A 144,179-nucleotide genomic window follows, 5' to 3' on the forward strand; every position below is an offset into this window, starting at 1 on the left:
TAAAACAGAAATTTTAATATTGTTTTTCTCTTATCCTTGTTTGTTTTCCTGTCTGGCAGGTTACTTGATTGGATTGCCTGAGGAGCCTGGCCATTCTTTTGTAGTGATAAATAGTGATAAATACTTAGTTCCTGGGCCGTCACAGGCTCACACCCTATTCAAACACATCAACATACCCCTAAGACAGGATTTGTGAAGGAAAAGACAATGGGGAGGTTTTTCCACTTTGACCATGCAGAGAACCATTTGCTAAGTTTAGGAATAAAAAATTGCTTCAGGTCAGTCTTTAAGGGATCATTCCTGCTAAATCAAGGCATATACACTTTTCTTGTTATCTGGGCTTTCATGGATCCTGAAGCTTTTCCTTGGTAAAATTAAAATTTGGTAGAGATGAGTAAGCACACAATTTGGTTGTCCAATTGAGATGAAAAAATGAGAGCAATTATGGGGAAAAACCTTAAGATTCTATGTGTGCAATCTGGGGGGGAAACTATATGAAAATGATATACAGATGTTAGCATAATAATAATAAATATGTTGGAGATGTAAACAAAGTGAAGGAACCTTATTCGACGTATGGTGGTCATGTCCTCAAATAAATAAATAAAATTTGGGACATGATCTACACCCATTTCCATTTGGCATTCTAATCAAAACATCCCAAATAATAATAAAGAGTGTTGCTTCAAAACTACCTGATAAAATATGGTTCCAAGACTAATACTTGGTTGTGGTCAGATAAATTTCACAACTTTACGGGAAAACCGAGATTAATAAATAAATACAGAACAATTGCTACTTAAAGACAGTACTGAATCTGCAAGGGATACAGAGAAGTCATAGAAGGGATTCAAAATAGTTTTCTGGAACATTAAGAAAGTGACTGCAAAGAAAGAAAGAAATAGTAAAAAAGTAATTTCTTTCTGGGAACTTCGTGTATAGAAAAAACAAATCGCTATTTGTGTCCTTTGAATAATAAATAAAAAAATGGGTAGAGAAGGTTGGCACTGTTCATGGTATTAGATATATGGTAATGTTCATAACTGCACATACATAGATCAACACAGGAAGACCAACCTGGAACCATTTTGATTCCTAAACTGACCAAATCCTTTCACTGCAAGGTTAAACTGGAAAAGCCTCCCCATTGTCTCTTTTCCTCACAAATCTTGTCTCCAGGATATGTCTGTTTGAATAAGGTGTGACCTGGCCCAGGAAATAAGTATTTTAGCACTACAAAAGAATGGCCAGGCACCCCAGGCAATCCAATCAAGTAACTTGCCAGACAGGAGATAAACTGTGACAGGAGAAAAACAACATTTAAATTTCTGATGTAGGTGGGATGTATCGGAGGGCTGGTCTTAGGTTACACCCCTTCTGTGATGTATGCATAATGTTTCTGGGGGTGGTCCTGATCTAGAGAATGGGAATTTCAAAAGTCTTTATAAGCCCTTGCACAGCAATTTTGGGAGTCCTCTTCCTCTCCTGCGTGTGAGGGGAGTACCCTGTTGCAACAGATCAATAAAGATCAAGCTTACTAGCTGCTTTGCTTCTCAATATTCTCTGTTATTTTCTCCTACCAATAGAGAACCTATGTAAGGACTCTTGGATACCCCATAAGGGAAAAGGGCATATTTTTATTTACAACAGCACACTGCAGAGTGCCAGGTGGGACAAGCAAATATGATCATCAGTTGACTTAATCTAAATATAGCCTGATCAGTTACACACAGAAATTTTGTCCCCCCTTTGTGGGGGTAACACACACTATCAGACACATTTCAGCATTCCTACATAATAACACATAATACACAACAAACTAATTAAATATCAGTTGCATATCATGAGACAATTGTGATCTTTTATGTATGTATCTTCTGAATCCTGGCGCACAGTGTTAAGGTTCAAAAGTGAGAAAATGTCCTTGCAATTCAACTCCTCCCCCACTCCCCCGCCAGTCTATATCCTTTGAAAGAGGTAGCTGTGGGCACTTTGAAAACTCTAGTGTCTGTTGTTGTTGCAGGTAATAGTCTTGTGGTGGCGAAGCTTTTCATCATAGGTCTCTCTAGTAACTCATCTGTAGAAGTGACATCCTGTAAGGGGGCAGGGTTTTTAGGGACTTAAAAGACAGAGTTAGAAAAGGAAGGGGCAAAAGCCCCCCCCCCCTTTTAGCTGCAAATAATCAAATCTTAGCATGTTAAGCATTTTATTCATTTCAATATTATTATCACATTTCCATATAATTACTGTTATTATCTGCTAAGTTTGTTTGCTTTCCTTCACTTAGTTTTTTTTTATATTATTAAAAAATAAATTACTCCACATGTACAGAAAGAGAACTGTAAAAAATACAAGAAAGGTTAAAAAATAAAAGAGAGCAAAAAAATAGATTACCAGTCAGATGAAAACGGACTTGACAAAGACATCAGATTCAGAAAAGAATTATTATTAAATAATACAATGATATTATCAAAACCACACAGATTACTACTGGACTGAAAAAATGGGAAAACAATGGAAAAAGGCTTAAAATGACTTTCAATATGTGATGGACATGTCCCAAAAGTAAAACACACACACACACAGACACACAATGATCTATGAGGAACCAAATAATAAATGCTAAGACACACAATTTTTAAGAAACCTGAAGTAACCTGAAGTAATCTGTTTTGGCATTCTAACATCCCAAATGAAAATAAAAGAGTGTTTCTTGATGTGACAACATCGGCTAGAATGTTAATAGCAAAATACTGAGAAATGAGTTAATACCAAGAAAAAATGAATGGCAAAGAAAGTGACTGTTTGGCTGTAAGGGAAAGACGAAAAGAAATACAAATGCAATTACTTTTTTATAGAGTATTTAAATCACTGTTTGCATCCCCTCATTATCATTTGTGCTGTGGGAGAAAAGAAAGGACACTTTGTTAGAGGTCCCCATATCCTGTTAAAAGGAAATGCTGTTCCTAAAATGCATTGACATATACACAAACAAAACCTGTTATAAAATTTTAAATCCCATTGGGGAGGTGAACTACTCAAGAGAGGAACTCACAGTGGGAGTGGTTTGATATTTACCTGTGAAAAGAATTTGGCATGTTAGATTTGAAAACTTGGCAACCTCTTGACTTTTGATGGTTCAGTACTTAACACTTTTGTCTTAAGTAGCCCCTGGAGCAAAGGACACATTAAGGGTGATTTCCCTCAATGGTTCCAAGTTTACATAAGGAAATTTTGATAAGTTTCTCCCTGCAGCACACACTCTCCAAACCTCCTCTCTCCCCCCTCCCAGCAAACCTTTTATACCATTGAAAGTGTTGCATCTTTTGGCTAAATTACCATTTGAATAAAGGAAATGAAGGGTAAGGAGTAGATTTAAAAAATAGGGTTAGATTTAAAACAAAACAAACTCAGCAATTCAAGTATTCACCAAAGCTAGCAATAGAAGTTGGTCAAATTAAATTTCTGTTAACTCAGTTCTAAGGGATCATTTATTTCCAGACCCTGGGATCGATGGAGGACTGGCTATTCCTCCTGGCAAACTGCCTGGTACACGCTGGATCACCAGTCCTTCCTCGCTCCCAGAATCCGGGTAACCAAAAGTCCCTTCGTGCGTGGTCGCCATCTGTTGTAAATATTCAAACACATCAACATACCGTATTTTTTGCTCCATAGGACGCACCTGACCAAAAGACGCACCAAGTTTTTATAGCAGGAAAATAAGAAGAAGAAAAAATCTGACTCAAATGTTGTACTAAACTATTTAAAAGAGTAAAGTGGGTGGCTCCTGTCCACTTTGCTGCTTTAAAGCGAGCCACAATATATAATGAAGAGAATGGGAAAAGGACAGACATTCCATTATAATGTAGCTGTTTTCATTATCAATGGGAAGTCAGTATTGGCAGCAGTCACAAAAATTAAAATTTGAGCATTTTACTGTTATTAATCAAGAATATTAATAGTCAGGGAGAGAAACCAGGGCTGTGCAAATGAGAAGTGCTTGGAGTATGGAGGAACAGCAAAGAGATCAAATGATTGTGCTCCAGTTCCTAAATCTCTGAAGTTTTCTCAAAACAGGCATGGTTGTTTTGAAAGGAAGATTCAAAATGGAGTGACTGAGCAAAGAACAGAGGAGGAAAAGAGGGCAGATAAATAGCTTCCATTCAATAACAAGAGAACACAATGTTTTTTGGTTTGGTATAGGTGGACTGTACTTGTAAGAATTGCATTGTGGCTCCCCACCCCCAAAGAGCACCCCAGGAGCGCAGGGCAAAGGCGCACAGCCTTCCCTCTGCTTGCAAACCTTGTTGGGGCTTCAGGGGAAAGCAGAAGCTGCCGGCAGAGCCGCATGGCTCCTCCCCCCCCCCCCCCCAAAGAGCAGCCCAGGAGCGCACAGCCTTCCCGCTGCTTGCAAACGTTGCCGGGGCTTCAGGGGAAAGCGGAGGCTGCTGGCAGAGCACCGCGGCTCCTCCCCCCACCACCAAAGAGCACCCCAGCAGCGCAGGGCAACAGCGATTTGGCTCCAGGGACCACACATTCGCTCCATAAGATGCACAGACATTTTCCCTTCCTTTTTAGGAGGAAAAAAGTGCGTCCAATGATGCGAAAAATACGGTACCCCTAAGACAGGATTTGTGAAGGAAAAGACAATGGGGAGGTTTTTCCACTTTGACCATGCAGAGAAACATTTGCACAGTTTAGGAATAAAAAATGGCTTCAGGTCAGTCTTCCTGTGCTTGATCTATGTACGTGCAGTTATAAACATTACCATATATCTAGACCTCAAAATTCCTATCACACAAGGTAAAGTGGGATCATTCTTCGAAATAGAGCCTGCAAGTTGAAAGTTTCCATCACTACGATTTGTTGTTGTGACCCCATGGACCAGAGCACGCCAGGTTTTCTGCTGTAGATCGCCTCTTCTATGATGTATATATGATATATTGGGGGGTGGTCTTGAGCTACAGGGTGGGCAATCTCAAAAGTCTATATAATGGCTTGCACACCATTGTTCTGGGTTCCTCCTCCCTCCTGCATGGGGCAGTGAGCACCCTGTTGCAACAGTTTATTAAAGATCATGCTTTGCTGCTTTACTTCTCAATATTCTCTGGTTGGCCTCTGTTATTTTATCCTACCTATAGAGAACCTGCATAAGGGCTCTGTATGGGCTCTTGGGTACCCCATAACGAAAAAGGAGCAGCTTTTTCTTAGAATCTCTTTATTTAGCGCTCTACGTGAGGCTACCTTTGAAGGTGACCCAGAAACTACAACTAATCCAGAACGCGGCAGCTAGACTGGTGACTGGGAGCGGCTGCCGAGACCACATAACACCGGTCTTAAAAGACCTACATTGGCTCCCAGTACGTTTCCGAGCACAATTCAAAGTATTGGTGCTGACCTTTAAAGCCCTAAACGGCCTCGGCCCAGTATACCCCCATCATTCTGCCCGTACACTGAGCGCCAGCGCTGAGGGCCTTCTGGCGGTTCCCTCATTGCAAGAAGCAAAGCTACAGGGAACCAGGCAGAGGGCCTTCTCGGTAGTGGCGCCCACCCTGTGGAACGCCCTCCCATCAGATGTCAAAGCGATCAACAATTACCTGACATTCAGAAGACATCTTAAGGCAGCCCTGTTCAGGGAAGTTTTTAATGTGTGATTTTAGTGTATTTTTGGTTTTTGTGGAAGCCACCCAGAGTGGCTGGGGAAACCCAGCCAGATGGGCGGAGTACAATTAATTTATTATTATTATTATTATTATTATTATTATTATTATTATTATTATTATTAGTTTGATCAACTATCTAGTTTGATCAACATGCCCCTGTCTGTGTCCACTCTAGGCAAACAAGGAATGTTGTATTTGACTGCTCCAATGGATTACATCCCACACATATCTCCACCTTTGATACTGCCCTGAGCACTTACTTGATCTGATCTCCTGTCTCTTCCTCTGGTATGGAATTTCTCTGTGTGGTCATTACCTCCTCTTCAACAATGCTCATTTGCCTACCCTTCCCACATTTTGCCTCTTGCTCCTGTTACCTCCATTGACTAGGAGCTTTCTCTGAAGCACCATCCTCTCCCTTCTTGCCTATAGTTTATGACCCATTATTCCCAGTTTTCCTTCACCCTTTATCTCCAAGAAATGGAGTATTTTGCTTACTCCAGTTTTCTGGAGTTTTTCTTCTCCAACTAACTTCTGCCCTCAGCATTCTATTCCAAAACCAAAATAATTGATAATTTCCTTGTTCTGTAGGTGAGTTCAGCACACCCCATGGCTTTCAGTGCCACCTTTATGCTGATACCTCACTTCACTCCTTTCTTCCTTTATCTGTTCTCAGATCTCTAAATGCCCCTCTCATGTAAGTATTTTTCTAAATGATGTTTCATTGCTCCCTTGTGCTCAAAGAAAAAGGTCTTAACCATTCTTTCCACACACAGATAGATGACACTGGTGTATGTTTCAATGGAATTAAACTGGCTTAAATCCAAGGATTATTGACCTATGTACCAGATGAGGGTGTAGATTATCATTTCATATCAACAAACAAACACACACTGACATCCCCTCCATCAGCAAAATTTCAATGTCTTCTTTACATAGAATAGGAGATAGTTGTTCATGTGCTATTCTCGGTCAGTGAAAAAGTGAAGCATATGGGAAAGTGTCCATGATCTTAGTTCTAGTGACATCCATATCACATCATCTAATCACTGCAGATAAACTTATTGATGTTAGTTAAGTCAAAGTCTTAGCAAGAGATCATCAAGTTGGACTTAGCATGAGGTGTCCCCGCCCTTGAGAGCAATCAGAACAGAACGTTTTCTGCTGGGTGTGCCTCTGCCCTGATTGGCATCTGCACTATGATCTGCAATAATTGCAGCATACCTTCACTTACGACAATGGGACACAGGTGGCACTGTAGTCTAAACCACTGAGCCTCTTGGGCTTGCTGATCAGAAGGTTGGCAGTTCGAATCCATGCAACAAGCTGAGCTCCCATTGCTCTGTCCCACCTTCTGCCAGCCTAGCAGTTCAAAAGCATGCCAGTACAAGTAGATAAATAGGTAGTGCTGTGGCGGGAAGATAAACGGCATTTCCTGAGCCTGAGAGAACTCCACAACATAATGGTGAGTGTTGGACATCATCTGGAGGGGCTATTCCATAGAGTTCAAGAGCACCCCGAGGGACAAATGGTGGGCTGCTCTGCCATCATGGAACCCATAAAAGCTCCAGAGAACCTGAAAGCTAATTTACACCTCCTTGAGAGAGGCACCATAGAAGCAGTTCCACAGCATCAGTGTTCCTCCAGAGTCTTCTAATGGTTCTCAAGAAAAATAATGATTTCTGCACCATTCTGATCTGCTTTCTTGAACTGTTCCATATAGGTCTGATCCATTTCAGAGACTCTTCAGCATGGAGATTACCTCGTCTCAATAGACTTCATGGAAGTATACCGCCATATGCCCATTTTACAACAGCCTAATCACTTCCTGCACTTTGCCCATGGCCAGGAGAAACTCTCCCATTTGACCTCTCCACAGTACCCCAGGTTTTCACCAAATTCATGATAGCCCACCTATGCACCTGGTTGCCCACCAATGCACCTGATATGTTTACATCTGGACAACCTTATGGTTACCAAACCTTCTCAGTCATGGGAGCACAGAAGGATTGAGGAACAACCATCCACTGCCTAAAGGAACATGGCTCCATCATCAACAGAGGCAAGACCCTACTGATCCCCAACCAATGTCTCCAACATATAGGAGTGGTGATAGACATTCCAGGATGAGACCAATCTATTCAAATGTGCTGAGTGACATTTGACATCCATCTCAGCCATTCATGCAAAGAAGGGGATACTCAGCAACAAGGCCAACTGGCTGAGGCTCCAGCAGAATTAGCAGATAAGTGGACTCTGCACAGGGAGGAGTCCCTCCAGATCTCCCAGAAGTGGGGCCTCCTGTGCATAGCCCTGTTCATTTCAGCAACAAATATGCAAGTGGACAGGTACGTATTCCAAGTTCATTATCAGAGGGCAGAGGACATGGATGCCTTCACTGCCCTAATGGCCACAGGGGTTGTTGTGACCCCTCCACTTCTGCCCAGGTTCCTAAGCAGAGTCCAGGTTCTTCACACACAAGTAGTTCCAAGTTTCTTGGACTTGGGATGGACCTCAGCTCCATCCTACCCTGGCATCTCCCTTTGAGGTTACATCTCCTCTCTCAAAGGTCCATTCTTCATCTGGATCTGGAGTGTCCACAGCTTCATGCATGGAAACTAAACACCAGAGCCTGAAAGAAGGACTGTCTGACAGTCATCACCACTATCCTTGCCTCCCTCTGGGACTCCACCTAGTAGATCTATGAGGCTGTATGCCTCCTCTGCTTTTCCAATAATGCTTCCTAGAGAGTTGATGTCCTGCATTCTTATCTCTTTCCTCATTCCATCTCCTTTCACCCAGTGTCCTCGATTAGCACAGTGAATCTGAATGTATTGTTTGTCAAGCTCTCTGTAAGATAGCAACTCAAAGCCAATAGTGAAACCCACAATGAAAGTTCTACCTCACCAACCCCAAAGAGCAGTGCCCTGCCTGAACAATGCCTTGATGATATGATGAATAATACAAAACAGCACCCACATAGAAACAGCACCCCATTCCATTTTACCACACCCACATTCAGCTGCATCAAGCTTCAGAAGGAGGAACTGTATTTGAATGCTGAAGCTTTTCAAGCTGCGTCCCACATACTTTCCATAATGTCATGAAACCACGCCCACAACACAGAAACCAATAAATTGCACTGCAAAATTCTAACAATCACTGCATTGTTACTATCATCAATATAATTATTTTTATTTCATTTATGTGGTACTCTTCATTTACAACATCACAAAGTAGTAAACAGAATAAAACCATAAAAATGATGTATAAACAGGCACATAGACATCCAAATAAATCAACCCATAATCGCAAACAGCAAGTAAAATACATACTGGACTTCTTTGGTGATCACTCGTAGCCGAGTAAGATTGTCTTCCATAAACACAGTTTTAACAATGAGTCCGTAAGTGACCGTGGAGGCCAGTTCTGGATCCACACGTCCTTCCACAGTGGGGAAATTGGTTTCCAGGTGGGAGTTGTTCACAGTGTGGATTTGCCAAGTGTGCCTTCCTCTTAGCATGTTTCTCCCTTGCATCCTGAGTTTGAGTGTCTTCAAAGCCCATGACACCTTTGGTAAATTGGAGGGGTTGCAGGCAAGTGTTTCCCAATTGTTAGTGTTTATACTACATTTTTTTTTTAGCTTTGCCTTAAGACAGTCTTAGGGACACGGGTGGCGCTGTGGGTTAAAGCCTCAGCGCCTAGGGCTTGCCGATCGAAAGGTCGGCGGTTCGAATCCCCGCGGCGGGGTGCGCTCCCGTTGTTCGGTCCCAGCGCCTGCCAACCTAGCAGTTCGAAAGCACTCTCGGGTGCAAGTAGATAAATAGGGACCGCTTACTAGCGGGAAGGTAAACGGCGTTTCCGTGTGTGGCTCTGGCTCGCCAGAGCAGCGATGTCACGCTGGCCACGTGACCTGGAAGTGTCTCCGGACAGCGCTGGCCCCCGGCCTCTTGAGTGAGATGGGCGCACAACCCTAGAGTCTGTCAAGACTGGCCCGTACGGGCAGGGGTACCTTTACCTTTACCTTTAAGACAGTCTTTAAACCTCTTTTGTTGACCACCAGCATTACGCTTTTCATTTTTAAGTTCGGAATAGAGTAGATGCTTTGGAAGACGATCATCAGGCATCCACACAACATGACCAGTCCAACAAAGTTGATGTTGAAGAATCATTGCTTCAACACTGGTGATCTTTGCTTCTTCCAGTACACTGGTATTTGTTCGCCTGTCTTTCCAAGTGATGTGTAAAAAATTTTGGGGACACCGTTGATGGAATCTTTCGAGGAGTTGGAGATGGTATTTATAAGTGGTCCATGTTTCACAAGCATACAGGAAGGTTGGTAGTACAATAGCTTTGTAAACAAGAATTTTGGTTTCCCTGTGAATGTCCCGGTCCTCAAACACTCTGGACTTCAATATCGGGAGAAAGCTGCAGACATACTAGATTAATCCTACACTAACAGTGTAGGATTAATCCTACATTAATCCTACATTTCCCATCAGTGTGGCTGGTGATGATGGGAGTGTAGTTTAATCCTACATTAATCCTACATTTCCCATTAGTGTGGCTGGTGATGATGGGAGTGTAGTTTAACAGCTTCTGTAGGACTAAAGCAGGAGCAGGCAACCTAAGGCCCGTGGGCCAGATGTGGCCCAATCAGCTTCTAAATCCGTTCCGCAGACAGTACAGGAATAAGCGTGTTTTTACATGAGTAGAATGCGTCCTTTTATTTAAAATGCATCTCTGGGTTATTTTGGGGGCCTCCTTGGTGTTTTTACATGAGTAGAACATGTGCTTTTATTTAAAATGCATCTCTGGGTTATTTGTGGGGCATAGGAATTCGTTTATTTCCCCACCCCCACCCCCCAAAAACATAGTCCGGCCCACCACATAGTCTGAGGGACAGTGGACAGCCCACGGCTGAAAAAGGTTGCTGACCCCTGGACTAAGGTTCCCCATACCTGTGATACAGCCTACTCTGCTCTGAATGCATCAAGAGGTCCCAAACGCCCTATTGAATAGGTGTGTCTTAATGGTGAAAGTACTGGCAAACCTCTCAAGACAGGGAGTTCCATAAATAAGGCAGCACCACTCAGATCACTGTTCATTACGTAATTATCCTATGGCAGTAAAAAGTACCACAAGAAGACTCCCCACAGCACATCTTAGTGGCCAATGGGTAAATATGGGGAACAGAGGGACAAAACTCCATCAGATATTTGGGTCCCAATCCCTTTTTAGGCTTTATAAATCAACTTGGATTTCAAAACAAATAGGCACCCAGTGCAGATGAGGATCAATAGAAGGCATGCAGGAGAGATAGGAAAAGGCTCCTGAATGCAGGAGCCTTAGTGAAATTCATGAGGCTCCCTAAGTAAAGCTGGAGCAATGTTGGTTGTTTGTTTGATGCCATTCCCCCCCCCCCCAATATAAACAGTTCTAAGCTTTGTAGATATATGTTTGCACATAGCTGAAGAGGAGGGACAATTTGGCTGATTTGAATGTGCTAATTTCATCAGGAAAAGAGTCAGTTTTCATCAGACAAAATTCTAAAAAGCATTCTAATTTAGCATGCTTTTTAAAGCTTTGTTTACGAAATACAAATAAAACTGAGTACCCCATGTTAATTCCCCCCCCCCATTATACGATTGGTATTTGACCTGAAATATTTGAGGGGGTTTTTAAACACACACTAAGATTTAAATAGTGTGTGTGTGTGTGTGTGTGTGTGTGAATATATATATATGAATACTTGTAAAAAGGCAAAAGCATGCACTTCCCTTACATTGTTTACTAAACTTAAGAGGGGGGAAGGTACTGAAAACTGCTGACACGCTAATGCATGGATGACATGTTGCTATAACCTCTTACATAAGCAGCCATTCATGTTTGCCAGCACTAATAATGGACGTATCTGTTACTTTATGTGTAATTACTCCATGCATGATGTTTAAGGAAAGAGGCCAATTATCTGCTTGCTTGCAGGCTCGCCCCTCCTCCTTTCCCTTCAGCTCGCTGAATGCAGCTACCAGCAACAACAACAGACGAGACAGAAGGCAGAAATACTTGCCGGAGCAGTTGGCGAGCGCAGGTTGGTCAGGTAAATAGCTAGGGAAGCAAGAAATTGGAACGGAGAAAGCACAATTAAAACAGTTGTTTTCACTCTGGAGTACCTAAATTTATTTTAAGAATAGTAGCTGCGTTGCTTTGAGAGAGAGAAACTGGGATAATTCAACTTTTGCAGATTTGTAACTAGTGATAGGTGTTACGACTGCAGTCCTATAATTATTTCCTTGGAAGTAAGTAACACTGAACTCAGTGGGAGTTGGTTTTGAGTAAACCCGCAGTTTTCCAGTACAAACTGCCTACTTAGATCTCTCATTCATTTCACTGAGGCTTGTATTAGGGAATGACTTTTATCCCCGTGGCAGTTTCCTGTAAAGCAGTAAGTTCTCAGAGTTTCTGTCAACTGAGCTGGGACAGTCGGGGGGGAGGAGGCAGAGCATATTTTTAATGACAGTTTGGAAAATTTCTTTGCAGCTTGAAAGTCAGAATACTTACTCCACCTTAAACTAACAGTATTATAGTGACTCTAGTTCTTTCTCGAACGATGTAGCTAGCTAGGAGGAGATTTTATCTTGTCCCTTATGCTTGTCAACACCTACCTGACATCCTTGGGGGAGATCATTAGGAGGCTTAGGCTGCAGTGAAACCAGTATGCAAATGATACAGAATTCCATTTGCTAGTCCCAGGGAGGCTGTTGGAAATCACCACATCTTCCGGAGGCACTTTTGAGATGGATAAGGGGAGCAAGCTGAATCTTAATCCAGATAAAAAGGGTGTGCTGTTGGTTAGGAAAGCTGACAGACTGGGTGGTTTAACTGTGGCATTTCTTTCTAAACAATGTTAGCAAATTAAAAAAGATTTAAAAGGCGATTACTGTAGATTAAATTGTGCAGAATATTGCGGTTACTAGTTGTGATGGTTTTCAATAGCCTCCAGCTACAGAGGCAGCATACCAAAGATGCTCGTGGGGACCAAGCATTTTGATCTTGTTGTTGTTAATTGTTTAATCATGTCCGACTCTTCGTGACCTCATGGACCAGAGCACACCAGGCACTCCTGTCTTCCACTGCCTCCTGCAGTTTGGTCAGGCTCATGTTTGTAGCTTCGAGAACACTGTCCAACCGTCTCGTCCTCTGTCGTCCCCTTCTCCTTGTGCGCTCAATCTTTCCCAACATCAGGGTCTTTTCCAGGGAGTCTTCTCTTCTCATGAGGTGGCCAAAGTAGTGGAGCCTCAGCTTCAGGATCTGTCCTTCCAGTGAGCATTTTGATCTTACCATACCTAATAACATGCCAGCTTCTTTGGCTGCCTATGTGTTTCTGGGATCAATTTCAAGTCCTCATTTGGACCTCTAAAGTCTCAAATGGTTTTGACCAAGGTTACATGAAAGACCGCCTGTCTCCTTATGAACCTGCCTAGCCCCTGGGAAATGGCATCAGAAGCCCTGCTCTCTAGCCCACCAACCAGGGTTCATCAGACTGATGTGTATGAGAAACTGTCTCTTCATTGGTGCTCCCAAATTTCTAGAATCCTATCCCTATATGGCTTTGTCTGTATCTGTCTTTTTTTTCTTTTAACCCTGTTCATTCAGTGTTTTTGTGATCGTTTCACTGGTCATTAGCTATTGCTTTTAATCTGAGTTTTGGACTGTTTTAACATTGTATTTTATTGGGTTCTTTATGTCTATGTAAGCCACCTCAGGGCGGTTCCCTCCAGCCTACCTGAAATGCAGTGTATAATTAAAAAATTACTGTGATCATGGGGACAATAAATCATGGCATAATTAAGATAATAGTTCTCATATGTTTTTGTGATAATTAAGCATGCTTACATTTCCTTGTGACAGCAGGGTAGTGTTAAGTGTCTTATTTGATCATTTTATTAATCGTGCCTCATAAAAATCCCAAAGCAATTATTAGGAAAGTATCCTGCATTTTAGAGACTGTCCCTGAAGTTGTCTTCTTCTAGCACATGATATTTCGCTTGAAAGGGACATACAGTGATCATGTGAGACCCTTAATTTTATCTATTAAAGCATAGGAGCAGTTTAAAAAAATGAACTGACTCTGTGCCTGGTGTGGAGCAACAGGATTGGTTGTAATCCTGACAACTGATGTCTCAGTGTGTTAAACAATAGGAGGACTAAATTGGCATTGCAGGGGGTTGGACTAGATGACATTTGGGAACCCTTCCAGCTCTATAATTCTCTGGTTTCTGGATTACTCAGAACTCTTTGACTGATGTACTGATTAAGGCTTTTGTAGAATGAACATTGTTGCACAGCTTAACAAAAGTTGACAAGCAAAACAGCTGGTTCGGTATATATGTGCCTTATTTCCTTATAATACTAATGGCCTAAAAGAATTCAGCTGCTTTGTCCTCTCTCTGTAATCTTTTGATTGTGTTAGCATTTTTATTTAAAAACTGCCTTGTGTAGCTTTGCAGAAACCAAACAGACTCCACATCAGCAACTGATGCTTATACTAGCAACACCTGGGGGAGAGAAGCAGGCTGGTGGCATGTGGAATAGAGAGTGGGGCTCATACAGAAATGTTAAAACATATTCCTGATTTCCCACGTGGGGAGAGGAGAGGACATATTCTCCCTTTCCCTTGTAAAAGAGATGCCTTGGCCCCTCCAGATGTCCTATTTATTGCCCATTCCTGGTGCTTTGTGCTGCTGCTGGCTCAGTCGTATGCAATCCCACTTCCAGTACTGTTCACACCTGCAAAGGTTTGGGGGCTGTTACACTGCCTGGTTTCCAGTCATTGCATATCCTGCAACTTCTGGCTGAAATCCCATAACTTTTTACTACCACAAAATGTTCTAGTTTATTTTTGCCTCGCTTTTGTTTTCCTATAGCCCCTCTGGGCAACAGCCTTGGCGAAACATCACAAAACTAATAAAGCAGATTAAATCCACCACTAATGCTCTTGTATAGTGACAAAAAGAGCATGTTGCAGAATAAACACCAGTCTGGAGGGGGTGCACGGCTGAATGGTACAGTGGGAAAAGAAACCTTTAAATAGTTCATAAAACGGCATTGGAAAGGCAGGAGAGGCATTGCCACAAGTCGCAAATGATGTGAGAGGCATTATTCCATGAGTGTTTTTGACTCTGCAGCATGGAATGGAGGTGTTGGGTGGAGGCGTCAAGCTGTGGTTGAAACTGCATTAACATACAATGTTATCATAACATATATCAGCGCTGTTTGAATACTTGAGGAAATGTGATAGCCCAGAAATACTGCCTTAATGAAAGTTGCATGGATTTTCTGTAAGAAATGGGTGTTGTTGTTTAGTCGTTTAGTCGTGTCCGACTCTTCGTGACCCCATGGACCAGATCCCGCCAGGCACTTCTGTCTTCCACTGCCTCCCGCAGTTTGGTCAGACTCATGTTTGTAGCTTCGAAGACACTATCCAACCATCTCGTCCTCTGTCGTCCCCTTCTCCTTGTGCCCTCCATCTTTCCCAACATCAGGGTCTTTTCCAGGGAGTCTTCTCTTCTCATGAGGTGGCCAAAGTATTGGAGCCTCAGCTTCACGATCTGTCCTTCCAGTGAGCACTCAGGGCTGATTTCCTTCAGAATGGATAGGTTTGATCTTCTTGCAGTCCATGGGACTCTCAAGAGTCTCCTCCAGCACCATAATTCAAAAGCATCAATTCTTCGGCGATCAGCCTTCTTTATGGTTCAGCTCTCACTTCCATACATCACTACTGGGAAAACCATAGCTTTTACTATACGAACCTTTGTTGGCAAGGTGATGTCTCTGCTTTTTAAGATGCTGTCTAGGTTTGTCATTGCTTTCCTCCCAAGAAGCAGGCGTCTTTTAATTTCGTGGCTGCTGTTACCATCTGCAGTGATCGTGGAGCCCAAGAAAGTAAAATCTCTCACTGCCTCCATTTCTTCTCCTTCTATTTGCCAGGAGGTGATGGGACCAGTGGCCATGATCTTCATTTTTTTGATGTTGAGCTTCAGACCATATTTTGCGCTCTCCTGTTTCACCCTCAATAAAAGGTTCTTTAATTCCTCCTCACTTTCTGCCATCAAGGTTGTGTCATCTGCATATCTGAGGTTGTTGATATTTCTTCCAGCAATCTTAATTCCGGCTAGGGATTCATCCAGCCCAGCCTTTTGCATGATGAATTCTGCATATAAGTTAAATAAGCAGGGAGACAAAATACAGCCTTGTCGTACTCCTTTCCCAGTTTTGAACCAATCAGTTGTTCCATATCCAGTTCTAACTGTAGCTTCTTGTCCCACATAGAGATTTCTCAGGAGATAGATGAGGTGATCAGGCACTCCCATTTCTTTAAGAACTTGCCATAGTTTGCTGTGGTCGACACAGTCAAAGGCTTTTGCATAGTCAATGAAGCAGAAGTAAATGTCTTTCTGGAACTCTCTAGCTTTCTCCATAATCCAGCGCATGTTTGCAATTTGGTCTCTGGTTCCTCTGCCTCTTCTAAATCCAGCTTACCCTCATGGGAGTTTTCAGTCCACATACTGCTTGAGCCTTCCTTGTAGAATTTTAAGCATAACCTTGCTAGCGTGTGAAATGAGTGCAATTTTGCGGTAGTTGGAGCATTCTTTAGCACTGCCCTTCTTTGGGATTGGGATGTAGACTGATCTCCAATCCTCTGGCCACTGCTGAGTTTTCAAATTTGCTGGCATATTGAGTGTAGCACCTTAACAGCATCATCTTTTAAAATTTTAAATAGTTCAGCTGGAATACCATCACTTCCACTTGCCTTGTTATTTGCAGTGCTTTCTAAGGCCCATTTGACTTCACTCTCCAGGATGTCTGGCTCAAGGTCAGCGACCCCACTACCTGGGGTGTGCGAGATATCCATATCTTTCTGGTATAATTCCTCTGTGTATTCTTGCCACCTCTTCTTGATGTCTTCTGCTTCTGTTAGGTCCTTACCACTTTTGTCCTTTATTATGGTAATCTTTGAACGAAATGTTCCTTTCATATCTCCAGTTTTTTTGAACAGATCTCTGGTTCTTCCCATTCTGTTGTTTTCCTCTATTTCTTTGCATTGCTCGTTTAAGAAGGCCTTCTTATATCTCCTTGCTATTTTTTGGAAATCTGCATTCAATTTCCTGTATCTTTCTCTATCTTCCTCACATTTTGCTTGCCTTCTCCTCCCCTCCTATTTGTAAGGCCTCATTGGACAGCCACTTTGCTTTCTTGTATTTCCTTTTCATTGGGATGGTTTTCGTTGCTGCCTCCTGTATAATGTTGCGAGCCTCCATCCATAGTTCTTCAGGCACTCTGTCCAGCAAATCTACATCCTTAAACCTGTTCCTCACTTCCACTGTGTATTCATAAGGGATTTGATTTAGATTGTATCTTACCGGCCCAGTGGTTTTTCCTACTTTCTTCAGTTTAAGCTTGAATTTTGCTATAAGAAGCTGATGATCTGAGCCACAGTCAGCTCCAGGTCTTGTTTTTGCTGACTGTATAGAGCTTCTCCATCTTTGGCTGCAGAGAATATAATCAATCTGATTTCGATGCTGCCCATCTGGTGATGTCCACGTGTAGAGTCGTCTCTTGTGTTGTTGGAAAAGCGTGTTTGTGATGACCAGCTTGTTCTCTTGACAGAACTCTATTAGCCTTTGCCCTGCTTCATTTTGCTCTCCAAGGCCAAACTTGCCAGTTGTTCCTTTTATCTCTTGATTCCCTACTTTAGCATTCCATCTTCCAGCGTCATAACTTTTATATGCCTGTTGTCTTTGTCCATGGAGTTTTCTTGGCAGGGATACTGGAGTGGCTTGCCGGTTCCTCCTCCAGGTGGATCACGTTTGGTCAAAACTCTCCACTATGACCTGTTCATCTTGGGTGCCCTGCTTGGCATAGTTCATAGCTTCTCTGAGTTCTTCAAGCCCCTTCGCCACGGCAAGGCAGTGATCCATGAAGGGGAAGAAATGGGTAACAACAAGAATTGTTCAAGTACAGGGACAAACGGAAAGATATTTAAAATGTTGGCTAGCAGTTTGGGAAAGGACGCAGCTAATGATGCTAGGCACAATACCACCTGCATATAGAGATAATTACCAGCCAAAATTAGACAGACCCCTGGTATCATGATGCCTGGGTACCAAAAATAGATGCCTATTTTTGCTTTAGGAAGCCTTTCCCCGAGGTGTCTCCAGAAATGGGTTTATTATTTAGAATATAATGATGGAATTATTGTTTTTAGAGCATATGTTTGGTCTCCTTCTGTTTCTATCTTGTCCACCACTTTGAAACCTTCATGTCATGAAATGGTCTATAAATTTGTTAAATGACAAATGTATCAGACAGAGGAATAAGCAAAGACATATTTGCACTTATTTCCATTCTGTTACCGTCTGCTAGCATGGGATAGAGTTTTTTTTTATCCTTCTTGTAAACGGAAAGTAGCTCCTGACTTGAATGAGGCCCAAACAGGAATTTATCCTTGACTCTTAGAGAAATTAATGAAGGGATCAGGTAGAAAACGTAAACTCGCAGGTTTATTTTATTTTTTGCTAAGTATGCACATTCTTAAAGCAAACATCTTAGCTTATCTTCTTTCAGAGATAACATATCTATATTTACAGAGAGCACATTAATACAATCTGCATTGATAAAGGCAGTATAATGGGTAAAGGGACTTATGGAAAATGAGGTAAAAGGTCTTTTTTAATCAAGAAAAAAAGCCTTACTTCAGCAGGAAGATTAGGCCTATTCTATGTAATTGAGTATGTTTTAGCAGATGTGTCCATACCAGAGCAGTTTCTCCTTTCCCTTTTTAAAGTTTTCTTTCTAGTGAAAAGCCTTTTGGCTCAGAAGATATGAGTCAGCAAACAGAGCACAAAGTTCAGAAGAAAACAAGTCAATTGTCACTTTATGGGCCTTCAGGGTTCTCTCGGACAGTTTTTGGTCCAGCACAGAAACCAGGCAGGTTGCACTTTTCCCTGACCTTGTATTTCTGTCAGGATTGCCAACCCCTGGCTGTCACCTGATCTAGGGGCATGTCAGATGAGGTCCTTTGAAAATCCGTGTTCTGTATTCTGAAAGTGTACTAAAGGTCAGACCAGACATCTATGCCTTCTAGGCCAACCACTTATTCTCCAGGGTGATCTTATAATGATATAAATTTTAATGGGTCTACTCTGAGGAAAACTTAGTTGAACAACATCCAGATCGTTTGTGTTATGAAATAATATATTCTGGAAATAATATATTCTCTTTGGTCCTTTGAAAATGCACCTGATTTTGCTCTCTGCTTTGTCCTTGAAATTCCGTTGACACAGAGGGGACTGCAACAGGTTCAGGATTCAGAGAGAATATAAAGCACGTTCACAAAATAAACTACCCCCATATCTTCAAAATGACATCACTGGCGTCCACCATTCATGCTCAAATGTTCATGTTGTCTAACCCACGTTCTTAACTACAGGTGGACCTTGGACCTTGGATTCCTGCAGCCAATCAGAAGCCGCAATTTAGTTTTCGAATGTTTTGGAAGTCAAATGGACTTCCGGAATGGATTACGTTCGACTTCCAAGGTACGGCTGTATATAGGAAGAGTCATAGGAGAACCTTAGGTGTGCATGTGTTTATGAATCAATAATGGGCATCTGAGACAATAGCAGAAGTGGGGAAATATGCATATGAATTTGTTCTTTGTGAAAACTGCTATAGTTTTGCCTAGAACGCTGTTGTGTAATGCTAAGGGATGGTCGAGAGCCAGTGTGGTGTAGTGGTTAAGAGCGGTAGATTCGTAATCTGGGGAACCGGGTTCGCTTCTCTGCTCCTCCAGATGCAGCTGCTAGTTGACCTTGGGCTAGTCACACTTCTCTGAAGTCTCTCAGCCCCATTCACCTCACAGAGTTTTTGTTGTGGGGGAGGAAGGGAAAGGAGAATGTTAGCCGCTTTGAGACTCCTTCAGGTAGTGATAAAGCGGGATATCAAATCCAAACTCTTCTTCTTCTTCTTCTTCTTCTTCTTCTTCTTCTTCTTCTTCTTGTATGTTGAGAGATGTCCAATGTTTTTTCTCTCCCCAATGGCACTGACACAGAATAGGTGTGAACAGGGTTAGAAACTCAGATATATAAGCTAATCACCAAATGGCAACTCACACCTAGGTTACAGTCGCCACAACAGAATATCTAGGCACCTGTTTAGCCGTAGTGGTGGTGGTGGTGGTGGTGATGATCATCATCATCTATACCTCTTTCTTTATTTATTGATCTAAAAAAAAATCTCAAAGTGGTTTACAACACAATAAAACATCAATGCAGAATAAAAACTAATTCAAGCTTCAAGGGGAATAGTTCAGATCCTTCTCTAAGGGACATTTTGCTTTCCCCATATTTATTTACCTACTTAATTTATATAGCTGCCCTATAATAAAATAATAATAATTTTTATTTGTATCTGAGGCCAGGCTCAGAGCGGCTAACATCATAAAAACAACACAATATGCATAAAAACAGACATCAATTAATTAAAATACATCTTAAAATTAATTCAGACAAGTTAAAATCTGGGCAGGTGGCAATTGTCAGGTTGGAGTTGAGAGTGGTTAATACTTTGCCAGGACCAACTGTTTTCACTCCTTCGGGCTTGTTTTATACAAAGAAAAGCACACCAAACTGCATCCTGCCCAAAGGCCTGGCGGAACAGTAGAAGTACTCTGGGAAGCCCATATGGTGTAGTGATTAGAATGTTGGACTAGGACTTGGGCGGGGAATCAGGTTTCAAATCCCCACTCAGTCATAAAGTTCACCGGGTGACCTTGGCCAGCCACAGCCTCTTAACCTACCTCACAGGGGTTGTTGTAGGTATTAACTGAGGAGGGGGGCGAACCATCTACACCTTAGAGAAAAAAGTGGGCTATATATGCAATAAATAAATGCTTCTGCTTACCTGTTGACTGGAGGGGCCAGCCAGATAGAGATGTCAGTCACCAACCTGGTATCCAGAGATCTCCATGTGGTCACAATTCGACACTTGCCAGTCGCAAAAGACGCCTGGCTAATTTCTAACACTGGTTGCTGGGGATCGTGAGCAGCGGAGGGCTATAGTACTCGTATCGTGCTTACTGGCTTCCCACAGGCACCCGATAGGCAAAACTGGGGTGAATGCCAGTAACAGAGCAGGAATGGCTTTCCTTCAAAACTCTTGTGGAGCGTTGTGTAAGAAATTGCTTTAAGCAATTGGGCAACTCCCATAATCTGACAATGGATTTTGAAAGAGAATTTTCTCAAGACATGTTCTGTTTATGAGGACGAGAATGGGTTTGTGTACTCATTGAAGATTGGCATGGTTTCAATAATTACAGAGGCATAGTGTGGGAGAGGCATTGGGGCCATGGCCCCAAGCCAACATTTTTGAAGGGGTGCAATCAGGTGCCCCCATGACAGGCAAGGAACCCTGGCAGTGCACACCCCAACCCCAGCTGCCCAGTCTACCGGGGGGGGGGGTGGTGAGACCGCCCCAGGTGTCAGCAATCCATGAGGCCGCTAGATGAGTACAGTGGTACCTCTGGTTATGAACTTAATTCGTTCCGGGGGTCCATTCTTAACCTGAAACTGTTCTTAACCTGAAGCACCACTTTAGCTAATGGGGCCTCCTGCAGCTCCCACACTGCCGGAGCACGATTTCTGTTCTCATCCTGAAGCAAAGTTCTTAACCCGAGGTACTATTTCTGGCTTAGCGGAGTCTATAACCCGCAGTGTTTGTAACCCGAGGTACCACTGTATAGGCTTTTCCCATGGTCTTGACTGGCACAATCAGATTATAAGTCATGAACCCTCATCTTCAATCCCAGTTTCAATTTAATTTTGTGTATTGATTTGCATTTCAGATGATGAAGGAAGGTGCTACATGCTGGGAACCTAGCTCTCGAGGACATCAGAGACAGGTAAAAGGTACCACTCCCACAGCTTTCAGTGGTACAGTTTTAAAGTTGATAGGGAAAGGTGCCGAATTCCAAAAGCAGAGAATTCAATCCATAGCTACAAAGAAATTTTGGAATGCGCTCAGAGTGTGCTCCTGATGCTTCCTTTTGAATTTGCTGCATTATTTTTCTTTATTCGTTTTTATATACCACTTATATCCCAAAATATAACTGGTGTACAACTACAAAATCAATACAGAATTAAAATACACAGTAACAGTTCCTTTGGGCAGCAGGCCTGGATTTGGGCAGGGAGAGCAAGATAGCTTTCCATTATTTTCATTTACAGTGGTGCCTCGCAAGACGAAAAGAATCCGTTCCGTGAGTCTCTTCGTCTAGCGGTTTTTTCGTCTTGTGAAGCAAGCCCATTAGCGGATTAGCGCTATTAGCGGTTTAGCGGCTATTAGCGGCTATTAAAGGTTTAAGGGATTAGCGGATTAGCTGCTAAAAGGCTATTAGCATCTTAGTGCCTTAGAAAAAGGGGGTGGGGAGCGAAAAAACCCCTCAAGAATCGCAAGACATTTTCGTCTTGCGAAGCAAGCCCATAGCAAATTCGTCCTGCGAAGCACCTCCAAAACGGAAAACCCTTTCGTCTAGCAGGTTTTCCGTCTTGTGAGGCATTCGTCTTGCGGGGCACCACTGTATTTCATAAAATGTATCTAATGCTTGATTGTATATATATTTAAAAACCTCAAAGAGATTTACAAACAGAATAAAACAATAACATGCACTAAATGGAGGTGCCAGGGAATCCCCACATACAACACATTACAGTAATCCAGTCTTGAACTATCCAATGCATAAACTACTGTGGCCAAGTTTCCCAGTTCAGGAATGGTCATGGCTGTTGTACCATTTGCAGTTGGTAAAAGGCACTTCTAGCCACTGAGGCTACCTCCAATGATCCAACTACCTTCTGGAGTTGGATCCAGAAGCTCCCTCCCCCCCCCCAAACTGTGAATCTGCTCTTTCAGGGAGCATTGCAACCCCATCCAGGGTAGGTAGGCAGTTGACCAATTTATTGGACGTGGAAACGATGACCCACAGTGCCTCTGTCTTTCCAGGATCAAAGTTCAGCTTGTTTTTCTCAGAAACTGTACGTTCTGTTCAAATTAAGATGCTGTGGAGAGATAGAGCAGCTTGTCATTTGCATTCTGAGGGCACCTCCCTGCAAGATTCCTAATAACCATTCCCAGTGTCTTCATATAGATATTGAATAACAGTGGAGATTAGTTCAAGCCCTGTAGTTACCCATTTAATTGTGGTGTGTGTGTGTGTGTGTGTGTGTGTGTGGGTGTGTGTGTGTGGTTGACGAAATGGAAGCTAAACTAAACTAGGGTGTCACCTTCACCGGTCAATAGAATTGGTGTTAAAGTCCACTGCTTATTCCAGCAGATCAATGCTAATAATTTCTCATCAACATTTCAGAACAATCCTGTGACACACCACCCCAATCTCTACAGCAGTGTGAGATTCCAGGCGTCCAGGCACTTAACCCAGGGCCTGAGTTTCCTTTTTTTTATATATATAAATATTTTTTATTAAGTTTGACATAAAAAAAATAGAGACAACATACAATAAACAGCAAGCAAAACAGAAAAAATACACAATTATCAAAGAAAGAAAAAAATAAAAAATAAAAACAACAAGAATAAAAACATTAACTTGTTTCTCCGACTTCCCCAAGCCTTCCTTCCCTGTATTCCAAATCATACCATCAAACAGCAAATCCCTTCCCTCTGTCTTAATTAAATTTTTATCTTAATTTAAATATCCTAATTTAGATTGTTCAATTCTTATATCTTAAAATGTTGGATCTTTTAATTTTTGAAATTTTTAACTAATAACCTTTTACATTCAATCTGATGTCCTTCTAACATTCATTAATCTTATAATATTTCTGTAAATAATCTTTGAACTTCTTCCAATCCTCTTTCACCGTCTCTTCTCCCTGGTCTCTGATTCTGCCAGTCATTTCAGCCAGTTCCATATAGTCGATTACTTTCATCTGCCATTCTTCCAGAGTGGGTAGTTCTTGTGTCTTCCAATGCTGTGCGATGAGTATTCTTGCTGCTGCTGTAGCATACATAAAAAAAGTCCTATCTTTCTTTTGCACCTGTTGGCCGACCATGCCCAGAAGAAAGGCCTCTGGTTTCTTCAGAAAGGTGTATTTAAACACTTTTTTCATTTCATTATAGATCATCTCCCAAAATGTCTTAATCCTTGGGCATGTCCACCAAAGGTGGAAGAAAGTTCCTTCAGTTTCTTTACATTTCCAACATTTATTATCGGGCAAATGATAGATTTTTGCTAACCTGACGGGTCATGTACCATCTGTATATCATTTTCATAATATTCTCTCATAAGGCATTACATGCCGTAAATTTCATACCAGTGGTCCATAACCGTTCCCAGTCAGCCAGCATTATATTGTGCCCATCTTGTGCCCATTTAATCATTGCGGATTTCACCATCTCATCCTGTGTATTCCATTTCAACAGCAAGTTATACATTCTTGACAAGGTCTTAGTTTTGGATTCTAGCAATTCTGTTTCCAATTTTGATTTTTCCACCTGGAAGCCAATTTTCCTATCCAATTTATAAGCCTCCATTATCTGATAGTAATGAAGCCAATCACGGACTTTACTTTTTAGTTTGTCAAAACTCTGCAGTTTCAATTTATCTCCCTCTTGTTCTAAGATCTCCCAATATTTTGGCCAGTTGGCCTCCATATTGAGTCTTTTTAAAGCTTTTGCTTCCATTGGTGACAGCCACCTTGGGGTCTTATTTTCAAATAAATCTTTATATCTATTCCATACGTTAAACAGTGCTTTCCTGACAATGTGAATTTTAAACATTCATTTTAAACATTTTAAACATTCTATGCACTTTAACTTTGTCATACCATAAATATGCAGGCCAACCAAACACATTATTAAATCCTTCTAAATCTAATATATCTGTATTTTCAAGAAGTAGCCATTCCTTCAGCCAGCAGAAAGCTGCTGCTTCGTAATCGTGCTGTGCCGCCAGAGCACGATTTCTGTTCTCATCCTGTAGCAAAGTTCTTAACCTGAGGTACTATTTCTGGGTTAGCGGAGTCTGTAACCTGAAGTGTATGTAACCTGAGGTAACACTGTACTAAAACAAGCAATGAGGAGAGAAATTAGAAGAAAAGGAGGAGGGTAAAACTGTTCCAGCTAAGGAAAAGATGCTAGGGCAAACAAGAGGGAAGGGGGTGTTGAAACAAAGCCACTGTGCAGCTGATCAGCAAGCGATCAGGAGAGAGATAAGGGACGCTAGCGATAAAGGAGGCTGCCTGGAAGCGGGGAGGTAAAAGCACATGGATCCTCAGGATTTTTGCATTGGGTCACCCCAAATTAACCATCAAATCACATAGCATGTCCATGGCTACAGCCTGCACCCAAAAAAACATGCATCCACTGTTTCGTGGGGTCGCAATGGCGCAAAAACGTGGTTACAAGTCATAGAATCATAGAGTTGGAAGAGACCACAAGGGCCATCGAGTCCAACCCCCTGCCAAGCAGGAAACACCATCAGAGCATTCCTGACATATGGTTGTCAAGCCTCTGCTTAAAGACCTCCAAAGAAGGAGACTCCACCACACTCTTTGGCAGCAAATTCCACTGTCGAACAGCTCTTACTGTCAGGAAGTTCTTCCTAATGTTTAGGTGGAATCTTCTTTCTTGTAGTTTGGATCCATTGCTCCGTGTCCGCTTCTCTGGAGCAGCAGAAAACAACCTTTCTCCCTCCTCTACATGACATCCTTTTATATATTTGAACATGGCTATCATATCACCCCTTAACCTCCTCTTCTCCAGGCTAAACATGCCCAGCTCCCTTAGCCGTTCCTCATAAGGCATCATTTCCAGGCCTTTTGGTTGCCCTCCTCTGGACACGTTCCAGTTTGTCAGTGTCCTTTTTGAACTGTGGTGCCCAGAACTGGACACAGTACTCCAGGTGAGGTCTGACCAGAGCAGAATACAGTGGCACTATTACTTCCCTTGATCTAGATGCTATACTCCTATTGATGCAGCCCAGAATTGCATTGGCTTTTTTAGCTGCCGCGTCACACTGTTGGCTCATGTCAAGTTTGTGGTCAACCAAGACTCCTAGATCCTTTTCACATGTACTGCTCTCAAGCCAGGTGTCACCCATCTTGTATTTGTGCCTCTCATTTTTTTTGCCCAAGTGCAATACTTTACATTTCTCCCTGTTAAAGTTCATCTTGTTTGTTTTGGCCCAGTTCTCTAATCTGTCAAGGTCGTTTTGAAGTGTGATCCTGTCCTCTGGGGTGTTAGCCACCCCTCCCAGTTTGGTGTCATCTGCAAATTTGATCAGGATGCCCTTGGGTCCATCATCCAAGTCGTTGATAAAGATGTTGAATAAGACCGGGCCCAAGACAGAACCCTGTGGCACCCCACTAGTCACTCTTCTCCAGGATGAAGAGGAACCATTGATGAGCACCCTTTGGGTCCGGTCAGTGAGCCAGTTACAAATCCACTGAGTGGTAGCATAGTCAAGACCACATTTTACCAGCTTCTTTACAAGAATATCATGGGGCACCTTGTCAAATGCCTTGCTGAAATTAAGGTAGGCTACATCCACTGCGTTCCCTTCATCTACCAGGCTTGTAATTCTGTCAAAAAACGAGATCAGGTTAGTCTGACATGACTTATTTTTCAGAAATCCATGCTGACTATTGGTGATCACAGCATTCCTTTCTAGGTGCTCACAGACTGCTTAATGATCTGCTCCAGAATATTCCCTGGTATTGATGTCAGACTGACTGGGCGATAATTATTTGGGTCCTCTCTTTTCCCCTTTTTGAAAATAGGGACAACATTAGCCCTTCTCCAGTCTGCCGGGACTTCGCCTGTTCTCCAGGAATTCTCAAAGATGACTGCCAGTGGTTCTGAGATCACATCTGCCAGTTCTTTAAATACTCTTGGATGCAGTTCATCTGGCCCTGGAGACTTGAATGCATCTAAACTATTCTTGTACTATCTCCTTAGTTATTTTGGGCTGTGTTTCCTCTGCTGAATCATTTGCTCCAAATTCTTCAGGTCGGGCATTGTTTTCCTTATCGGAGAAGACTGAGGCAAAGAAGGCATTGAGGAGTTCAGCCCTTTCTGTGTCCCCTGTTTGCATTTCACCATCTTCTCCTCTGAGTGACCCCACTGTTTCTTTGTTCTTCCTTTTGCTACAGACATACCCATAAAAGCCTTTTTTGTTGCTTTTAACCTCTCTAGCAAGCCTGAGTTCATTCTGTGCTTTAGCTTTTCTGACTTTGTGTCTACATGTGCTGGCTATTTGTTTGAATTCCTCTTTAGTGGTTTCCCCCCTTTCCCATTTTTTGTACACATCCTTTTTTAATCTTAACTCTGTTAAAAGTTCTTTAGATAGCCACCCTGGCTTCTTTAGGCACCTTCCATGTCTCATTGGTATTGCCTGAAGTTGTGCTTTTACTATCTCCCTCTTGACAAACTCCCAGCCATCATGAACTCCCTTTCCTTTTAGTATTACTGTCCATGGGATCTCACCCAGCACTTCCCTAAGTTTTATGAAGTCGGCTTTCTTAAAGTCAAGAAATTGAGTCCTAGTATGCTTGGCTGCTCCTTTCCACTGTATAGTAAACTTCAGAAGAGCATGATCACTCGCACCTAATGATCCTTCCACTTCTACCCCACTAACCAGGTCATTAACATTGGTTAGGACCAGATCTAAAATGGCTGTTCCTCTTGTTGCTTCTCCCACTTTCTGGACAATGAAGTTGTCTGCGAGGCCAGTGAGGAATCTGTTTGACCTTATGCTCTTGGCTGAGTTTGACATCCAACAAATATCCGGGTAATTGAAGTCCCCCATTACTACTATCTCCCTTCCTTTTGCTTGCTTGGCCATCTGTTCCAGGAAGGCATCATCTATGTCCTCCGTTTGGCTTGGGGATCTATAGTAAACTCCCACAATGAGGTCTCTGTTATTCTTCTCTCCCTTAATTTTGACCCAAATGCTCTTACTTTGGCTTTGAGGTTCTAAATCTTGGATCTCTTCACAGGTATACACATCCCTGACATATAACACCACTCCTCCTCCTTTCTTGTCTGGTCTGTTTCTCTGAAATAGATTGTATCCCTCCATTATTACATTCCAATCGTGGGACTTATTCCACCAGGTTTCAGTGATGCCTATTATGTCATATTTAGTTTGCTGTACCAAGAGCTCAAGCTCATCTTGTTTATTTCCCATGCTTTGCGCATTAGTGTACAGACATTGAAGTCCATTAATCATTCCCCCGTGTCTTTTATTTAAGGATTTTTTCCTCCCACCACTAGGTCTGCGTGCTGTTTGCTCCATTTGGTCTATGACATTTGGATGATCATCTTCATCAATTGATAGACTCCTACCTTCAGGAGCACTGTCTCCCTCCCCCACATTAGTCAGTTTAAAGCCCTCCTGATGAGGTTTCTGAGATTTTTGGCAAAAACACTCCTCCCAACCGTTGTGAGGTGCAGCCCATCGCTTGCCAGAAGTCCATCTTCAAGAACCTGCAGTCCGTAATCTAAGAATCCAAACCGTTCCTGTTTACACCATTTGCGAAGCCAGCTGTTCACTTCCACTATTTTCCCCTCTCTCCCTGGGCCACGTCGTTCAACTGGGAGGACAGATGAGATAACAATTTGTGCATTTAATTGCTTCAATTTCCTGCCCAGAGCCTCGTAGTCTCTTTTGATCTTCTGGAGGCTATTGCTTGCAGTGTCATTGGTTCCCACATGAACCAAGAGGAAGGGGTATTTGTCAGTGAGTTTTATGATTCCTTGCAGTCGTTCAGTTACATCTTGGATCTTAGCCCCAGGGAGACAGCACACCTCCCGAGACATCTTGTCAGGCCCACAGATCACTGCTTCTGTTCCCCTCAGTAGGGAATCCCCTATCACCACTACACGCCTCCTCTTAGGTTTGGTCGGGGTTCTTCCGTGAGCTGTCCGTTCCAAGGTCGCCTGCACATTCCCTGAGGACTGACTTTGCTGCTCGTCTTCATATACCTGATCGAATGTAATGAGGGAGAGATCCTCAAATGGAGTCTGTTCTTCGTCTTCCATGCTAGGGGAGAGGATTTCAAAGCAATTGTGTATTTATAAACAATCAGAGCGAACCCTGGGCCTCCTACTTCTTTGAGTCACGTTTCTCCATATATCTGGCACCTGTGTTGGTGAACTAGCCTCCTTCTCACGGGTGTCCCCTGTCTCCTCCTTGGTGGAGACGGTGTTCTCTGTTGCTTCCAAGAAGAGCTCCAGCTCTCTAATTCTTTGGAGTGTAGCTACACGTTCCTCCAGTTGCTGGACTTTGTCTTTTAAGAGGGCAATCAACATACAATTGCTGCAGGTAAAGCTGCCTGCAACCTTTGGCAAGATGGCAAACATTGCGCAGGAACCGCAGGCGACTGCAGCTGTTCCCTCACCCTCCATCTTGAGAACGTGTCGTTGGGGGGTGGCTACAGTGGTCCTCCATCTTAAAAAGCGTGAAAACAGGACAAATACCCCCCCCCAAAAAAAACCTAGGTCTCCCCCAACAAACGTTTGAGACTAGCTCCCCTAAACCTAAAAGATGGATCAAACTGCACAAGAAAACCCTTTTTGCTCCTTCTTCAGCTGCTGCCCTGCAAACTCTAATAAGCTCCTCCCACAGCTAATCACCTGACTCAACAGAAACCCTGCCCCCTCTGACCTTTGCACAGGGAGAGCAGCTAATCAGCCTTCTTCAGCTGCTGCCCTGCAAAGCATGGATCCACATGGATTCTCAGGATTTTTGCAAACTCACCGTCAAATCACATATCATGTCTGTGGCCACAGCATGAACCACAAAAATCATACATCCACTGTTTCGTTCAGAATATTTTTTTTTCTTGTTTTGCTCCTCTAAAAACTAGGTGCGTCTTATGGTCAGGTGCGTCTTATGGAGTGAAAAATACGGTACATTGTTGCCCACAGCAATCGTGAACCTACCCCCTCCCACTCTGGCACTGTCTTTCTGGCTAACCCAGGGCTCAGGGCGGGGCTCTAGCCATTGCCTTGCACTTTATGGGCCTGGATTAATGATTCATCTTCCAGGTTATCACCAGGCTTTGCTTATCTAATAATCAACATGAGCTGCATCCAAACCACAGACTGACTCTCCAACCCTTCATTAATTCTAATTAGGGTGCCTCACACCCTACAAACTCACAACAGTACTCTGCCTACTGATATAAGACTCGTCCTTCATGGAAGGAGGTTGAGAGCAAACACCTATAGAGCTTCCAGTCTGTCTTTCCCCAAGGCAAGGAGCAGAAGCTTTTTGGAGAGTGGATGAGCGGGGTGTAAGTTCTGTCAACCTTTCCAAGGTTTTATATAACTCCTTTAAAGTACATTCATACTAGCTAGATTCCCATATTCTGTGCCTCTCATTCTCTCCATTTTTTGGCTTATTGACATTGAATATGCCCTTGTGTTTTCTTGTATTCTCAGGTATGGAAGTTCTGGGATTCGATGAAGACCGCTGCCTTTATACTGGGTCCTGCCCTGCTCATGTTTCTTGCTTTCAGGAACTCAGTCACATGGTAAGTCCACCAGGTCCCTGGAGCTCAATAATGGTTTGGCCAAAAGGAAAGCAGCAACTACTACTGTCACAGGATCTCTTTTGTGTTTCAGGCACCTGGAGAAATTCTGGGGAGCCTCTGGCTTGTTCTGGCAGACTCAGTGGGAGAACTTCTACCACCTCCTAGGGAGAAATGAATGGGCGATTTTCATAGTTTGTGAGTCACTTTGAACTGAAGTCAGTTATTGTCTGTGTTTTTAATGGCTCTTTCAATTCTGTTAGGATTTAATTCCATTTTAATAATGGTCTTTTCTATGTTCTTAACTTGTTCTATTTTATCTGTGTAAGCTGCCTGAGTCTCAAATTGGGGGGAAAGGCAGAAATAGTAATATTTGTAATAGTAATAATAAGCTCATTTCTTATCTATGTATAAGGGTGGTTTTGAATATAAAAGTTTTCCTGTAATATAATGCCTTGTCATATCTGTTCACCATTGGGCGTGTGCCCCATTGAACCCAAGCTTGCTGATACACAAGTTAGGCAAAACGTCCTGATTGACCAATAACACATACTGTCCCTATTCCTCCTTTCCTTCACAACATGCAGAGTTATGTGACGTGACTTAGTTAAAGGTTTGGGGCTGTGGCCAAGGCACAGATTAACTCTCCAACCCTTCATTAATTCTAATTTTATTGGAACATTATGGTGCCTCACACCCTACAAACTCACAACAGTACTCTGCCTACTGATATTACACTCGTCGTTCATGGAAGGAAGTTGGGAGACATTTTGGACTCACAGCTATCCATGGAGGCGCAGATCAATTCTGTGGCCAGACAGCTGTCTACCAGCTCCACCTGGTATGCAGGCTGAGATTCTGCCTGCCCACAGACTGTCTCATCAGAGTGGTATGTGCTCTAGTTATCTCCCGCTTGGACTACTGCAACGTGCTCTACGTGGGGCTACCTTTGAAGGTGACATGGACACTACAACTAATCCAGAATGCGGCAGCTAGACTGGTGACTGGGAGTGGCCGCCAAGACCACATAACCCTGGTCCTGAAAGACATACACTGGCTCCCAGTATGTTTCCGAGCACAATTCAAAGTGTTGGTGCTGACCTTTAAAGCCCTAAATTGCCTTGGCCCAGTATACCTAAAGGAGCGTCTCCACCCCCATCGTTCATCCTAGACACTGAGGTCCAGCACCGAGGGCCTTCTGGTGGTTCCCTCACTGGGAGAAGTGAGGTTACTGGGAACCAGGCAGAGGGCCTTCTTGGTAGTGGTGCCCACCCTGTGGCACACCCTCCCATCAGATGTCAAGGAAATAAACAACTATCTGACTTTTAGAAGACATCTAAAGGCAGCCCTTTTTAAGGAAGTTTTTAATTTTTGATATTTTGATGCTGTATTATTATTATGGGTGGGGTATAAATAATAAGGTTGTTGTTGTTGTTATGGTGCTGCATCTCACCAAGGAACCTTTTGCATCTCTTCCTATGTAGCCCACTGGTATAATGCAAATAGCAGGGGAACTTGTGGCCTTCCAGAGCAGGGGTCAGCAAGGTTTACCTCGCCTGAGCTGGTTCACTTCCCTCCATGGGCTGGATCGCGCACAATTTCCAATATCTGTGTTATGCGCAGATGCAATTTTTGGTGCTGCGTCAGTTTAGTGCAGCATGCGGGGACTCACCGAGCGGGCGGCTCGTGGGCCAGTTAAACGACCCCTGTGGGCCGCTTGTGGGCCTTAGGTTGCTGACCCCTGCTCCAGAGGATGTTGGACTACAACTCCTATCAGCCCCAGCCAGCATGGCCAATGCTCAGGGAGTTGTACTCCAAGAATGTCTGTAGGGCCACAAGTTCCCTACTCCTACTATGAAGCATCAGGCGTGAACGTAAGAGTCTCTAGCAACGTAAGCTCCAGCAATTGCTCAAGTGAAAGCCACAATGAAATTCAGTTGACAAAAATAGAATTATTCTCTCCCTTCCGCTTGTCCATTTGAACAACATCTATGACTGTGGTCTCTTCCCATGCCGCTCATTTCCTGCTCTTATCCTTTTCTTATTGAGCTGCTGTCCTCTGGTTAGGAAGTTTACGTTCCATCTCTTGTGTCTGAGCCCAAAAGAAGCCCTCCTGTCCCCATTCACTCTTTCCCTCTTCTTGTACTACAGGCACTGGGATAATTCCTTTCCTGGTTTTCTGGAGCTTCAATGGAATCTTGCTGGTAGCAGATGTGACTGGGAAGCCGAGTTTCATCACCCAATACCGCATTCAGTTGGGAAAGAATGATCCTGTGGGTATTTTTTTGCACAAATATGGCAGCCCTGTGTTTGTTTGTTCTGAGTGGGAGCTGTTGATTCCTCCCCATCACAGATAGCCTTTCTAGCCTTTGTCAGGGGATACATCCAGCAGTTAAAAATATGTTGATTTGGGCAGATATCATTTTGTTATTTTTATCTGTTTCTCCAGGAAGTGTCTTCTTCCCTTCGTTAGCTCTGTGCAATAGCGTAGACGAGGATAGAAAGTGATTGGCCCAAGGTCACAGTCAGAGTGAGCTTCAACTCCCTGCATAGGCCTTACGGAATAAAAATGTTTTCAGCAGGCATTTAAAAATTGGAACGGAAGGCGGCAGCATTTTTAGTGACTGCTAGTTATTCAAACATTTTCTTTATAGTGGTGGGTAAATTTATCGTCCCAATTGTCCTAACAGAAGATGCACCTTCAATAAAATAAGAGAACTGTTTCCCAGTCCCACAAAAAAAGCATCAGTGTTGTTCCTGTGCCTTTATCCTAATTGCTCCACAAGGACCATGAAGCCTGAATATGCAGTGACTGAAGATTTAGAACTTACCGTATTTTTCGCTCTATTAACATGCACCCGACCATAACACGCACATAAATTTTTAGAGGAGGAAAACAAGAAAAAAAATATTCTAAACGAAACAGTGGATGTATGATTTTTGTGGTTTATGCTGTGGCCACAGACATGTGATCTGACGGTGAGTTTGGGGTAGCCCAATGCAAAAATCCTGAGGATCCATGTGGATCTGTGCTTTGTAACCACATTTTTGCACCACTGCGGCCCCAGGCAACAGTGCGTGTGTGATTTTTTTGGTGTAAGATGTAGCCATGGACATGCTATGTGATCTGATGGTGAATTTGGGGTGACCCAGTGCAAAAATCCTGAGGATCCATGTGGATCCGTGCTTTGTAACCACGTTTTAAGTGGGGAGGGAAGGAAAAGCACTCAAGGGACAAGGAACACGCGTGGGGTGGGTGAAGAAGGATGCTGTTAATAATGCAGAAGAGGGGTATAAAAGGAGAAGGCTCTTATAGGAGGAGTGGGGAGAAGAGAGGGACAGAGAGCCTGCTTGCGAAAAACTGCTGTTATTTAGCGAGTGGGGAGGAGAGATGGACAGAGAGCCTGCTTGCGAAAAACTTTGCTGCTATTTAGCGAGTGGGGAGGAGAGAGGGACAGAGAGCCTGCTTGCGAAAAACTTTGCTGCTATTTAGCGAGAGGGGAGGAGAGAGGGACAGAGAGCCTGCTTGCTTTAAAGGAGCCAACCAGACAGGAGCCTCTTACACTCGTGTAAGCGGCTCCTCTCCTCTCCTCTCCCGCTTTGCTCCTTTAAAGCAGGCTCTCTGTCCCTCTCTCCTCCCCACTCAGTGGCTCTTCTCCTGCTTTGCTGTTTCAAAGCGAGCCACGGAGGAGGAAAGGAAGGGGAACCATGGATCCTCTGCTCACGACTGCAGCAGATCCCCCCACGCCACCCGTAGGCATTCCCTCCGTAACACGCACAGACATTTCCCATTACTTTCTAGGAGGAAAAAAGTGAGTGTTATGGTGCGAAAAATACGGTAAAGCCTTTTTATTTGGCAAGTAGAGAGGAAAAGCCACTTCAAGCCTCTAACTGTAGCCAAGAGTCTTCCAGGCTTGCAGAATGTTCCTCCCAGCATAGGCGGTGCTGTTCCACATTTTGACCCAGGTTCATTTTGCCTCTCCCCCTAGGTGGACAGAAAAAAACTGCAGAATGTCATACGAACAGCCCTGTTCAATGATTTTTTCATCTCTCTGCCCATGATTATCCTCATGCTCCCTATCATGAAATGGAGGGGGGAGCCATGCAGTTTGCACTTGCCCACTTTCCATAGGTTTCTTCTCGAGCTGGCAATCTTTACGCTATTGGAGGAAATTCTCTTCTATTACTCTCACCGGTAAGGCGCACATTACATTGAGGTAACATGCTGGGCTCCCCTCCTGGGAAAGCCAGTGTGGTGTAGTGGCTAAGAGCGGTGGACTCGTAATCTGGTGAACTGGGTTCGATTCCCTGCTCCTCCACATGCAGCTGCTGGGTGACCTTGGGCCAGTCACACTTCTCTGAAGTCTCTCAGCCTCACTCACCTCACAGAGTGTTTGTTGTGGGGGAGGAAGGGAAAGGAGAATGTTAGCCGCTTTGAGATTCCTTAGGGTAGTGATAAAGCGGAATATCAAATCCAAACTCCTCCTCCTCCTCTTCTAATGTGCAGTATTCTACAGGCTAGATTTAGACTGGCATTTTAAGGCTCTGGTTTCCACGCCTTCAAAAAAGTTATTTTCTAGTTAAACATAGCTAACAGGATGCGGTAGATTAGATAGTGGTGGTGGTTGTTTTACTGAAGTGTAGTTGCCACAATTGCACATGTACTGTGAAGTAATCTTGCTGTTATCCCCATCCCCTTGTATTTACTCGAATCTAATGCTCACCTTTTTTGGCCAAATTACATTGCGAAAATTAAGGTGCGCATTAGATTCGATGGCACATTTACATTCGCCAGCAAATACCTTTTTTGGCTTTAAGGTTCTGAAAATTGAGGTGCGCATTCGATTCAATTGTGCATTAGACTCAAGTAAATACGGTAGCTGCCTTGCATGGTGCCTCAACACCAGCTGTTCTGCCCACAGATAAAATATGTCACATTGTCTCTGCTTCTTCACCTGCAGGCTTCTTCATCACCCTCTCCTATACAAACACATTCATAAAAAGCACCATGAATGGACCGCTCCTATCGGTGTAACTTCTATCTATGCTCATCCAATTGAGCATGTGGTAAGTGGCACAACCGGTAGCTGAAGGAAGTCTAATGAAACAATTGCAACACCTGAGCTGCATGTCTTAATAAAGTTTCAGATTAGGTAATATTGGCAAAACAACATCTTATTTAAGCAGCTCACTTATATTGGCAAGTGTCTATTCTGGGAAAACTGGTTGCCCTTGATAAAATATTATTGGGAAAAAATTACCTCCTGCGAAAGAAAATTCAAGTAGGTTTTGAAATATTTTTAGTAAAAATACTGCAATTCTGTGTTAACTGAAAATTTCCTTGCATAATGAAGTAAAAAAAATTGAGTTTTGTTGATTATTGATAGTAAAGGACCTCTTGACGGTTAAGTCCAGTCAACGGCAACTATGGGGTGCAGTGCTTATCTCCATTTTCAGGCCGAGGGAGCCGGTGTTTGTCAGCAGACAGCTTTTCTGGGTCATGTAGCCAGCATGATTAAAATGCTTCTGGTGCCCAGAACACCATGATAAGTGCCAGAGTGCATGGAAACGCTGTTTACCTTCCCGCTGCAGTGGTACCTATTTATCTACTTGTGCTGGTATGCTTTTGAATTCCTGGGTTGGCAGGAGCTGGGACAAAGCAACAGGAGCTCACCCCATTGCATGGATTCAAACTGCTGACCTTACTATCAGCACCCCCCGAAAGGCTCAGTGGTTTAGACAATTGCTAAGTGCTCATATAAAAAAATCAAAATGTTCCAATATACCTCTGCATAGGCATAAAATCTGTATAGACTGCATAGAGACCACAGAAAAGAATGTTCTTAGCTGTGAATCTTCTTCTCAGAGGCATTTCCGTCTGCTTCAGGAAGGTTCCTATGAGGTGCCAGTCAGACATTCCCATTCACTGACCACAGTGGAATGAGAGAGATGCAGGAGGATGACTCTCAAAACCACCTCTGCTTTATAACCAAAATGGTACGGTCTAGGTGTAGGACTCTAAGGCAAGGTGGAACTAAAGGTAAAGGTAAAGAACCTCTGACAGTTAAGTTCAGTCATGAATGACTCTGGGGTTGCAGTGCTCATCTCGCTTTACTGGCCGAGGGAGCCGGTGTTTGTCCGCAGACAGTTTTTCCAGGTCATGTGGCCAGCATGACTAAGCTGCTTCTGGTGCAACAGAACACCGAAACCAGAAGAGCGCATGGAAACACCGTTTAGCTTCCTGCTGGAGTGGTACCTATTTATCTACTTGCATTTTGACATGCTTTCGAACTGCAAAGTTGGCAGGAGCTGGAACAGAGCAACGGGAGCTCACCCCGTCACTGGGATTCAAGCCGCCGACCTTCTGATCGGCAAGCCAAAGGCTCAGTGGTTTAGACCACAGTGCCACCCGCGTCCCTAGGGTGGAACTACTGTCCCTTAAAATATACAAACAAGTTTAAGTACTGCATTTCCCATTCTTTTCTTAGGAGACCTTAGTTGTCTGTTTGGGGATATTAAAAAGTAGTTTTATTGCAGGTGGGCAACATGACTCCTTTAGCCAGCAAGGATAGCAGTACTAATTACTGAAAACCCTCTGCAGTGCACTTCTGCCAGGGAGCTAGAAGCTGCCTCGAGTATCTCAGGAAAACTGGGAGGAACTGAATGACTCAGCTGGATGACCTAATGGGTGAAAGACCAGAAGGTAGCTGACTACAGATGGCCTTTGGGGGAACAGAAGAGAGATAGTGGAAAGGGGTGGGGAGAGCTGAAGTGTGAACATTCTTAAGGACCTCTCTAAGCCACTGCTTCTGGCTGGCCATATCCACAGGGAAGGGGCTAAGTGAACTGGTCTGCCCATTTGAGTTGGAACAGCTTTCCTTATTGAGTAAGGTGACTAGAATTACGCAGCAACGTAGGTGATCCTGTAAGAACCTGTCTCTTTTGACTGTTTGAAAAAAATCGGAGGGGTTACAGGAATCATAGAATTAAAGAGTTGGAAGGGACCCTGAAGATCATTTAATGCAACACCCTGCATTGCAGGAATAAGCAGCTGTCCCATCTGGCGATCGAACCTGCAACCTTGGTGCTATCAGCACCACGCTCTAACCAACTGAGCTATCCAGAATGATTTCCTTTTCCTCTGCTGCCTCAAAAGGGATCTCTCACAACAGGCTGAGAAGAGAATAGATGACATATGTCAGACAAAAATAAGTAATACGAGCCAATCATGGTTCTGGGAATAAGATGGTGTAAAATAAGGCATACAAAAGGTAGCCCTACTAGTCTCCTGTTCCCGCTTATGGACTTCAATTGCTACTCACCCACCCTGGCATATCAACAAAGTATGAGGGAGACCAGGCCTACGGTTCTTCCTTCCATTAATTTGACACGGCTTCCTCTTTCACGTTAGCAAGTGCCCAGGGCAGAACCAGGTTAGCACTGAAGCACTTTTGGAGCGGGGGAGTAACGTCAAAGGAGATTTGCAACCAATATGCAGCGTCAGATGTTAAAACGCCCAGCAGATCTCTTTGAATAAACCCTTTTATCTGCACATAGAATATATATGACACTCAAAGCACCAGCTTTTCAACAGTGGAGCATCAATCTTTGAAGCTCACCACCCTCTGTTTAGGAATATTTTCTGTGTACATGTTCACCATTATGAATCTGCACTTATATTCCAGGTTTCCAACATGCTGCCTGTGATGACTGGCCCAATCCTCATGGGATCTCATGTTACATCCATCATGGTTTGGCACTCCCTTGCCTTTCTGGCCACCACCATTTCTCACTGTGGCTACCATTTACCTTTCCTGCCCTCACCAGAGTTCCATGACTATCATCACCTCAAGTAATTAGATTTTGTTCTTACAGGCCACATTTCCCTCACTCAGAATGGGGACCGGGGGGGGCGGGTTGATGCATACAGCTGCTGGAACGGACTTCACTTAATTTTGTCAGCATTCTTAGGACCATTGTCGAAGCCTTGGCTGAAGTTCAACACACAAGAAGATTCTAACTTTTCGCCACAGCATCTCTGTAATATCTATTCTAATGCTTTCCATACCCCCCTCCCCCCCAAACCCACAATTATCCTAGCATATGAAAGTACTCAAAATCTTCAGGCATATCTTGTTTTCTGGGGTGGGGGTGGGGGAAATACTCTTCTGCACTCTGTGCTCAGCTACTTATTGTGGCTTTATGTAACTGGTCTCACGCTGCCAGAAATGAATTTGGTCTAGGCAAACTATATTGCTAGCCATGGGATGAAATATTCCCCAACAGGCACTCATATAAATATTACCTCTAAAGCAATCTGTGGCCCTCCAGATCACTGCCAATTCCCATCAGCACCAGCCAGCATGGCCAATGATCAGGGGGTGGTAGAAATTGAGCTTCAACAATATCTAGAGGTCCACTGATTTCCTACTCTGGCTCTGTGAGTCACATTACAGTGGTGCCCCGCAAGACAAATGCCTCGCAAGACGGAAAACCCGCTAGACGAAAGGGTTTTCCGTTTTGGAGGTGCTTCGCAAAATGAATTTCCTATGGGCTTGCTTCGCAAGATGAAAATGTCTTGCGAGTTGCTGCGATTTTTTCCCGCTCCCCACACCCTTTTTCTAAGGCACTAAGCTGCTAATAGCCTTTTAGCAGCTAATCCCTTAAGCCGCTAATAGCCGCTAATAGCCGCTAAACCACTAATCCGCTAATGGGGTTGCTTCGCAAGATGAAAAAACCGCTAGACGAAGAGACTCACGGAACGGATTCTTTTCGTCTTGCGAGTCACCACTGTACAGTTAAGTGTAGTGTTTCTACTTTCAATAACAGCAGTGTTTTACTCTTCCAATATGCTCTTTGCAACTAAAGCCATTGCCAGAGATATTTGTGTTGGGGGTGGGGGAAGCAGCAATAGAAAGTTTGCCTCCCAACGCAAATAGCAGTTTTATGGGGTTGGGTTTTGTTTTTTGCAGGGTGGGGTGGGGTGTTTAAAAAAACTTTGGGCTTTTTAAATTAAAAAACCTTCCGTATACAACATTCACAAACCTGATAAGTCACTATTGCGCAAACATATCTATTTAAAACTAGAAAATTGAAACATGCAAGGCTTTCAGATGGCAGAGAGCTTCAAAGCAACAAAATGGTACAAAACAATATGGAGGATCAAAATTTAAATGTTTAAGTCAGGGTTGAATGGAAGGGAAACGCCTACATTATTACAGTATGTTCACCATTAAAAGTATGTAATTATTTCCCCTTTATTTTTCACCAGATTCAATCAGTGCTATGGTGTCTTGGGTGTGCTGGACCGCCTGCATGGAACAGATCTGTTGTTCAAGCAATCCAAGGCCTACGAGAGACACACAGTTCTGTTGAGCTTCACCCCCCTCACTGAAAGCATTCCTGATTGTCCTAAGAAATCAGAGTGACCCTTAAGTGCAGCTTATTTCCTTCGCCATCATCCAGATAATCACAAAAATCAGCAGATATCAGATTTTCTCGCAAGGCACTCTACAAGAGTATTGTGGCAGGTTTCATGTTTTCATTGGCAAGAGACAGCTTGACCTATAACACAGCCTCTGAAAAGGATCAGGGTAACACTCATGTTTGGAGAGCACCATGACAGATGATGAATGAATGGTAGCATCAAATGGTTGTGGTTGACCAATGAAAGCAAACAGCTAAAAGTACTGTATAACAAAGGGTGCTGGAGGTGAGAGAATATACTTTCTGGCTTACAGAAAACAACCAACTCTCATAGAATTCCAAGTTAGAATTTCAGCCTGACTCAACAAAGGACCAAGAGCAGGGACATTCGAGAGCATTTACCGTATTTTCCTGTGTATAAGAGGATGTTTTTTGCTTTAAAAAAAATAGGCAAAAATTGGGTGTCATCTTATACATGGATAGTGAATGCAGATGGGGACGTGTGATTAATGGAAGCAACAAGCAGAAGATTGGCAGTGGCGATTGGGCAGGTGATTGGTGGCTGCAAGGCCTGCTGGCGATTGGCTGTGGCAACTGGGCAGGCAATTGGCGGCTGTGGCAAGTGGGTGGGTGGGCTGTTAGTTGCGGCAAGTGGGCAGACAATTGGCTGCAGCAAGGTGCGTGATCAGCAGTGGCTGTGGCAAGTGATCGGCAGTGGCGGGCAGGCAGGTGAGCAACTGACCCCCTCCCCACACCCCAAAAAAGCTAAACAACTTAATTTCGGTTTTAAAAAATGGAGCTCGTCTTATACATGGGGGTGTCTTATACACAGAAAAATACGGTATTCCTAATCTCAGAAGAAAGCAGGGGACTGAAATCTGCCTTCTCCCAGAGTACCAAGCTGAATGAGTAGTCCTACTGAACAGTACAATGCAAGGCATCATGCTGTTGTATAGCAAGAAATTCTTGTGCTGCTTAACTGTAAAAAAGGCGGTGGGGGGTAAAGTTTTATCACTCTATATGATCTATTAAAGATTTCTATCTGTTTAATTGATTTTTTTTATTTCTATTTTTCCTTATGTTTGCAGCTGTTTCTATTTTAGCTGTAGGGCACATTGAATCCATCAGGGAAAAATGTGGATATATATAAATATCATTGTAAGCCATGCCTCTCCAAGTAACAATTGAAGATTTTTAAAGAGATAGTGGAGTTAATTAACATAGCCAAAGAGAGCATTATGATGATCTTCTTTTATACTCACTAAAACTCATTAGAAAAATTAGCTGTTTGGTGACCCTGGAATGGAAAGCAAACACAACCATTCTCGTTTTACTTCCACATGGGCCTAGTCCTCAAGGAACAGCAGATGAGGCAATAAATATCACTGTGCCACTCTAGGCAGAAGACATACAAGAGGCTTGAGTCCTACAATAAAACATCCCTAAACTTAAGAGCTTAATTATTCATTCCTGGAGAATGCTACAGTACAATGATCTATTCCAAATATTTAGCTGTCGGTGTGCAGTAATACTTATTTTTGTATGGAGGCCCATTTAGTCATTTGAGTCTATAATCAAAAGTGGCATACACACAGGTTGCTTCTTTGCCTCATTTTTCATTCTTTGAAGAACAGTTTGAATAACTTAGGCAACCAGGAATCTTGCTAGAGTACATAATACTGAAAGTGCAAAAGGACATTCATCTTGAAAAGTAACATTTTAAGCACACTTATCCTGCCATTGCATCATCATATCATGCATCTCCCAGTTCTCTGGTCCACATGTGGTTGCCATTAGTAGAAATAGCCTCAAGGTAGAAACGAGTGTGCAAATTGCATGGTCTTTTGAGGTTTTTATTTTTATACATTTTTGTATTAAAAAGGAAAAAGCATAATTACCACAAATTACAAAGGACTAAAGCACTACTAGAATAATGAGTCACATCAGCCTAGAAAGCAGATACTCTGAATAATATTACTGTTTATAATACAGGCTCTCATTCAAGTATTTTACAATTTGTTTCCTCTTCCTTCCCCTGTCCCCCCTCCCCCTCCCCCAATGTGATGATGATCCTAGCACATGGGTTAAGATTTACATACTATTAACAGATGGGATTGTGTATGGTGGGCCATATTAACAAGATCTTTTCCTCCCAGGTGATATACGGTAACAGTTGGTTTAAAAGGTCTCTCAATAATAAATACAGCTGAAAGTGATTACAAACACTTCTGGGGTTTTGTTTTAGCAGAAGGGGCAAGGTTGGAGCATGAATACATACAGGTTTGCTCAGGCAGAGCAAGCAAACCAAACAAACAAACTGATGATTCTTTTCCTACTGTGATGGCGTTATCAGACATCTATACAAAACAATCATTGCATCTTTTTGCAGGTTCCTCATCTGAAGGGTTGTTTTTTTGTTTTTTTTTAGCAGCTTAACACAACTTCACACTAAGGAAGCTCCAACCACCACCATTTAAAGCTCAGTGTTGACTTCTGAGTCACAGTTTCATAGGCTGGAAATCCCAACCACCACGGTAGTGCACCACTGCAGGGACAAAGCCAACGATGATAGGAGAATTCAGCCATTCCTGTTTTATAGCACATGGCAGTGCTACAGCAGGAAGGCTCTGGTGGGCAAAAGCTTCTGCCAAGGACATTGAAATCCATTTTCCAAAGGACATCAGTGACCCAGACCACCCTGTTGTACCAAGATCTATATTCTGGGAAGGAGGACAAATAGATACAGGAACAATACCATTGAGGAAATAAACAAAAAAGAAGGGCAACAGAAGGCCAGACTTGGAAGAACAAAGTCTGTAAAACCAAAAAAGGATGGTTAAACCCATGCCCTTTCGATGCTTCCAACCATAGGGTGTCCTCATCACAGATACATCGGTCCTATGTTCAAGTGTCTTCAGAAAGTTAAAATGTAAACTAACAGAAATGTTATCCTTAGAATTTTTTAATTTAAAAAACCACTTTGTCCAAACCCATGTTGCTGAGATGAAATTTCCCGCCACCCCCCCATAAAACCACTCATATATGAAATTTGATTAAAAAAAATAACTGAGGCATTTAACAATGTAGCTACCCATCCCTTCTAAAAACCTAGCTGATTTTTAAAAAGTTATTGACAAATCCAAGTTTCAGAAGAGGATCCATATGGAGAGATAATAGAGCACGGCAGAGTTTGCTGCGTTAACAGATTTGATTGTTTTTGCTTAAAAGAAAAATGAGCAAGGCATGAAAGATGGCTCCCATCCCATTACTCTATTAAAAACAACAACACAAATGTTATGGCAGAGTACTGAGGTTACTGTGTCATGTGTTAACGGTACATTCAACTAACCAACTAGAAGCAAGATGGACAAGTACAGAACTGGAGCAACCCAACAGCTGCAAAAGTGGGAGAAGGAGCAGAAAGGGGCTAAGGACAGACTGAGCACCAACACCTAATAAAGGTCACTTACTTTCCCTGTATGTCCTAAACCAGATTTCAGACCCCCACCCTATTACCCTGCCCAGAGGTCAGCTACCCAGGATGACACTTCTTTCAAGATACTGCTTACCTATAAGACTGCTTGAGTTCCCACTGGGAAACACTTTCTGTTTTAACCTGAGTCTCATACATTGGGCAATAGCTGGTGGCTTCCTAAAAACAACACGACTAGAACTACCACTGCATGTTTGAGGGACAGGATACCAGTGTCCATTGACTTGGTCTGCTTTAAAAACCAAGACACAACATTGAAACAAAATCGTTACTATACTCTCTTCCCAAAGTGTAGGGAAACTCTGAACCAGGGTGGTGAAAACTGAGTGTACCAATACCCACAGAGAAAGCTGGATACCATCTTTATAGGAATAATGCTATGACTTTCTGGCACTGAACAGCCAAGGCACTGGATGTGCATACTAACAGTAACGTGTCTACAAACACATGCGGCCATTGTCATGTCAAGATGATGCAGAAGACTGACCCATCAAGGTTCCAAAAGGCTACGCTCCCTTCAAGTAAGCAAGTACCTTCAGCTTGTCGCTTGAACGGTAGGTAAGAACTTTGTGGTCCAATTTCATGGTATATCCTGGGACATCCACAGAGGAATCAATATGAGATTCTTATCTCCTCTTTCCACAAACTAACCCTGCATCTTTAACTGATCTCCTATACCACAGCAGAATGCTTTTCTACACCACCAGCAATTGTTTTCCTTCAGTTCTTCATCAGCAAAGACAAGCAGCTTATCACTGAAATGAAACAGACAAACCATTTTTAGAGCAAGACTTCAGCACTCATCGCCACTTGGATGAAAGTTCAAAGACCATTTCCTTTCAAAGATGAAACCTTTAAACAAAAATGCTCTGGTTAATCTCACTATGTCATCGAGCCTGAACACATACTCCTGTCTCACAAGCAGCAGTTTCCCAATACATGCTTTGCCTTATTCAAAACTGAATTGTGATCAAGTTACAAAAGTTAGGATTTCAGCCCATTACCAATTGAAATCCTGCCAAACAAGAAAAACAGCTTCGTTGCACCATGTTGTACTAGCGAAATTAGAAGACAGCAGTAGTTCTGACTGCCAATTCCATGTTAACATGGTTCTGCTACTGCAATGCACTCGGCGAAGCTCACAGTGGGTATTCTGCCACACCTGGTGAAATGCTCATGTCTTTTAATGGTACCACAATGAGAGGCTGAGGGTTTGATATAATACAGGATCACAACTTATGCAGCAAAAAACTAGAACCACGGGGCACAAGTTAACTGCATGGTCACCCAAGACTGCTCCGTAACAAACTCCCATTAATAGCATGCTTGACACAGCTAAAATGAAATAACATTAGCTAGACACAACAGGCTCTCCTAAGGCAGTAAGGCCCATGTCCTCAATTATCTACATCTGCAGTACCAACATCCTAGAAGAGGAGTGACAGAAATCAACCACCCTAGCATCATATCCCCTGCATTCCTAAAGTAAAAAAGTGTTGCTCCAACTGGCTGGGAATAAAAACATCCTTACCTGACACAGGCCTCATTGCCACACTCTTTGCAGCATGTTAAAAATCTGAGAAACAGGCCTAGAATGTAACCTCTAAAATGTGTGTTGATGACACACCTCTCTTCCCCTCCCCACCCCTAACAATGGTCTAGGATCCAAAGTAGCGTAAGGGTGCTCCTTCGCACCCTTTATGGCAATAAGTCTCCACACCCAGAAAAGGCTGTGGGATCCTCCAGAGCAGAGTATGTGAGTGGCTGCAGACAGGAAGGTATCAGCCTCCAGCATCATGGAAGTGCCTCCAGCATCATGCATTACTGGGAAAGAAGAGTGGAGACTGTTTGGAGCCAGGCCATTGTGTGTAGGACCACATAGAAATATTGCCACCACCATTCATCCCCACCACCATTCATCCCTCTTTAGAGTCACAGGGCAAGCTTGGGTGGCATAATGACCAAGCAATCGCAGCTCTTCCATCTCCTACTAAAATCTCTGGCTTGCAGAACAGGGACAGTACATTAGGCAATATAACAAAATGTAGGAAACAATAAAGCATGTTGTCAGAAACAAGTTGTCTGTACACATATGCTTCCATCTTCTCTGAAGTTCACTTCTATAGCTCCAGTACCAGCTGCTTTTAAGATGTCAAGAGCCATGCAGTCACACACTGCCAATAGTCTCAGACTTAGTTCCAAGCAGTTAACCCAAGAGCAGTTAAGTCAATCATGGTGCTTTGTATAAAGTTCTATGACACAGGATGAGTGGACATGGTTCCAATACATGAAGTGATTTCATGATGCAAGACAGTCAAGGTGTTGGTAGCTAGAGAAGAGTCTAAACACAGCTGGGTCCTCCGTGGCTACATGGTCAACCCAGGGAAGGCAGGCAGGCAGGCTAGCATGCCAGTAATTCAAGAGTCTACAGAAAGGGAGGGCCTGCATAGGGAAGTTAACACTTAGCAAGCCACCTCTTTTTTGGAAACCACCACACACAAAAATCCCACCTCGTTTGCTTTAAAGCTCATTTCTCTGTACACACATTCTTCAACCATATATATTAAAGAGCAAGGATGTGTGCCAGTGGATCTTCTCTGTGCAATTACCTATTCCTGGCACATCTGCCTGCCTACCATGGGATAGGAAGAGTTCATGAGATCAACAGGCTAGTTCCTGGCCTGGCCTGGCCTGCCCTGGTGGGAGAGGGAGGAAAATGGCAGTGCACCTGGAGGTCTGAGTGAGGCAATAGCATGTGTAGTTGCTGTAGCAGGAAGGGCACTAGAAAAGTTGACACATTTACATCAGCACCGACTACACAATAGCAGAAGTCTTAGATTTTAGTGCTCCAGTACCCCCTTCTCCAGAGATAAACTGTCTAGGTGGCTTGAGACAACATTCACCTAGAAATCAACAGTACTGTTCCAGTCGATGCAAATCACAGCTGGGTCAGAGGGGAGATCACCAGCCACTGCAGACAAGAGTCACTACTGGACAGGGAAACAGTAGGTATTATCACAGCCCGGATGAGTCCCAAGCAGATGCCATGTTCCAAATTTGCTCAGAGAAGTCAGGGATGCCTCCAATTTCCCAACTCCACAATAAGGCAACTTATTATTTTCAAGGAAGGAAGCAAAGACAGACTTTTTTTTTAAACAAGTTTTTTGTGGGGTTTTTTTGTTTTTGTTTTGTTTTGTAAGAGAAAGCTGTTTTAGCGAAGTCTCATCACGAGAGTAGCATTCCTATGTGAGGGGAGACACTGTGCGAGTTTATGTTCTACCCATCACACAAAGGAACTGGGCGAGCCCAATGCGAGGTGGGCCCATGTTCAGTTAGGGTCCTTTGGTTGACTTCCAGTAGTCAAGTCTGTGATGGAAAAGGTGTGCAGCATGGAAGGGAAGCCGTAACAGAAGTGATACTTGTGATGGTGGTAAAGGGACTCCTTGTGCATTGTCATAACCAGAATGACAGGCGCCGGGTGGACTTAGAAAGCCGAAGGCAAATTCCAAATGGAACCACACTGTCCGGCCCACCGCCTCCAGCTTCTTTCAAGTGGGCTGCATAGTTGATCGGTGGGATGAGGAGGAGCTGGATCATGTCGCCGCATGATGCAGAATTGTTTTGGTTTATCCAAACAAACTTCTATCAATAATTTAAAACTTGATATAGATATATATATATTTATATTTATAAAAATCTCCCCCTTCCCAACCCTACCCCAGAAAGGCGCTAAGACGTGAAAATGTGTGGATGTGGCTCCAATCAGTAACTTAATCACAGCGAAGAAAAGGAGGCTTTCAGCTTGCTTCGTCTTGTTTTCCCAGCCAACAAGAGAAATTGTGTGCGTTGTAGTCCCCACCTCTGGTAAGCAGCCTGGTTTGGGATGCCCACATTCCAACTCCCTCAAGTGTCCCTGCCCCCTTTCCATTGGAAGTTCTGGTGTGTCTTATTTCCCTATTGTTTGCGTTTCTACAGTCGCTGTAGAAACTGCATGTGGCTGGCTCAGGTTTTTGGCATCCTCCTGCACAGGCTGGCTAGATGAGGTGGGGACTTGGTTGGATGAGACAGAGACTTGATGGGATGGGGTCTGGGTGACAGGTTTGCTGGAAGACTGAGATGGGTATCGCTTCCTTCCATCGACTCCCAATGCTGCTGGGTATCTCTTGTGGCCACCTTCTTCCCCTATAGGGGGCTGAAACAGAAAATAAATAATTATGTAGCACTTGGCCATCCCTCTCAAGCATGCTTCATTTAAAGCAAAGGTTTCCCAAATCCTGGTTGTTCACCAAAAACAAAATAGAAGATAGCTAACAAGCAGGAATTGAACTAAAGGTAATACACAATGTGGATAGCAGCTAAAGTAATGATGCAAAAGTACCATACAATTTGGGTTGGGGATAAGTACAGGAGATGAAAGATTCTCCCATACAGAGATAGAAAAGGGAGAGAAGATAAGCAAGTGAGAATACCAGATACAATTAGCTCTAGTTGTGTCAGCTGAATACAAGGCTTTGAAGAACACCTCTCTGAGTAACAAGACTGCCCTGTGTGTTCTTTTAGGAAGGCTTTTTTGAGATTCTAAAGCAACGTTTATATAAGGCAATGGACAATATGAAGATATTAGAGGTGAAATTTAAGGAGTGACTGTGTGTGTGTGTGTGTGTGTGTGTGTGTGAGAGAGAGAGAGAGAGAGAGAGAGAGAGAGAGAGAGAGAAAGAAAGAGGATGAATGTGAGAGGTGACTGAAATGAATTGGACTGTGCCTCTCAACAGAGCTGTAATCAGTCCCCATGCCAGTGGATGCTTCTGCTACTGTACTTCCAATTAATCTGACCTACTTCTAGCCACAGGCTACAGAATTAAGTCGGGTTCAGGTTTGCCCTTGGGAACTGCACTTTGAACTTATGCATTCTTTGCACTATGATTTTCTACCTCACTTACCAGTTTGCAGCAAAGAGATTTTGCTGTGGCATCTGAATTGGACAAACTACAGTTATCATAAACCACAGTTTGCCTTCAAGCCAGAATCATTAACCTATTTTTATTTCTGGTGTGGACTATGACCAAATCATAAGATGGTCACAATACTAAAACTGGGCAAATGGAGGGGGGTGGGAAAGCACATGGCTCCGGAGATGATTTCTTAATCAGTAAGGCAGCAAAGAGATGGTTCAAGCAGTAATTTCTCCCCCTTCAGTGCAATACCACAGGGAGAGACTTAGGGTGCTGTTCAATGATGCACAATCACCTGAAGATCACAACAATGAATGCCAACTTTCATATAGGAATGAGCCATCAGAGATATCAAGTTATATGGAAGTCTGTTACCTCAAACACAATGTTTTAGTAGTGTCCGCGCATTAAGGTTGGATGAGAATTTTGTTCCATTTTAAAGAGAACCGATCTCATTCACACCTCATAGATCAATATACTGATTAAAACACAAATATCCTTCAAATTTCACACTTATTTTATAATGAGTTGTAAAATGTGTGCATTTAAATATGCATTCTGTGCTAAAGGATAGGCACAATAACTATTTGATACATAAATAGTTATAAATATAAAAATTTAGGGTTCAGAAAATGTTTATTAACTGACAAACTAACTTAAGCAGATTTAAATAGGTGGCTTTACTGAGATATTGCATTGTTTATAATATGTGATTATAAAAGTTGAGATTATATTTTTTTGTACACCTGAATTTAAGTTAAACTTTTGTTTAAAAGATACATTCACCATGGACCCCCTGCAGGTCTACAAGATGCATCTATTACAAGTGTCTAGTAGAAAACTACAAGAAACAGTTACTTCTACTTACATCCACTCGGAAGTCTTCAAGGCGTCGGAATTTGCTGAGGTATTCTTGCAATTTGCAATCAATGTCCAAGTTTTTGGCTTTGGAATATTTTAAGAAGGCCCAAAACTTTTCAAGCCCATAAAGCTGCCCTATTAAGACAAGGAGCAAAACAGACACAAGTCAGACCCTGTCATCAAAGAAGTTTCCAAAATCTCTCATTTAGCAACAGTGGAAGGGAAAAGGAGGAAAGCTGCAACTATCAAGTTTCGGTAAAAAGCTGGAATGAATAAACAACGGCAATCTAGTCAAATGTCAGAATAGAACTCTTCTGCAACTACAAATTGCTGCACGTTAACAGTATCTAAACAGTGCTAGAAGCAGTGGTGCTGAAGGGAAAGAAGAGGGTCAAGAAATGTGCCAGTCCTTTGCTGGAAGGGAGACTTCTCTAAAAGCAAGAAGGGTGATCATGTCCCCACAAGACAGGCTGCTGTAACATGTTCAAGATCCTTTAATAAAGATTTGGATACCACGCAATGTCCTCAGAACCCCCATTATATTAGGGGTCTGGAATCACAGAAGAATGTTTTTAGTCGAAAGACAGGCTGAATGATTCAAGGCATCATTCCTCACAGATCACTGCCACCGCAATGGCACAGAAGGAAGCCCCTGGAATACCAGCCAGTCAGACCCCCCACTTACCAGCTTCATAATCTTTTATAGTTTCTTCTTGGAAATCCTTAAATATGTCAAGTCGGAATTTCTTCTCCAGTCCATAGCTATAATATCTGAAAAGGCACTCCAGTCCATACCTGCAAGACCATGACATCCACCTCATCAACATTTGCCTCCAACCGTACCCTTTTCCTCCCCAAGAGCCTTCCACGCTGCATTTCTCTTCCTGATTAAGTCCCGATAAATTACACATCTCATGTTTCCTGCAGAAGACAAGGGCTCCCCCATATTCACCAATTTAAGCTAGCCCACACTTCTCCTTTCCATCCTTTAATATGCAAGCCACCTTATGGTGGTGCTCTGAAGACACAAGGACCTACCTGTACCCTTCCTTTGCATCTTCCAAGGCCAACTGCTTGAACTCTTCGTACATTTTCTTGTTGAAATGATCACGAAGGAAAAACGACCAGAATCTGAAGAGCGTATTCATCTCCTGCGACTGACCAATGCCCAGTCGCTTCCGCTCTGTTCAAGGGGAAAGAGGCAAACCTCATAAGAACCAGCTTATGGTACACCCAAATTAAAACACTGCATCCTGTCCTGAAAGTGGGGATCATAAAATCCCCTGGTTCTCCATGATTCCATCGTAGTATCTCTCCTTTCAAACAAAAAAACCACTGGTATTCTATTTATTCCTTAGCACAGGGAATGCCCGATCCTTTTCCATATTGGAGTCAAGTATATGTAGACATTCCTTTAGTCTACGTCATCATTCTGCAAGGAGCAAAGACTAGCTACCTTTGAAACTATCCTATGACTACTGGAAATAGAATGGCTTTAAAATTAAGGAGAAACTAGATTTGCAAGGCTTCAAACATCATATAATATAATCAACTCAGTCACATTCTTGTCACAGAACTGTGTAGTACACAGATGTCCTTCCTCCAGATTACTAGAGTCCATGCCTGCTGTAGATCATGCAGATGTGCTGCTCACAGATCACTAAACTTCTTCAGAAATGCTGAAAAGCAGCTAAATTCAGCACCAGACAGTGTGCTGCAAAACAGACCCAAGAATGCAAGTTTTGGATGCCATCTGATTATCTGCTTACATTCTGCTAGAGGAGCACCAGCTATTCCTGCTCTGGTGAGCCTATCATTCCCATTCAGGAAGTATACTATATCATAAACATACAGTTCTAGCATTTGCCTTACAGTCAACTCACATCTTACGCATGGGTTACGTTCTGGGGGTAGTGGGCATAGTCAGAATAACCCCTTGAAATCGCTCCTGCGTAAGCAATCTTACCTTCTGGAGCCAGCATGCCAAACAGGTCATCCTCCATGCCCCCGGCCCTTTCAGGCCACAGGAGGCTCTCACAAGATCTTGGACAGCCACACAAGATCTCACGAGAGCCTCCCAGAGCAAGGCAGAGCGCTTAAAAGTTACTTTCACATTGGGAAACCCTGCACAAAAAGCTTTCAAGCTCCCTGCCTTCTGTGCATTTAATTTGTGTGATTTCAACTGGCAGGCTTCCAGATGCATAAAGCTGAAATTGCATGAGTTAAGTTACGAGTTGACTGTACTAAGAAAAATGATTGCTGTCTTCAGCACCAGCTTGACTGCTATCAAGGCCTGCATAAAAGCCAAGTATCTAGACAACTTCAAGTGTATCTATACAACTCACCATTAAGGCAGCGCCGGCGATACTTGTGGTAGACATGTTGTGTGAAGCCATTCTCCTTGAGGAGTTCGTGGGAGGGGTGCTGGAACTTGGGCAATGATTGTGGAGTGCAGCCATAGCTGCCAATGGCTGGTGTGCCTTCTGAGGGGCTGGAACTGAGCAAGGAGAAAACACTTGAGTCAGAGCAGTCAGAAGCATTACTGAAGGATTCAGAACGCTACAGAAATGACATAAGGTTCAACTAAACTTCAGAAGGGGATTTTCTCTGACTGCAAGCATGTTTCTGAGGAAATGCTGAAAACTAAGTTAATATGGAGAAGAGGGGGTGAAAAAAAGAGAACTTTTGCAAAGAAATAAATAAATCTGTTTTCATCTGTATCTAATGCCCCCTGCCACCTGTTTTAAAACTTCACTGAGAATTATCAACTGCCTGTCTTTGTAGTACCTTATGGATGCAGTTCTAGGTCTATGCTCCCGGGAATCCATCACCCAACCAACATGACATTCCATTGGAGGATTTGAACTGTGCCGTGTCTTCCTCTTCCGGGGCGTCTGCAAGAAGCAGGGGCTCAGTTGACATAATGGAGACTGGTATTTCTTACAGTCTCCAAGTCAAGAAGAATCACAAATACATTGAGCATAAGCACATGCATTTGGCATAGGCAAAGCTTTTGGTATGCAAGACTTACCTTGGCATCTATCAACCTGCCTTCCTTAACCACTGGGTAAAAACGGGGCGTCTGTGTTGGGTCTTTCAGTTGAGGTGTGCGAGGAGTCCTGGGAGTCCTGGCATTGCGATAGTTTGGGGATTCTGGCACAGTTGTTGGCAAAGATCGGGCAATGGTTGAAGGCTCTGGCACACCAAAGAGCTTATTTGCCAGAGCATCTGTAGGAACTAAAACAACAACACCAAAATCTCTATAGCTTCTCCTGTATATATGTCCAACAGCCAAATAAACACACTTCTTTCTGACTCTTAATAATCTGCCACAAGGGAAATTATAGTCAGGGCTTTTTTTCCAGCCGGAATTCACCTCTCAGGTGGGCGCCATTGCCATTGTAAGAGAACAAGGGAGGAAGTTCATGGTGAGTTCTGGCACCCCTTTTTCTAGAAAAATAGCACTGATTATAGTAAATAGGCTTCCGGGGGGGGGGCAGGGAGTGCTTTAAAAATAAAAAATAAAAGCACCACCAAAACAATGGATAAGGACTGTAAAGATAATAAACATACTAGAGTAACTTCCTATTTGTTGTTATTTTAACCAGCATGGTCATATGAACCACTGAAATACACACACACACACACACACCCTGTACAATACATAGATACAACATTAAAACACAGTATCAACCAACGCACGCACGCACAAACACACACAAATGAACGAATACAAACAGGTTTTTATATTTCATTCCAAATTAAATCTTTACAGTCCCAATTAAATCTTTACATTTATCCTCAGTAAATGTTCCCCTCAATTTTGGGGCAGCAACTGCAAATCTCACAACTCTGAAGTAATTATAGTTGCTAGACTTAGCATGTCCAAACTCTGGAATAACAGAGCAGATAAGAGAATATGGAAATGTAACTTAAATGGTTGGAAGGGTTACAGGGCGAGACCCTCCTGTAAGCAAAACGATAACGCCGAGCATTCTGCAAAGGGTTTGGTCTCCTACCTTGTTGGAACCTTGGTGGTCCTGGAGGAACTTCCTGATTTGGATCAATGGGAGGCTCAGGAGTCAAAGTGTCAAACTGTTCTCGGCTGATCATATTGACCTTCTTGAAGTTCTCTACTTCTTGCTGCATTTGGGGGAAGGAGGAATCACAGAGAAATGAAACGCTTATATCTGGAGGTGGTAGGATACATAATAATAATAAATAAAATAAAATATAGCTTATTATTCCGTTTCGTGTTTTTCCCCTCCCCACCCACCACCCCAGGAAACGTCAAATCACAGGCTACATGTGTTAAAGAACAATGCACCAGTTTCAAGTGTGACAAAATCTACAAGTCAGTCCACTAGATGGTTGCAACATTAAAAAAAAATCTGGTGAAACAGCCACCCACATCACACAAAACTTCTTCTGAGGCAAAGCTTTCTTTATTGGAAGGCAAAACTTTCATCAACAATCCCAGTCATGGAGACAACCAGTCGGTCAGCTGAGACCCAACAATAAAAACGGGGTGCCGATTACAAATAATTATATGTGGAACTCAGACATACTAGAGGCCACTGTATATTGAGTTGAATATATAGAGAATATACAGACAACAACCGTTTTGTGCAGAGGTTGTATTTCGGCCCCGTGCACATCTGTGGAGCGCGTGCAAGTCTGCTCTGTTATGCGCCACCACTTTTTAAGACCACTTCCGAGTTGCAGCAACTTGTGTGGGCTTTGAATGAGCACAAGTCACTGCCTGTAGGGGGATTCATTACAACTCAGAAATACAGACCCCCATGTGCAGAGTTTGGCAAGCATAACCAAGCCAAAATAGGTATGGAGATGGTAGACACATTTTTATTTTCGTAAAAGGAGCGCACAGCCTAGCCCTCCCTCCAGCTGTTATTTCTACTACTCCTCTTTATTTCCAGCTCACTTCCAGTACCACGCCCTACATTTAAAGTACATGGCTTAGCCTAAAGAATTCCGGGAACTATAGTTTTCCCCTCCCCCACAGCTCCAATTCCCAGCACCCACAACAAACTGGTTCTCAGGATTCTGCGTGGGAGAAACCATGTGTTTTAAAAGTCTGGTGTGTATACACAGCCAGAGCCAGAACAGGGGAAGTGGGGCAAGAGCAACCAATTATGGGAAGTTGAGCCAGAGGAGGAGAGATGGTTCTGCATATTTCTCTCCCATCTTTTTCATTTACAAGAAGGCCTTGCACCCATAGGCCAGTGAGGCCTGTAGTTACGGTAATTTGCAATTTCAAACTGCACATTAGGAAACACCTTCTAGTAATCTGTACGTGCTCAACAAAGCCTCCTTAGGCACCCACACCTAACATAATTCCTCTCTGTGAAGCAAGAAGCAAAATGTATAGTATGCTTGGTCCTGATCATCTTTTTGTAAAGTAAGCCCTCAAGTGGGAAATACAGAAGGATTCTCTGATTTGCTGCAGCCAGCACTGAACAGCTGCAGTCCCTTCAGCAGCAACTCGTATGTTCCCATCTCAAACATCTGCCACCAGATCATCCAAGGCCAGCCTTAATAAGGACTGCATATTTAAGTTGTAGGTCTGTGTTTAGTAGCTGATCTTTGCATGCTCTCAAATGTTGCAAGAGCTCCCTCTGGGAAGCAGCTGAGCAATTACCTCTGGCAGCTATTCATTTCTGAAAATAAGAGGCACCACAATCTGCTGGCTGGTAAGCCTGAAAGCCCTTCTTCCTTACCCGGATTACTCAGTGGAAAAGTGAATGACATTTGGCATGTGCTCAGAGGCACTGTTTCACTGAGTGAATACAGATTCCAGAGCTAGAACAAGCAGGGTTCAAATAAAGTCTTAACAAACAAGTGGCATAAAACTGCAAGGGGTTAAGGAGACAAAGTCTTCATCCAGTATGTGCCTATGGACTACACTCATAGAATTTTGCACCTAAAAAGTCAGCTTTGCCAAAATTCACCACCCCAAGCAAGGGAAGATGAGACAACAGCACAACAGAAAGTCTTAAAAGCAATTGCTCCAGAGAGGAAGACAAGACAGCACGTGAAAGCATTTGAGGCATAATAGGTTGCAAGCACAATGGCAGAATAAAGGCTGAAAATTAAGGGCCAGTTTAAACAATACATCAGAAATGTTTGGGAGGGGAGAATATTACCTGTTTGATACTACACATACTCAGACGTATATAAACAGAGTATGCCAAAACATGTTAGTTTGTCAGGGACCAGAAAGCCCGCAATGCCAGCATGATAACATGACATGCACAAGTACTGTCAATTCAGATTCTAAACAACACATTGTCAAAACTGCACATGTATTATTTTTCAGCAAGTCCAGAATCATGTTTAAAACTAGGCCTAAGTAACAAAAAAGCACGGCATGGGTGTGATGCAAGGCGGAAGGAAACAATTACGTAGTGTGAAGACTTCTTACAAACAGGTGGTGGTACTTATTGTTTGGAATCCATAACCAGGGTTATCATATATTATATATCGAAAAAGATACAATAAAAGAAACTGAACAATACTTTCATACTCAAGATAAAAGCATATAGGAACATAGTTAATGACTGCTGGTTCCAATTCTATCTTCTTTCATCAGTCACTTCCACACAAAGGAAGCAGAAAAAGGTAGAAGAGACAACTTGCATGTTAGTTATGTTCCCAGGGCAAACAGATGCTTGTCAGATCCACTGCTTGCAATGTTCCCAACTCAGTTACATATAGGTGGGTTGGCAAGTGATTTTAATACTTTTTGCGCAAGGCACAAGTAATATTATCTCATAAACTGTGAAAATTAAACCACCGTTGAACTAAAAATATGATCAAGACAAAGTACATACAACCCCTTTTCCCGCTCTCAGAACACAACCATTTTTGTTTGCGCTACGGTGGTGCACCCCTGGTTCTCACCTTTATCTGAGAGTACTCTGGCTCAAACTGCTCTGTCCACAGATCCTGCTCATAGTAGTACAGCCCATCATTGATCACCTTAGCCAACTCTGAGCTCATCTTCGCCCTGGATGTGTGGTTGCCCGTTCTATCTCCCCCCGGATGCCGGCGCAGATAAGGGGGTGTCTGTGTTACAATCAAAATCTTATTCACGTCTCTGTCATCAATTTCGTAGTCTGAATCCTCATCTGACCAATCTGTAAAGGTGTTTTTTCGGCCATCCATCTGTTCCATCTCCTCATCAAACATGAAGTCCAGCTCCTCAGGCTCATCCTGATCTTTCTGCTTCACTGGCGTTTTGGATTCTTCTGGTTTCTGGTTTCAAAATACATAATGCTGTTAAGACAGAAGCTGCTGGGACACTGATCACAGAAGACTTAGCTAGGGGATCCTATGCAGCAAAACAACACAGGCACAGTTTCAACCTCAAAACAAAGGTCAATGCCTAACAAACCAAACACACCCTGGTCACATAAAGCCCAGCCCACCATATGACCATCTTCCACCCATCATGATCCTCCAGGCACAGCAACCCTTCTATAGATGCTCATCCTTCAAGCATAGCAAACCAGCCTTGGGGCCTTAAAGTAGAACCCTGCACAGCTATAACTCCAAGAGACGTGAACCAGCATCTAAAGCTCACAAAATTCAATAGTACAAATTACAGAAAAAGGATAGATGGAATTATGAAGTAGTCTGTGTGCAGGAATAACTCTTTTGGGAAAGGGCAGAAACACCATCTCCCTACCCAGCATGTTTGACACAACTAAGGAGAGAAAGTGCCACATAAACGTTCTAGAACAGGGGTCGGCAACTATGGCCCGGGGGCTGGATATGGCCCACCAGGCTCGTAAATCCAGCTTGCAGACCCTGCCACCCGCTCAGTCAGTCCCCGCACTGAGCTAAACCAGTGCGGCGTTTCCTTGAAAAGAAGCCGCGGATGCCTCTGGGCGGGCAGCGACGCTGGCGTGGCTTCGGATTGGCTGCAGGAAGTTCCCGCGGCCAATCCAAAGCCTCACCACCCGCACACTGAGGTAAATCCGGCGCGGCCATGGATGGAGAGGCCAGTGGGCAGGCGGCAGGTCTGGGCTGCACCATGGGCATTGTGACGGGCGCGTCGTGGGGCTTCAGCTGGAGCGTGCCCGGTTCAGCGTTGCCGCTGGTGGCATCATCGGCGGCCGAGCTGGAGTAGCTGGAGGATGAGCTGCACACTGCCTGCCCGGCGCTCTGCATGCGCGGCCTGCCCACAGACCCGGCCTCGGACGATGGGCCACAGCATGTGGTGCATACCGCCTGGGAGCTCTGAAGGACAGGCTGATGGAACAGCTGCTGCTTGCCAACAATGCCGGTGAGCGGGCGGTGCTGAGACATGCTCCTGAGCACATGCAGAGTGTGTTCCTCCTCCAGGTCCAGAGGCAGCTGCAGGACCGGCTTGGAGGGTATTTCTATTTTTCAAAATATAGTCTGGCCCCCCACAAGGTCTGAGGAACAGTGGACTGGCCCCCTGATGAAGAAGTTTGCTGACCCCTGTTCTAGAACCTCCTATGTCTAGGAGCATTAAATGTGTCCAATTGCAGGTCTGACATACATGAGGATGTCAGCTAATGCAATTCACCAACTACCTTGGGTCTGATTGGAGAAGGCCTAGGCCTCTTCTTCACTTCAATCCATGCTTCAGAGTCCAAGTCTGGCAGGCTGGCAGAAAGGCCTTTGGGCATTGTCTTCAGATTACTAACTTCCTCTGTCTTCGTTGGCACAGGACTAGCAGAGCGGGGAGACCCAGGAGCAGATTCTGTAACATGGTATTTCAGTAAAAGATAAATATCTGTACATGCAGGCAACAGCCCTTTACAAAATACCCACAAGGATAAGCCTGGTGCTGTGAATAGCATGTGCTTTGCAACAGAGTACGGGTGGCAACTTTCACCTCCCTTTACAGAGCTATCATGAACATCTGAGATGAGTGCAGAGCTTTGGCTATTTGAATATTTTCTACTTAATTTGTATTAAGCACTCATGAAAAATTGTTGGTTCTATTATATGATCCTTAGAATTTTTGCCTAAGCCTTACATAGCCCTGGCTAATTATGAAGTAGCTTTCCTTTCACCAGCTGAGACTCCCATTTCTCTACAGGGAAGAATGCTAGAAATATATAAAATGTTTTCACCACCTGCCTGAAGAACAACAAAGAAGGGGCCAGTCTAACCATCCTTGGGAGGGAGTTCCAAAATGAGAGCACTACAACAACAAATGCTTGTATCTCCACCTAGCGCACCTGCCTTGGTGGTGCAATACATGGAAGAGCTATGCTAAAGATTACTGTAACTGATGGGCAGGTTCATACAGAAGCTGTTGAAATATCTTGGCCCCAAGCCACTTAAGGTGTTACAGTTATAAGCCAGCACCTTTATCTGGACCTAGAAATCAACTGAAAGGAAGTGCAATTTTTATGGTCAGAAAAAATGAGCACCAGAAATTAAGTATAACTACCAAGAGTGGTGGTATCCAAGGGGGGCTTTGTCAATAAAAACCTTACAACTGTTTCCTTTAATGGAGTTAGAAAGCAGCTCTCATGCAGAGAAGCATTAACAGTCTCTGCAATCCAAACAGCCAGCCCTCCTCTAGCACTTTTACTCAGCGAAGATGTATATGGATTTAAAACGCAAGTGGTTGGTCTCAATCTTCAAAGCAATTTGTCCACATCCTCAAGCTCAATATTTAAGTCACTAAAATAGCAGACGTCTTAGATCAGGTGTTCTTAACCTGTGGAGGTCCATGGAACCCCTAGGTGGTCAATGGAGGGCTTCAGGGGGTGAACCAGGAACACACAAAAATTCCAATGCAATAAAATAAATTGTTTTGTGTGCATGTGTATTTTTCTGGGGAGGTGTTCCATAGTTTTCATCAGATTCCAACAGGGGTACATAACCCCAGAAAGGTTGGGAACTGCTGAGCTATAGATTCAGCTCAGATATAAGCAATTTTATTGGCAAATTATTTTGTCAACTGGCCACAGCGAGCTGCCTAAGGTTCCTCCTCATCACCTTGGGGACTAGTATTTAATATTCCCTTCACCATTTAAAACAGCTTTGCTGGCCAATACTGTGCTCATCAGGCATACACCAAGAACAAAACAGAACACAATGCCTGCTCAGCAACACACAACACACTCAACTTGAGTGTGAGGCATAGGGCTGTACCTTTCAAGGTCTTGATCAATTATATTTCCAAGAAGCTCTCAAAGCCAGCACAAAGGGAATCAGACATTATTTTTCTTAGAAGAATCTGTCTCCTAATGGATTGAGATCACCCATTATTTACATGACTGGATAGCAATACAGTCGTACCTTGGAAGTCAAACGGAATCAGTTCCGGAAGTCCGGAAGGCTTCCAATCGGAAGCCCCATCGGATGTTCGGCTTCCAAAAGAACTTTCGAAAACCGGAACAGTCACTTCCGGGTTTCAGTCGTTCAGGAGCCAAAACATTTGAGAATTAAAAAACAGGATGTACACATTACATGTTCAAGAAAGTCTTGATAGAACAGTGCAGTCAACTTTGTGTGCACGTGTTCGTTAAGTAAAGCTGAAGTTTTGCTAACCATTATGCAAGATACATAATGGTGTCCTGGTCTCAAATTCATCACCACCAACACAAATAAAACTGCTTGGGTAGAGTTTCTAAAACACTATCAACAAACCTGTTTCCTTTTGGAAGCTTTGCCTGGGCACAAACTCTGGGCAGTTGATGAGCTGAGAGAAGTCAGTCTGTGCATAGTCTGTCATGGGAGGGCCAGGTAAAGGCCATTTTTCTGGTTCTTCCTTTCTCCTGATTTTCTGGTCCACAATCTCTACCACTTTGCTGTCTTTCAATGCCTGAAAAACAATCACTGTCAGCATTAATACTAAAGTAAGATACCCTTCTCCCTCTCTTTCTCCCACATGCCCTCTCCCTACTCCCCACAGAAACAGAGACGTATATTTAATACTGCGTATAAAGGTTCACCTTCCTTTTTCTTCAGACCATTGTTTGTTTACAAAAAAATTTCTCTAACACCCTTGATTGTGCAGACAGAGAAATCCCAGCAGAAGTATGCAAATAATATCAATGCAGAACAGAGCTGCAAGCCCTGTCTTACAGCTATTTAAAGCCTCAGTCTTCAAAATGCAACTGCATCCTGAAAACTGCAAGCATGCAGTTGGCAGAATGCATGAACTACCTTTTGCATAACTGCAAAGAACACAAGTCTGCATAGACATTTGCCACTCTGCTTTGATCATCTTGCTCTGAGGTATATCAGGACATGCCCAAGGGTCTGAAAAGCGCATTTCAGTCTTGACTGCCCAGCACTCCACTACAAGTGGCCCAAATAAGAAACACAGGGTAATTTTTTACCTTAATTATGAGGCCAACATCTGTAGTCAAGGCCTGCACCCGATGGAAACTGGCAATCAGAGTGATGGGAAGAAAGCCTTCTGTATCCATTTTCCGTCTCAGGAAAAAATCTCGTTCCAAGTTGTCAACACTGAAGTAGTACTCTCTGAACACAGCAAATAGTAGACGATGAAAATAACACACACACACACGGACCAGGTAACACTTAACAGAATAAATACCTCTGACCTCCTGAAAATTCCACCTCTCTTTCTGTTTACTAATACTTTACAAAAATAGGTAATTCCCAAGCTCTCTTTCAGCACTGGATGCTATGGGGAAAATTCCAGGACCATAGCTCAAGACATGTCCACATGAATAAGTATATATTTTATACTGTATTTTCAATATTCTTAGGCCCCCTTTCAGGTTTATTTTCCCCACTATGAAATACAATAATTAAAACCATTTGAACAACAAACTGCAACATTTAACAACACACATTATTACATCTATCATTTCAAAAGATTCTAACAGAATCCTTTAATATCAACAATAAAATATAAAACAAGCAGCAGAAAATCCCCTGAATACTAATAAAAATATTGATTCAGCCCTGCAGAATGTATTCATGTAGGCAGAAGAAAACTCATCATTTCCTCCTTTCTTCTCTAGTTTCAACTAAAACTAGCCCAAACTAAGCTAATTCTGCATGAGTAAAAGAAGCTGAATGACATTCTAAGAAAAAATAACACCTGAAGGACGCAAATCCTGAATTCAGCTGTTCTAGGATTTGGTAAGTAGTCCAACTTGCGTGTCATGCTCTAACTAATGGGCTGCCAACTTCTGAAGTTCGTGGGAACCAAACACTTAGGGGCATTTCTGTTTAGCTATGCAGTGCCCAGGGAGTCCAGGCTACCCCTTGAAGGGGAAAGCAAGGCTACCCGTCTCCTCAGGGCAGCCAATCTCAATTCTACCAGGTTTCAACACATGAAAAAGGTGATTCATTCTCTTCCTCTGCACATCAGGACAGAGTGCAGATACTGAAGGTGTAGGGTGCAACTTCCACCAAAAGGCAAGCTTTCCTTTTCTAGGAAGCAGGCACTACTACCACTGATTCAACAGAGGCATTAGCTGGCATCAAGTACAATGATATGTTTCTAGAGAGGCAATTTATGTCAGAGGCTGCTCACTTTTCCTGCTAGAGTCTTAACTGGAAGTGCAGGGCATGGCTATGGAGACTGCCACCGTTGATTCAGGGGCCAGCAAAAATCTTGCATATTTCCAATGGGCCACCCTGTTATAAACAGTTGTGCCAGTGTACCCACTGGCACGTATTCACAGGCTGTGATGGTGGTACAAGAATCCCCATTCTATCTACTTTTACTTTGTAGAACCTCAAGAATGAGGATGAAGACCATTGTCTTTGCAAGCACAACTCCCAACTTTTAATCTACAACGAAAAGGTATAAAACTAGCTACAACTCTTCAAAAGGCAAATACTGTTTAGTTAGCTACTGCTAGAATCAAAACCAACACTTACATCTGCCGTTTGATATAATCCTTGAGCAACTCTTGGTCAACACTGTACAGCTCAGTGCTACTGATGTTGTCAAAATAGTAAGTGATATTACTGGTGTATTTCTGAGTGCGTGAGCCATCGGAGCCATCAAATTTCCGGTAACCGTACTGATAATCAAAGTGAGCTGCAGGGGGAAAGAAGCAAAAGGAAATTTCTTAAGACCTCAACTTTTCTAAGACCACTCTACGCTGTCAATATCCACAGATTAGGAGAACCAGGCTTGCAGCAGCCTAATTTAGGAACTGGAAAAGGCACTGACATTTTCTTTTGGAAAGACCATTTTAAACAGAATTGCAATGCGAGATCCTCAGAAAATATGCATCTAGCACTGGCCAAGCAAAACAAAGTTGCACTATATAATAACAGAGGTTCACAACTAGCCACTTCCTGAATGACTATTATATTTGTAATATATATTTGAGAATCTACAAAAAGTCTGTTTTCTTAGTGTAGTAGCTTTTTAGTTCAAAATGCTCAGTTAACTAGTATGGTTGCATTTCCAGTGGCAATAAATTTACACAAAAATTACATGAACAATGCTCTTTAATGGTACACTTGTTTTAGTGCATCTACTCAAACTGTGCTGAGTCACAGTCCGGCCAAAATAATGCAACTGATCCCTAGCCATTGATATTCCAAGTGGGGGAAGAAATTTGTTGTCTGCCAGCTCTTTATCTATAGCATCAACCACATCCTGTACACAAAGCCACAATTATAAAAAATATCACGGTCTTATACGTACAGCGAGTACCTCCTCTTCCTCGCCCTCTCCCTCGTCCCCGACCACGGCCTCTGCCCCGGAAGGAACCACGCACAGTTGCTCCCTCACTCTTGACACTAGAGGTTTCATCATGGTCAGGCCAGCTTCGTTCATGTTTGTTATCCAGATGCCAACCTGCAAGAGAATGTTAGAGATGAGCATATCCCTAAGAGCCGTGAAATGCTTGGGAGATGCTGGTTGAATCATAGAGGGCTAGTGGATTCTATCTCCCTCATACACATTATGCAGACAAGGACAGAGGCTTAGCCAGAGAACAAACCAGTTCCTTGAATGAAGTACATAAGAATTCAGTTGGGATATTATTTTGATTTTTTAAAAAGAGTCAACACCACCACCACTCAGAAGTATCAGTAGCATGCACTCATCTACTTGTAAGGGAACTCCCAGTCAAACTGCTAAGCCTTTGAGGCTATGCTGCAGCCCACATGGAAATTAGAAGCCTACCCTATGAAAGAGCTGAAGGAACATGACAGCCTGAACATTACGAAAAATATAATTAAAAAATACATTACCAAAAATACCTTTTGAGTCACTTCGGTTGTTGGAAGGGTGCCGGTGCTGCTCATTTTGTCTGTTGTTGCGAGAAGCTGTTTTGTCTCTTGGTACCTCAGACTTCATGTCTATTTGCAGAGGGACCCATTTGTGTCTGCTACCTGCAAGGCATCAAGAACCGGCTGTTACAAATCTTTATGAGGAAGTACAAAACATCTCACCCAGGAAGGCACAAGGAGAGAAGGCACATCATTCAGGTCTTCGTAACTGACCTTAGCCAGCAAAAAGTGTAAAGAACATAATAAAAGTTCTGCCGGATCGTACCTTGGACATACCATACGTCAGCCTTTACCAACGTGGTGCCATTCAGAAGTTTGGGACCACAACTCCCATCAGTCCCAGTTAGCACAGCTGGGCCTGATAAGAGTTGTAATCCAAAGAATCTGGAGGGCATCAGCTTGATGAAGTCCCCGAGATCCCAGACCACTGTGCTTCAGCACTTTCAAATAGTTTCTTTTTACCCTTCTTCTTCTGAGCTGATTTCTGGTTGTCATCATCTCCATTCTTCTCCTCCCCTGATTCATCTGACCGGGCTTTCATGTTCTCTTTACCATCGCTCCCTTCCCCTTTCTCCTGCTCCTTCATGTTTTTCTTTATAGGAACCTTCCGGAGAGATTGAGGCTTGTGTGGCAGCTGCTGAAAATGACAATCAGACATGCAAGCTGGGAATCAAAATGGCGGCTGAGCAAAGGTGGATCACAACTGACACAGCAAGTTCATTTAGTTGCCTGATGTGCTCACAATCACACTTGCGTTCACAATCACTCTTATGAGCCCACCCGAAGAGTCTAGAAACCAAGAACAATTGGTTACCCTCAAGAGAGAGCTCCAATTCATGAGCAATAACTTCTTGATAAAGCACGACTTCAAGCCGAAGTAGTTATTGCATAGTTATATAGGAGCAGCATGTTCCGAAGTTAAGAAGGTTACAAGAGCAAGACTTTAGTCAAATTAGAAGGCAAGTGAGTACTTCAGGCACATGCACTGCAGAATGAATCCCAATGATTTACGATATACGATACGATATCTTTATTGTCATTGCAGTTGCGGAACAATGAAATTGAAAACTACATAAAACTACCACAAAACTACATAAAACTACATAAAACTACTACAAAACTACATAAAACATTCAAAAACCCCTATCATTTCTGAATGATACAGAAACCAGACATGGTAAGTTTGGTGAATGACACCAGGACACCAGACCCAGAGAAGGGGCTGGCTGACAAGAGATAATGATGCTGGAAAGCTACTGCCAAAGGGGAGGGAATCCCAAAAATAGAAGTATGCTTTAAGCACTTCTGCATCTGCGCTGTGTCCCTCTTTGAGTGCTTATCCCACCCACCATAAAGCCATACAGCAGACAAGGCACTGGCTCCAGAAGCCTGGCTTGGTGCTAACCAGCCCACCTGCTTCATCCCCTCGTAAGAACAATCCCAGGTTTGCCTGAAGACTTGGTAAATTTACCTTCTCCGTTGTGGCCAGATTTTAGAATGGGCTCCAAGCTGATGTCCCAGAATAGCACCGCTGAGCTAGGGAGCATAGTGGGCAGGGAAACCCTAAAAGGAAATCATCTGCCTGGGATCTGTAATGAGCTATTCCTGGCTTTCTCCTAAGCAGAGATTTAGCACCCCCAAAAAGTGTTGCTCAAACTGAACTCTCAGCAATATGGGGGGGAAACAACAGACTCTGTGCCGCAGCATGAATTATCATGTTTCCACACTTCTTCACCCCTTCAAACATTCACCTATGCATACATCTTTAGACATATTTGACCAAATACGCTCATGGTAGGGGAATATCACTTTAAGTTTATGACATGTTGGTACACCACATGAAAGTAACAGGAAGATTGTACAGGTAAAATCGAACATATACACACTTTTGCATATGTGTGCACGTGCGGGGTTTTTTTTTGGGGGGGGGTAAAAGTAAGTATATTCTTGCCTTCCTTCAATTTAATCTTTAAAAATATAGCACTTTTTTCTTTTAAAGGAGATGAACTTCAATACTTTTAGTAAGTATACTGGGGGTTGCTCAAATAGCTCAATGCTGTAGGGTTTGCAACAACAAGGAAGCACTCAGCAGGAAGAGCGCAACCAAGAAGGGAATGGAATGTGACTCCCAGAAAATCATAGCTTACCTGATAGGTAAACTAATTGTTCTCTCTTTCTGAACTGTATCAGGGGCGGGTCAGTTTGTGCTCATGCATAAAATAGGAAGAATTGGAATTTATACCACAATTTACACCCTATTTGCTTCCTGGTGATTCCACTGTGTTTTTAAACAAATTGTCAGGAATATTTATATGCCATCCAATAACCAAGTTATCTGGACAGCTTATGCAGCACCAAACTAAAGTTCAAGGAGAAAATGCAGAAAATTGGTCCACCTGCAAAACCAAACTGAAAATCACTTTCAAGGACTAAGAAGAAATAAATGCTGTGGAGAGAAAGGGAATTCCCTGGAAAAAGAAAATACACCCTTTAATCTTTGACCTTTTATACAAAGCACCATGTTGCAATTCTGCTATCACAACACTAGCCAAAGGACAGTTGGCTTTCTCCACTTAACAGAAGCAGAGACAGTGGTAAATTCCCAGCGATTGAGAATCTGGTATTGAAAAGTGACACTTTGCCCACTGAACAAAGGGTTATTCTTTAACCTGCTTTGTAACTGATTTGCTGTATCTTTTTTATTTTTTAAAAAAACCTTCAGTGAGCAGGCATAAATACCTCTACAACCTACAGAGCAATTGGAATGAATTCAAAATGTTCTCTTTTCCTTCTTTTAAGTTAAGAAATGATCAAAGTTATATCCCAAAGCCTAGATTTTTTATATGAACAAACACAGGTCATTTCTCTAACCATTAGAAAAACAAGTTCAAGGCATTCAACCTCAACCTTTGTCTTTGAAAGAAGACAAAAACTAGGATGTGTACACAGGCCAAGTTTCACCTTGTATCACCTGTGCGCTTCAGAAAAAAATTCAGAAGTTTCCATGATATTTTTCTTGAATCCACGTCTCAGGTTCCAAGTCACTCCATATAAAATGAAGCTCTGTAGGCCAATTAACTATAATGAAAAATCTAAATATGGCAATATTTCCCTCCTTTTGACCAAGTTGTTGAAATTTACAGATGCAAGAGTTCCTGCAGTGCAGATTAGGCCTGCCAAGTTGCAGATAATCAGGTCCACAGTCTTTTGGGCATGGGGCGTGTACAAGGTAGTCATAATCCTTTAAGAGGGACTGGGGAGGTTTGTTTCTTGCTCTTTCTTATCTTAAAATAATTAAGAAGTGTTTGAGTAGTATATATTCTTCCTAGTACATTTTTTTAAAAAAAGTTTGTAGCTTCACATTGGCCTTAGGCTTTACTACCCTGGCCTGGGTAACAAATATCCCACCCCATGTTTGATGGTGTGCCTCACAGTTCTATCCTGTCCTTCATGCTACCTAATGTCTGTATAAAGCAATGGGGGAAAGCTATTCAGAGGTTTGGGCTGAGTTGTCATTTGTTTGTGGATTAATATGATGCGCCACTTATTTTCAATCTATCCAACCTAGGGAGGCTGTGGAACTTCTGAGCCAATGCTTGAAGACCTTTTGAGGATGGATCAGGAAGAAGACTGAGCAGCAGCTTAATCCAAACAGGATGGAGGTCTTGTGGGTAGGAGAGCTGGCAAACTTGAATAGAGGTGTTCAACCTGTCCATGATGAGATTGCACTTCTCCTAAAGAATCAAGTTCCCAGTTTGGGGGTGCTGCTAGATTCCTTGCTGTTGAGGTCCTGATAGTACTCAGGAATACCTTTTACCAGCTTAGTCCGGTACACCAACTGTGGCCCTATTTGGAGAGATCAGACTTCACCTCATTTATCCACCTATATGATATATGGATTGGACTACTGTAATGTGCCCTACATACAGAGCTGCCTTTGAAGACAGCACAGGTGCTTCAACTTGTATGGGATGTGGTTGTCCAGGGGGTCACAAGATCAGAACCCATTATACCAATTTTGTATTAGATGAACTGGTTACCAGTGCATTTCCAGCCCCAATAAAAAGTGTTAGCCATTACTTTAAAGCACTGAATGGCTTAGGTTCAGGTTACATAAATGACTGCCTTTACCTAACAGGGATTGTTGGTTACTGAAATAATTTTGTATGAGTATAAAGCCCGCTTCCACAATGCCAATTCATTTTAAGCACAACAATGTAATCTGTTTTACATACTTCTACCTCTTTCCATCAACTATGGATATTGTATGGATATCTGTGTGTACATTAAATCACCATTTTAATTGAACTTTCATAATTATGTGATTTATTGCATCCAATAAACACTTTCAAACAGTAAATTGAGGGAACACCAATCTTTGGAGGCAATTAAGGCACCATTCCGCCCCCCAATCCCCCATTTTTCTCAATTTTCGTTACTGGGTGTAAGGGGACATAGTTCTTACCACCCTATTACTTCCCTTTCAACACAAACACACACACACACAAAATAATCTGAAGGGATTTCTTACTCTATATATACTTTTAAAAAAATTCTCAGCTTTTATTTAACTGGCAGGATTTAAGGAAGACTAAATAGACACTGCATTTATAGAAGGGTGCAAATGTTAATCCTGATGCACTGTAGAAATTTAAGCCTAAAGTATTCTGGGTTGTATCCCACTTAGTCACTGCAACACAACTTCCCCATCTCTCCTCCCCCTGCATCATCCCCAAATCTGCTCTAGAGGGATGAGGGAACCGCCAAGAGTAGTTTTTGGGCTGTGGGAACACACAGAGAATAGGAGGTTCCACTGTGCAAGAAGTTGTTCTGCTCACACAATCACTTAGTTGGATATAACTCTGACTCTAAAAACCTTTTAAAAAAACCTTACTTCTAAACTAGACAAACTTTCACAGTGGTGCCTAGGCATAAGAAAAATACCGTATTTTTCGTTCTATAAGGCGCACCAGACCATTAGACGCACCTAGTTTTGGGAGGAGGAAAACAAGAAAAAAAATATTCTGAATCCCAGAAGCCAGAACAGCAAGAGGGATCGCTGCGCAGTGAAAGCAGTGATTCCTCTTGCTGTTCTGGCTTCTGGGATAGCTGCGCAGCCTGCATTCGCTCCATAAGATGCACACACATTTCCCCTTACTTTTTAGGAGGGAAAAAGTGAGTCTTATAGAGCAAAAAATACGGTACATATCAAGGCTGCAATTCAACACAGTTACCTAGAGTAGGTCTCATTTAACTTAATGGGACTTCCTGCTCGATAAACATGAATAGAATTGTAATGCTACCATCATAGCAAGCCACTTCACTACAAGGAAATTCCCAAAGGCCCATGGAATCGTTTGCTTTTGTACAGAACACTATTCGTTCAGGATCCCTAGTCATCCACAATCATGCCAAAGAACAGAAGCACCTTCCTTCTCAAGTCAGAATGGGTGTTTTACCTGGACACTCTTGTGAGCTATTTCTCCTGGCGTTGGCCAGTTTGTGGCATCCCCAAAGTCACCAACCTAGTAAAAAAAAGCAGAGTTATCAAATCAACAGAGTATCATATAACAAGGAATTACCCTGTGTAAAACTGCAATATTTCTCCAGCAGGAGAACTTTTCACCTCCTTTAAAAATCCATATTAAGCACCTACTGTTTCTGTCCTTTTTCATGGTGAACAACATTTCAGATTTCAAAGGCCATGACAGAGTACAGTAAATGGGCAGCGCCTACTCTTACATTCTCTAGAGAAGGGGTAGTTAGCATGATGCTCTTGAGGCGTTGTTGGACTACAACTCCCCCCATCCCTGACCATTGGCTATGTTGCCTGTGCTGATGGAAGCTGCAATCCAACCTTGGAAGGCAACCCATTCTCTAGAGGCCCATTCATCTTTGACTTGGTTACCCTGTGACACCAATTGCCAGAGAGAGTAATTCTTAAGACTATTTATATCAAGCATTTAGAAATTAAAACTGCGCAAAACACTTTTTAAAAAGAGCAGGTGTGTCTGCTGCAGCATTGCTGGGTACATTTAATCTGCCTTCTTTAAATTCTTGTCATCTGAACTGTTCCTGACACATTTCAATGCTGCAGTTTCCACAGTCTTGTGTTCCTCCTTAAAATGCAATGGAAGGAGGGGCTTCAATTCAGTTTCAGCAATAAAGGCATGACTAAATGTTGTCATTGCAAACACAGTGCCACCTAGTGAACACTGTTTACACTAGCAACACAGGTGCTACGAAAAGTTGGGACGATAATTAATTTTGGGGGTGTGGCTAGCCATTCACATAAAACACCTACTTTGAAACAACTGCAATGGCTGCTGATTATCTTCTGGGCCTTTATTGCTCTGTGACTGTAGGGTTGTTGCTGTATTTTATATTAATTTTGGTTTTCAAATGCATTTTTCACACCTCAGTGGAGGGCATATTTTAAAATGTTGCAAATAAACAAAAAACAAAATTAAATAAATAAACAGAAATAGTGATGTTTGGGGTTTAAATTACAAGAATCTCATACATACAATAAGGAGAAATCTCAAAGGCCAATCCTAATTGATTTGGCCCACATTTCTTGCCTTGTAAGGATACTTACAAGGCCACAGTTGGTGGCCACAGTTGGTGGCCTAAATGCAGTTTCACATATTTTAGAAAGTGCCAAAAGCAGATATGCAAGTGCCTCACACATATGCCTGTGTGTGCATTTCAGCAAATATACACAAGCTCAACAGATACAGATGCACATGCAAGGAGCATTTGTATCTTCTCCTGGAATAATTCCAGCTGCCATGGAATAATTCAGTGGATCTCCAAGTCATTTGTGTATCTGTTTCTCCACACTGTCTGCAACATGAAACATTACCTTAAAATAAAACTGACTTATACAATAGGTTTGCTTTAAGAAAAATGGTTGACTTTATTCTTCCTATGCGGATGGGGGTATGGGATGTGGAAAGAGAAGCAGGTTTCAGCAAGGACAAATGCTGCTTCCCAAGTAAGTATGGGAAGAAGGAATTCAGTCACCAGAAAAAGGAGGAAATAGCAAGCAATGATATCCTTAGAAGATAGGGGACGTTGCATGACACTGTACAATGGATTAGTCTTACATGGGGAAGGTTTTGCTATCCTTGCACATGACACGGCAATTTTTGTTTTGCAAAACTGGCTGCATAAAGTTAACCATCACCAGCTCTCTCACTTACTGAGCCAAGGTTGCTTGCTGCATTACTGCCATTATGTTTTCAAACAGTAATATTTTTATTCATTAAACATCACAGTCTATGCCTAGGAATACCGGATGGCACATAAATGTTATAATTCAATGAACTTTGCCATGACTGACTGAGCTTAAATTAGCAGAGCGTCTTGATTTGCAAGCACATCTTGAGCTTTGCCCTCTAGCAGAGCCTGTGACTGCATATCAAATCAATGGCATATCCTGCTTCCAGCTGTTTTCATTTTCTAACCCTTGATATTCCATTGAGATTTCTTCTGATCTAGCCTGAAATATGTCACCTTAAAGTCCTCTCTAAAGTTTGGAACAGAACCTGCATGTAAGGTGCCGTCGTTTAGTCGTGTCCGACTCTTCGTGACCCCATGGAAGGTGTCAAGTCCCCTTAAAAACTACATATAAAGTAAGCAAAAAAGTTGCAGAGAGGCCAAATGAAGCTGGGCAAGAACAACACGAGAGCACACTTTTAGGAAGGAAGGCATTTCATTAATAATGGAACTTTATTGCCTACCATCCATAGCAAACATACAAGGGAAACTACTTTTGTTATACAAGGGAAACTATTTTTGTTATTAATTTGTTATCACCAAGAGGGCCCCCTGCAACAAAATTGCAGTGGATCTCTGGTGTGTGTGCCTGAGGGGACAATTTAAGTAGTCACACCCCATCTTTTGCTTTAATGGGGAATTGGATAAATTAATGATGGGATGAAGTTAAACACAGCTACTAGTATTGTTGGCCTCCAGGACCAAAAATTGCATTCAACACCAGGAATGTGCTATTGTCCTCACATCCTGCATGTGGACATACCATAAACATCTAGTTTGCCACTGTGCAGAACAGGATGGGTCTCTGGTCTGATTCAACAGGTCTGTTCCTATAATGCAGTCTCTAGTGCCCAGAAAAAAATAGCAGCATAAACCCAAGCCTACTCGGTACAGGTATAGTAGCTAAAACCAGACATGCAACTTCAACAAGCAAACATCAGTTTTTCTGATGTGCAGCATTGCAGACTGAAGCATTTTTACCACAGACTAAAACTGCTCCGTGGGCACCATGTGTAGCAGAAGGCAACCTATTGTACTGATGGTCAAGGAATAAACAGCAGAGAAGCCCAGAGGGTTAAAGAAACCAGCCAATGATGGAGGGTGGGGAGGATGTTGGCACATCTTCCCAAAAACAGTTAACAGGAGTTGTTTGTTACCAAACCAGTAACAGGCAAATTGAGTCAAAGCTGAAAACGTATTTGCAAAAGGCTTTCCAGATAAATCTCCTGTCGTAAGACAGAATCATCCATTCACCAGCAGCTGCACACAGATTAAGACATGTACTTGCAGACCACTAAGTGCCACAAGCACAGAACAGGTGCACAAGCAAGGAAAGCCTAAGAACAGATACACTAAAAAGGTGCTGATCATGAAAGTTAGAGCTGGAAACAAAAAATAAAGACCCCTAAAGCTGCCTTCAAGTTTTGTCAAGAAACCACAAGCAAGATATCTCTGAGAACCACCGTTAACCCACATAATAAAACTGAAACAGTCCCACAAATTCATTCTGATACACAACTGAGTGTCACATTCCACCTCTTCCCACACTTTGTGGAGTATTCACAAATATGAACATTAGTACTTGCCTTGCTTCCTTTACGTTGCCTTGGATTTGCAGCTTTCACCACCTTGGCTGGGGTTGAATGCTCTAGTGAGAGGGAAGAAAAGCCAAAAAATTAATATGCTAAGTTGGTCACTGAAGCGGTTTTTAGTCCCTATTGTATCACTCCATGCAATCACACTTAACATTCATCTACCTTCCAAGGAACGACCAGGTCAGACTCTAAGAAAATCAAGTCTCTCTTCCATAACTACTGGGAAGATTAGTAGATTGAAACATGGTATTCAAATTCAATATGTAGAGCCATGACTCTACTGAGATTCCCCCCCCCCCCTTCTTAACAGATTGCTCTAAGCACTCTGTACCCAGAAAACGCTCAGTGTTCCATCTGAGAGTAAATGGACAGCATTTATCTTCAAATGGTTCTCACCCACCCATAGGCAATACCTATGTTTTCAAGCCTGGCATGAAGAGGAGTTATTACCAGCTAGAACTGGCTCCCAAAGCCAGGCTGTGAACCTGCTGTGTCCATTCACTGCAAAGGAAGGAAAATGCCAACTCTTGGGAGGAAGTAGGAGGTACTGCCTACTACCCAGGAGTAGGCAGGAGTAGGCAGTGCTTCCTACTGTCTCTCAATTCTTTCTTCAGAGGAGCCTGCCCCCTAGTGGAGGGTGTGACAGAGCATCCCAGTAGCTGGACAATGCCAAATAGGGAGAATACCTTTCTTTCCCTAGTAAAATAATCCACGAGACCAATACAGTGGTGCCTCGTAAGATGAACTGTTCCGCGAGTCTCTTCGTCTAGCGGTTTTTTCGTCTTGCGAAGCAACCCCATTAGCGGATTAGCGCTATTAGCGGTTTAGCGGCTATTAAAGGCTTAAGGGATTAGCGGATTAGCTGCTAAAAGGCTATTAGCAGCTTAGTGCCTTAGAAAAAGGGGGTGGGGAGCGGGGAAAAATCGCAGGAACTCGCAAGACATTTTCGTCTTGCGAAGCAAGCCCATAGGAAATTCATTTTGCGAAGCACCTCCAAAACGGAAAACCCTTTCGTCTAGCGGGTTTTCCGTCTTGCGAGGCATTCATCTTGCGGGGCACCGCTGTAACTTAAATCCCCTAAAGTTGCTGAATACAACAGCAGCAGCAACAAAACGTATCAGAAGCAACTACCCATAAATCAAAATCTCAAAATAAGCAGGCTTCCCCACTAAAGCAGGGCAAAAGCTAGCTGCGTAGAAGCCAGAAAACAGCACGTTGCAGAGTACTCTCCCAAACTCTCCTGCCAGCTTCTATTACATTCCCTTACTATGGTTTTCCCAGTATTTGGGTTGTGTATGGGTCTTCAGAAATACATCCTTATACAGGGAGCATACAGTTTTGTTTTGTTCATCCAACGGGGGGGGGGGGGGGGGAAGGTTGGTAAGAAGCTTACTGTGGCCCAACACTTTTTTGTGGATCAGCAACCAATGCTGAGAAAGATTTTAGGCACAATGATACCAGAGTCTCTCCTGAACTTTGCTAGAAGCACAAAATCACCATTGCTGTAAGAATCCTAGTATGCAACATGCGCTAATGAAGGGATAGTGTATAGACTGCCAACATTATCCACAATATGCATCTCATGGACAGAAGGCAATTTTTTTAAGTGAAAAAAGGAATTCACTTCCAGGCTTTCCAAAAGCAGGGTGTCAGCTAAAAGATCTGAATTAGCATAGATACTTAATGCTACTAAAAATTACATTGTTGAGCAGAAATGCTTCTATTATTGTATGCATGAAATGAGACCATAGATGAGGAACATCACTCCTGTGTTTCTTAGTGATTGGCTATGGCCCTGGAACTGGAAGCAGGGAAGGCAAATTTGAGAAGGGCATGCAAGTGGGGAGGCTGGCACTGGCTTTTTGTACAGTATCCTGATACCCTTCAAAGCACTCAAATTAAAGCCAGCTCTATTGCTATTCAGCACATCCAACCATAAAGGGGGTATTTTTGCAAGGGTGTCTGTGTAGGGTGATTAAAATGTCCACATAGCAGATTTCAGCAACCCCTACCCCCATGTACACATGGGCTAGTCCCGCCAATTTTAAGCTGCAACAATTAAACTAAATCAGAAAAGACCAGTGCATGAAAAATAAATTGCTATTTTGACTTTGTACCATACAAAAGTCTCTGGTTACAGATCAGGAACAGCTATATGCAGTACTGCTGCTGGGAGAATCTAGTGTAGAGGGAGAAAGAATGCTAAAACCCACAGCTGAACAATACCTTCACTGGAGCAATAAAAGTACTGCCCAACTATGGATTTTGGAGGGCTTGTTTCTTACAGACCAACACTGCTACCATTGCTCATTTTTTCACTGCAGTGTTACTGTTCATTTAAAAGTTGTTTACAACATAAAACTTGACACTGCAGTAATTCTCGTGGCTTGGTTTTATACAAATTCAGCATATATAGCTTTTCCTTCCACGACATGTTTATGTGGATTTTCATAGGCAGCTAGGAAAATGCTACTCTACACATGAAGAAACAGTTATACTAATTAAAGTTCATTAACATTTCCACTGTCAATACTGTCTTCCTGCCACGTGCGCCTGTTTCTAAACTATGTGATTATCTTTGAGGATTAAAGTACAGAACAAACCAATTCACCTCATGGATTACAGAAAAGGAGTTCATGATTGAAGGAAAATCTGCTTTCTGATCCCAAAGAACTCAGAACCCTGAAGGTTAACAAAGGAGCAAACCCCAAATTAACATGCCACAAAGTGACCTAGAGGAACAGCTAATTTCCCTTAACAATGAAAAGGCTAACAGTCCCTGTTCAAAACAAGAAAAAGCAGAAGGCACTCAGAACCTGCCAGTCATTCTGCCAAACTATTTCACAAAAATGGAACGGGACACTGCCACACAAGACTCTGGATGATCCTAAATGATATAGTAACTTGCGGGGACTTATTCACAACAAGCTGAGGCAGCAAAAATTCAAACTTTTCTGGGTGGATGGAAAAATGTTCCAATGGTTGGTTTCCAAGGGTGGCCACTTCCAACAACACTGCTGAGGATCACTTTCTAGGAAGCGTTAAAAAAATATGGGCAAGTTTTCCTAGTCTGTTAAGAGCAATGTAGCACTTCTTCCCAAAAGCAGACTGAGCTTATGGGGCAATGACAGGAGCAATCAGCCATTCACCCTCAAAAATCATATGAATTAAACAGTCTTCTGCTAAAGTGCATACAATCTTTAATATCACTTGGCTTAGTGAGATAAAGACTGTGATAGTCACAAGAACCTATTGCTCCCTAGAGCTTTCTTTCCCCTTCCATCCATTCTGAACTTCCCCCCAAGGGAGGGGAGAGGAAAGCCATAGTTTGAAAACCACTGAGCTAAACGTAAAACTACAACAACCTACAACACAACCTACAACGGTAGAAAAAGACTGCCATTCACCCCTCTGAACAGGTTTGAATTTGAAAAGAACCCAAGTAAATAAGAAAGTCAAGGAACTTCTACCACATCAAAAGCCTAGCAACTTTTAATTATGACTTACTTTTTAATTTAGGGAATGATATTGCATTCACCAATTTTGTATGGTTATGTAAATGTTGCATGATAACACTAGCAATAAGCAAAATCCAGTTTGCTCCTGTTTGGCATGCAACTCTCTGCTGAGATTCCAAGAACCAAATCCACTTAGTGTGGTAAAAGCCTATCAGGCACCACACTAGGAATTCATGCTGTAGCCCATGGGTAGGCAAACTAAGGCCCAATTGCTTTCTAAATCCAGCCCGCAGACAGTCCGGGAAACAGCATGTTTTTACATGAGTAGAATGTGTGCTTTTATTTAAAATGCATCTCTGGGTTATTTGTGGGGCATAGGAATTCGTTCATTTTTTTCTTCAAAATATAGTCCGGCCCCCCACAAGGTCTGAGGTACAGTGGACTGGCCCCCTGCTGGAAAAGTTGTTGACCCCTGCTCTAGCCAGTGTTTCCCAACCCTGGATCTCAAGCTGTTTTTTGACTATAATTCCCATCATCCCTGACCACTGGTCTTGCTAACTAGGGATGATGGGAGTTGTAATCCAAAAACGGTGGGAGACTCAAGGATGGGAAACACTCTGCTCTAGAGAAAAGAGCACATTATTGCTGGAGAACTCATAACTTTCATAACCACTTCATGCACTTGATTTCATCACTTGATTTCTGAAGCAGAGAACAATTTGCATGTGTGAATGAGCAATTGCATATACAAGCGTACAGGCAGAACTTTTAATATTGTTTTAAATCAGTGTAGATAATCAAAGTGTTAAGCGATCAAGTGATGCAAATGTCTGTGTGAGCCATTATGTGGGATTCTATTACCTAAAAAGAGTACACAGAGCTGTAACAATTCGTCTCCAGTTACATTCCCTCAGGGGGAGCATGTTTAGGGCCACATGCCAGCAATGAGTAGAGCCAGAATAAATTTGCAATGCTGCAGGTTAACATCCTTTATTTGTGTTCCCATTTCCTCCATTTTTATATCTGGATCACACTTCGCACTTTACCTCTTCCAACAGCACAGGGTGGAAATATGCGCACCTGCATCAATCCATTCATTTTGATTCCACCCATTTCCATCCCTGCCCCCCCCCAATCATCTCTCTCTCTCTCTCTCTCTCTCTCTCTCCCTTCATGCTCCCCGAATCCTACAGCTCACTGCAAGCCACAATGCATAAAACTAAGCGATTCCCTGAAGGGGCTGGCTGAAGACCAACATTGGTCTGCAACAGCTGTATCGTCAAATGAAAGTAGGCCAGGGGCTGGGAAAAACTGGTTCCCCACCACTACCTATATATTATAGTTTATGTTCATTTATATTGTGCTTGTTTATAACAAAGCACCTAAAAACTTAAGGACTTCTTTACTACTGGTCCAATACTTTATCTTTACTACTTTTCTACTGGTCCAATAATTTCATGTTTTCATATCCCCACCAAGAAAGAGATGGTTCAGGTCCATCTTTTCCGCCGATGCTCTCCTAGAGTAGAAGCTTTGTGCAATGGTGGACTCCATTTCATTTCATTATATTTATACACCACTTGATTGTAAACAACACACACGCACACCCAAAATCCAAAGTGTGTTTTTTTTTTTACTATGCTTCTAGTTTCACTTTTAATTTAATTCTCAAATCATGATGTGCTGTTGATGAAATGAGAGATTAGAGCATAAGGCAAAGGAGTAAAATTAGGCAGATGAGTGGAAGCAGCAGCTCTACCCTTAAGCTTCAAGGAAAAACAACTATCATCTGGCAGAAACCATTCTATCAGGCTGCAGCAGAGGAAGAAAAGGGAAGCAGCTGAACTCCCACCAATTCTGCTGGAAGACCAGTTCTATTCGGTTTCTCCTCTTCCTTCAACTGTTTCTCCCCCAGTTTCTCATGGTAAGAACTACGTAACATTATAAAGAACTGATACCTGAGTTTGCTTGCTTTCCTATTCCCTCTCCATCACTTCTTCCATTTGTATTGCATATTTTGGACTGTAAGCGAGAGGGGGCAGGAGCTGTCTCATCTTTGACTGATTGTTAAGGCTGCATTACTATAGCTCAGTCGGTAGAGCATGAGACTCAATCTTAAGGTCATGAGTTCGAGTCCCACATTTGAAGAAAAAGATTACTGCATTGCAGGTGGTTGGACTAGATGACCCTTGTGGTCTCTTTAAACTCTACAATTCTATGATTCTACTATCCCAACCCCACTCCACCCCACTCCTGTGAACAGCAGCGGGGCTTGATGGAGTAGCACAGCCACCTCCATAGCTCTGCTGCTTGCTCACACCAGCTAGGGCAGAAAGGGAGGGGTTAAGCTGATGTAGCAAAGAGGCCTGGATTGGGCCCGTTTCGGTGACAGGGCAACAACAGAGCCTATTCAAGATCCAGCAGATCCTGTGCCAGTTTCTAATCACCCCCTTTGGGGGGTTTCCACTGGCTAGTGCTGCAGTATAGCTTGTGACTACTGTCCAGTTGCACTGGAGCCAGGCAATGCAAAGGTGGATAGACATTTCCACTCCATACAAACCCCTCCAGTATAGCAGATCAGTGGTTTGAACTGTTCTGTAAATCACAGTTCTTTAAACAAATATAACCTAAAAGAAAACTTTTTAAAACCTGACATAATGGCATCCAGTAAAACAACCTACAGGTTATTAGTATCCTGCAACTGCTGTGTAGTGTAATTTTTTTTGCCATAGCTGTTTGGTTAGGTGTTGTGAAAGCCATATTGATAGCATTCACAGTGCTAGAATTCTCATGAATGTAATGTAATGGATTTCCGATTTGCAATGGTTAACAATTGTAAAAAAGAAAAAGAAAAAAGAAAAAACTTCTCTGCCACCCCATACCAGGATTTGTAGTAACTCCTCATGTAGATGTTTAGTGGTAAATGCAAATCATTCAAATGCAGTAGACAGCAGGCTCTCCCTTGAGCCATCTTTTTGCCTCTGGCTACACCTCAGCCAGTATGCTGCACCTGGCTCCAGGTGGTGGATTCTCAGGAATCCAGTTAACAGAATAGATTCTGAAAGTCTGAAGCCTGCCCACCTCTATTGTGAATTATTCTAAAGTTCTAACTTGCCATCAAAACAGCTCACAAAAAGCATCTATAGACCTTTTATCACCAGATGGCAGCATACTGTAAATGCACTACCAGCCCTTTCGGTCCTGCACTAACAAGGCAGATCTACTAAAAAAACACCAGTTCCAGAAAGATACAGAGGAGCGCTTATAAAAACCAGTCTGATGTTAGCAGCAAATGCATATTTAGCACACATGCATGAACAGACACACACACACACACTTTGAGCTAAAAGCAAGGGAAGGCAAATAATTTACATGCTCAAGGTCATATGCTCAAAGGATTTCACTCCCATTCTAATTCAAAGGGCACCTCCCCACACACACCTTTTAAAAATCAGCTAGGCTAGGTCACTGTGTCTTTTCAAATCAGGCTAGAGACGGAAAGACAGAGAAAGAAATAACAGCTTTTTGACAAATGTACCTCCTCACTTGCAGCATATTAAACTGGAAAACAACAATTCAGTGGGAAATCCAAAGGTTGACTGCCTTTCCAAAAACAGGCAAGTTAATCAATTAGCAGCTCTCTATATCTATAGGCTATATGCCGTATCAGAACCTTGCATTTGCCACTGTAGTCTAATCTGGAAGCACACACTCAAGGTAAGAGAAGCTGTTAACATAGGAAAGAGGGAGGAGGGAATGCAAGAGTGGGCTGGTTTTGGTCACTTCCGGAAGAGAGCTGCAACCCAGCTGAATGCCACGTTAGTCCTTCCACCTGTGCCTGTCTATCATGACCATAGGCAGGGACTGTATGACATTTCTTGGGAAAAGCTACATATTTTTCAGCTGTCACAATGCACCTCCATGAACACAAGATGCCGGCTTCTAACAACTATCCTCACCTGGGCAACTTCACAGAGCTATGCTCAAGTTCACCCAATAGCTACAGCAGCTTAACAAGTCAGCAGCAAAAAAGTAATTGAAAAAAGGGTATGTGGGTCAGACTTTCTTTATACTCAAAATGAATAGCACCTCTTACAAGCAACGTCTCTCTTAAGCCAAGAAGCTTCACTGTCGAGAAGTTGTACCTCAAAACAGTGTTGCAGTATGGGAGTAACTGCCACACAAGTTATTCAGGGAATGAACGCTAGCAAGCATTCAAAGAGGGGGCATCAGCCTAAAAGCATTACAACCTTGTCCTGAGAGAGAAAGCAGGTTTTTCCACAGAGCCTTAGCTCTGCCTCCCTGTGCATATACAGTCAGGCCTCTAATGAAAAGCTCGTTAACAGTTAATTATTACCTATTCAGATACATGATCTCAGCACAGACGAGCAGCCAAGGAAGGAGGAAAATGGTCACATGACCCAAATCTTGTTCTATGAAAGCAGAGTCAACTATATTTAGTGCTATAAATAATGCCTACATTCCCACCCTCAACCCTCCATGACAACCCAAAGAGGCCACCTATCTCTGTCCCACGGCAAAGGAAAGCCAATCCCCTCCCTCTTGTCAGATATCTTTCATCCCCTTCTGCCAAGGTAACTGGCCGGTGCCCAACTCTGCAGAGAATGGTGCACTCTGCATATGAGTGACAGGCTGCAATCCAGCAATACAGGGTGATCTGTTCTACTTCTTGGCCCATGCAAATGAGAGCAACAAGTTCTGCAGCAGCCACCGTGACAAGGAGAGCAAAAAGCGCAGAGGGGTTGGCAGCCGAATTCCAGAATCTAATTTAAAATGCTTGTAGTTCCCTTCAGAGCCTCAGAGAGCCCGTGTGACCACTCTCCCTTTTGCAATGTAGTAGCAGTGCCTTGGCTGCTTGTCCAAGCACAGATCCTGTAGCAGAGGGACTCAGTTTTGATGCAGGTTCATTTTCTTCAGATAGATAGCATTCCATACCAGACACAATCCTACTTACTGCTGGAAAGTGAAAACTTAATACGCAAAGACAAACAGTTCCCATTCAGGAAGGGCACCTTAAAACTGTACAAAAATAAAGAACTCAAGCAGAAAAGCATAACTTACATTAGTCACAGACAGATTTTTAAAATCCCATAACAGGGCCGTCCAAAGGTCAGCCATGCCTGGAAAGAAACAGAGATGAAACCCCTGGATGCATTATTACAACGTTCTTTTTGAACAGTTGCCATTAGGGCATTTAAATGAGCAAAACATAGCTCTGAAGCATCCTAAAATGGTTTAGGTGTAAGCAATTAACGACACAAGACACAACTCACTCAAATAACTGAATGATATAAGCAGTGTAGAAACCTATACTGTTCAATAATATATGTTTCTAATTTTAAACACTGGTTAACTGGATTAACAACAAAAAAGTAAAGCAGAAGAAAGCAGCAAAGCCTGAGAAAGTTGCATTCTTTTGGCATGCAAAAGAGATCCTCTGTGCCTGTAGCTCAAGTACTAACTAGTATGTGTCCTAGACCTAAAAAGGAAAATTCTAAATCAATACCAACAAAACTTAGTTAGTGTAGCAACCAATACAGTTTTTGGTACAAATATATAATATAAATATACCATGAAATATAAAGCTATTATAATCCAACATGGATAGTTGACAAAACACAACCATCACTGCGAAGTTAACCTCTCAAGTGCCAGTTTTTTTATATATCCACCTTCCAGCTTTATAGTCCTGCCAAAAAGAAATCTGATGTAAGGAAGTGTTTCAGAGCTTTAGTGGCACCACTTAGAAAGCCCTGTCTCGTACACTTGCCACCTGTCTTCTCACAATAATAGGACAGAAAGCAGGGTCCCTAGCTGAACTTAAAGACTGAGGTGGTTTATTATGCCTGGTTGTTTGGAATCAAAATATGCTTTGAACTTGCTAATTCTGGTTGGCTAACCCCATGATTTGGAGTTTGAGGTCTGTGAGCCTAAGGCTGCAATCTTAAACATCTGAGTAGACCTGCATTGGATTCTCCTGTTAAATGTTCCATTGAAGAGTATCAGAAACCCAGGATAAATGGCCTCTTTTCTTTCTGTTTTTAGATGAGTTTTATCATTTTTAAAATTTCACACAATTTTTAATGTTTCATGGTCTGCAGCTTTCAGATGTCCAACTGCTGTTGCCTCAATTTTTAGTGCCTTGCTTATGTTTTTTATTGTTACATTTTGTGATTTTATTACATAAACTCCTCTCGACAGATTTACACAAAGTAGCCCAATAATACGTAAAATAATTTCAGAGCTACTTCTGTACTTGCATTTTCCATCTACTCTGCATTAAGCTTTATGTTCACTCCACCCTCATCTTTACTTTACACTCATAACAATTCTGTGAGGATACCACAACCAGCTCAAGATCAGAAAGCATGGTTCATGGCCAAACAGGAGAATCTGAACCAGGCTACCCCAGAGCTGGTTCTCTGCAAGCCACATCATGATTTGCAAACCCACCTCAACCCATGGCTTCTAATTCTAGTTTGGTAGCCCACACATAATCTTCAGAAACCATGCTAGACTGTAGTTAAGCATTCTCAACTATGGCTGACCATGATGTCCAAACTGACTATAACTATGCATTAGGATGGTCTCTGTGTGCTGATTTTCACAAGCATTGCTTCCCCCCCCCCCCAAACTTCTAAGAAAACCCAGTTTAGAGATGAGATGCCTTTGAAATGAGGAAACTGTGCGGAAGTCCCGCGTTACAATGTTGCTTTATTTATTATGGTAGAGTAGACCTCCCTTCAATCACATTCCCTGGGCAGTATACAAAAAATAAAATTAGAATGTAGCAAGTATTTCTCAAATTGATTAGGTAGTCTTGAGGTCAATCAGTTTAGGAGTATGTAAAGCAAAGCAAAAATAATACTACAATTAAGAATTGAAAATAGATTTGAAATTTTAGCAATTTGTTTTTACCAGTTATCCTCCCCCCTCCCTGAAATGATAAACAACACTGTTCAGATGCATTCATCCACAGTAAACCTTTATTTTCTGACAAGCTAGCACAGCCTGCAAATTCAAATGAACAGGAATCCTATTTACTGTATGGACCCCACAGAAAACCTGGAGAATCTGGAGATGAATAGTGGAATCTAAAAATACAAAACTGATAGATTTTGGATTGACTCTGAAGCACCTGGCTTAATTCTCTGCTCACGTACAGGTTCACTTAATTGTTCTGGACAATTTCCACTCTTGCCTTCAACACCCAAATAGTAAAACACAGTTCATCAACCACTTTTGTCATCAAACCCAATGACAAAGCCTTCAATGCAGATCCAACCTCCATGCCTCATTGCAATTCTGCCTCAAGCGTACTGAGCAAGAGATCTGACTGCAACGTGGCAGGCATATTGGATGGACTCTTATGCCAGAGGCACCCTCTTCTACTCCTGCGTGCAATAAAGAACTGCTGGCTGTCCCACAGGCTGGCCACCCAGGCTGCAAAAGATGACCAGTTAAATACCAGGTAAATTATAACTAAACTACTATTCTTTATTTATTCTTGAAGGAAGGGAACTCTCTCAGCTACACCCACTTGCCATATTGATGCAGCACCAAAATTGTTCTGGGGCAGGGCGACTTACTATGGTGTACCAGACTACAGACCTAGAGTTCTCAACTGCACTGTGCTGTGGAGGGTTTTTCAGTACCTCCCTAGTCACGTTCAGACCACTTCCTGCTGGGTTTAAGCCAGCAGCAACTACTACCCTCTGTAGGAGCAGCAAATCCAGTAGGACAGTCCAAAAATGAACTTAATTCAGTGGTTTCCAAAAAGCCCTCAAGGAGTCCTGTTGGCATGTCCAGCACACCAAGCCTTCGTCTCAATTGCTCAGGAAGTTAGCACAATTGTTCCTAAGGGTTCTCTCTCACAGGGCAGAGCCTGGTCCCTGGTTTACCTAGTAACTTAGCTAAGGAAGCAGGCAGCAAGACTACTAGAATGCAGGTGGTAGAAGGCTCACATCGAATATGACTAAACACAGGTAAAAGTTCACTACTGAGCCTACTCTGTGGCCATAACAGCAAGGAAACACTTCTCTGCTAACCATCACATACTTGGGAGTGGTGTCCAGCAGAGATATTCCAAGCAGCTCATGGCTTAGTACCACATGAAAGGATTCAAAAAACCTTCAGCGCCTGCTGTAACATGTTTGCTAAACATGTTGTCAAGACAAAATCGTTTACCTTCACCTTCATCAGAGTCTAGATGCTACAATTATGGCAGTTCAGTCCGAGGATGTGTCAAAAGCACTGTCTGATGTAGCATTGTGGGATGAATTTCAGTTGATGCAGCTTGAAAATGCAAGACAAGGTGCTTGGGGCTATGTAACCTACTTTTTGTTCACTTGATCTTTACCACTCATGGCTAATTACTAGAGATGGGGAAGATCTCCCAAGCTTTCCTCAGATTAGCATGGAAATTACCAGGGTTTTTAAAGAGAGAAATGGAAGAACTCTGAACCTGGGCACAAACAGTCTAGCCAGTTATCCATACTTTGCTGCAATGTGTTACGAGGGACCTGAACAGATTTGGCAAGCTGGAGTTAGAATTCTAGCAGCTACATTTTAGAAAAACCAGGATCTCTAATTAGAAATATGATTTTTGAAAAATAATAAAAAAGACCTTTACTGGCTGTTCATCAACTTCCAATATCAAGTCAAGGTGCTTACTTTTAAACCCTTCACAGCTTGGGATCCAGGTATGTAAAACAACACCTAGTCCCTACTACGCATATATCAATATTTAGTGACATTTTCCACCAATTGGAGAAGGAGATGGAAACTAGAGAAAGCACATTTGTGGCTGTGTTATAGTGTCTTTGGAATTCCCTCCAATGAAACCCACTTGATTCCTTCTTTATCTTTTAAGTGCCATGAAAAAACTTTATTTGCCCAGGATTTATAAAAATATATCTGGTATTTTAAGCTCCCTATTCCTATAATTGACAGTACTTGACACTATTTGATGGTTTTAATATTGCTTTATATTTATTGTATCTTAATGCACAGAAATACCATTAGCCACCCTGGGAACCATTGATGGTAATACGAAAATCTTTTTTTTAAAATATATTGAACCTGTGCTGTACATCACTTATCAAGGACAGTATACAAATAGCTAATATTTAATGATATGGTTTGAGGCCAGCTCCAAGCCTGTTTAGCATCTGGACTGGTGACCAGAGAGCAGCAAAACAGCTACAATCTCCTCTCTAGGAGCCCATACAATCATGTTAACTGGGTTGTTCATTATACAAATTATTATAATTACATGTCAATTTATGATAGCACCTCATGCATCAGATGAAGCAGACTTTACTCTATGAAAGCTTATCCCACAACAAATTTGTTAATTTTTAAGTCTGTTTTATTTGATGCCGCAGACTAAAACAGCAATCTTTCTGGCCATTATTTTTGTAAGGCTCGCAACGTTTTATCTGCAACAAACAATGAACTATGAAAAGGAGCTTAATGCAAGTTTTCGAAACAGCCCATTATACTGATAGAGGGAGAACCTTGCACATTTTTGCTGAGTCAGCCTACATCGCTAATCGTGGTTTAAAACCATGTGGCACTTTATAGCATTTGGCTTGTCTCTCTCCATACACCAGCTGCAGCTTTAGGAGCTATCTATGAGCCCAAACCATAATAAAAGCTCAGTTTTGTTTGTTTACAAGAGAGTAAAGATTTCTAACAGCATTTATATCCAAGCAAAAGTAACTGAATTTAGTTATAGCTCAAATAAACATTTCTTTATCTCCACTTTGAAAAAGCTAACATCTTTTGAAATGTATTTTAAAGCAGGGTTGGAGAACCTGCAGCCCTCCAAATGTTGCTGGATTGCAACTTGAATCAGCCCCAACCAGCATGGCCAATGATCGGGGATTGTGGGAGATGTAGTCCAACAACATCTGGAAGACCATTGGTTTCTCCACCTGTTTTAAGAAACCATCCACACCCCTTCTCCTTTTAAGAAACTTTAATAACCATACTGTGTCATCAGCATCAGCAACCTATTCCTCAAATTCACTAACATTTGAGATGGATACTATTCAACCAGGCTAAACACAAAAAACTGCATCAGAGCAGTTTGTCAGTGAGGCAGCTTTAATGTTACCAAGATAACAAACATGAAATAAACTCTTAAATTTTGCAAAGACAGACAAAAGAAATTCTCAGAACAAACTGCTGCTTGCTTTCTGGCTCATGCAAGCAGCTGCAAACTCAAAAGGGACAATTAAGCAAGGACGACCAGCAGGGTCTAGAGTTGTTGCCCAGCCAGAAATAATCCCAATCCTTACTCCTTCAAACCAAAGGATATCCAGAATACTCTCTAAGTACAGTGAGCAACATCCCTATAATGCATTCCCATGCCACTGGAAAAAAAATATCCATACGATCAGACCGATCATGTGGATCTTTTCCACCTGACCAGCTTTCTGCCACGAGAAAGATTAGCAAGCAGGTGAGCAAAATCCATGTGGTCAGCTTGCAATAGCACACTATGGCTGAACGATAACTGGTTTTCAATATCATGATATATCACCAGCTAAACGTCACAATATTATCAATATATCAAGATATCTGGAATAAAGAAGGAACCATGTAGAGTTGAACAGGACAATGTCCTAGCAACTGTTACTACTTAAGGGTCTAAAACTGATATTATCAATCACCTCATGGTCACTTTCATCAACAGGCAAGCCAAAAGGCATCCAAATGAGACTTTTGGTTTTGGACTTGCCTACCAAATTGTAGTATTCAGGACAATCCAGAGTATGGTGATGAGTCATAGTGTATAAAAATAATCGGGGACTGCCAGATTGCCAGCAGCCCGGCGGCGGCAGAATCCACAATATCACTACCACAAGTCCTCGCAGGTCACCTCCATTACTGCTGCTACTTTTTGCCGCTGCCACCGCATGGCCTTACTGGCCGCCACCTCCCATTGCTGTAAAGTCTTGCAGGGTGCAGTTAATGCCATCACTCCCTCGCAGGCTGCCACCAGTACTGCTGTCATTTCCCATCGCTGCTGTGAGGCCTTGTAGGTTGCTGCCGTTACTGTCACCACTTTTTGTCGCCACCACGAGGCCTCGCAGGCCGCTGCTGCTACTGCTGTCACTCTCTATCGCTGCCACTGTTTGTGCCACCATCGCAAAGCCTCACAGGCTGTCACCACTTGTGTCACCAGCTCCTGTCACCACCACAAGTACTCGCTGGCCACCATTGATTGTGCCACCAGCACAAGGCCTTGCAGGTTGTTGCCACTTCTGCCGATACGTATCACGGTCAGGGCGAGCTGTTTCTGCCACTGCTGCTTCTGCCTCCTAGCAGGCCTGGTGGCAGTCCCAGATTATTTGTATTCATTATGACATTGCGATGTTTAGCTGGTGAGCTATCGCAGTGTTGAAAACCAGATATCACCTAGTCTTTACAAATGTTGTGATTTGCAATATATTGCCAGCTCAAATAATATACAATTATCACGATGTGGACAATTATATTGATATACTGCCCAGCCCTAATGCACACTTTTATTCCAGAGATAATGGCTCCGACACGGGGGGGGGGGGGGATTAGACTTTGCATTAAGGTTACACAAGTATTCCAAGTTGACCTTCAAGGATGTGTACAAATAAAGCCACAAAAAACAGAGGTTAAGGCATAGGCTTTCACAACTCTGCAATCCAAGATCCTTTTAACTACAGATGCCTGGAATTTAACCCACGGCTTCCTGTACATGGTGCACATGTGCTACACAACCAAGTTCTACACTCCTGAAGGCCACAGCTTTTATTCTGCAGAAAGCATGCAGGTATTTTAATATAAAAGTGAACATGTATGTGTGTATGCACACCGTACCTAGGATTTATTGAACAGACAGAAACCACTTTTGGAAAGGGATTAAGCAACATGTTCAGGGTGACAAAAACACAGTCTAAATACATTTAAACTTCGGCTCTTGGTAATATGTGGCTACACAAGCAGCATTTGTGAAGGGTAATAAAACCTTTGAAAGCCTGCCTTAGGAAGTTCAAAAGAAAATGGGCGAGGTTGAGATACAGCAAGAGGTCCTTTGGCAACAGAGCACAGAGAGCCCAAGCTTATCAGCACCTTTAAGCAAACACCAACTTCAAATGTCAGCCCACAGAATATCCCTGTTGTGTTTTTTCCCCCCCTTTCTTGAACAGAATATTCCAACCAGGACCTAGCACTTTTTAAATGACAGCCACCTATTTTAAAACATTATCTGCAAAGTAGTTCTGTTAGGGGAGTTCTTACACTTGAACACTGAAAAGTGTGACCTCAATCATCCAGTTAAGCCAGTCAGCACCAGAGGTCAATCTCCAGGAACTTTGATGACATCCCTTTTATAGTTACACTGATTTTGGAATCTGCTGCCAAAGCACCTGTTTCATTTTATTTGAAGGGATGGCTGGTCCTGCCTAGGAAAAACGTGTAAGGTGATGGGAAAGTACAGATGCTGGCAAACATAGCCAATATATTTTGTTTGTCTGTCTGTTTTTAAAAAAGTCAACAAAAGACACACAATAGTAACATTCAACAGGCCTCAAGTGACTGCTTGAAGGACACACCTTCACTAGCTGAGCCCCTGCAAGTTTAAGATTATAAATTTACTATGCCGGTTACCAGCAACTAACACACTCCTTCTAAACAAGATAGCACTTTCTTTGGGCTGCATCCACTATAACTGGAACAGAAGCAGATGGGAGATTGTTAAGAACTGCTCCTACGAAAGCATATGTAAAAAAATCAAAACGAGCCCATTTCAGGAAATTAAAGTACCTCCATCACTTTTGTTTTAGTTGCCTCAAATGCAGCAACCTGATTGCCTCAAGTTTCTTAAGAGGCTCGCAAAGCAAGACACTGTCAGGACAATGGGAAATGTGGGAGCTTTGGCTTTGCACCTCTCTTTACACCAACAGTGAGTCACATCACTGATCTCCATATTATTCAACCTCCGACACTAGGGAAATATGACTGCTATTGAAAGTCATTTTGTTAATTCAGGAACATAAAATACATTATGCATACTTTGATTTACTATTGAATGGTCATGTCTGGTGTATTAAAAATAGTTTACTCAGACATTAATTATAAACTGATTTTATTATTTCAAGTTTTTCTTACAAATGGAGCTAAAAACCACTGAACTGTAAAGGAACCTAGCAACTCGTTGATTTTGCCATTTTATGAGAAGTAGGCAAAAACAATAAAAGCAGAAATCATGCACATTATAGAAAAACAAGTTATTATTTATTCTTAAAATTATTATGTTCACCAGTGTTAAGCAGATGTCAAGCACTCATTTCCAGAATCATAGAATCATAGAGTTGAAAGAGACCACAAGGGCCATCTGAGTCCAACCCCCTGCCAAGCAGGAAACACCATCAGAGCACTCCTGACATATGGTTGTCAAGCCTCTGCTTAAAGACCTCCAAAGAAGGAGACTCCACCACACTCCCTGCCTTTTTTTGATTCATTTGCAAAAGCCTGGTACACAGTATTAGAAACTGGGATAGGAATGTTAGGAGCCATGTGGCTCCTGGGACCTGGCTTGTGGGCTCTAAAACAAAATGTCTAGGTGCCTTTTGAGAGGGAGGGTAGAAACCAGGCAGCCTTGCAGGAAAAAAATAAATCTACTGGGCGAATCAGATGATCTGCAGGGTAGCACGGCAGCAAAAGACACATCTCGCGCTACCCTGCCAAACACCTGATTCCCCCCGCAGCACAGCAGCAGAAAAAAAAAAAAAAATACTTGCTGCCAAGTGAATCAGGTGGTACGCAGGATAGCATGGCTGCAAAAGATGCATCTTTTGCTGCTGCGCTGCCGGGCAAATTAGGCGTTTGGCGGCATAGCGTGGTAGCAAAAGACGTGCCTCTTTTGCTGCCGCTGTGCCTGGCAGACCAGCTGACTGCAACCAGGCAGGGGGAGATGATAGGCATCAAGGATGGCATCCGGACATCTCCATCCAGTTGCAAAATGCCGGTTGGCAGTCACAAATTGTGACTGGTGCTCAGCGAATTTCAAACACAGCTGGTGCAATATCAATTTTAAACATATACAGATCAAAAGATGGCTCACAATCCCTTCTTATTTTGTGTTAGGCAATACAGTGCATTAAGATTCAGTTTATATTCAAGTGATATGACATTCACGCATGCTGCAATTCAAGTATAGGCTTGTGCAATTTGTTTTAAAACAGCAGTGCTGCTAGCTCATTTTAACACACAGAGAGAGAGAGAAGGTTGAGAGGTTAAGCTATGGTAGCTATTATGTCCAAACTTTGATTTGAGTAAATTTACCTGCAAGCAAACATTTAAAAACACAATAGAAACAGTAAACCATAAAGATGCTACAGTTTTAACCTGACCCAACCCGCAACAAAAGCCAAACTGCTGAACTTGGCTCTAAGATTTGAAAATAAATATGAAAAGATTTATTCCAACAATTACTACTGCCATAAAACATATACACCAGTCTTGCATTTAACCACTCATCTGGATGCCACTGGCGACCAGAGAGAGAACGTGGAATCTTGTCTCCACACCCCAGTGTGTAGTCTGGCAAAGGAGGAGCAGAGCAATCTGTCCATCTTTCACAAGTCCACTTGGCTTCCGCCCAGGCCACAAAGGAAGAGAAGCAGAAGCACAGCACTCAAGATATGGAGGAATGGAGCAATCCACCAGCCAACTGTGCTTCTAAGCTGGACATAGAGGAAGCAAAGCCCCTTCTTGCATGTCCAATTTGAAATCAAGCAGACAGGTAGCAATCCATGCCTCCTCCTCCAACCTGCTGCATTTCCAGACCAGCCTGGGGAGAGGGGGAATTCACCAGCCTGATTTTTAGGGAAATTCCCCATTTGAGGTAAAACAGACAAATAAAAAGAAAATGCAGGCTAGTAACTTTTGGGAACTTACTAAGGCGGCTAACATATATACAGGTGTATATTACAAAAATAAAAGGTCACAGCTGCTTTTTCTCTCAGCGACTTATCTGTACCTGGAGAGAACGGGACATTCCCTATCGTAGCCCCCACCCTCCTGATAACTGTGCAAATTGGATAAGTAGCAAAATCCTTGCCTGATCCACAAGACCAAGTGCCCCACTGTCAGTGTGGAGAAAGTACTAGGTGGATTAAGAATGAACAAGAGAAAAGTAATGCCCATTTATCAGTCCAGTGAAGCAGCTGGTGACCCAGCTCCTGTGCTCTGCCTTTTAATCACCAGTAAGCCTTAAGTGATACTGTTAGACACACAGAGCCATGGGGAGGGAGATACAATGAGCCAGATATACTGCTTCACTGCCCTTCCGCCAGCAAATGAAGGAAACCTGTCACCTGTAGGCACTACAGGATATACGGAGGCCAACAGACTTGACACTCAGTTTAAGCTAAGCCTTTCAATGGCCATTCCAGTTAGAAAGAAGGCACTGCAATCAAACAAGGAAATATATTTTTCGTTTGCACAACACCTGTGACTAACTATAGGGAGAACTTTCAATATTGTACAAATCAGTTATCTGTAAAGAAGAGGCATTTTTGTACTGCAGCAGTCCTATTGAATTTTCTCATTATGTAGCCATGCGTCACATAAAAGTACCACTGGGAGGACAAACTGGGACAAGATAGATTATGCTAAGAATAGGCTACAGCACCTGAGCACCCTCCAGTTTTGATGCTGGTCACACACGGAGTGTTTGCAGTACTTTATTGTCCCAATAATGGTTCTGCCAGATGTTTCCCCCTCATATAACAAATATTGAAAGAGAATTCCATGTCATCAATGACTGGGCCAGATGTTTTCCCCTCTCAACCTAACTTACTACTTCACAACTGTTTGGCTAAAGACAGCATTAAAACTTCTTCCAGTCAGTATCATTTTTAATCACGTGCTTTTTTAATGCTTCTTCCAAAAGTATGTAGAACTTCTCTCTAAAACATACAAAGATACTTCTCAGGAGTTCTACCCACTACTAGAATGGCTGAATTATTAATATTCTCCAAGAGTGTGCCATTACTGTGACCACAAAAGTTAACTTCTGAATGGTAATTTAGAGCAACCTTTTAATTTGGTCATGTGCAGCAAGTAAAAGTGACCTCCAGCCCCCTGTACTCCTCTCACTCTCCACCAAAAAAATATGGGAGGGGGGAGTACATACACACAAACCACAGATCTTGAGATAAAACAGAGGAACATCTGTATCTAACTGCACTCATACTCTCTCTCCTGGCAGGCACAAAGGGAAACAGTACCCACTGTGCTCCTGGGTATGACTTTTTTTATCCCATCCCAGCTGGCCTTGACTATTGCAGGTGCCAGCTTCCAACAGGCTACGTGGGAACAGGGTAAGCAATCACACCTGCAATACTTATTTTCAATGCTCTTTTTGAATAGCATTCTAGAATAGCAGCTCCTTCATATTAAGGGCAAGAGTATTTTAATTGCTTCCTTAAGAGGCTCGTTTTTGTGCTGTTTTCCTACTGGTATCACAGTCATTGGGTAAATTAGGTGGCAAGATTATTGCTTCCTCAAGAAATTAAAAAAATAAGGGAATCTTATAGCTGAGCTGCTCTAATATTCAAACTTTAAAAAAGATGCTAAAGTGTATTTTAGAGCACAGTATACAGAACTCTTTTATACAGGAAACAATTTGATAACAATACAGTGGTACCTTGGGTAACAGAAACTTCGGGTTACAGACGCTTCAGGTTACAGACTCCGCTAACTCAGAAATAGTACCTTGGGTTAAGACCTTTGCTTCAGGATGAGAACAGAAATTGTGCGGTAGCAGTGTGGCGGCAGCGGGAGGCCCCATTAGCTAAAGTGGTGCTTCAGGTTAAGAACAGTTTCAGGTTAAGAACGGACCTCCAGAACGAATTAAGTTCTTAACCTGAGGTACCACTGTAGTAATTTCAAGTCATGATATTTGCAAACAAAACCCTGCTTAATAATTACCGTATTTTTCGCCCCATAGGGCGCACCAGCCCATAGGGCGCAGCTAGTTTTTTGGGGGGGAAATAAAGGGGGAAAAATTATTTTCCCCCCCAGGTGTGGGGCTGGGGTGTGGGAAGCCCGAGCCTCCCCTGACCCCAGAACAGGCTGCTCTCCACAAGCCGTGGGAGCCCTCCCACGGCTTGCAGAGAGGTACCTGAAGCCCGGGGCGCGACTGCTCAGCGGGCCCCAGGCTTTGGGATAGAGGCAGCTCCCGCGGGCTCCCAAGGCTTGCGGATAGCTTCCTGAAGCCTGGAGAGTGAGAGGGGTCAGTGCGCACCGACCCCTCTCGCTCTCCAGGCTTCAGCGAAAGCCTGCATTCACCCCATAGGGCGCACACACATTTTCCCTTCATTTTTGGAGGGGGAAAAGTGTGTCCTATAGGGCGAAAAATACGGTAGCTTCTACAGAAGTGTAAGATGCACAGTTTTGACAGAAATCTCTTTTCAATTGCAGAATCACTATAAAGAGTGTAATACAAACCTGGCAGCACGTACATTCTGACGAATGTGCTGGTATCACAAAAAGAGGCAAAAGTTAAACTATGGTACACAAAAAGTTGAATTTCAAATAACTTTTCATTGGGCAGATTCTTCATTTCTGCTGAGTTTATTGTGAGTGAACAATCAATCAAAACAAGCAGTTTTTCATGGCCAATTACAGCTCAGTGGCAGAACATCTGCTATCCATGCAGAAGGTCCCAGGATTAGTACCTATTAACTTTGTCTAGAGGGCTGGGGAAAACTCCCTCTCTAAAACCCTGGAGAGCCACCGCCAAATTAAGGTAGATGGACCAGTGATCTGACTCTAAGGCAGCTTCCTATGTTTCCCATTTTTGTCAGACCACCATAAATTCTAGACAAATAGTATTCAATAAGGAGTAAGACACCACTGCTGCATTTTTTCAAGTGAAAAAAATGGTTATGGTGCCACCATTAAACTACAGTAGTAGCACCACAGCAACATTTGACAGTTTAGGGCAGTGTATTATCAGTTACAATAACCGGGTCAGAGGAGTTTATAAAAGTTCCACATCTTGTCTCAACATGGAACTAATGGGAGAAGATGTCTAGAAACTGAGTAAGCTGCCACCAGTATGCAGACATCCAACTCTATTTCCCCCTATTTCAGCCAGATATGGTGGTGTTAATGATTACTTGAAGTCACTAATGCACTTGATAAGGGTGCATGGACTCAATCTTTACAAGATGGATAGTTATCATGAGTGAGCCTTGGGGGAGGGGAATGTGACTTTGCTATGCTAGAAGGACTTTGAGTTTTCAAAGTGATAGTGGGGGGTTGGATTATGGTCCAACACTAACCAACCTGACTTAGCATCTCTACAGCCCAGGACCTCCTTCACACTTCGGTCTACCCTACAAAGCTAGTACAGCCTACACAGTCTAAAAGGTTTTAATTCCACCCAATCAATGACATTTTCTTCCTTCACAGATTTAGGACTGCAAGAACTGACAGCTTTGCTCTCTGAATAATGAGAATGTCCATGCTACCATACCAGCTCAGCAATGTCCAGACACTTTATCACAAGCATGACATACTGTAGATGCTTAGAAAGCCCCACGGATACATTTGTTGAACACATACAAAGTATCGGTCCTATAATGCTACAAGAACTCACTCTAGCATAAAGCGCCCTCTCCTCATATCCTGCAGAGAGCAGACTAAGTTGTCATATGCCATATGTCAGGCATAGGCAAACTCAGCCCTCCAGATGTTTTGGGACTACAACTCCCATCATCCCTAGCTAACAGGACCAGTGGTCAGAGATGATGAGAATTGTAGTCTCAAAACATCTGGAGGGCCGAATTTGCCTATGCCTGCCATATGTACTGGGCACTCCAATGGATTTCCACAGGAAGCAGCCATTCTGCTAAACACCTTCTCACACAGACTGCACCACAAATATTAGTAAGACTGGGGCTATTTTGCAGCAAGATGTCGGCCCTTGTTCCTCTTCAGAAGTTGTGACATTCATAGACAAGGAAGTCCCACACCTAGCAAAAGATTATCTTGCTCTTTCACCAGCAAATATTTCCAAAGAGACAAACCTTCACCTGTGACAGAAACTGCAAGTGAACCTCTGTTGTGCCATTTAATGTGGACCTTGTTCTTAAAAGGAGAATGACAGGTTTTAGCCTTACTAGACTGCCTTATGACACTGAATGAACAAAATGCGGGCCCATTCTTTACCTAGACTATCTCATTAACCCTTCCTTACAGCTCTGCAAGTCCATCCAGTAAATTCATAACTGTGGAAATTTTGAGGGACATTCTTGGCTCTTACTACGCACTAACAAGGGATTCTGTGCACAAATTCAAGGAGAGAGAGAGAGCAGCCTCTATGAAGAGTAAAAGTCAAAGGTGGGGGTTTTTTTGCACACAACTCTTCCTATCCTCCTAAGCAAGCAAGAGGCATTATCATAGATAAGAACGGCTAAAGCACTCAAGGTGAAAGGTGGGGCCTTGAGAAAACCCTGCATTTCAAATACCAAAAGTTCCTCCACCCCTGCCATATACACCATGTGCCCATGGGGCCCTTACGGAACTAATGAGGAACTTGAAATGCTCAGGATCGGTGTCAGAAATTAGCCAGGTGCATTTTGCAACTGGCACAGGTCCACCTGTGATCACGTGGAGATCTCTGGGTGCCAGGTTGCCGACTGACATCTCCATCTGTCTGGCCCCTCCAGTTTTTTCAAGCAAGTAAGCAGAAGAGCTTATTTATTGCAGTTATCGTATAGGCCACCTCTTCCTCCAAGGAGTACATGGTTCACCCCCATGAGGTAGGTTAAGAGGCTGTGATTGGCCCAAGGTCACCAGTGCACTTCATGACTGAGTGGGGATTTGAACTCTGATCTCCCATGTCTTTGACACTCTAACCACTACATTACACTGGCTTCCTAGGGTACTGCTGTTATGGGGCTGCTATATAAATTAAGTAGGTAAAGAAATATAGGATAAGCAAAATGTCACTTAGAGAAGGATCTGAAATATTTTCCTTGAAGGTTGAATCTGCTTTAGGCTGGATTGTTTTATTTGATGTTTTAATGTGTTTTAACCCACTTTGATATTTGTTATTTAAAATACAAATCGGTACAAAAATGAATTAATAATAATAAACTTCAATGCAAAAAAGGCACCTAGACATTCTATTGTGGCAACCATAACGCAAGTTTAAGGTGCCATTTGAGAATTAGCTTATATATTTGAGTCTCTAACACTGAGTATGAGAGCCATTTGTTTTAGGTAAAAATCACATATAAAGTAAGCAATGTTTATTCAGAGAACTTTATATGCAAGTGAACTAACTAACAAAACTAAAGTCTGAAGTAACTTGATTAAATATGAGTGCTTCACTGACACTACTGAATACACAGAAAATAAGTAAGACAAAAATGCCTGCTATGGCTACAAGATGAATGACTCTTGCCCATTTAGAGTGCCAAACAGTATTTCAAAAAGCAAACTGTAAGAAAGGTCAACTGCAGCTCAACTTCCAGGATGTTGCTCAAAACAATTAGTTTAAACTGTTAACAGATTAACACTGAATATCTATGCAACTGCACCCTCTTTACCATTATTGTCCTCCAATCACACTTCCATACTATCAAATTCACACCAAAATACTGCCCATATAGCTTTAAAACACCAGCTAGCGCTATGGATGCAAGAACAAGCCTCTTGGATTTTAAGACATGCAGTTCTAACAACCACCCACACAAGATCACCCTATTAAAACAGACTGCACACACTAGATTGGACAACTGGCAGCTGCTTTGGGAAATCATCCTTCTTTGTTGAAAATATTTTAAATGTAGCCAATTGCCATGTAAACTCACTAGCATATGTGGAGTCCCACACAAAGGGAACTATGACTGACACAACTAGTTCCCCCAAATGATTCAAAGTTGAGTCCCCTCTTCCTGGTGAAAAATCCTATGCCTCCCTCCATGCACTTCAAAATATATTCCTATGCAAATAAACCAGTAATTCCACAATGCTAAGCTGATCAATTCATTCAACAGTGAAATTCACAGCTCCCAGGTCCTATCAGCTATTGTCTCTGCTCAGACCAGAGAAACTGCTGGTTAAACAACTGCACTGCAGGGCCACAATATGAAGCCGTTTTTCACTATTAATCCCTTCACTACTCAATAAAATGTGGGTCTCTATCATTTGCATGAAGCCAATCACCAGGATTTCAGTTATTTCCCTGTTTTTAAAAGGTACATTATACCAGGATTCCTAAGCCAGGGATTTAATTACTGAATTATTTATGTACCTTCAAATACAAAACTGAGGAAGCCACAGCAAGCCAGAAAAATCAAAATTATGACCAAATTAACAAGCAAGCTTCCCTTAACTATAATGTATAATATGCATCACAGTACACAGCACAACTGGCCTGCTCTCCCCATCATAAGACATATCTATAAAACAAAGAAAACCATACAAGCAGTCCAAGAGACCAGAAGGAGCAATCTTGTGCCAAGACAAAATACAGTGGTACCTTCGGTTATGAACGGGATCCGTTCCAGAGGCCCGGCTGTATCCCAAAAATTCCGTAACCGGAGGACCGCTTCTGTGCATGTGCATGGCGCCACAGAGCACTTCCGCGCATGTGAGAGTGGCAAACCCACTTCTGGGTTTGCAACGGCTGTAACCCAAAGATTCCGTAACCTGGAGGTTACGCAACACGAGGTACAACTGTATTGACAAGGTATTGACTAGGAGCATTCAGAGTAGGGAGATGTGTTGAAGTCAATTCTGCAAGGTCTCAGTCAGGTCTTCTACAAACTCACTATAAAATTTCTATGATTCCTATGTCACTTTTAGTCGGCAAGACACATAAAATTATCTTCACCTCACATGCTTCCTCAAAATGTCACACCTTAATATTGTTGTCCTGCTGACTAGAACCGAGGCCGAGATATTTATTAGCATGTACACAAATCCAACTTGCATAGTACATGCTACGGCTTCATAAGTCACCAACTCCACTAATCCTGCCAAGGGCCAATCAGAAAACACAGGGGTGAGTGCGAATGTAAAATCCAATTTACTGGCCCATCCTGCTCCTTCAAAGATATGGTGAAGTGAAAAGCTGATCCACAGCAATTGAAATTTCAACTTAAGTGTTTGTAAGTAAACAACTATGGGAGATATCCAGCTAATGTATCCCATCAGTGCAAGGATTCCATCAGTGCTATGGAACTTCTCTCCTCCCCCTGCATGATCCCTAAATCTGTTCTAGGGGTTCTCCTAACCCTTAAAGGAAATTTGAGGAGGTTGTGGGAAGAGAAGGGGGAATTTCCATTGTGCAAATGGAAATGCATGTGCTGACAGGATGTGTTAGTTGGATACACCCTATTTCAGCGAACACCCTACATCAGCAAAATGGGAAACCTTGGCTTATCTTACAGGTGTTACAAGAAGTACTAAAAAGGGGCATATGATACACTTTTATTTAGCAACAAGTGCCATATAACTATTAATAAAATTCTCAACTTAAAATGCGAGAGACTGAATCTTGAATTTCATACAGGTGCAGGTAATGAAGAATTCCTATTCTTAGAGAAGACAATTACTGTTTTTATGTCACTTTCGCCTAGTGGAAAAACTGCTTTAAAGAAAAATGCATCTTACACCATCTAATGTCAAAAATCTGTCAATTCTTACCATGTAAAAATCACCAACAGAACATGTGATTATCAGTTTGTTTACATTCAAAGTAATTTACGTTTGAGACTTGAAGAGGGCTTGCAGGAGTCACAATCCACCCTGATTATCATTAAGATTCAATGTAAAAATGTTTTCTAAACTGGGAACATCCTTCATTTCCCTCCTTTTAAAATAACATTAAGCACCCTTGCATACTGTTCTTGCGAAATATATTCATAAAGGTAAAGGGACCCCTGACCATTAGGTCCAGTCGTGGCCGACTCTGGGGTTGCGGCGCTCATCTCGCTTTATTGGCCGAGGGAGCCGGCGTACAGCTTCCAAGTCATGTGGCCAGCATGACTAAGCCGCTTCTGGCGAACCAGAGCAGCACACGGAAACGCCGTTTACCTTCATGCCGGAGCGGTACCTATTTATCTACTTGCACTTTGACATGCTTTCGAACTGCTAGGTTGGCAGGAGCAGGGACCGAGTAACGGGAGCTCACCCCATCGCGAGGATCCGAACCACCAACCTTCTGATCAGCAAGTCCTAGGCTCTGTGGTTTAACCCACAGCGCCACCCGCGTCCCAAATATATTCATACATTAATCTTAAAATGACCATAAGATTAAAACCCTAAACAAAGCTACTTTAGGAGGAAATCACACAGAAATGAATGTACTCACTTCCAAACAAACATATTTAGGCTTGGGATGCAAGTGCCCAGACAGTTCCAGTTAAAACAAACCAAAGAACAGGGTAGAAAACTAGAATGAGAGGCAACTAGAGCCTTTACAGTTGGAAATCCTAGAGATTTAGGATTATTCTAGGAAGGACCAGACAATGTGCCATGAATCAGTTTTCACTCAAACATTACATTCCACAGCTTCTCTTGAATACACAGTGCACAGAGCAAAGGTCTAGAAAAAAACTGAAGGGCATAGTGAAGGGAATAAATGACCTTTGATGCACTTCAAAAGGAGAAATTCCACCCAAATGACTTCTGTCAACATTAAGAAGAAAAACCATTCCTGAGTAGTAGATCATAATTAAACCAACTTTTTAAATAACATATCCTTTAATTTTGGAGTAAGCTGCATGTACATTTGGTGATGAATTCCAACACTGCAATTCTGCCCTTACTCTAAAACCATCTTTCCCTACCTGGTGCCCTCTAGTTCAGGCTCCCTCAACCTCGGCCCTCCAGATATTTTTGGCCTACAACTCCCATGATCCCTAGCTAGCAGGACCAGTGGTCAGGGATGATGGGAATTGTAGTCTTAAAACATCTGGAGGGCCGAGGTTGAGGAAGCCTACTCTAGATGTTTTAAGATCACAATTTCCCTCAGCCCCAGCCAGCATGGCCAATAGTCGGGGATGATGGATGTTGCAGCCCTACGATTTCTGGAGAGTTAATCAAAGCCAACAATACTGCAGTATGTCACAGAAAGGGGCAAAACATGCTGCTGATACGTTATCTAGTCCCATCCACAATGCTGTGACATGTTGCAGAAAAAAGGTTGGAACCATGCTGCTGTCAGCTCTCACACAACAAGCAAAATTAGTTTCATGGTTGAACTGAAGTGAAGTAAGTGCGCTTCAGCTCTCACTTTTCTGCAGCAGTCAGCTGAGTCACATGTTATTTTAATAACCTTTTCAAACAGAAAACAATTAGGATGGAAACTTTTAAGATTAGGGTGAATAAAGGTGTGTCCCTGTGGAGGAACACCTTATCCTACAAAATCATGCAAAAAGGGGTGGAGAATAGGACACTTGGCTACTTTCTCAAGAAGTATAGTTCATATATTAATTTATAAGACCACAAAACACAAAAATGTGTTTGTTCAACTCATGGAAAACCATAAGGTGATTTTAAAATTTTTGGCTAATTGACTGAGCAACTGTGACATATCAGATTCATACACCAGGCAACCTCAGAGGCAACACAATGGCTTTTCTCAGAAATATAGAATCCAAAATTGTGTGGTTTCTTTTATATACCAGTTGCAATAGTAGTAAAGTGCACATAAACCTCCTCTGCACTAGAAGATCCAGACTAGAAGATCCAAATATTCTGTTTATTATTTATTCAGTCCTCCAGTTTATAGGCCAGCTTTCATCACATCAACATGATCCAAGGGTGATTTCCAGCAAAGCAAAAAATCTAACCATGATTTAAAAACAGCCCAATAATAAAATAATTAATTGAGAAACAGCATGAGAATTAAACCAGAGAGTACTTACTGATTTACTGCAAATGCCCGGGAAAAGCAGGTTATTTCTACAAGTCAGCGGAAACTACCAGAGTTTCTGCTGTCTGAGCTTCAGTGAGAAAAACATTCCAGATTTGGGGAACAACAACACAGAAGACCATCTCACACATCACCATATTGGGATGGAACAGCAATTAAAGCATTACTTATCTGTGTTAAGTGAACCTGCAACTACCTCACAAGTCAAACAATGATTTATCACTCAATCCTATTCCAGTGAAAACTCTCTACATTCTGATCATTATCATGTTTGTGAACAAGCTCTGTTCACTGACTACTGAATAACCATACATTGGCCTGCCACTTTAATCTGCTGTAACTTAATCTGTAGCGGCCAACCAAATGTAGAACTATGAAAGTCCCAGAGATTATAGACACACACATTTCCAGGACTTGTTGGGGGAAACCACAATACTCAATCGCTTTCTGAATTTATGTTACTTTTGTATTACCATAAAACAAAGCAATGGCTGCTTTCTCAACTTTTTCTCAAAAACCAGCAAGCTCCCAGACAGGCCTATATCCCATTATTGCAAAGCTCAGATATAAGACAACTTCCTCCTAGGTAATCAAGCCCTGACATGCAGCACCTTCGCTTGTCCTAATTGCATGCAGAAAATTGCTTTTTAAAATCAAAATACGTTCAATGTTTGAGAGTCACCAGTCTACTTGCCACCAGCCTTAATAGCAAGTCCATTACTATGCTCTTTGGATGTTGATCCCATTGAAAACAGTGGGATTCTACACAAACATGCACTGACCATACCAGGTTGTCAAAATAAATAATCTACAACTGTACCTTCCACAAACTTTTGTAATCCACCTACAAATGCTTTTCAGAATTCTCAATATGCACCCTTGGACTGAACTTAGCTCCTCAGATAAAATCTTGTTTGTGCCATTCAGTGTAGCATCATTATTTAAAGACATTCCTGTAAGCAGCACAATTTAAAATATCATTATATTTGGCATCACATTTGATGTTGCACTTCTATCTTACAACCCTTCAGTCTGTTGCCCAATACTACAGGCAAAATTCAAACAGCAAGCTGAAATGCTCAATTATACTTTTAGGATGTCATATCCATTGTTCTGGGTAATCAAGAACAAGGCTGGTTCACACATAATGCCAAACAATGATTTGGTATTCCATGCATGAGCCTTGTGCTAGCACACTTCCCCTCCCCCTATACGTGCTAAGTCAATGTGACTTTCTTTTTATCACAAACCATTATTTTTAATTATGTGGGAGCTGGAAAATTATGCTTTGCACTTGTCTTGAAACCAGGATTACAAGTCTGCTTTGAGGTTTGCAACCTGGATTCAAGTCAAGGAAAATTCTTGTGGAACCAAACCAGGAGTTGGTGTTATGGCTACACTGAAACATAGCCTCTGGCATGCTCCAGAGGGGCATGATGCAGCAACTTTGCGACTAAGTCAGTGCCAAAACCAGAAGCTGCTGAAAATTATACACATATATTTATACACTAGCAGTTTGATACAAGTTATAGACTTATTTGCAAGTAGCATTTTCCCCCCAAATCAGTTGTGGGCAAATTTCCCAAATATAGGAAAACAGCTGCCACATCACCTTTGCCAATATTAAGCTTTAGAAATCATTACAACGCACAAAGCTTTTTCCCAGCACAGAAACTTCAGGATGCTTACACATATATTTTCAAGCTGAAAGTACTAAATAGAGAAAACTCCCATATTAAGTTTTTAAATTTGTGCAACATGCTATAAAAGAAAGCCACCTTAAACCAAAGCCTATCACATAGTTCTCAATCACTGCATGGTTCAATCTGGTATTCTCCAACTACATCATGTTTATGTTGCAAATTATATATAAAATAACAAGCAGCAGAAAAAACAGTGCTACGAGAGCGGAATAATTTGCCAAAGCTAGTATTGTACAAATTATGGCCACTGCTGCCAAGAAGCAGAAATCTTTGCAGCATGTGCTTTACCAGGGGGCTTTTTAGACAGCCCTACAAAAGGTGGATTACTGAAACACTATGGGTATGATCCATTTGCACCAAGAGATGGCACTTGTGAACAAGTCAATTGGGTGGGGGGAGATTTGCAAGTACTTCTAATATCCCTGTCCAGTCCTCCCTCTCCATGCATTGCAAGTTAGCTGTGCTTGCATCAGGTGATGATAGAATAACAGTATGGGGATATGTGAGGTGGCTGTCCTGTCATACCACCTACCTGTGTGCACACACAGGTAAGAGGAGAAGGGCATAAGAGAACAAAACTGTTAATCACTACTGGAATCTTCCGTTTGTAGGTAAAGTGCCCACCACACAAGTGCATTGTGCCCTATACATGTTTCTTTCACAAAAGTGACATTTCTTATTTAGGGACAAAGTCTATTTGTACTATTGTACTGTTATGGGCTTCCTCATAAAGTTTTACATATGTTCACCTACATTAAAGGTTCATTAAAAACAAAAACATTTAAATAATGAATTTCAGTTATGGTATCTTACCAGCAAAAGTAAAGCAAAAAAGTAATTTACCCAACTAGTTTAACACATGAAGTATCCCAAGTGTTCTAAGTACACTCAATATTATACAAAACATGCTAGAAACTATCTACGTACTGGAACTTTAACCTCTGGAAGACTCGCTCATAAATATGTCCCAACAAGCCAGTATTATCATACTTCTAAGCTGATACAGTTGAACAGACTGGAGAGTATTATTAAATCTATTCTAATGATCTTGCATTTGTGATAATAAGCACTACCACTCCCTGATTTTGAAGGGAGAAAAATAGCATTTGAGCCAGGTGCTGCACAGCAGTGCGTCTTACAGGAGTCAGTAAAACTTGATGATTCATCATATAATATAGTACAAGCATTCATGAGCAATCTAGTGTTACGTTTGGTAATAATAAACAATTTTGAAGACTTGGACTCAATAAAGCTAGCAGTTTAAAACTGCTCCTTTTGTTGTCGTTTCCTCAAAAAGCAGTTCAGATTTCACCTCCATAAGCTAAACATGAGCTTAGCTATCTCTCCTGTAATAACTTATGCCTGCCCTCCCTGCATATCACCCAGGAACATATGGAAGGGGCATATAAGAAATAGCTTTCTGGTAGTGGTCTGATTATGCAATACTCTCTTGAATTTCTCCAAGGCCATCTATATATGTCAAAAGGTGGAGAGAAAGTTGCTGTAACATTCCAAGCGACCGCCTCAGTGTAACAGGCAAGTCTCCAGCCTCTCTATTCCACTCTTCCCCCAGTTTCAAAGCTAGAAATAGAGGGCTAGAGCATGTCATCTGAATTCCAACTATGAACACACTGAGAACCCAGACCGAAGGTTTAAATGTCACAGTACTGGCCCAGTTCAAACGCCAAAGGGTGAAAAGGCCCAGCAGCATTAACCTACAAAGGATATAAGCCCACGTGGACTTTTGGAAGACCTTTGTCCCACATCCACTACCATATGGATCCTCCAGTAGCATTGTAACACGTGTCCGCGAGTGTTTCGGGGTTACTGAAAGGGAGGCGGCGGTACTGCAGAGGACGGGGCCGCACATGGGCAGCCCAGCTTCCATGTGCGAGGCCTAGCTCATCTTTTCCTGCTCTCACCCGCTTGACGGGGGCGGGGAAAGAGCAGGTTTCACTGTCACCCTCGGAAAAATACGCGCTGAGGCCCTGAGAGGGGGTGGGGGGGGTTTCTTCGGAGCCGCCTGTCAAAAGAAAGGCGATCGGCGGCCCGGGGGGGGGGGGAGTGTTGTTGGACTGGCGGGGAGTGAGAGGAAGAGAGGTCCAAACGCGAAGGCCCCACGGCGAGCTCAGGAGAAATCACATGCTCTCCGCGACAGAAAAACCACGTTGCCTTTGCTGCAGCGGAATGCTGGGAAAGGGAGGAAGCGCCGAGCACGGCGGCGCACAGAGTCACACACACCCACGCCCGGCCATTGGGCGGCGGGGCGCTGAGCGACGGGAGCTTTCAAACCGTCGCCAGAGGCACGTTTGCACCGGGGCCTAGAGCGGCGCGGCGAGGAACCTTCGGAAACGCACCGCCCGCCTCCCTCCCGCTCCCCGCCTCACAGCGCGGCCGCCGCCGGGCCGCGTCCAGCCTTTGGGGCCTTCCCTTTCCTATGCCTATTTGCATACAACATGCTCTCCTCAGGGGTCTTTCTCCAAAGGGGCCCCCAGCTGTCGCCCCCCCCCACCGTGTAGAAGACAAATAAACGTTCGACAGTTTTAAACTACAACAGCCAACCTGCATTTTTAAATCCTCTCCGGCTACTTTGAAAGGTCACAGTCACACTCCACACACCCCAAATATGCCGGGCTTCCCTATCGACTTTCGGTCGGGGTTACGTCTAAGCCTCACGAGCTCGTCTGCCCCTCAGCCAACCAACCACCACGCCATTTAAAAAGCGAGGCTATTCGGGGAAAGGAAGCGGCGTGTGGGGGGGGGGGGGATCGCTCATGAAACATTCACGATCCGATCAATGCTGCAACGGCGGGGGTGCCTTCCGTGCCCGATTAAGTCTTAAAAGATTTATTCACTTCAGTTCCCGCAGGAAAAGACCGATTCCCTGAGCACGCACGCGGGGGTGGCACCCTTCCTCCCGCTCCCCCCTTCTTTTCTTTCCCTTCAATAAAGGTAGTTCCACCCATGCCCAGCGCGGGCGTGTTTCCCAGCGAGCAAGGCCTTGGACGTCTCACGCTCGATTTCGAAAGCCCCGTCCCACCATGCTTGCATCCACCCTCCATTTGCCTGCCATCGATCCCGCGCTCGCCCTTTCCCCCCATTAATTTTTCTTATAGCGAAGCGGATCAAGGAGCGGAGGGCGAGGTGAGGTACAAGCAGGGTGGATGCAGATGGACAAAGACGGGGTGGAGTTCCACCGTCGGGGGGGGGGGGGAGGCGGGTGTGTGTGTGTGGAGAAGAGAAAATGTCACCATATTGCGGAGGGAAGATCGCCCTCCGCCAGTGGCCGCGACGCTCTTCCTTCGCCGATTGCCCCAAACGAGACCACCATCACCGAAAGCACCGCCCCTCCCTCCCTCGCCCGGGTCCCCCGCTGCTACCCACCTGGGGGCGACTGTCCGTTGAGGGTGACCAGCGCCACCGGGGCGTTCTTAGTCCAAGGGTTCACCTTGGGCGGGGGGGCCTCGATGAATTCCTTGCGCCCAACGCCTCCCGGCTCGCCGCCCTCCTCGCCGCCGCTGCTGCTGCTACCGGCCTCGCTGGGCAGCCGCGTCGAGTCGGTGCCGCCGCCGCTCCTCTGGTGCAGCAGGTTCTCCTTCTCCTGGTTGTTACTGTCCTCCTTCTGCTGCTTGATGCTGGGGGGCTTGAGCAGCGCCCCGTTTCGGCGCAGATGCTGCTCCCCCACGTTGCCGCCGCCGCCGCCTTCCTTGCTGCAGCTGTCGGGGCCGCCCCCCTTGCCCTCGTCGGCGTTGGCCTTCTCTCCTTGGTGCAGGAGGTGCTGCTCCCCTTTCTCCTGAGGCTTCTTCATCACCAGCCCGTGCTCCTCGGAGGGCAGCAGGGGGTTCGCGGGCAAGAGAGCCTCCACCTGGGTAGCCATCTGCACCCCCGCGGAGCCGCCTCGTGCCCCCGGCTCCAGGCTCTCCCCGGACAACACGCGCCCGCCCCAAACTTTGCCGACTTCCCCCTCCCACCCCCGAAAACCGCCTCGCCCGGAGCTCTCCTGCCTCCCCTCTTTCTCTCTCTTTCTGCGCCCCCCAACCCCTTCCTCAGTCAGATGCGCACCCCGGAGCCACGGGGTGGGGGCTCGAGCCGCCGGCTTCCTCCCCCCACCCTTGAAACCCAACCCCGGCGTGCCCCCTCCCCGTCTCCTCTAATGCCGCCGCAGCAATATGGAGAAGCAAGGAGACCACGCGACTGGCCGGGCGGGAGCGCGCGCCCTTCAGCCAGCTCCGCCTTAGAGAGGCCCCGGGAGCGCGCACGCCGGTCCCGGCCGCGAGCGCGCCTAGGAAGTTGGGGACGGCGAGCGAGCGGGCAGGTAGCCCGAGCGGTGGGTGCGCCGGGGACGGGACGCGCGCGTGCCTGATGCAACTCGGCGAGAAAGAGGAGACGCTCCTTAAAGGGACCGAAGCAGGCGCGGTTGCCGACTTGGGGCCTCTCCGCGCAGGCGCCGCCACCCTGCTTCCCGGCTCCGGCTAGCCCTCGGGAGGCAGAGCACGGCCTGCTCGGCTCCAGCGAAGCTCTATCTAGCTAGTCCTTCCAGCTGTTTGCTTTTGGGAGTAACCAAATAACGTAAATAACGTAGCCTGCCGAATGGCCGGATCCTATGGATACTTGCTTTTGGGAGTAGATCCCGCTAAATGCAAAAGCGTGTGCATAGGATTGCATTTCTTTCTCTTCTGGGTAGCAGCCTTCAGAGCCATTTAAGGCTCTGAGCAGGTAGCCGTCAGCCACAGAGGGGAATCTACTGACTCCCACTTCCCTTTATCCTCCTAATTAGCACCTTCCCCTCTTCTGTACATTCTAGCTTCGTCTAGCTTTGCCTCTTCCAATTGCAAAACTAGCTGGATCTATCAACCTCTGCTGGGAACTGTAGTTCTGTGACAGGCAAACTGCAATGTGCAGGATTCTTCAGGGGAAGTCATGTGTTTTAATTGTTTGGTTTGTACACAGCCTGACATTCTTCATGGATGAATGGGGATTTGAGCCTGAGTCTCCCCAGTCCTAGTCGGACACTAAATCATAATTCTAACTGGCCCTACTGGATCTTTGTCCATCAATGGAACTTAGGCAGATAACCTACTAGAGGTGGTGGAGGGGGAGAGAGATCCTCAGAATCTGGTTTCCAGGATTACACCTATTCCACGAATGACATGAACAATCTTTTAGTGAAAATCTGGAAGGAAAGTGATAAAGGGAAGGTGCAATACTAAAAAATTACAATGCAATTTTGCCTCAGTGAATTTCTGGCCTCCATTTCACAACTGTTTTAATTCCGACAAACTATTATTAGGTACTTAGTAGTATATAACAATGCCGGAACCACATTATTAGTTTGCTAAATGTATCTTTGCGCTGTATTCGACGGAAATATTTTTGTTCTTTTTTTAATAAAGGAGTAACATACCGGTAATGTGAAATTTCTGCATCACCCTGCAGTGGTACCACAAAGACATGGATTTACCGCATCAGTAAGAACTAGGTGTAAATTAAGCAGTTTAGTTAAGCCAGTTGACCATAGCCATTTCAAACTGGAGACCTTTAATCCCAGTCTACAACATAGCTCCTACTTTTCACTTTTTATCCGTGTTTGTTTTTCTTTCTGCTTTAACAGCCAACTTGATAGATTATGACTTTCCCATTGAATATCAATATGCTAGTCTAACCAGTTTGTTTCCTAAATAAGGGAGGCAATATGGATTCAACACACAATATTGCATTATGTCTCACCATAAAGGTGAACCAAACATACAGAAGTTTTCAGTAGCTGCTTGGACCAAACCACCTTATAACCTACCGTATTTTTCGCTCTATAAGACGCACCAGACCACAAGACACACCTAGTTTTTGGAGGAGGAAAACAAGAAAAAAAATATTCTGAATCTCAGAACCCAGAACAGCAAGAGGGATCGCTGCGCAGTGAAAGCAGCAATCCCTCTTGCTGTTCTGGCTTCTGGGATAGCTGCGCAGCCTGCATTCGCTCCATAAGACTCACACCCATTTCCCCTTAGCTTTTAGGAGGGGAAAAGTGAGTCTTATGGAGCAAAAAATACGGTAAATGAAAACTCTGGGATGTGTAATAAAGGAGGACCAAACAGCAATTTTTGACAAGCAACACCTACATTCTGATACCTATAGAAACAGCTCGTATTTCAAAATCTGATTGGGATAAAAACTAGACTGTTGAAGACATCCATCAGAAGATAACTACAAAACTATGAAAAATGCCTGCAGCATTTACAAATTATTCTAGCTTCTTTCTGAGTGCAATTCTGGCACTTCATTTATAGTTGTCTGTCATGTACACACCATCTCTAGTCTGGTAACAAGAATAATCTGTCAGTTGCAGTAATTAGGCCCCATAGAAACCCACCTTTGGGAAGAAAAGGATGTCATCAAATGACTATTTCCTGATGTGGAGTAACTGACAAGCATCACACAAACTTGCTTTACATGTGCTACCAGCAACAATAGTAAATGAAACATTTGTATACTGTGGGTCAGTATTTACACAACTCTGAAAACAAGGTTGCTGACGAATAGCTACATATTAAAACTTCAACATTCAGAGAGGTGTAAAACAAGAGATGCATATGTTACAGATTGCTTTTCCACAAGCTCAAAGTGGTTTTCAATGAATAAATTGACACTTAAAATAGCATTTAAAACTGCAAAATAAAATAACAAAGCATGCAAGATTTATGTAAGACAACAAAAGATAACAGGCTCCACTGGCTTCCAACTGAATCGGCTGAAATCACACCCTTATCAGACAGTTAAAAAGTCATTGGGAATCAGCACGTCTTCCTAAAACCAGCTACATAAAGTAAAGGTAAAGGTACCCCTGCCCGTACGGGCCAGTCTTGACAGACTCTAGGGTTGTGCGCCCATCTCACTCAAAGAGGCCGGGGGCCAGCGCTGTCCGAAGACACTTCCGGGTCACGTGGCCAGCGTGACATCGCTGCTCTGGTAAGCCAGAGCCGCACACGGAAACGCCGTTTACCTTCCCGCTAGTAAGCGGTCCCTATTTATCTACTTGCACCCAGGGGTGCTTTCAAACTGCTAGGTTGGCAGGCGCTGGGACCGAACAGCGGGAGCGCACCCCGCCGCGGGGATTCGAACCACCGACCTTTCAATCGGCAAGCCCTAGGCACTGAGGCTTTAACCCACAGCGCCACCCGCGTCCCTAGCTACCAGCTACATACAACTTTGTAATCTGGGATTGAAATAATTCCACAGGATCAAAACCACCATTGTGGAGGCCCTGCTCCCAGCAGCCAAAGGTCTCACTTATTAATGCAATACAAAGCAGACCCTCATTTGATCTACACATTTGGGGTGGGATTGAGACAGGAGAGGTGGTCTCTTAAGGTGTATGAGTCCCAGACCATGAAGGGCTTTAAAGGTTTAAACCAGAAGCAAACGGCCAGCAAGTGTAGATGATATAGGTGAAATATGTTCAAAGCTCCCCAAATTTGTACTGATATGGCTGAAAACACACTAGCAGCCAATGCAGATAATATAATGCTAGCTAAACATATTCACACCTCCCAGTATTCAAATAAGCCAGGCAGTTGCATTTTCTATCCACTGAAGCCTTCAAGAGCACAAAGTGCATTCGAGCCTTGAGGTTGATCAAATAGTCAGATCACCTCTGTCCAAGAAAGGGCAGAACCTACATGATAAAATGCATCTGGTGAGATGCGTCTCTGGCCACCATAATTATCTGCTTATCAGAGATCTGGGAGTTGAGAAAAGTTTATACCTGCTCTAAGAGGAAGAGCAGTTTGTCAGGGTCTGAGGATGACTCGCCCACATTATTTGTATTCTGTTTCAACCTGATTGCCTCATCCATCTGACAAAGCACTGGTTCGAGGCAGAAATGGCAGATCCCAGGTGCCTGATCACAGAAATCTAGAACTGGTTGTCATCAGCATGCTATTGACACCTCACTCCAAACCCCAAGATTAGTTTTAAGACTTGATACATAGATGGGAGTGGGGAGACCTTTTTCAGCCAAGCACCATGTTCTCTGATGGACAATCTTCTGGTGGGTGGGGCCAGAGGCAAAAGTGGGCGGAGCAAAGTATGCCACTACTGTTGTACAGTAAACTACATTTCAGTCACACATAAGTGAGATGTTTATAGACACACCTATCGCCATTCAGGCAAGCAAAAGGCATTGACACACTTCAACCAGGGAAGAGCAATAATTGGAAAAGTGTGCCAGTGGTGAGGGGTGTGGTCTGGGGATAGAGGGTGTGGCCTGGTGAGAGTTCCCAGGGCCTGATGAAGAAGTCTAGAGGGCCATATTCAGCCCTCCATCCAAGCCTGAGGGTTCTCACTCATATTATAGATATCATATAGCCTCTGTGACAACAAGGAGCTCTGTAGACAAAAGGGAATTAAACCATCTGAGAGACAGCACTAATATTACAAACAGGTGATATTCTTATGTCTTTCCATTGTAGAACAGTCAGAAGTAGCCTTGAATGCTCTTATTTAGACCTATGAATTTATTTTGTTTTTTTAAAAGCTAATTTGGATTAGAGGAAACAGAAGTAATAGGTAACAAAAAAAAAATTTAATCCAGAGATTTATTTATTTATTTAGGTAAGTTCAGCCAGACAGAATGACCTGTTCAGTTTTTAGGTGTATATTTAACAAAAGAAGATAAGGATCTGTACCAGAACAACCTGATCACTGTACAGTCGTTTGAAAAGGGGGGGGACCCAAAAGTGACATTTTGATATGGTCAGCTCTGAATCTATATTTTATAGGATGAGTTCAAATATCCATTTCATCTAACGTGAACTTTATGCTGTCAGATGCTGATGCTAAAGCTGATTATTTATAGGGGGTGGGGTGGGAGGGATGTGAGTATCTGCATGTATTTCGCTCCCTCCCCTTCCCTGCACACATACATGCAATGCAAGTCAGCCAGTTTTGGATTGTGGTTTTCAGCAGAAAACTTGACAGAGGGGATGAGTTAAAGGACCATTTTTTTTTTTTTTATAGATTTTATTCTCTCTCCTTCCTCTTCCCTTCTGTGAATGTTCTATTTCAGATGCCAGAGTCTGGTCAATTTTTGTCTTGAGATTTGCCAGTGCTCCGTTACCTGCACTGCATTGACTCTAGTTCCACTGTGTACATATTGCAGTTGCCTTTCCCCAAGAAAATAGAAGCCCTGGGCCCATATTTTAATGCTTGTGTGCTACTGAGACATATCTGTAATTATATAGGAGCAAGTTTGAACTAAATCTATAGAACCTTTTTCAGCCCAATAGTCATATTCCCTTAGGGGCAACCTTCCAGGGCCTATATTGTGGGGTCTCAGCTACTCCATTCTATTCCTCTCCCTTTGGTTTTCCATTCCCTCCTCCCAAAGTTAGTCAGCATTCTATGGACACTGAGCCCACTCAGTCCAGTCTTGGTTTTGGATAATCCCCCCTTCTTTTCCTTACGTAAATATTGTTGTATTTCTTCAAACCTTGCGATTCCCCCAAGCTTCACTCTTGAGGAGACGTTTATGTCTGATGAGTCCTTGCCTGTGGCCAGGCTCCTGTTTGGATTGGCCAGGTTTCCCTTTGGTACTTAAGGCCCTTCCCTTCCCTTGGGACCCATTCAGCCTTAAGGTCAGAGACTGAACTCATCCTGGGTGTGAATGGCCCCTCCTCAGTATCATCATAGGATCCTGGCCCTCAGACAGAGAGCCTGACCCAGGGCTTGGTGTAAGGGCGGGTCTTCTGATGAGAAGTCCCCTGGCTAAGGCATGACAATCTCCCATCACTCCTGACCATTGGCCATCAGACAGGGGCTGATGGGAGCTGGAGTCCAACAACACTTGGAGGTCACAAGTCACACACACACACACACACCAGGTATACAGTGTACAGTATAATATGTACAAACATTTCGACTGACTCATGCATGCCATATAACAACAATAGGAATAAATCAAGAATTACACGGTGCCTTGTAATTTAGTTGATTGTATGTTAGCACAATGGTTCTGTCACCAATTTGCATCTCCACACTTAATAGGCCAATAATAAAAGGGAAAGTCAAATGAGTTGAGTCCAAGTTGAAAGAATCAGTGGTCCTCATGAACTAGTTTGACAGGCTGATCAGGACATGTCTGCATTTCTCCTAACCTCTTAAGACCACATTTCCCTTCAAGTTCCTCATACAATTATTCCTGTCGATTCAGCTGACTTCATCCTTGCAGAAACCTCATGGAATGCAGCTAAACGTACAGATCAAGGTTATTAAACTTCTCTGTTGCTGTGGCTTCTTACTTGTTTTTGTATGCTTTAGCTCTTTTGAATGGCTAGTTAAAAAACTTTTTTTATACCAAGCCCTTTTGAGAATTCTCAGGGAGGGGGGGGGGAAGCATATAATATTAATGACTATACAAACAACAACAGGAATGCAGGAAAAGAAAGAGCAATTTGTTAGAGCAACCTGCAGATCTTTTAGCTCCATAGACGAAAAGAAGGGAATGAACAAAATGCATTTCAAAGAGCTCTAGCAGAGCTTTCTTCCTAATGACTGGAAACTTGTTTCAAATGCCACTGGCATGAAACCATAAAGGTAAGGCATGGTGTAGAGATGTACACCACAACAATAAAGGTGAGACAATGGCGGAATCCAGTGCTTCACAACTACATACATGCACTCTTACTCTTGAGAGTAAGATTTCTTCAGGGTCGAGGAAGTTACTTCACAGTATCTAACTACCCATCTTCATACAATTTTTGAGTGTCCAGACAAGTGTATGCATGTTTACTTGGGAGTAAATCCCATGGGGTTGTTTCTAGACTACTTAGTTGCATTCGGGTTCTCAAAAGTAAGTCATGCTGAATTCAATGGAGCTTACTCTCAGAGATGGAAAAGATTGTTGATTTCGGTTCTCTCGTTTCCTTCTTTCCCCCCATCTTAAATTCAGCTCTTCATATTTCTGGATTTTTTCTAAACAAAAATCTTCATGAAAATGCATCAGTATTTTAATGTGAATTTCTCCTAATAAACACATTTTGTATGCTCTTTTGACTAATGTACATATTTTTGCAAAAAAAATCCCCCTACTATGATATTATAGTATAATGCACATTTATATGTTATTTTCACTAATATATTCATTTTTATGTGCACTTTCCTCTAACACATGCATTTTGTAAACACTGGTTGATTGGAGAACTGTATTGCAAAATTTGAATAAATGTGCATTTTGAAGGACAGCTATGTTTCAGTTCTCAAATTGTTAGGAAAGTTTAAAATTTGTAGATTTTCCTTTAAATGTTAATGGAATCATATTTCCCCATCATTCCTACTTCCAGGTAAGAGTGTATACAACTGCAGACTTAGGGTTGTATCCAACTTAGAGCAGACCCACTGAAATTAATGGGCCTAAATTTGCCATGTTCATTATTTTCAGTGGATTTATTATGAGTTGGACTAATAATAGATATAACTCATAGAATTTAAGTGGGTATGACTCCCAGGTAAGTTTGCAAAGGATTCCATCCTTACTGCAAGTGCTATTGTCTAAAGCATCACTGTTTGTTTGTATTTAAGGGGGGGATGTTTACTAATCGCAAACACTGTCCAGGTTGTACTTATTTGCAAGAAGGCCGGCACTGACAAAAGATAAAGGCAGACTATAGTATAAACACTCTTGGTGCTTAGCAACCTACATACTAACTCAACCTCTTTTCTGCTAGGCTTACTTCCCACATTCTCCTCTCCATGCAGGTTTTTTGGCTGAAAATTGATAAAATTACACAACTGGAATCAGTAACACAGAGTTACTGTGCTATGTTCATGAGGCAAAATGGAGTGTTTTAAAAGTTTTACAGACTTTGCCGCCCTTTCAGATTTCCTTGAGATGCCTGGGACCAAGACAGTATGATGCATTTGTGTATTGAATTCTCTAATCATGATGATTCGTTGTCAGATTGCTTTGTGAATAACTAACAACATGTTGAACACATTGTAGTCAATCTGAACTTTCACACAGAAGGGAAAAAAGTTTCAGGGTTGGTTTCAATTGTTACTTTCTAAACAAGTGTCTTGTACATAATCCTCATATAGAAGATAAGTGATACAGAAGCTGCTAGAATGGAGGTTAAATATGCAAATCGGATCAGTTAACCAAACAATGCCCTGAGGTAATGTGACTAGCTACTAGAGAGATGGCCTTCTTAGTGGCAGTGTCCTGTCTGTGGAAGGTTTTCCTCAGAGGTTTGCCTGGTTGTGGGCCAGGGATGTATTTTACCACAGCACAAAAATCCAGGGGTCCATGAGGGTTCAACCCTGGAACCTGAAGTCACCTTGGGGGAGTCCATAAGCAAACCTCCAAACTGATGGTGACCTTGAAGGACCATTGGACCTGAACATCCCTGTCCTGGGACTAGAGGTTAGATCAGGACTTGTAGCCCATCCAGTTGAACCTCTCGCTTAACGCATGAAATCAAGAGCTACAGTCTACAGCAGCTGGTGGCTGCTAGCTCTTGAAAATCCTCAGCTACAGCTAAACAGCAGTATTTCCAACAGACAGAAATGAGGGGTGAACAGTAGTGGCAGATTCACAATAATCCTACCCACCTTTGTGCCTTTTAATAAGAGTCTTGCAAAAATTGTCTAAAAGGATGGCCTTCAGATTCTTTAACAAATCCCATGAAGGATTCTAAATATTAAAAATGGTGCATCTCACTATTGGATTTTTAAAAATCTAATATTGCAACACAAGACAGTAAACTGGACTCTCACTTGGAAATGCCCTATAGTCCCCAGATCCTTGACATCTGCTCCATTATTAAATTAATCTTCATTAATGCTACACTTCTAGCAAAATAGATAAACTCCGAAAGTGACCTCCTTTTTCAACAAAGATGCTCCTAGACACTTGATCTAATCTTTCTGGTAAACTGACGCCCTCTTACTGAGAATATTCTCTTTTGTTCCAGAAGTTTTGATGTACTAATAATTAACCCACACAACCTGGCACAGTCCATGTTCTTTGTATTTTGTTCTGATCATTTCGCCTAATGAAGAAGTGTGTGAAGTTTACTTTGTGCCCATGGATCGTTTGGTCCAATGCCAGATATCATCTCAACCTAGTCATATTGACTACACAAGTCTGTCAAGCTCATCTGCCCTATGAATTCGGACCACATTGTTCCAGTCAACAGAACTCATTAACAACGGTTGAAGCATCTTTGCTTCTATTGTGCTTTATGTGAGCCTGATACTGACTATCATTCAGAAAACATAGCAGGTTTGAAATGTGCTGCCTCACTTCTAAGAGAGGGGATTGCTGGGGAAATGCTGCACTATTATTGTGTAATCTCCTTTGACGTCTAATACATTCCAGCACAGAATTTAAGGTCCTGATATGTGATGTTTCTGGGAACTTAAACCAGGGATTGGCAATTCTTGTTGTTGTTGTTGTTGTTGTTGTTGTTGTTGTTGACAAAGAGCTCCTAGGTTTTGTTCAATCCATCATGTGGTGCATTGGGTCAGTGCATCTGGCTGTTAACCAGAAGGTTGGTGGTTTGAGCCTACCCAGGGGCAGTTGTGGGCAGGATTCCTGCATTGCATGGGGTTGGACCAGATGACCCTCAAAGTTCCTTCCAAGCCTACAATTCCATAAACTGTTGCAGACAGCCGTTGAATATTGCCCCTCACATTACTGGAGGTAAACACCAACTCCATTGCTTTCCTCATGCCATCTTCTTCTTTTATTTTGTATGAGAAATACTCCCAAAACTTTTTTTTAAAGTCCCCACCCCCCAAAGAGTGTTATCATTCCCTTGCCACAGCCATGCCCCACCCATTTTTGAAAACTTCTCATTTTTCCTTCCTTCCTTTCGTTTTTCAGAGGCTCCTCTGTGTCTCCCTTCTCACAACGACTTACGTAAGGCAGAATATTGCACTACTGATGTTGGATTGGCACACAGCACTCAGAGTAAAGCTCTTCTGTTCTTGGAAAAGTTCTAAGATACAGTTTTGATCTGTTATTTGCTACAACAGGGTCAGGGGTGTGGGTGTGTGTGATCTCAATATTCTTTTCAGTACTGTTTTTAATGCATTTATTCATTGCTTTTTACACTTAGGAGTGTCTCAGAACAACTTACGAAACAAGACGATAGAAATAACATAAGAAACTTTTAAAATCAAATATAAAAACACAGATAGGACAGTGAGCAAAGTTTTAGTGTTCTAACACACAAACCCTATTTCTGGTTGTGTCCCCCCCCCCTCCAAGTGTCCTTTATCTCAGTAGCCTAATTATTTTGGGGTGGGGGGAAGAAGCAGAAAACTTTCTGTTGCTGGTGTTGCTAATCAGTTGTTTGTCAGAATCTTTGCATATTTGCTGCAAAACACTCAGAGATTTACCAGTAGATCTGGATCCATCTTCTGCCCACCCTTGCATTAGAAAGTTTCCTGGCTGCACCAGAATTCAGATTCCAGCAACTTGCCTTAACAACAAACACCTAATTCAGGAACTGCTGAGGCTGCTTCACAGAGATCTCTGGGGGCTACAATTCTGAGAACACTAACTAGGAAGGAAACCCTGTTAAGGAATAGGTTGTGTTTATTGATCATTCCTCCTGATTTGCTTGCAGTGAGATCAGAAGATGCTGGCTATTTAATGAGCATTCATTCTGATTTATTTGCAGGATGCAAATGTTATCCTAGGCTTTCCAGTGTATTTTCACATCACTTTGCTTATTGCGAAAAGCCCGATCTTTTGGGGAAGTAGGTGTGTTGCAGAAGACCTCCTAATGAACTATAAATGTGCAGCCTAAATTTGCCAGAATGTGAAAATAGTAGAAGCCCGGAAGTGCCCTAATCCACCAGTGTCCTTCTGCATAGGAACGCCTGTAAATTCTCTTAATCTAGAAGTTCTATTGATAGGACAGTGAGCTGTTCGTGGTTATTCTGAAACTGTGAAAACCCTCTTTGCATATAACCAGAAGAGGCTGAATTGGAAGAAAACATAAATTTGGCGGTTCTCCTTGTTTCCTTTGTGGTCCTGAGCTTCTGCACAAGGGATATGGTTGAGTTAGGAAACAAACAAACAGAACTTTCTCCATTTCTGTACCAAAGCATTAATTTCAATTACAGGCAACCACCCATTTACGTGGGGGTTATGTTCTGGGGCCCTGCACATTTAAGTGAAATCGCGTATATCAGGAACACCATTGAAAAAGCCTGCAAACACCCACCAAACCGCCTTGCTCAAACTCAAACTCTCCACAGGCCTCAAAGGTCGGTGCAAGGGCTCCTGGGACTGTACTTGCAAAGGCTCATTGGATTGCTAGGTGCTGTTTTCACACAATCTTTGCTCTTTTCGTGCTCTGGTTTTGCCCCTTTTTGTGCCACTTCCAAGTTCGCAATGATGCGCGCATGTGCAGTCGCATGTGCCTTGAATGCGTGTAAATGGGGAGTTGCATCTATATCCCTTGGTTCAATTTTTGGTGCAAATCACTTAGCATGTGGCATATATGCTAAGGAACTCCTATACACTATTTATACCTATTTATCTACTTGCACTGGCATGCTTTTGAACTGCCAGGTTGGCAGAAGCTGGGACAGAGAAACAGGAGCTCACCCTATCATGCGGATTTGAACCGCCAACCTTCCAATCAGCAAGTCCAGGAGGCTCAGTGGTTTAGACCACAGAACCACCCACGTCCCTATACGTTCTACCATGGGGAGACACTCCAGGGCCAGCCCACTCATGAGGCCAAGTGCAGCAACTGCCTCAGGCAGTGGGATCCATGAGGGCAACAGATTCCTCCCTTGCTCCTGGTGTAGATCTTCACCCACACCTTCTTCCCTGGCAGGGGGCAGGCACTGTTTGGTGTGTCACTTCAGGTGCCAAAATGTCTGAGGAAGGTCCTGAGTCACTCCTACCTCCTTTAGCGTTACTTTGACCGGATATTCAAGGTGTTCTCCAGCTCAGCCCTGTCTTCTTCTTCTTCTTCTTCTTCTTCTTCTTCTTCTTCTTCTTCTTCTTCTTCTTCTTCCTCTTCCTCTTCCTTCTTCTTCCACACCCTCCCTCCTCCTCTGCAGCCTGCACACAGCACCTTTGTGCAGCATACTTCACCGGTAGTGATATTTCCTTGAGGAATTCAGGCAAAAGGGCAGGCAGATGCCAAATCTGTGAAAACACCAAGCTGCTTCAGCTTCAGTTTCCCAAAGAAAGCCTTTCAGGTGAAATTAGAAATTGGGGAGAAATTCAATTCTATTTCCATCTAAAGGTGAATTTACCAAATTTGCACATTCCAAAACAATGCGCCAACGGAAACACAGCCATCCTTCATAATTCACACTTACTTAAATCTTGCAGTGTGCTTCTCCAGCTAAGAAATGTGTATATAAAAACACAAATGAGAAATTGAGAGAACTATAAAAATGACAGTTTTCGCCATGCTTAGGTAACAGGCTGGAGTAGTCATCAAACGCTGACGGGAAAGAGAAGGAACTCATTAGATTCCCCAGTCATTTGGCAATACAGAAAGAACATGCAGCCACAAAGGCACCCTTTGTTGTCCACCCTGTGCCCTGGGCCTTCTCTCTTCCTTTTTGATGTTTAAGTATTATTTTTTATTTCATTTGTGGAACTGCCAGTTTCTACAATGTACGGCGGGGATAGCCAACATGATTCACTGCACATATTGTTCACCTCCCAATTCCCAAATCCCATTAGCCTCAGAAATCATGGCCATTTATTTATTTATTTAAGGGTATTTATACCCCACCTATTAATCAAAGTTCTTGAGGAGACATACAACATATTAAAAACACAATAAAATAGATATATATATATATACAATAGACACTACACCAGGGCACCTCCCTGCCGTTCTGCAGAAGAGTTTCCTGGGCTGCAAATAACTGTTGAAGCAGTTATATGTTAGTCCCACACAGACCAGGATATTATTACTGGGTGGCTGCTGCTAAATTACATTATAGTATTTCATATTTTACTACTGTTCACTGTCCTGGTATCCATAAGATTGAGGGCTGGTTTAGAAACGTTTTAAACTAGCACATAACAAATACAGCATTTCAAATTAGGAACATCCATCTTTCTTCCTGGCATGGATATGAAATATTCACACACACACCATGTGAAAAAGATAAATCCAACACAAAGCAATAAGAATTCAGATGTCCAGCCGGGTTTCTCAAGAACATTCCTGGATTTCTGAATCCTGTTTTAGAGTCTACACTCTCCCTGTCCATATTTTGAAGTCTATGTTCTGCCTGTCCTGTTCCTCTCATTCTTAAACAGCTCTGCACAGTTCACATTCCCAGCAAAACAACTCTCTGCTTCCCCTGCCAATAACACCCTGTCAGCAACTGGTCAGCGAGTCTGAGGCAAAAGGGGTTTCAGCAGAGAAGTAAAGTGCAATGCCAGCAATAGGCCGAGGGCTGCTATTGTACAAGCATGGTCCATGGGACACAGAGAAGGGATTAAGAGATCTGTGTCAACAGCATGCTTGCATATATAAACAGTGCAGTGGAAAAGAATTCAGGTTCACACATTCATTATCACTGATGAAGTCATCTGCAGTAAAAGCCAAGCTCTGCTCAGGCCGGGGCACAGCATTATTTTAATTAGCCGTGGCTATTGTGCTGTTGCTGGGTCTGGGTCTCAAGTTGGGTCTGATCTTTTTTGGTGGGGGTGGGATGAAGCCACCCAAGAGGTAGACTCCATCACATTCAAGAGCTTGTCATCTCATAGAAAAAGAGTCAGGGAACAATGGGAGAGATGCCACTAGTCTGACGCCTCATCTCCCAACCCAGGAAAGTGCTGACTCCCCAAGTGTCCCTATTTCCCAGGGACATTCCCAGATTTGAAATGTTGGAGGGTATGAAAGTGATGTAGGGCTGGCCCAATGCTTGTGCCTAGGCTCAAAAGCTCCCCGCAAGTGATCAGTTCATGCCTCTGGCAAATGTGATCTTTCCCTCCCCCAGCAGCCCACTATGTAGGGGGAGGAAGAGGGGGAGTAACAGAAAGAGGGAGGAAAAAATGGAGTGGCTCCACCCAGTTTTGGCTCCAACAGCACCTACAATTGTAGTTAGCCACACTCTGTCAGCATGCAGCCCCAAACACATTACTCCTGAGAGAGCGTGGCTTGGAAAGTAAAAAGATTGCCCATGAAGGAAATCAAGTTGTTAGTGTGGCACACAAGGCTTTTTGATACTCTGGTAAGAGCACTGCTAGGAAGCCGTTTGTTCCTTCACCAGGGCTCTTCTCAGTTAAAAACATGGAGTTAGCATGGACCTGAAGGTCGCCTGCTCAAACCAGAAGCAGAAGGAGTCAAAGCCCATTCTCCCTGCTCTAGTGTAGCCCTGCACAAATTGTGACCTTCTGGGTCAAACACAAACTTCCAGCCATGTAAAGCTGCTTGACAGTCCCATTTTATTTTATTTTTTAGAGTTCCAGGCAAGCGGCATAAACAGCAAGTTCATCAGGCTCCAAACAGGCTACCACATATAACTGGTGAGCTGTGTTCCGCACAGTGGACCATGCCGTGTGTAGGAAGGAGTCAAACTAGCTGTCTACAAGCCCCTCATAGGTAGAGAATTCCACAGCACTTTAAATCTTCCTGTACACACTTTGCCAGTCCAAAATGGTTTGATGAATTTGAACCATATATCAGAGCTGGCCCTAGATGTCACTCTCTTCCCCCCACCCCTCTCAATTCCATTTACAGAATCTGTAAAGACTTGCAGCTGAATCTTACTTCAGTCCTGGCAATGGGACTGCACCTTCCACTTAAGAACAACAGGCTCAGTGGTGCATGGCACACACAGTTCTGTTCTCCAAGGAAACTCAAGTGGAACAGTGGAAGGTGCAGGCTGCTACTACTGCCCACCAGCAGCATTTACTGCCTGAGGCAGCCACCTCATTCAGCCTAATGATAGGACCAGTCCAGCTTCTACTGAGCAATGAACAGGAGAAACCACAGTGAACTCTCACAACTTCGATCCCAAACAGGTATAAATCATCCAACTTGGGCAGAGGAGATGTATGGGCTTTCATCATATGCCAAGATTGAAGCAACTTGTAACATCTCTCAGAAAAAGCAACAGAAATGCATTTTTTAATGAATAGCTCCCCAAAAAGGACAGCAGTGGCAATTCCCTCTCCCAACAATTATTTTATTAATGAAGGCATCTCCAGTACCAGGAACCACAAGGCCAAGGTTGGATCATAAATCTTGTTACAGATCTAGAGTCAGTGAATGTTAGAAATTAGTAAAATGGCAGAATTTAGATAATTTTTGGAGTATTGAAGGGAAGATTCCAGGCCGGTGGAAAAATACAGGCCAGGGCTTCACGTGGGATAGAGATCACTAACATGATGAAAGGTCTTGGTGGCTCATCACAGAGAAATCCTTGGGCCAGCAGAGCTTGCCAAAGTTATGGTGAATGATGTCATCGGTTTAAAATTCTCACCTTTTAAAACTAGGCTTGGAATAGGGGAGTGAGCGGATGGGGAGGAGTTTCTTGGAGCAAAGTGTTCTGGGAACAAGAAGGGGGAAATAAGTTGAACTCCATGCAGGTGCTGAAGGTCAGAACCATCTAGGCAGGCTGGGACAGAGACACAGAGATGTACTGGAATCTAATACTATGGGGAACAAGCCCTTCGAAATGTGAATGCTGTAAACTCTGCAGCTCTCTATTGAAGACTTTAGGTGTAAATATGTGTAAAGTAAACCATATTTCTTAAAGACACAAGCCTCCACCATGCCTTGCATTCCCAATGGAAACACAACCCTGGGTGACTGCCTGTAACTACCTGGGATTTTGCTATGCTTGGTGGAGATTGGAGGTAACACTATTTGTATGAATTGATAGAAGCTCTTGGAAGAAACAGGACACATCTTCCTGAATTTTTACTCTAAAAAGAGCAGAGGACTAAGGGGTGTTCAAATGACCCCTCCCCATACATGCAACAAGGACAACATGATAATGACTACTGGCAACACCCCAAAAGGGGCACCTTTCCTCCTGTGGCTGTACCTTCTGCATTGGTATGAAGGGACACTGCACACAATGATATGCATATGCAATTCCTCCATGCAAGCAGAAACTCTGGCCCACCCTGGTTCCCATTCACATACAGCAGCCACCACACATATCCATATGTATGTAGGACCCTGAATGTGTAGCTACTGGCCAGCAGATAGCAGATAGATGCATAGCTGCTGCCTCTCACCCATTAAGCAGAAGCAGGGGAATGATGTTGTCTTATGAATTCCTGCCAATGACACCAGAATCTGCTTGCTGGTTCCACCTGCACACACCTGCTACACATCCCACAAGCTCTGAAACCCAACTCAGATATAAGGCAAAGGACGAACATGCTGCTAAGAATGAACTGCTGCAGTGGCTATTTGCAGACTGAGAGATATGTTACTGTCACTGAAAATAAACATCCCTGCAGTACAGTATTCCCTGGACGCTGTATGTGTAATGGAACCAGACAGAGAAGTTTGTCTTCAGAGCTGCACAAACATTAATCTGATGACACTGGTCTAGGGCTCGTGTGTGTGTGGTGTGTGTGCATTTTGTAGCACACAATGATCTGGTTTGCACCTAATATAAGCCAAATTATGGATTAGAACGAATGAGCAAATGTGCAGGTTCAGTGCTTGTCCCTTGGTTTTGCTGTTGCTGAGCTACCCATGGTTTGGATTGGTGTTACATCTGAACCCAGGCTTGTGGTTTATCTCACTCCAGATGTTGAGCTGTAACCAAGGTTTGTTTTTTGTATACCACTTGTGGTTTTCTAAGGGAGACAAACCACAAGCTTGGGCTCAGACATAATGCTAAGCCAAACCATCATTTAGCCCTGGGTAGTCTATTTACAACAATCAGCATCGGAACATAGCCTTATATTGAATTGGACCATTGGTCCATCTAGAATAGAATAGAATTTATTATTTATACCCCAGCCATTTGGCTGGGTTTCCCCAGCCACTCTGGGCGGCTTCCAACAGAGTATTAAAATACAGTGGTCTTTTAAACATTAAAAGCTTCCCTAAAGAGGGTTGCCTTCAGATGTCTTCTAAAAGTCTGCTAGTTGTTCTTCTCTTTGACATCTGGTGGGAGGCTGTTCCACAGGACAGGTGCCAATACTGAGAAGGCCCTCTGCCTGGTTCCCTGTAACTTGGCTTCTCGCAGTGAGGGAACTGACAGAAGGCCTCAGCGCCGGACCTCAGTGTCCAGGCAGAACGATGGGGGTGGAGACACTCCTTCAGGTATGCTGGGCCGAGGCCGTTTAGGGCTTTAAAGATCAGCACCAGCACTTTGAATTGTGCTCGGAAACGTACTGGGAGCCATCTAGCTCAGTATTGTCTACACTGACTGGCAGAAGATCTCTAGGATTTCAGGCAGGATTCTCTTCCAACACTACCTGGAGATGCCAAGGACTGAACCTAGAATCTTCTGCTTACATAGCAGGTGCTTGACCACTGAGCTATGGCCAGCCCTATAGCATTTGGTCTGCTGGACACTGATGGGGCGTGTATATAATCTTTTCAATTCTGAGTCAGAGAATTGAAAAGAAGGAGGGAAGAACTTTTAGATGATATGCTGCTCGTACAGGCAAGCATAAGAAGCTTGACAAATTAACATACAGAACTAGTTAATTACAGATTTCAGCACCATTCCTAGCTATTCCTGTCAATAGCGTGTTTAAATGCTACCCAAGCACAAAGCACATGCCCTTATTTCCTATGGAAAGATTGCAAACAGGTTAAGATACAGAAATCATCATTCATGTTACCTACAGAACAAGAGAAAGAGTCCATAACTTTGTAGCTGAAGTGATCAGATGCAAGAGAGGGCATTTGACTATGTCCAGCTTGTCTTAGCATCACTTTCAAAAACATTGTAAGCCATTCTCTGTTACAAGATTTATCTACCAATTTACCTATCAATATGTTCACTTCTGTACAACCAGCAAAGGTACGGGAAGTGTCTCCTCTTATGCATGTGGTCAGCTTCCTTCCAGTCTGCTGGCATTTTTAAAAGGATCTTTGTAGGTTGCCTGTGGTTGTTGTTGTTGGCACTGCTCCTATGCCATTTAGAATATCTGGATCCTGTATCTAATATGCTTATTTTGTTGACCTTATTCATAGCAATCTATAATCCATTTATTGCAGAGTTACCCTGTTAATTAATAAATTGGATTGCTCTGGAATCAATATGTTGCAGATTGCCTGTCTGTAGTAACCACCTGTTGTTTCTACGTGGAAGCTTAAAAGCGGACCAATTTCAACAGAACTTGCATTGTTTGTGCCCAGAATTGTTACTTCTAGATTGGGGAAGGAGCCAATGTTTAGTTACATATTTATAAAGTGCCAATTGATACACTGAGTCCTTTGTTGTTGCTCTTTTACTTGGGGATTCCAAACACCTTCACCACAGAAAGAAAGAAATGATGACAGATGCATGTCACAGTTAAAGCGAATTTTGAAACATGCAGCATTTATCGCTCATCATGTTTATTGCTCCGGATTTGACAATCATTATGTTTCACTATCAAGCTGCTGTATGATTCTCTTGTGGAGAATTGCTCTAAGACATGCACATATAATGTACAGTGGTACCTCTGGTTACATACTTAATTCATTCTGGAGGTCCGTTCTTAACCTGAAACTGTTCTTAACCTGAAGCACCACTTTAGCTAATGGGGCCTCCTGCTGCCATTGCACTGCCGGAGCACGATTTCTGTTCTCATCCTGAAGCAAAGTTCTTAATCCGAGGTACTATTTCTGGGTTAGCGGAGTCTGTAACCTGAAGCGTATGTAACCCGAGGTACCACTGTACCAACTGAGAACTTATCAAACAAGCCCAGCACCTGCAATTCTCATTTCAGAAGCATGAAGAATTCTTCTAGATAGGTACCTCAGGAGACATTTAAACACCGCCTCCCTTTGTTGATAAGGACGCAGTGACTTTTCTGGATTGGATCCTTTACCTGTCATCATATGCCTTCATTCAAAATTTAAAAAATTACAGTTTAAGACTAAATGGTGATGATCATCTTATTGTCGTTAACAAGTGCCTTGACATTTGATAAAACTACCGTATCTCTTAACAGCTGCATCTTGTTGTTAACTACTCAGTGAACACACTGTGTGAATTTAGCTTTCACAGAATCCTGCTTTTTAAGATCCCCATCACAGGAACCCACTATTCCACTTTCCTCTTCTGATGCAGGAGAAGAAGAGGGAAAGAAAACCTAACGGATTTCTCTTGGCTTCCTCTAATGCATTCAAACAGTTTTGTTACTTATTTCATTACATGTCACTGGGGAGAGTTTTCAGCATTCTGGAGATACAGCCTAAGTTTCATTATTATAATCTAAACAACTAGAACGGGAAACGTGTTATTGGTTCATATTATTGTTATTCTGCTGCGATTTCCCCACAAAACCTTTTGAGCTTTCTGAGGTTCATGGATAAATGATTAAACAAGGTAGTTTTGCAATTTAATTTTATTCTGTAGATTGGACTTGCACCTTTGACTTAGATGTTTTTATCTTGCTGGGAAAACTGCTGCCAACATTTGTGCAGGTTGCTGCACTGAGAGAGAGAGAGAGAGAGAGAGAGAGAGAGAGAGAGAGGAAGAAGAAGAAGAAGAAGAAGAAGAAGAAGAAGAAGAAGAAGAAGAAGAAGAAGAAGAAGGGGCAAAGCCCAGGGCTTAACACAAGTGGTCTCACATCTCCATAGCACTGTTAAAGGGTCTGTGTGGGCCAAAGATGTTCCCACAAAGAAGTGGGCATCAGCTGTAAACAATGAGTGATTGGGATTCTCCCAGTGGGCCTTAAACTGTGATTGTCCCTTCAGCCTCACTTTGTAGAGGGAGGCCTGATACAGATAGTGCCACTGCCAAATCTTTGTAACGCTGCCCCATCTCTTTCTCATGTAGACCTTGCACTGGTTCCACCATTCTCCAAAAGATCAGTTTACATCGACAGGAAAGATGGCAGTCACGTTTATATATCCCTGGGATAGAAAAGAGTATACAGGAAACCCTCCTCAGAAGCATCAGCACATAAGACTGGATTCAGAGTCAGTCATGACCGTTGACTGAAATATTTTCCTTATACTCTTTCAGATCCCTGTAAAATGTCTATGCATGGGGAATATATAACATGACTGTCGTATTTGCCATATTTCCTTTCCCAGACAAACTACGTATTTCTTGGAGAACAATGGAACAGTGGATGTACTTAAAGTACAACTAACCATCTGGACCATACCCATTACTTTTAACACAGGATCCTCATAGGTAGGTAGAGATACTAATATTGTACACTAGTAGAGTTTAGCACATGTGCCCACAGGAAAAGATTGTTCTCATTACACAGATACTAGCATAATTAACTAGTCTGTTAGGTGAACCTGTAACAACTGAACACAGCCCAGTGACTACTTATGGTGTTCTGGCAGGTGCTAAGTAAATAAGTCAACTCACTTCCTGCCCTGTTTTAATAGTCCACAGTAGTACACAACAATGTGCATTTCCACAAGCCACTGGTGAGTTTATCATGGCTGGTAGGCCATGTCTGGCCTGCTAGGTCACAAATTTGTGTGCCCCTGGTGGTCAGAGTAGCAGTGGGCAAAGTGACTCTATTGTGTTAAAGAACCACCCAGCTAAATAAAAACTCATACCCTCCAACATTTCTCAGACGAAAATAAGGACACCCAAACATTACTCCAATGGAAATAAGGATGTCCTACTTGGAAGTGGGGATGTGGGTGGCGCTGTGGGTTAAACCACAAAGCCTAGGACTTGCCGATCAGAAGGTTGGCGGTTCGAATCCCTGCGACGGGGTGAGCTCCCGTTGCTCGGTCCCTGCTCCTGCCAACCTAGCAGGTCCAAAGCACGTCAAAGTGCAAGTAGATAAATAGGTACCGCTCTGGTGGGATGGTAAACAGTGTTTCTGTGCACTGCTCTGGTTCGCCAGAAGCGGCTTAGTCATGCTGGCCACATGACCCGGAAGCTGTATGCCGGCTCCCTCAGCCAATAAAGCGAGGTGAGCGCTGCAACCCCAGAGTGGGTCATGACTGGACCTAATGGTCAGGGGTCCCTTTACCTTTACCTTACTTGGAAGTGAGCTCTCCTTTATTGCAAGCCTTCAGGTCATGCTTGGGTATGTCTTTATTGTTACTGCAGCAAGTGTGATACTGAAGTGTACTTTGGCATGTCCTGTCTGAGATTCCTTTTCTGCTACTAGGAATAAATCGCAACATCATGTGTCATGATGCTGACACAGAATAAATAACAAAATAAATGAGTCATGGTGTAGCATTCTCTGGCCATTGCCACATTTTCTTCTGTTGACAAATTAACTACATCAGTGTAAAGTATCTAACACCATCTGAGCATGAACGAAGGAAGTGAATATCTCTCAGCTTAGCCTGTGTCCACACTCCCGGGGAAGTGAAGTGCACATAACATTAGCTACAATCCATATCTATCCTGTATTTATCTTCTCGTTTCTTATGAAATACTACATTTTTATTCCCCCTCCCCTGAAAAGCCCCCTAGTTTCAATCAAAACTGAGAAAAACAATGACTTGGCTGCATGTTAAGCTGGCAATGTGTACCCAGCCTTAGTTATGCAAGCTGTGCAGGTCATGCATCCCATTTTAAGGACAAACATCACACAATTTCAGTGCATCCGACTGCAGGACTGTGCATTATGAACACACTGGATTCATTGTACAAATGGGCTAATCATGAGTTCCAGTGGCATTACTAAGTTTAGGCATAACTAATCTGCATTCAGTGATCTTGTGAATACTCCTTTCACATCCAGACAACTTACCACCACTGTCAAATAACTTGTATAAATCTTGATTTGGGGACTGCTGCAGGACATACATAAGGAGAGCCTTACTGGATCAGACCAGAGGCCTAATAGTTCAGCAACCCATTTTTCTCACAGTGGCCACAGTTTTGGGGAAGCCCACAAGCAAGACAGGAGGGCACTATCCCTCTCCCTCTTTTGCTCTCCAGCAACTGGCATTTAAAAGGATGCTGCTTCCACTAATGGAGATGGCGTATATAGCCTTAACGACTAACAGCCACTGATAATCTTATGCTCCATGAATTTGTTTACTCCCCATTTTAAAGCCATCTAAATCAATAGCTGTTACCATGTACAACACACATACGGCTACATATATGTTTTTGCCAAGAGGCGTTTGGAACCAAAAGCAATCGCTGAAAGCCATCTTGGGATGAGATTCAGGAGCAGTTGGTGGGGTAGGGGTGGTGCTCTGTTAACTCCCCCCCCCCCCCAGCAGTGTTGCTGCTGCATGTGTACTGGAAGAAGCAAAGATCGCCGGTGTCAAAGCAATGATTCTTCAACATCAACTTCATTGGACTGGTCATGTTGTGTGGATGCCTGATGATTGTCTTCCAGAGCAACTACTCTATTCCAAACCTAAAAACGGAAAGCGTAATGCTGGTGGTCAACAAAAGAGGTTTAAAGACTTTCTCAAGGCAAATCTTTAAAAATGTAGTACAAACGCCCAAAACTTGGAAACACTGGCCTGCAAGTGCTACAATTGGAGAACAGCCTTTACCAAAGGTGTCATGGGCTTTGAAGATGCATGAACTCAGGATGAAAGGGAGAAATGTGCTAAGAGGAAGGCACGTTTAGCAAACCTTCACTGTGATCAATTCCCGTCTGGAAACCTATGTCTCCACTGTGGAAGGTCATGTGGATCCAGAACTGGCCTCCACAATCACTTACGGATTCACTGTTAAAACCATGATTCTGGAAAACAATCTTACACGGCTACAAGTGATCATCAAAGAGGAAGCAGCAGCTGCATATATCAGAGTGGGGGCAGGGCACTTTGGCTACCACTTCTAACTGGAATAGGGCTGCAAAATCCTTTCCTCTCCTGCTGTTTCTTTCTGCTCTAAATCAGCTACGTTTCTACCAGCAGGGACCTGTTTCCTTTGGAAAAATCTCTGGAAGGGGAAGGGGAAACAGACTCTCTCTCTCTCTCTCTCTCTCTCTCTCTCTCTCTCCATCCTGCACTCAAGACTGAAGCCTGCCATATTCTTTTGTTGTTGTTTGTTTGTTTAAAATAGCCACTGAGAGAAGCAGGCCCAGCAATGTGTGCCATGTACACTTTTCAACCTTCATGTTCTAAATCATGGGGTGTGTGCCCAAGGGCAAGTGATATGACCTTAAAGAACATCCGGCTTGTGAAATCAATGAACACAAATAGTGCTTGAATGGGGCCAGGCACAAGGGAGCTTGTCCATGAGGTGGCGGGAAAGGGCGAGGTGGAGAGCAAATTTGGGCTACAAACATTGCACTCCTGACCTCTGTGGGGACAACAAACACACATACCAATGTGTGTTGTGCTTGGTTCCTCAGATACAAGCCAAAGCAATGCAAGTCAGCCTTGCATTTGGCAGTCAGAGAGCCTCTGTGTGTGTACAGTTCTGGTTGCCTCACTTCAAAAAGGATATTACTGGATAAGGTGAAGTTCAGAACAGGGCAAGCAAAGTGAGCAAAGGGGATGAGGAAAGGTTGCAGCATTTGGGACTTTTTGGTTCAGAGAAAAGGCAAGCGGGAGTGACAGGACTGAAGTTTATAAAAATATGCATGGGATGGGATGGAGGAAGTAGTTTTTCTGCCCCTCTCCTAACACTAGAACTGATGGCCCTCCAATGATGCTGAATGTTAGAAGATTCGGGACGGATGAAAGAAAGCAACTACGGAACTCAGTCCCATAGGAGGCAATGATGGCTGCTAACTTAGATGGCTTTAAAAGAAGATTGGGCAATTTCATAGAGAAGGCTATCAATGGCTATTAGGTAGCGGCAATAATGCTTCTGAATAATGCTGGAGGCCACAGGCAGGGAGAGTGCTCATGTGCTCAGACCCGGCTTGCGGGTTTCCCACAGGCATTTGCTTGACCACTGTGGGAACAGGATGCCGGATGAGATGGGCCCATTGGTCAGATCCAGCAGGCTTCTCTTATGTTCTAATACATTAAGGCCAAACTACATGTTACACACTAGCTAATGCATATCACTGCACCCAGAACCCTCCTTCTTTCCCCCATGAAAGTCTGCTCTGAGAGCGCCAGAGAAGGAGGGCAAAATAGGTGCCCATTATTTCCCTGATCCATTATTTGCCCCCACCCAGCTTCTTTCTCCCTTCATGGGGTTCTATTTCCCCCAAACATGTTTTACAAGAGCTCCAAAGAGCTCAGTCTTCAAGAAAGTGCCTGTCCTGTTTATAATTCCTCCTTTTCATTGAGATTTTAAGCTCTCTGTTGATTCCTTAAGATATCTGTCTGGTTATTTTGCCATGGAAACAGCCATTGCCTTGCCTTGAAAGTCTTCCATTCCCCTCCCCTCTCCCCCCCCCGGCCATCATTCCTCATCCTTTCACCTTGCAACTGATAGCCATAATTCCAGGCAAGACAATGCTGAGCTTAGCTGAAATTATCAGCTATTGTCCTAAATAATTATCCTCTACAGTTCTCATCGCCACCAACAGATAAACTCCAGGCCCTCCATAGTTCAGAGATGGACTCTAGTTATCAGACAGCATTAAACATACTGAGTCACTGCAGGGAGGCAAAATAACTTTTCATTAAATTACCTAAGGCAATCATTTTCAGGGAAGGTGGAGAGGAGCAAGGGGCATCCTTTATCCACGCTCTTGTTCCATGTTGCAGTGGGCTGCTAATATCACACACTGCCTGATTGGTTTTCTCAACTAGTCTGCTGACACATGTGTTAGCCATCAATCCTAAATATATGATATTTTTCATTACTTAGTCTAGGGGTAGCTAACCTGTGGCCCTCCCAAAGTTTGTTGGACTACAATTCCCATCATCCCTGTCAATTGGCAATGCTGACTGAGGCTGATGGGAGTTGGAATTCAATATCATCAGGAAGGTCAGAGATCCCCAAACCATGGCCCAGCATCTGGCAGAGGGACTGCTAGACCTCATTGCCTAACACCCTTCAGAGGAACTAATACACCCCAATGCGCAATGGTTACCACCAACAGTGGTATATTTTCTTCAGAGTTCGCAGGAGCTAAAATTTAGTCATTTAATATTAGGTACATGATATGTGAGGGACGCGGGTGGCGCTGTGGGTTAAACCACAGAGCCTAGGGCTTGCCGATCAGAAGGTTAGTGGTTCAAATCCCCGCGACAGGGTGAGCACCCGTTTTTCGGTCCCTGCTCCTGCCAACCTAGCAGTTTGAAAGCATGTCAAAATGTGCAAGTAGATAAATAGGTACCACTCCGGCGGGAAGGTAAACAGTGTTTCCGTGCGCTGCTCTGGTTCGCCAGAAGCGGCCTAGTCATGCTGGCCACATGACCCGGAAGCTGTACACCAGCTCCCTCAGCCAATAAAGCGAGATGAGCGGAGCAACCTCAGAGTCATCCACGACTGGACCTAATGGTCAGGGGTCCCTTTACCTTTTTACATGATATGTGTACCTAGCAAGGTACCTGAAGTTTATTTATTTATTTAAATGGGAATTGAATCTGTGGTGTTCAGCTAGAGATTTCATCTAATCTGTAGATGGGTATGCTTTTATCCTCATGTTAGGTAATGTCACTGAACTGATAAGAACATGAAACAAGAATATGTCAATTGAGAAAGAAGCTCAAGGGACGGCTCCTTCTTCCTATGGTAAGGTTCTATCCATCTATAGACTTGAAAAAGTGTTGGAGAGCCAATTTGGTGTAGGGGTTAGAGTGTTGGACTAGGACCAGGGAGACCAGGGTTCAAATCTCCACTCAGTCATGAATTCTTACTGGGTGACTTTGGGCCCATCGTGGTCTCTGAGCTTAATCTTCTGATTAATGGTTGTTGTGAGGAGAAAATGGGGAAGGGGAGAACCCTTGGAGGAAAGGTGGGATATAAATGCAATAATAAATAAAATAAAGCTTGCTTTTGATCACCAAGACAGACTTCTGCCGAAGCTTTCCAAAAAAGAGCAAGAGCCACAGAGAATGCTTTGAGCTGTGTTGCAGGAAGGCCAAACCGAGTTCCACTGATGATGAATGAATGAGCCAGCAGTACTCTGTCCATGATAAAGAGCCATCTCTGTGAAATTATGTACCCAGGCATGTAATCAGTACGGGGCAGGCACTGTTAACTTCATCTTAGCCTGATCAGGCTGGGTGGGGTTCCTGAGACAGTCAACATCCAATGCCTTAGAGATAGCTCAGAGCAGGGCAGAGTTGGGAGGAGGACAATGACAGTGCATGCAACATGCATTGATGGAACCTGACAGTGGAGGGACATTGGGGGCCCAGCAGCTATCACACTGCAAGATCAGGGCCACTGGAGTAGCCAGTAGGGTGTACATGCTGTTTTCCCAGGTGGTTGTGATCATCAGTGCTAAAACTATGAGAGGAACATAGGAAGCTGCCTTATACTGTAATAGACCATTGCTCCACCTAGCTCAATTGTTTTTTTTGCACCGACTGACAGTGTCTCTACAGTATTTCAGACAGGGAATCTTTCCTAGCCCTACTTGGAGATGCTGAGGTTTGAACCAGGAACCTTCTCATGCAAAACAGACACTACCACTGAGCTTTTCTATTAACTTGTCCCTGCTAGATTACTTTGAATGAATGAAAGGGGTTGGTGAGAGGCAAAAAGAGGTTGAGTGGTTCTTCACTTGGTGAGCCTGGAATGCTAAGAAAGAGATGTGTTCAGAAGAGGAAGGCAAGCTGTGCACAGATGCTGTCCAAGCAGGCAGTTTTCAAAATTCGGAAAGGAGGGGATGCCTAGAGAAGCACCGTTATCAGACTGTAAGCACTTTGTGCATTCATTTTGAGGCTCCAGTTATCTCTGTGATGGTGTGCACTGCAAAGCAGGATATCAGGCTTTTTTGTAACAGCACACACTTCAAATGACAGCACTGAGTTTCATGCTAAAATATTCAGACCTCTGTGAAAATTCAGGTGGTCCAGCCAGGACGCACTAAAGAGTAGTGAATCTGCAGCCCTCCCAATGTTGTCAGGCTACAACTCCTATCAATCCTGCCATTGGGCATGCTGGCTGGAGCTGATGGGACTTGGAGCCATCAAGTTCCCTGTCCCCATATTATGCAAATAAAGTAAACATATGCATATTTGTAATGCTTGGGCTTATTTATTTTGAAAGCAAAAGCTGGGCTTTTTGATAGTGGCTGATAATAGGGTTTTATACTGAAACTTAATGGCTGATGTAAATTTTTAATGATTTCATATTGTTGCTTTTTTTTTTTTTTGCTCACTGTTTGATGTGGATTTATCCTTTTTGTACATCACTGAATTATTATTATTATTATTATTATTACTATTACATTTATATTCCATCTTTCCTGCAAGTAGCTCAAGGTGTCCTTCTTTGTTTCATCCTCACAACAACATTGGGATGTAGGCTAGCTGAGAGACAATGACTGGCCCAAGGTTGCCTAGTGGTCTTCATGGCTGAGTGGGGATTTGAACCCTGGTTAGTGACTAAGAAAACTGACTAAGAGGAATATAACTTACTAAATAAAACCTACACAAAAATACATTTGCCTAGAATCTCAGCAGGCACAGGCTGTACAAATGATGTTCTTAGAACTAGGCTTTATGCTATCGCCAGCAGCAAGGACTAGCATGCATTGTCTTTTTTTAATGACAAGAGGCAGTACTAGGCAAACTTCCATTTGTCTGCTCCCTTAGGCTCCTGCACATAAATCCTATGAAACCTTGACTTTCAGTGGAGCTTTTCGTGAGAGCTGAACAGCCATAGCTCACAGGACTGTGGAGAGAATCCATGACTTGGCAGAAAAGAAGAGTCTTATTCAGCATGCCAGTGAGGCTTCCCTTCCCTTTATCTACAGCTGCTCGGCCAAAATCTTCAGTGCCGTCTGCTACTACGTGGAAAAAATGGGGGGACACATGAGAAAGATCATATATTCATTTGAAGACCTCGTCACTTTGGAAATGTAGTGGGCAGGTGGCATAAACACAGTTCCATGCCTCTGTTTTCATATTCACCATGGAGATTATCTGCAGGTTAAACTATGGCAGAAAGGTGATTGTTATGCACAGATATAATTTACCGATAGGGTGCTGTAAAACACACCGTACTTTCATGAGGATATTTCCTTTTGCCATATGGAACTGTAGACAGTATCTGCATCTGTATAAGGTCTCACCACATAGTATTTCCGCTCTTACGAGCATGAGCTTGCCAATGACCTCTATATTAAACAAGAACAACTACAGGAAAACAGACATTTGCATTTTGTGAACCATACCTGCTAGACATAGCCAGCACTTCCAGTTTCTCTGCATTATGGTGCATCAGCCAGTGCCAAATGCACTACACAGGTGGATGAGGGAAATTATGGCCTTCCAGATATTGTTGTACCCCAACTCCCATTAGCCCCAGTCAGCACAGCCAATCGTTAGAGATGATGGGATTTCTAGTCCAGGAACATCTGGAGGAGAACCACAAGTTCTCACCCTTGGTGCAAATCCTCTGAGATATCCATTTTACTGTTCAAAGTTTATTTCAGTGTGTTTCCCCTCGTGTATGAGGTTAGTGGTGTGGATTTCATTCTGACTAGAGCAAAGCAAACTAAGAAGTGGTACAAGTGATATTGTGTTGCTTTCCAGATCTTCTGAGGGTCAGTATAAGAATTCTGGCATTAACTATTCAACAGTGGCAGTGGATAGGAATATAGAAAGCTGTCTGATACCAGGCTAAGGCTGTCCATTTAGCTCAGTGTTGCCTACTCTGGGTGGCAGCATCAGTCTCCAGGATGTCATGTGGAAGTCTTTGCCATCACCTAGTTCTTTCAAATGTAGATGCATGAAATGGAACTTGGGGTTTTCTGCTTGCAAAATATATCCTACTGAGCTTTGCTCCCTCCTCATAATCAGTGTGCACAGAAACAGGCTAGATGGATCCATTGGTATGGATCAGTATAAGACAGCTCCTTCAGTGTTACCATACTAATAGCCCATCGCCAAATTATGTTAAGTTGGCAGGCTGGCTAAATAATCTTAATAATGTAACATATGGTCAGCAGCAAATCATGGAGTTAAGGTTTTGCAACAAGTTTCAGAAAACACTTGAGATTGGCTTTGCTGCCGCCTACTGACAGTAGTGGAGCAAAGCAGCTTTGCAAACTTTTTTTTTGCAGGTATATGCAGCTGTACACACAAGAGCTGGCTCCGGAGGTGCAATTTTTTTGTTTGTGTGCAGCAACAACGGTAAAAGAATCACAGAAGCGTAGAGTTGGAAGGGACCCCAAGCGACATCTAGTCCAGCCCCCTGCAATGTAGGAATATTTTGCACAACCCACGACCCTGAGATTAAGAGTCTCATGCTCTACCGACTGAGCTACAAGGCTACAAGGCTTCAAACACTTTGGGACCAGGAATTTAGTAGAGAGCAGTCTGTGATTTTATGCCTGTAGATCTCATTCAGTTTTGAGGGCTTGTTGATAGAGCTAAGGTGAGCAACTTCCAACCAGCCCAACATTTCCCAAATGCAAAATGTGGCTTGGCTTTAACCCTGAAGCAAGGGGGGGGGGGGCAGGACAAAGACCAGGATACTTGCCACCTGCCTTCATCAGTGTACTCAGAGGCACACAGTACAGGTTGAAATGCCCTGATTTTGTCCAGTACTGACCTTATTCTTAACACAAAACAGATCTCAAACTGCAATTACAACTGAACAAAAGAAATGCAAATATGCACCCTCAATAGGATGCTTGGGAGCACTGAAATATGAAGCTGAGGGTGAAGGCTGTTACTTCTGTGGTTAGAAAACAATGCTTATCCACATGAAAAAATAGCCAATTTACACACTACACCCAAATATATGCTAGAGTTATATATGCACTCCACACACAGAAAACTTTTTGCATAAGCATAGGCAGAGCTACAATTCCCGGGTTCCCTGTGAAGAGGAATTGACTGTTACACTGCTCCGAGAACTGTAGCTATGTGAAGGCAATTAGGGTTTCCTAACATCACACTTAACAAACTACAGTTCCCATAATACTTGGGGGGGGGGGGAGGGATGGCTGTTTAAAGTGGCATCATAGCATTTTGAATGTATGTTGTGAATGTGACCTAAATCTGGTCGTTATTGAGCATTTCTTCTCATTAGTTTGCAGGGTGGTTCAATGGCAATGAGCATGCATCCTGCAATCATCCTGATTTGCTTGCAGGCAAGATGTTTACATGTCTTCCCATTAATCAACCGTTCCCCCCACCTTTTTCAATGTATTTCGCTATCTCTTTCCAACCTGTAAAAAGTCCCCTTTTTAAAAAGTGGATCTGTTGCACTAGGGCAGCCTTTCTCAACCTTGGGGTCCCAGAAGTTGTTGAACTACAACTCCCACCATCCCTAACCACTGGTCCTGGTAACTAGGGATGATGGGAGTTGTAGTTCAACAACATCTGGGGGCCCAAGGTTGAGAAAGGCTGCCCGAGGGTGACAAAGCACTTGAATCACTTTAGATGTGCAAAAGAAGCTTGAATCCCTCTCACAAAATACTACTGACAGCCTGGAGGCACTCACGGAGCCAGGCCTACTCCTACCATCTGCAATTTCCCCTTAGAGATAAGACATCTCAACAGATTAGAGAACCATCTTTATCCACTGTGGCCCAACAGTGTGCAGATTTGCCTCCAATATAGTTAGGTACCATTTGCAAAGCATATGTAAAATAACAGTGGGATGGGACATTGCAAATGGGAGGAGCTGTGGGGTAGCACCATTGGAAAGAGGGGCTTCATTTCTGCAGCACACTGTGTACGCACCAAGTAACATTGGTACATGATATGAGGCCACAGATTTACACCCACTCATGGGCACGATCAGAGGTGCCAACTTGAATAAAATACTGGGGGAGCAGGTAAGCCCCACCCCTCATAATTGATTCCATGACTTGATGCACACACACTATTTGAATAGCAATGTCCATCAACTTTGAGGGGTGGGGAAGTCCCCTTAAATATTTTATTGGGGGAGCCCCTAGGAGTTGGCTCCTGTGGGCGCAATAGTAGAAGCAACTGTGTCAGAACGCAGGTTGGGTCCCAAACTGGTATAAATCTGGTATAAACCTCGGGCAGGGAGGGGTGCTGAAACCTCACCATCACACACCATCGTTTGCATGCAAAAGGTCCCCAATGCAACCCCTGAACATTCCAGTTTGAAGAGAAACCAGCATTAGGTAGCAAGCAATTACAAAGGCTTTACAGCCAACACTCTGAACCAGGAGTGGGCAACTTTTTCAGCCAGAGGGCCACATTCCTTTCCAAGCAACTTTCTGGGGGCCACATGGCAGTGGTGGGTGGGACAATGAATATATATTTTACCTTTGTCTACTTGGCTCGTCAGGGCCGTCTTTAGCATATGCAAAGATCCACCCAGCGCCCCCAAATTTAGTTTAGCTGCCCCCAGATTTTTGAGGGGGGAGGCCTCAAAGTTGTTGAGCTTTTTGGGGGAGGGGGAAGCCAAAGTTGTTGTTGCTCACCTGTAACAACAACACAGCAAAAAACCCTGCTCCCCCCCCTGACTCGTCGGGAACATTTGACGCTACGGAGTAACAGAGCGACGGGGGGGGGGACTTTCGTTCCATTGCTTTTCACTGCCGCCGATCGAGAGGGATCAGTATACAGTAGGTATACATTTGCCACCCCCCCCCCATAATTTGGCACCCCTGGCTAAAGACAGCCCTGTGGCTCATTTCCACACACACTCGCACACCACCAACTCCAGGCAAGCAAGAGGAAGGAGGGCATCAGGCTTGGTCTGTGAGGGGTGTGGCCAGGGGAAAGTCCCAAGGACCAGGGAAGGGTGCCACATTTGTCCCCCATGACTGAGGTTCCCCATCCCTGCTTTGAAGAGTCATTGTCTGCCAGTCTAGACAATACTGAGCTACACAGACAGACTATTGGAGCTGCTTTAAGACTGCTTTCTTCAAATGCGACTTGTGTCCTTAGCAAGTCTGGCTTAGCATAAGCGAGAATCCTGAAGCCCAGCACGGGAGAAAATAAAGTCAAAGAGCTGTATGGATGGGGGAAAGGATCCAGCACATCTTCTGCGCATGAGACCCTCCAAGTCCATTTGCCATAAACCTAGAGCTGTCCTATCTAGTTAGTCTTGACTTTTCAAATTAAAATTCTGCTTCATGTGAGAATTGAAATCTGCTTCCTGATGCCCACGAGGTGGCGTCCTGGGACTTCTCAACAGGCTTAGCTACATATGACTGGCTACAATTCTACAAATTAAACAAATAAATTGCCTACTGTTATCAGATCCCTCTTAAAATTGCTCAGGAGAACAACCAGGAGAGATTTTTATTCCTATCATAGGAACAAAGGATTCTCTGCCTGAATCTTCTAACCAATGGGGGATGGCTAAGCAGAAACAGAATGCAAAAAGTAAGTCATCAAATATAAACCACTTTGAGGGTTTTTTTTCTAACAACAAGTGGTGTAGAGATGTTGTGAAAAAGGAAACAAAATACACAAACCAGTGTTTTGCTTCATGGATATAGCCGCAGAATATTTTTGAAGCCAGAATGTACATAATTTGGGGGCTGGGGGGGGGGGTAAAGTTATCCACCATTACTATCAAGAGTATCTACCTTACATGGGTTTAATCTCCAGCATTTCCCAGAAGGGTTGGGAATGTCCCTGCCTGAAACCTTGGAGAGATAACAGTCAGCTAGATGTCCAATAGGCCGGCTTAATGTTCTCGTGTCTCCCACAGGGATGTGCCATGTACTCAGATGGGTCAAGGTGAGAGGGCCATAGTGAATCAGAGAGGGAGTCCCCGGGGTTTGAAGGGAAATTATAGTTTGTAAATTTCTTCCTCCAGGTACACATACACACTTTAAACTAATAGTGGCACTTGAAGATAAGAGAAACATGCACAACCAAGGAACTTCAGGATCGGGGTGGCTGAGCAAAAGATACTTCCTGTAAAAAATAAAATGGGGTACAACTTAATAAAAATAAACACAAGCAGCCCAGCCACAGATCATTATAAGGAGGACAAAAGTGTTGCCAGAGCAGGATGAAAGTGGAGTGACATCTCTACTTGCTCTGTTGCAGGAATGGCACCCTGTGTATGGCATGGTGTTCACATTTCCTAAAGCGTTTGCTGATTTATTTATTTTTAAGGGCTGGGCAGAATAGACATTGTGAGGACATGAGCCGCATGGACGTGTGTATTTCTGAATGTGTGCATAAGGATAAATGGACCTGACAGTATAAAGTGACACAAGTATGTGAACATATGCAGAAAGCAAACGGATGGCCGAGAGGTTTGGGCAGATGCCAAAATGTTTAAAATACTGCTAAAATAGATCAATGTTGTTTTCCTAAGCAGGCAGAATGGACAAGATGAGATGGGCAGTGTAATGGGGCTTGGAACAAGGTGACAAACCTATGCTGGAAAGTGAGTCTCATTGGAAAAAAAGTGTGAATTACTTCCAAGTAAGTATCAGCTTTGTTAAAATTAAGGGCTCTAATAAGTACATGGTGGAACTACATAGGAACTGCTTGATTTGTTCCCACCAGCCAAGTCTTGCCTGCTCACAGCTCCCAGGCAGTGGTCCCCCCCCCATCACTTCCTACCTGAAACTTTGGACTCTAGTAGCGCCAGGGATTGAATCTGGGACATTCAGCATGTATAGCAACCTCTGAGCTGTGGCCCTTTCCCCAGCCAACGAGGTCATCAGCACCACTGGTTAATCAAGTGATTAACCAGGATCCTTCCCTATGCATCCTAGAACCCATCATAGAAAAACAGGCTTGTTGCATCCCAAATTCACTCACATCTAAGACAGGAAATGGTACTCACTTTTTAAGGCCTCTTATTGGGTAGTTCTCCCTGGGTAGCCATTGAATTAAACTCCCAAGTCCCTTTCTGGTTCGACATGATCAGCAAAGAAATTTAGGCATGTGTAGACATCTCTACCGGCATCAGTCCTAGCAGGAAGTCTCTCTCTTTTTGCTTGTTTGTATTATCGGCACCTAGTCTCCTGAAATAGATTTCTTGGCAGCCCCTAGGGGAGCAGGGACTGCCCTAGCATCCTCAAGAGGGCCTGGCTAGCAAGTACACAGTGCAACTGTATCTTGGATACTCTTTCGCACGCTGCTAAGTGAAACACAGATCAAGAAAGCAGCAGCCTGAAGAGATGGCAAGAGATTTCTTTCTTTTTACTGTGGAATGAGTGGGGAAAAGTATGACCGTAGAAAAAACTCACTCTGCTGACTTGGACAATGAAGTCCCTAATAGGTCTATATAGCTGGTATTATACAAAATAGAGTATTCATAGAGAAGGCTGCAGTTTGGCCTTCACTGACCTGGTGTCTTCCAGAAGTTTGGACTACAACTCCCATCAGGCCCAGCCAGGGCAGCTCTACTCCAATACATCTGAAGGGAAATAGACTAATGACGGCTGCCACAACTGATGACTAGTTCCCACTTTCTTATCCTCTACAGAGCTGTACAAGCAGCATGTATAAGCGATTGATGTCTATATGCTTCTGCACTGTCAAAATTAGCTTTGAACTGCACTATATGTCACAGATCTCCTTCATAAAGAGACCACATAACACCAGTCCTAAAAGACCTACATTGGCTCCCAGTACGTTTCCGGGCACAATTCAAAGTGTTGGTGCTGCCCTTTAAAGCCCTAAACAGCCTCAGCCCAGTATACCTGAAGAAGCATCTCCACCCCCATCGTTCTGCCTGGACACTGAGGTCCAGCGCCGAGGGCCTTCTGGCAGTTTCCTCACTGTGAGAAGTGAGGTTACAGGGAACCAGGCAGAGGGCCTTCTCGGTAGTGGCACCCGCAATGTGGAACGCCCACCCATCAGATGTCAAAGAAATAAACAACTATCTGACTTTTAGAAGATATCTGAAGGCAGCCCTGTTTAGGGAAGTTTTAATGTCTGTTGTTTGATTGTATTTTTAATATTTTGTTGGAAGCCACCCAGTGGCTGGGGTATAAGTAATAAATTTATTATTATTATTATTATTATTATTATTATTATTATTATTATTATTATTATTATTATTATTTCCCCTTCAAGATGCACCAGCATTATCTCAAGGACATGCCCTCTCAGAGGTCCAGAGAGACCCAGGCCATTTCTAGCTTTGGAGGCCCTTTTGACAACAAATGAAAACAAAATAAGGCACTCCCCCCGCCCCCAAAAGAGTGAGTGTTTTGGTTATATAATCAGCTACTTAGATTTGACACGTTTATCATGGAGTAATCTTTGTGCATCAGAAGCAAATATATTTGTCTTACTATCTATTAACATAACTATATCAGTTATTTTTTTCATAAAAACATGCATTGACCAAATCACTCCTCTTAATTATTTGTTTAAGATTTTGCACACACAAAACAGAAGATGAAGAAGTAACACAAGAGATCAAATGCTCACTTTCATTATGGTTCAAGCACTTGATACAGTGATGTTGAATCTTTACATTAAACAATCTAGATTGCAAAGTGTATTTGCTTAAATGTGCCGCTCTAAACTGATAAACTGTGTTACAGTTTGACCCAATAGGTATGAACATGCATGCATTCCCCCCCCCCCAAGTGTCTAAATTTGAACCCCGCTTTGAGCTTGAGACCTTGGGGCCAAATGGCCCTCATCCCTACCCCCACGGCTCTGCTCAGTTGCTGAGATATATCCAATTACTCATATAGCTGTGTGTTAAGGAACTGTGTGGACCAGGAACTATGGACCAACTTCATTCTGTAAATTTCATCACCTCCTGCTGTCCTTCAATTCCTCTCCAGGATTTGTAGGGTTGCCAGCTTTCTCCCCGTTACAAGACCCTTGTGTGTTCAACAGCTGTCTGACATGCAGAAATTCAGCATGTCAACCCCCCAGCAGTGCTTTCAAACAAGTGACTCGGTATGTGAAACTGAAGTGGGAAAATAACTGGGTGAGATAATTTACCAACACAGAAATGACCTTTCTGTTCTGCTCTATCTTTGGCAGCTACTCCTTTGGAATTTGTCTCTTTTGCCAAGCGTATTGGACTTCCCTTATGAAAACGATGCTCAAGTCTTTTATCAGCAGGGCAAGTGTGAGAAGGTAGGCTGCATTTTGAGGGACAGCTGCCATCTTAGAACATCTTATGAACTTGTTCAGGTGCAGTGGAAAGAACTCCACAATTTCAGAAGGTCTTCATTTCCCCCACCAAACCTGATAAGCTCACCCGCTTGCCCTTATGACTGTGGTCCTGTGTACACTAACATAAGAGCAAATCCCATCAAACACAATGGGAATTATTTTTGAGTAAGCATGAAGAGATTGCTGCATTACATGATGTCTTCAACCACATCCAACTTTGAAAGGACAACCATTTATGTAGAAGTGGAGGGGGGCATTACATTGTAAATTGCTTTGGGATGCCTCATGGGAAGTGATTCATCAATGAAATAAATAATAATCAAAAGTAGGGAGATGCCTGTTGAGTCATTGAAGCTGATATATCTCAGTCTTTGGGGCCTTTTGGCTCAGCGTCTGGCCACTCCCCCAATTGCTACTAAATCAATCTCCGATAGGAAGTAAGCTGACCCACAGAATTTGTGGGAAGCCTTTTGGACTTAGGCGGTGGTTCCATAAAGCCAACAGCTTCAAGTTACAGGCCAGGAGTTGTAAATATTTCTGCCACGCACTTGACACTGATTAGCCAAAACAATCTGCACATTCACATGTAGCTTTTCCTTGCTGCCATCTGTGTCTCCCCCCCCCACACCGCACTGCCCCCCGCTCTTCCTGGGGCAGGCTTGATCACTAGGTACAGGGCGGGCGGGCAGTGTATGCCTCAGGCATGGGCTTCAGATAGGATTACCCCCTAGTAATAGCGTGCTCAGATTGCCAGTTTTGACATTTACTAGGTGAGAGTGAAGGGGCGTGCCCCAAAACCTTTCAGGAATGTTAATTGGCTAAAGCTGTGGCCAATGCAAAGCAGCCTGCAACAGGACAGGCCACCTTGTCTGTTTGGTATTAACTGTGTTTAGGATTGGATTTTGAATTGAGTTTTACGGAGGCTGCCTGTGACTTCGCTCTTTGGCACTTCTTTGTACACAGGAAGGATGGCACGATTCACACCAGCTTTCTAGAGGCATTAAATTTGATGTCTCCATGTTAAGGCTTGTGCTGAGGATTTGCTACACATCTAAGCCTCAACCCCCCTTGAACTGTTAATGTGACAGCTTGTCCTTTCTGTAGCGCCTCCCATCTGCAGATCTTTAAAGCACCTGACAAAAAACAAGCTTCATAAGGAACCCGGTGAGAAGGGGAATGAAATGCAAGCAAAGATCTGTCCCAGCAAGATGCCTTATCAAAACAAGCTCCTCTGGGACCAGTTGGTACAAATGATTGGCTTGATAATCCTACTAAATTATAACCTTATCCTCTGTTGATTGTGAAGCAAAATGGTGGGAGGTAGAAGGTGGGTGTTTGTTCTGGATGAATTGCTTGAACATTGAGCCCTTTAACGTTATTCTGGAATAATTACCTCTTTACAGGCCTGATCACGTGAACATAGCCTTTTGTAGCCCCTTGTCATCTCTAAAAGCCTCTGACAACTTGCAGCTCAATGAATGAACAGTTTCCATTTTAAAAAAATGTGTTTATAGTGATAGCATAGTTTTATCTGCAGTGTTGCTTTGGGATGCCTGATTCACCCATGAAATCCATTGCTTGATGATGCAGGTATCATTTGATGAATACGCATGTACAAACCAGCTCTCAGCTTCTCATATCCATATCTTAGGCCTTGACTACACATTGTTGTTAGGCTGAGTCCTTGGTATTTGGA

At 43.2% G+C, this 144,179-nt stretch overlaps 2 protein-coding genes and 1 long non-coding RNA gene across 11 annotated transcripts; 2 read left to right on the forward strand and 1 right to left on the reverse strand.

Moving 5' to 3' along the window:
* The first annotated feature begins 11,659 nt into the window (after positions 1 to 11,659).
* On the forward strand, positions 11,660 to 40,133 carry FAXDC2 (fatty acid hydroxylase domain containing 2). Of its 6 annotated transcripts, none has more exons than XM_083423559.1 (9): positions 11,660 to 11,763; positions 21,568 to 21,624; positions 30,186 to 30,277; positions 30,369 to 30,472; positions 32,426 to 32,547; positions 34,264 to 34,469; positions 35,236 to 35,341; positions 37,960 to 38,126; positions 39,546 to 40,133. In XM_083423559.1, the coding sequence occupies exons 1-9, from the start codon at positions 11,683 to 11,685 to the stop codon at positions 39,700 to 39,702; spliced, it is 1,092 nt and encodes a 363-aa protein (XP_083279685.1). In that variant the 5' UTR covers positions 11,660 to 11,682; the 3' UTR covers positions 39,703 to 40,133. The 6 variants fall into 6 exon arrangements, with proteins under 6 accessions (XP_083279685.1, XP_083279686.1, XP_083279687.1 ...); XM_083423560.1 differs by having other exon boundaries at positions 11,679 to 11,754; XM_083423561.1 differs by lacking the exon at positions 11,660 to 11,763 and adding an exon at positions 17,628 to 17,660.
* Positions 40,134 to 41,537: 1,404 nt separating this feature from the next.
* On the reverse strand, positions 41,538 to 106,607 carry LARP1 (La ribonucleoprotein 1, translational regulator). 4 transcript variants are annotated; one of them, XM_083422588.1, is made up of 19 exons: positions 105,648 to 106,607; positions 72,121 to 72,182; positions 68,713 to 68,778; positions 63,716 to 63,890; positions 63,224 to 63,355; positions 62,664 to 62,816; positions 61,883 to 62,045; positions 60,361 to 60,505; positions 59,666 to 59,840; positions 57,589 to 57,758; positions 55,928 to 56,281; positions 53,026 to 53,149; positions 52,038 to 52,243; positions 51,794 to 51,900; positions 51,352 to 51,503; positions 50,045 to 50,189; positions 49,692 to 49,801; positions 49,014 to 49,141; positions 41,538 to 47,385 (listed from the first exon to the last, which is right to left on the reverse strand). In XM_083422588.1, exons 1-19 carry the CDS (start codon positions 106,138 to 106,140, stop codon positions 47,140 to 47,142), a joined length of 3,306 nt encoding a protein of 1,101 aa, XP_083278714.1. In that variant the 5' UTR covers positions 106,141 to 106,607; the 3' UTR covers positions 41,538 to 47,139. The 4 variants fall into 4 exon arrangements, with proteins under 4 accessions (XP_083278714.1, XP_083278712.1, XP_083278715.1 ...); XM_083422586.1 differs by having other exon boundaries at positions 63,215 to 63,355; positions 105,648 to 106,601; XM_083422589.1 differs by having other exon boundaries at positions 63,716 to 63,887; positions 105,648 to 106,526.
* Positions 64,372 to 65,957, forward strand: LOC310669892. Its single transcript, XR_014507446.1, has 2 exons — positions 64,372 to 65,311; positions 65,619 to 65,957. It is a non-coding gene; the product is annotated as an uncharacterized lncRNA (long non-coding RNA).
* Positions 106,608 to 144,179: the final 37,572 nt, after the last annotated feature.

Source organism: Podarcis tiliguerta, assembly GCF_965153285.1.
Source record: "Podarcis tiliguerta genome assembly, chromosome: 2".
In the NCBI taxonomy this organism is placed as follows: Eukaryota; Metazoa; Chordata; class Lepidosauria; order Squamata; family Lacertidae; genus Podarcis; species Podarcis tiliguerta.

Bases quoted from the DNA above. Each gene is read 5' to 3' on its own strand.
- FAXDC2 (XM_083423559.1), top strand. From the start codon at position 11,683: ATGCAGCTACCAGCAACAACAACAGACGAGACAGAAGGCAGAAATACT. The intron at 30,473-32,425 runs GTGAGTCACTTT...CTTGTACTACAG, and splicing joins ATGGGCGATTTTCATAGTTT to GCACTGGGATAATTCCTTTC. The intron at 35,342-37,959 runs GTAAGTGGCACA...CTTATATTCCAG, and splicing joins CTCATCCAATTGAGCATGTG to GTTTCCAACATGCTGCCTGT.
- LARP1 (XM_083422586.1), bottom strand. From the start codon at position 106,140: ATGGCTACCCAGGTGGAGGCTCTCTTGCCCGCGAACCCCCTGCTGCCC. The intron at 59,841-60,360 runs GTAAAAAATTAC...ATTGTTTTTCAG, and splicing joins ATGTTGGCCTCATAATTAAG to GCATTGAAAGACAGCAAAGT. The intron at 47,386-49,013 runs GTAAGTAGAAGT...TTTCTGTTTCAG, and splicing joins TTGAAGACTTCCGAGTGGAT to CCCCCTATAGGGGAAGAAGG.